Raw genomic sequence first — 144,179 nt, 5'->3', positions numbered from 1 at the left:
GCCTTGGAATGAAATGTGCCTTGGAATGAAACATTCCTTGGAATTAAACATTCCTTGTGATCCCCAGCTGCCATCAGCTGGTGTTTGTGGAGCAGGAGCAGCAGCAGAGCTCCAGGCAGAGCCCAGCAAGGGGAGCAGAAGTTGTCACTCTTCTCTCCTGGGTCACACGAAGGAACAGCTGGCCCAGCGAAGGCCAGGGCTGCTGCTGTGCTGCCCTCCCTGCCCTGAGCAGCTGCCCTGTGGCTGTCTCACCTGGATGGTGACAGGACTGTCGATGTCCTTCCTGTAGAAGATCACCTGGGTGTTGAAGATGGGGCTGGTGGTGTCATGCTGCACCGGGGAGCGCCGGCTTTGGTTCTCACACTTGATGAGCACATAGGGATCTGCTCCTGGAACACAATCAGCAGCACAGCTCAGGGCACACAGAATGGCAGCTGAGAGCTGCCCAGAAACCCAGCAGAGACAATCCCCTCCTGTGCCTGGCAGCACCACAGGACATGGCACCAGAGCACACCACAGTCACTGCTCCCTGTCCAGGTGAAAACACAGAATCATGGAATGGTTTGGGTTGGAAGGCACCTTAAAGCCCATCCAGTTCCACCCCCTGCCATGGCAGGGACACCTTCCACTGTCCCAGGCTGCTCCAAGCCCCATTCAACCTGGACTTGGACACTTCCAGGGATCCAGGGGCAGCCACAGCTGCTCTGGGCACCCTGTGCCAGGGCCTGCCCACCCTCACAGGGAAGATTTTCTCCCTACTATCCAATCTAACCCTCATACGTGACCCCCTGCAATTGTTCAACATTCTAGAAATGCCTTGTTTAGACACCGAGCATTTTTATTTCTTACTAAAGTTGATATTCTCTTTCCTTTACAATAAGGAGCAAGATCCATTTTGGAAACACCAAACACATTCAAATAGAATGGGCAATTCCATTTTCTAATTAACTTGTAATTAAACAAACGTAATACCATGTTTTGTATTTCAACACAATTCTGTCCATTTCTGTTGTTAATGACAGAATTTTTTTTCCACACCTTGCAACTTCTTAGATAAGGATTTAAAATAAACCCAGGGTATCTGTAAGGCTTGTGAGAGTTTCTAGCACACTTTATTTCACCATCTACTTGAAAATACCACCACAGCCAGAAGGCAGCACAATTTTAGGCAACTGTAGCTTTGTGACAAACCACACCCAGATGATTTCCCTCAAACACATCACTCATTTAGCAGACCAGGTACCAACATGAACAAACCACATAACAGCTGCTTCCAAGGCAGACACAGCCACTTCCATGTACAAGGCAGACACAGAGTTTTCCATATGTTGCTCTGTGGTTACACCTGGCCAGAGCTGTTTCCCTGACAACCCTCCCAGTTCCATGGCAGGTAGCAGGATATTGGCTTTTCTGCCTTCCGTGTCACTGAACTGTGAATTCAGCTCTGGGGCATGGGGTGGCACCAGGCTGTGTCACCAGGGGTGGAAAAGCTGCCTTCTTTGCAAAGCAATTTGGAAAATGGATCTGGATAAAACGGGGTCTTGCCTGTCACCCCAATGGTGTTAACAATTTTTGTCCGAGGGCAAAGAGCAACACCCGATCATTAACAGTAATTAAGAGATAAAGAGCATAAGGAGGGCTGGGGAAAGGGCACAGAGCTAAAGAGGTGACAGGCACATCTGCTGGATGGATGAGGGAGCAGTTAATGAGGGGACTGGCTAAGTGAAGGGAAAAGGAAAGAAAATATTTGAAGGAAACATTCAAATTCTCAGCAAGATCTCAAAAAGGGAGGTAGAAGGGGGACACAAAATGTTCCTGTACCCATGATGCTCCAAAATGTTCTGCCCCCATGATGGCAGTGCTGGATGGGGCAGTTGTTTTAGGAAAACTGGCTCCAATTCCACAACAAAAGCAAGCAGTGGGAGAGCACACTGGGGATCAGATGTTCTCAGCTAAGGATGGCCAAGTTCTGTGCCTGGTTTATTTACAGGACGAATCAAAACCACCAAGGTCTGCTAGAGTGGAAAAGCAATGCCCTGGAATTGGCCATGAGCTGGGAATGGAACAGGAGCTCCTGCTCAGGAAACAGCTCTGGCAGTGCAAGGAGGGCTCTCAAATGGCTCCAGCCCTGCCCTGAACCCCATAACAGCTCTCTCACCTCAGTCCTGGCCATGCTGCTGCTTTGGGAAGTTGCACAAAAGAACAGTGCAAAGGGAAATGTTGGAATCTGTAAAAGCCAGAAACACCTGAGCAGTAATGGCATTTCTAAGGCTTAAAGAAATCTGTGCTCAGTAGCCTAAGACTGAATTTTTGGGTTTTTGAGAACTGCTCTGAGGATCTAACACCCACACCCTGCAGCACTGTACCAAAGCAAAAGGCTTTCTGGAAAACATTCCTGAGGGAATGCTGCCAGCTGCATTCCCACTCCTCTCTACTGCTCTTCCCAGAACCTGGAGAGCTCTGACAGCCACTGGAACAGGGCACAGGACAATCAGCAGGAACAGTGCTGAGACACAAGCACTGCCCTGGCAACCACAGCCGCTTGTTTTGCCTCTTGCAGGTGAATCTCTGCTCCTCCTTCCTTCTGCTTTCTCAGGCTGCTCCCAAGGCAGCTTCCACTAAAGATTCTCTGCTTTCAGGGCTGTCACACGCCGCAGATCTCAACACTCAGTATATTTCTAAGTGGTGAAAAACAATTCAATGTGCAAATCCAACACAGAATGTAAGCAGGAAGACTTAAAAGTGCAAAAGGTGATTTGTTTTTAAAGAGAAACTCAGGGAAAAGGCCTGACAGACAGTAGTGAGAGCCATTTTTGAAACAGGCTTGGGAATGAGTGACAGAAAATCCTCTAGCACAGAGTTTTCTCAGCATCCTGCAGACCTGCCACTGTGCTTGGCTCACAGACAGCTGGATCCACTTCAGAACACACTGACTTGGAGAGAGGTACTTCCACAAGGAGCATCCAGGACTGAGTCTGGGCTGTTAGATTCATCCACTATTCCTGCTATTAACAGCAAACCATCCATTATTTTGTCCAGACAGAGCAATGGATCAAGGACAGCGCCAATTGGAAAGCACCAAAGGAGCTTTCCAATAAACATTTAAAATAAAAATAAAAGAAATGTCTCTGGCCAGGTACAAGTTCTGATAACAACCAGCCCTGGGCTGTAAAAAATGAAGACTATCAGACAGAGCAGGAGTAGAAAGTGAAAAAGCTAATGACTACTGGACAAGTTTCCTAACTAACTCAACATCAGGTGCCTTTTAGGTGTCCTTCAGGACACTTCCTCTGACAGACACACAGTCATGTACAAAGCATTTAACCCCTGTTCTACTTTACCCAGATGAAAATGACTGTTTGAAAACCAAAAAAGTCCTCCCTAAAGTGCTCTGATGAGGTAAATGTAACACACTAGGTGAGTCTGTGCCATTCAGCTGCTTCCTGGATATTTTCCATTCAGAAAATACACAGCCCTGACAGAAGAACCTTGCTAATCCCCACAATTAGCTGCTCAGGAGGGTCTGGCTACTCCTGCCCACCCTGCCCAGTTATGGACCTGCCCATAACTTGCTGTTGTGCATCCCCATATTCATCTGATCTCTCCACTGGAGCAGGTTTTACAGGTTTTACAGCAAGATGGAAAAACAAATCCCATAAATCCTCTGTTTGGATAATTTCTGACTGCTTACATATCAACCCAAACCATCTTTAGAGGACTGAAAAGCCAATTCCACTCCTCCAGACTCTCTTTCCACTTACCTCCTGATCTGTCTTGTTTCTGCAAACCCTCTGCAGAGTGGACTTTGATTTGGGTGACTCTGCGTGGGTAGCCACAAAGGAGACTCCAACACGTCATTTTAGGCCTATCTGCCTTCATCTCCCTGAAAAATCATGGAAAAAGCAACCTAAGCAAAGAATGTCAAGCAAACAATCAATGGTTGTGGAAATCTGGCTTTTTTAGAACATGAGATTTGTAGTTTTTCCTCATCTGCCATTTTTGAATTCTGTGGTGCAGAAATGAGAGATGTAAGAAATAAAAATAGAGCAAAGCAAAGTAAAACAAATTTGTGTTATCTTTTGCATGGAAACAAAAGTGTTGGAAAAAAACCCCAATTTTAAATAGTGGAAAATACTATCAAGTGAAGAAATAAATGCAGTGGTCCTGATTCATGAAGCACTGGTTCTACTCTTTCTGCAGCCACTGCTTTCAGAGGAGATGGCCACAGAAACAAGTATCAGCTGTAGCCACAAGCACCAGTGCTCGGTGTCCTGACCTAGAGCTGGGGACCACTACAAGAACTGAACTAAAAAGGGTCATGTTGGATCATCCAACATGAGTCTAACTAAACATTTCCTGACCATGCACAAACCTGGATATTCTCAGAGGTGTTCCTGATGTCTCCTGGGCCCAGTTCTGGAGCCACATGAGCCAGGGAGTTGGAGGACAACTTGGCAACCCCTTCCATGGAGCTGCAGCCTGTGGGCCAAGGAGGATCTATCTCCTGCAGCTGTGAGCGGTACCCACCTGAGTTTTGAGGGGACATCTGTGTAGAGCCTGAGGATGAATTTTGTGGGGACACCTGGGATGTAGGTGGTTGGGACCAGGACGTAGCGGCCTTGCTGGAGGGTCCTCCTCAGGAACACGCTGCGTGTGTTGGAGTAGGGAGATGTGGCCACTCTCTCCTGCACTGTGAGCTTGTGCAGCCTGTACCTCCTGTTGTCCTCCACCTGCAGCAGGAGAGGGGTTAGTGCCAGCAGGGACAGCAGGACTAAGGGCAGGGTTCTCTTTGAGCACCACACAGCTTTTCACCCAACGAGACAAATCGTTTGGCAAGTGTTTTCTCATCCAGTTAAGCTGTGGCAGGTGAAAGTTTGGGGCTGGCAAAGACAGGAGCCCACCGAAAGAGATGATGTGATGCTGCTGCAGAGATGGACACTCAGCCCAAGGACTGCACCTGCTCAGGCAAGGCTGGGATCCCATGGAAGAGGTTTTACAGTGACTTCTGTCAGCCAGACAGAAGTTTGATAAGAGGATCCATGTTGACCCCTGAAAGAATTCTCTACCAAGGTCGTTGACATTGAAACCATAAAGAAAGAAGGATAAATAAGAGAAACCTGCAGCTGCCTATCCCAATAGGCACTTTGTCTTTCCTGACCAATGAGTAAAGTTATGAGCTTTGTAAGAATGTATAAAAAGCATGCATGCTATAAAAAAAAGTTGGAAGCCTTCTGGAAATGGAGAGTGTTGCTTTGTATTGTGACTGTCTCAACTACAACAAGATCCCTCTGCCTCCCTTCTCTAGCCTTTCACAGCAGGCTCCCAGTCCAGATGCACACAGCTGGGTTTTCCTTGCCCTTTCCTGAATACAAAAGCCACAGAATAACCATGCATGTTTTGTTCTAAGCCCTGAAGTTGTGCTTAATTCTTAACATCCCCTCCAGGGGACTGGTATTGCCAGAGCTCAGTTAAAATCTAAGCCCCTCTCTCAAGCAGCTCTTGGGACAAAGGCAGCCCTTCACTCTTTTCTGACAGCTCTCTTCCCAAGCCCTTTAGTCATGCTAATGAGCCTGGTGTGTTAGAATATATCTAAAATAGAAAAATTATTGACCAGAAATAAAAATAGAGCACTGAATCTTTTAGGAAGGTGTGATTTTCTTTTTAAAGCCTTTCCAAATTACAGGCATGAGCAAGGGAAATTATTCTGCTTTTCTGCACTTTTCAATATATGCGGTTAACAGGTGATTGGCAAATGAGTAGGTGTGATGCAGATGTCAGCAGATCTAACCAACTGCTAAAAATTGACTTTTTTTTTTAGGGTAGGGCCATAGATTTAATGTAGTCCCAGGAGCTGTAGCAACAGATGACAGGACTACCCCAACCCTCAGTGAAAGAGTAGAAAAATTGCTGTTTCTTTGCTTCCCTCCTCTGAGTTTGAGTGTTTTCATTTTATTCAATTTGCCTTGAGAGTGCAATTAAATTACCTTTTGGGATCCCTGTGGTTCCTTTTCCCATATATTCATTTCCTGCTCACCAGTCCAGCTTTTGAAAATACTTTTCTCTAAGTGGCAACAGAAAAACTGCAGACTTTTCAACCTCATTCTCCTGGCTGTATTTGCTGGTAAAATGGAGGCAGAAGAAGGAGAAAAACCCTCCATGTTTTAAGTATTGATATAATTTTGCCTTTCTCTAGAAAGTTTTGGGGTAGGAAAAACACTTTAAATCATTTTGCAAGGGGCAAAAATTATTTAGTTTGAATAAATGAAATTTATTCAAACGGAGTTTGAGCTGAACTAAAATCAGTTGAGTTCCCATGGCTGAGTGCAGTACCCACACAAAGTCTGGGCACAGAGCCAGACCCCAGGATAATCCTGGTATATTATCTGAAGATCCATTTTCAAAGTAGGAACTACCAGAGTGAGTGCCCAGACCCCACAGACAGTAACAGAAGTTGCAGTCTGAACTTGCAAGTGCTGGGAGAGAGAAGGGCAGGAAGGTAGGAAAGGGAGTAGGAATGGATGAACAGATCAACTGATTACCTAGATCTACCTATCTTGAGATAGATCTCTGGCTGCCAAAGATCTCGCTGTCAGGGTGAAGCAGGACTGAGCAAACTGAACAAACTGTGCACCAGGAGCACAGCTGGCTGCCTACCTTGAGGATTTCAAAGCCAATTGTGATGTTGTCTCCTTTCCCTTCTTTCTTGTACTTGCGGCGATCCTCCTGCTGTAAGGACACCAACACTTTGTCCTGGGCCTTCTTAACATCAAAGAGGTACTGGGGGGAGAGAGAAGAGCTGTTGGAATTGCCTCGGGAGGCTGAGGGTAAAGCCATCACCAGGGAAATATGTTGTTTTAGGTTGAAAACGGGGATGTGTATTCTATGCCATCTGTCAGAGCTGGGGCAGTTCTCTGCTGTTCATGGGGCAGTTTTTTCTTTATCTCTCCCACAGCCAATCCTCCCTCCAGGAGATCTCTGCTGTCCATGGCCACTGAGTGTCCCTGCAGGGCTGATCAAATTCCATCATCCCATGGGAGATGCTCTGCCCAGGGCAGGAGCCCAGCATTCCTACCTGGATACAATCTGACCCTGGAACAGCACAGCAGCCTTTGCCCCCTGCATTCCCAGAGGAGCAGCTTTCTGCTCCCTGCATTCCCAGAGGAGCAGCTTTCTGCTCCCTGCATTCCCAGAGGAATTCCAGGCCCATCTCCAGCAGCCCTGGAGCTTCAGAGGAAGATTCCACCCTTGTCCAGGATCCCTGCTCCAGCAGAAGCACAGCTGGCCCTGCAGGAGGGCTGAGCCACCATGGGATGGGACTGTGCCACCACCCTGACCCACAGCGGGGCAGCTCCTGCTCTGACTCTGGCAGAGGTTGGTTTTGTATTACTGCATTTGTATTTTTATTTTTAGTTTTCCTAGTAAGGAGCTGTTATTCCTACTCCCATATCTTTGCCTGAGAGCCCCTTAATTTCAAATTTATAACAATTCACAGGGAGGGGGTTTATATTTTCCATTTCAGGGGAGGCTCCTGCTTCCTTAGCAGACACCTGGCTTTTCAAACCAAGACATATGTTTGTATAAAGGAGACAAATGAAAATACATTTTGGGGGAGGAAGGAGAATTCTCCGTGGAAAAGACATTCCCAACAATTCACAGCTGGAAAATGAATGCTAATAATAAGGATCTTAAAATCGAAAGTATCAGGTAAATAAAAGGTATTGATGAAAGTGGTAATCTTAGTGATGGGACGTGTGGAATGACCTTAAGGTGAAGCAACGTAGGTTTAGACTGGATGTTAGGAAAAAATTCTTCCCTGTGAGAGTGGGGAGGCCCTGGCACAGGGTGCCCAGAGCAGCTCTGGCTGGCTCTGGATCCCTGGCAGTGCCCAAGGCCAGGCTGGATGGGGCTTGGAACACCCTGGGACAGTGGAAGGTGTCCCCCTCAGGGCAGGGGGTGGATTGAGGATTGAGATGAGCTTTAAGGTCCCTGCCAACCCAAACCATTCCATGACTCTCTGATTCTGTGAACTCACATAAAAGACAGCCTGGGACAAAGCTATAAAATAACTGGAGTCAGCAGGAGGATGCCTCACTTGAAAGCAAAAGACAAAATATTAAGTTTTATTTAGCTATAAATTAGAAATGAGATTAAAAAATAAACCAACAGACTCCACATGGGGTCTTAGATAATTTTTGACTCTCCTTTTAACTAAACAGTGCCTGTAAATTTCAAACATCTTTATATAGGGCCTGCAAATGAAGGAATCTTTCAAATCTTATTTAAAGGCACTTTGTTCTGCATCTGCAGTTCCTATTTAATGTGAGAATGACAGGAATGCTAATTTTTGACTTCTCAGTTTTCCTGAATACCCAGTAAAAACAGCTAAGAAGGACTCCTGCACCTCTAACAGACAGATATTTTATCCAACCTGTTTACTGTAAACTCGAGTCACCTTGGGTTTAAGACAAATCAAAGGAATTTATCTCAAGTTTAAGCAGCAGTTCCCATCTTTCTAAATCTGACTTGAACAGTTACATTATTAAAAATCACTACCAGACCAGGTCATAAATATGAACAAAAGAAGGTCAGACAGGTGTTTCTTTATATGATAAGGAATTTAATTAATTTGCTCATTATTAGAGACTCCTTTAAATTTTGCTTTGTGCATGCAGAGGGCAAATCTGAGTTGTCAGGACCAGAGGAGGGAAGAGGACATTATTTACCCCAATAATGGACAGATGCTGTACTCTCCCATCCTCAAAGACATTTAAATGTGAAGAAAATAAATAGAAACATAAACCTGCAGCAGTACACAGCTGGGTACCATGTGCACCACATGTTCTGATTTAAGCACAAATTCCCTGGCAGCATGGAGAGGAACCTCATCATTGGTTCAACTCCCCCCTCCCTTTTCCTTTGACTGCTGCTAAAACACAAATTACTGAGCTTTGCTCTGAGGTAGATACTGAGATTGCCTTGGCTACAGAACCATCCACATCCCTCTGCCTGGGAGCTCTGCTGGGCAAGGCCCCATCACAAGCTCTGATGTGTGTTTTTATCACTTACTGCAGCAGAGAAAGCACAGGGCCCTGGGAGAGTCCCAGGGGTTGTAAGAGAACCTAGAAAGTGAGATATTCAGATGCAGCAACACCCAGTAAGGCACATTTTAATTCTTGTCCCTGCTGAGCCATACACAGGTTACCCCCCCAGGCAGCCCAGGGTGCTCCAAGGCCATGGAGGGGTGGAAGGGGCAACAAGTGGAACCAGGAAAGTCCTCGTGGTCTGGTGACAGCTCTGCAGCTGTGACCTTCTTCTGATGGCACTTCAGCTGTCCCAATGGGTAATGATCTAGAAGTCAGCAGGTGACTGTTGAATACACAAATACTTGGCTGCAATTGCCTTATCGAAGGGACTGGAAGTGGCACAATCCCTCCCTGCACAGATAAACCTCACAGGAGGCCTCAGTGCCAGGAGAACAGAGAGATTATCTCTAGATTATGGTGGGTGTGCCACAGTAACCTGTAATGGCCCTAAGATAACAGAAATGTGTTCCAGCACTGCTGCTAAGAGCCTTTTAATCAACTGGCCCAGAGATAACACTGGAATGCCTTCCACTCCATCAGGCATTGCACTCAGCTGCAACTGTGCATTTTGTTCTCTGTGACAGCTAAACACTTAAAAATGAGACCAGACAAGCTCTTGGAACACATCCAGAATCTCCCAGGGCAGTACCTGAATTACATCACCCCCTGGAAATGAGGCACTGACAGAAGGCAGAGCAGTGAAGAACTGCAGGGTGAGCTGGGAACCTGAGATCTGATGTGAGCAGCAGAGGCTGCACTGCTCCAGCATCCTGCTCTGAAAACACAGGCTGCAGGCAGAAACCTCCCTTGCAAGTGCAGAGAAGCAGATGCAAAAAAATCTTTAATTAATCTAGACAGAAAGATCCATTCTCAAAGTAGGAACTGCCAGAGTGAGTGCCCAGACCCCACAGACAGTAACAGAAGTTGTAGGTCTGAATTTGCAAGTGCTGGGAGAGAGAAGGGTAGGCAGGTGGGAAAGGGAGTAGGAATGGATGAACAGATCAACTGAATAGCTTGAAAGGACCAGGTAGGATGAGACAAAGAAAATTCCATAATGCTGATGAGAGGGTGAGTTTGGGAAAGAGATCAGGTACTTCCAGAATCTTACATTAATGCCAAGGGATACTAACTAAATACAGTGGATCAAATCCCCAAGCTGTTTAACAGGGTTAAGTGAGTTCTGTCATTAGAAAATCAGACTTGCTGCCTTTCTATGACTGGGAAAATGAAAGAAGTCCAGGCAAGACGTCAGTAATTGTCGTGTGTGTGTGACTCACCAGCCCCAAGCATGATCAGTCCTAAATAAAGACCTAAACCCTTCTGAGAAATTGCACCAAAGTCACTGAAACATGCAGTACACAGTACACTCACAGGGTAATGAGATTTTTGTCTTGTAGTCACTGCCAACTCCTAAACAGGGTGGATACTTCAGGAGCCCCAGCTAAAGTGGGTACACTTCAATACCTCACAAAACTTCCCACCTGGGGGTTCTGCAGGAAGGTCTCTGTTATCAAATACCTCACAAAACACAGGGGCTCCCACCTGGGGGTTCTGCAGGAAGGTCTCTTTTATCAAATACCTCACAAAACACAGGGGGTCCCACCTGGGGGTTCTGCAGGAAGGTCTCTTTGTTATCAAAGCAGCCCCCAGATCGGTTCAGCAGGGGCTCTGGATGCTTTGCCCAAGCCCCATATATCATTTCCTTCTCCCAGGTCTTGTGGAGGCTGAAGCAGGAGGTGTTCACAGTCCTGCAGATGTCCACATCTGTGAAATTCTTACACCAGTCCTCAAACGTCATCCTGCTCCAGGGAACACCAGGGAAGTCAATGGTTTGTTTAAGAACAAACAGTGATATTCACACAAAGAGCCAAAGCAAAACACAAAATCTTCCAGTAATTTGAAGAGGAGGCATTGCTCAGCTGTCCAGGGGACAAACTGATTCACTGGAAAGCTTTACATGTGGAAATACTCATGAAACCACAATCACAGAGTTTTAATTCAGAGCAGCACCACTCAGTGTTTGGTCAGATCAGGATCTGTCCTGTTGCATCTCCTAAGCCTAAAGGACTGCTTGAACCTCCCAGGCTGGATTTGATAACACATTTTACAAAGGCCAAAGAGATCACCTGCAATTAAAGCAGGATCTACTCCTCATTATTACAGTCCTTATTCTCACATCTGTCTCTGAGCACAACTCAAACATCTGCCCTCTGGACAGAGCTTTTCTTTAACCCCATCTCACCTGTGCCTGCTAAAGGAATGGGCTGGACTGCAGAGCAACTGAAAACCAGCTTGGCTCTTTGAATTACCATCATGGCCTGGCTTCTTCATGGCCCAGAGCCAAACCCTGCAGCTGCCAGCCCTGACAAAGCCAATAGAATTATTTTCACTCTGAGCCCTGCCAGCTCACATGATGCAATATTGATCATCTCCTGAAGGAGCTGCTGGGCTAAGGATCTAAGCTTTAAGCAAGGTCAAAATTAATAGAGCTCTAGACATTGTATAGAGAATGAACACTTGGAAAACACCAACAAATATCAAAATTCACTGGATGCAACTCTATTTTTAGATGCCTCAGCCATGGCTGACCTACAGACAGGCATAATACTCAGTAAAAAGAGTGTGAAATGCACATGGTACTTTCTCAGATATTTTTGCCCATTTCAAAACTTAACTGGTCTAAACAGTGCTCAATATTGGGCACTGTGTCATGTAAACCAGTACATATTCTCCTGGTTTCTGAGAGATTATCCTAAATATAGGTAATAGATTCTGAGGGCTACTAATTTTGTTCTACTAGTTTTAAATCCATTCTTATTATTCTTCCCTGTCATCCCTTGGGAGTTTGAAAGAAACAGACCTTGGCATAACTTTACCCATCTGTTTTTGAAGCTGTTAAATGGCAGATTAATGACAGTAACTCAGTGTAGCCAGTGTCTCCAAATCCTCCTCGTCACTCCCACTCACCAGAACTCTCCATCATTCTCAACAGTGAGCCCCAAATTCTTGCGCTCAGAATCGCTGACTTTCTTCCACTCTTCAGAACTAAAAGGAAATAATTAAAAAAAAAAAGAGAGAAAAAAAATTGAAAACAATAAAGATTATTAATAACTTAAAATAAAAACCCTCACCTGGAAAAAAATTGCAGTAAAAATCTCTCCTGGTCCATGGTTTTAAAAAGAATATTAGAGTACTGAAAGGGCAGATGATATTGATGAAAGTGTGAGGCTTTCAGGAGGAGTTCTAAAACATTAATTGATTTGAAAGCTACTAAAAAAGAAAGAGATTAATAGGAAATAGGCTCAACTAGAGCAGAACTTTATTGATTTCCTTTGTCACACCCTCCATTAGGACTCTTAAACACTTAAACAGCTGGTTTCCAAGGTCACAGGAGATTGACTCCATTCCCTGAAGGCCCCTCAAATGAAACCTGGTTTTCCTCCTCGGGAGCTTATTGAACGCTTCACTTAGACTAGAGTATTCTCTTTGTCTTTTAATCACCTTAATAAAACAGGCCTGAGGTCTGAGATTTCCCCGGGGGGCCTTTGAGAAGAAACTGCTGGAGCCAGAGCACAGTGTCCAGTTTGCAGAGGAATATTGCAGTGCACAGACCCTTCAGGCACACAGCCCCTGCAGGCACCTGCTGCTGCAGGGGAGCACCGACCCCAAATTCCAGCAGCCTCCTGCTGAAACCCAAAACCCTGCTCCTGGTGGGTTACACCAGACAAACAGAGCCACAGCTCCCCCCTGCCCCTCCAAAAGCACCTGGAAGCTAAAGCTGAAGGAGGCTGGAAGGCGGGATGGAGGCTGCTCACCCTAACAGCCATTTTCTTAACCTAGTTGGAAATTGTCAATTTAATTCTGCTAGACCAAAAGCCATGGGCCACTGTCAGAGTCCTCAGTGCTGGCATGAGTGGCAGCTGTGCCAGGCTACTGGAGAACCCTAGGGGCTTCAGTTAAACAAGACACAGCAGCTCTTTTGTGCATTCTCTGCATCTCACCCAGACCAATCTCTCTGAAAGTAGTAGATTTTTGCTAGCTAAAGCATGGATTATAAGAAATTAATAGGCTGCTGTTAAGAACACTGCAATGTTAAATACTAAATGCTAGCTGGTGAGCCCAGAGCTGAACTGTCACATATTTTTCGTGTATAAATCACCCATGATAGGAGACATCCCCTCCAGCAACCATTTCTCTGGCTGTGGAGCTACCTGCTAAGCCCATGGCTTAGAAAGAAAATTCATTAGAAAGTTATTAGAAAGAAATCACAAATATGGCACTTTTACAGCATTTTTCACCAGTCACTTAAATTATCTACAAGACTTTTACCACACCCAGCAGCTGGAAATGACAGATGAGAAACTGAATCACAGACACACTTGGTGGTGAAGCTGGGAACGAGCCTCATGTTCTTGACTCCTGAGCTATTTTTCTTCCCATGTTCCAGTGGGCCAGAAGAATGATATAAACAGTAAATAAGGTCCAGGGAGCCATGGACACTTCCAGGACATACTCATTTTCTCAGAGGAAAATGGGCAGAAATGGCACAGAGGTTTAGCCATCTGTGAGTATGGGTGTGTCCCACCAGTGTTTACCCACAAATTGCAGTGCCGCAGCACAGCTTCACCCTTTGACACTGGGTTTGCAGCTCTTACCTGTCACTCCAAGCACCGTGCCATTCTTTTTTGCCCCAGGGATTCCTCAGCCTGATCATGAACAGCTTTTCTGCCTTGAAGGAGAACACCAGGCTCTCCCCGAGGCGCAGCTTCCTGATGGCAGTCACGGAGTAGGCATGGCCCACGATCAGCCCCTTCTCTGTCTCTGCTTCACTGGGCCGCCCAGGGGACTCCTTGGGCATGAAAAATGACAATTAAACAAAAAGAACTCTCATCTCTGAGGAACCTGATGTGGCAGCAGCTCTCTGGCCACAGAGAGAAACAGACAACTTTCCCAGGCATTGTTCTGGGAAGGGCTGTGAGAAGATCAGAGAAAAGAATGAGAAATTACAATTACAAAACAATTCTTATCTTCACTTGCTGCACCTGGTGTTGTGAACATGGGGAATGTGTTATGGAGATTTGTTTACAGACCCTTCAGGCACACAGCCCTTGCAGGCTGTGGTTTCTTAATTAGCCAATGGTGATGGTGGTTTAACTAAAGGACCAAAGGGAATAAGAAGTATATTCCCTAGCAAACTAGGGAATAAAAAGTCTGGGTTTCTTAATAAAGAAATTATCAGCCTTCTGAAATACATGGAGTCTATATCAATTATTACCTGGATGGGGACCTGTTGTGCTGACAATCTGACAGCTCCACGTTCAAGGGGAAAGATAAGAAAAATTTGGTTTTCATTCTCTTCCTGAGTGATTTTACTGTACATAATAATAACAGCACTGGGAATCAGAACTAGGAGCTCACTAGTGTGGTGTTGTTAGTGCCAGACAATCCCAGGGCACAGGGGAATCCTGCCTGCTGCAGCCAGTCTGTCTCCTCCTGGCCTCAGAGCTAGAGACAGGGCTGATGGAGAATCAGCCCTCCCAAAATCTTGGCATCTCTACCAAATGGCTCTTCTGGACACTGATGGCTGTGCCCAGACTGTCTGGGGTGTCCTCACCTGGACACTCATGAATTTTGCTGGTGATCCAATGCTTGTTCTTGTGTTGGAATAAATATGATACCCAGGAAGAACTACTGGCAGTGGGTAAAAATGGGAGAGCACAGGCACAAGTAAAAAGGCTTCCAAGCTATTTATGAAGCCTGCCCTGTACCTCACTCACTCCTGGCAGGGCTCTCTTATGTGGCAAAGGGAAGATCTGTAGGATGCTTTGGGAACTGGGTTTGCTCATCATAAACTCCCATAAGAATCCCAGTTTCCAGCAATGATCAGGCTGTCCCTAAACTAACCCTAAACTGTCCTGTTTGATGACCTAGGCCTGATCAGATGCTGATCTAAGAATACATAAACATAGTCGAGCTCTGAAAAAGAGCACAATTTCATTTAGTGCATCCAAATCTCCTGATCTGAATCCAAAAAAGCAGCACCATACAAAGATGTTGGAGTTGTTTTGATGGTCCTGAATCCAGATTCTCCTCACCCTCACTGAATCCAACCAAGCCACCCTTGAGTCTCTCTCCTCTATCACCCATATGGGCTATCACCCACAGGGCCTGGAAACACTCATTCCCTTGGACATCAAGGGAGGAAGATTTGACTTAGTGCAGATCCTTGTGTGTAAACTTGTAATTACTTAATTAATACTCAATCAAGCCTTGGCTGGGGTGGAGAGAGCAAGAGGTATGGCCTCGTGTTGTTACTAATGTAAATATTTAATTATAAATATGTTTTTATCATTGCACATTAATATATTAGTACAAATATATGAATATTTAAATATAAACAAAGACTTACCACAGGTATGAAAAGCACATAATATTTCCTCAGATATTTTTACCCATTTCAAAATTTAACTGGTTTAAACAGACAAGGTCCTTGTCCTAAGGCAAATGTTGCACTGATACAACAGCGCTCAGTCCCCAAAGGTAAGAAATCACATTAAAAAAAAAAAAAGGGTGGGGGGGGAAGGAGAATTCCTATTATTCCTATTAAGTTGGAACTGACAGATGGGCTGGCAACTGTGAGAGTGTCACCAAGGCCTCTGTGCCCTCGCCAACAAGAGCTCCCAGAGAATCAGCTCAAGTGTTCCCCAGCCTGGCTGACATCCCCCTGGCTCTGGGCTCCCTCCAGTGTAACACTTTCACTGGCATTTTCACAACTAAAAGCAAACAAGGAGTCCTTGACAGCACAGGAGTCTGTAACTTCTCCTGCTGCCTTTATCACCCCCCAGGCTTTTCTCACTGCTGGCCTTTCCCACCTCATTCTGAAGATACTTATTTATTTCGTTATTCAAATGAGATGGTGAAGCATCTCCTGTCTGTTCCGATTTCCAAATGGTGATGCTCAGGGCCATTCTGTAATCCAAGGCAAATGATGACATGTTTGTAAGGCAGCAATGAAGCCCCTTGAGTATTAAATATTCTACACCTAGCAAGCTCCACGGGGTGTTTATTGTATCAAAAAGTGACAAATGCAGGCAAACTTAGGAATGGCCTCTCTGTAATAAATGCTTAGAAGCATTTGTGTTTAATTTGGAAGGCAGAAACATAATGCCAGGAATCAGTGGAAGCATTACAACTGCCTAATTAATTGCTTTTTAAAATACAGCTCCCTGTATCCAGGTCAATCACCTCATCAAATTCTTGTTAAGAAACAGAACTGCTCTAGCATTTGGGAGCAGCCCATCATTCTGGAAACAATGTCTGCAGTAACAAATCACACCAGTCTGCTATGCCAGCCTGCTCTGAACAAATCAGATGGAATTCTTTCAAATAAAAATTCAGGCCTTATGAAAAAAAAAGGTAAAACAAAACCCAAAGACCTTGAAGCTTTTGTTTCTGAGCTGTTTCCTGATGTTGCTGGAAGGGACAGGCCCTGTTCTATCCCAGGGTAAAGTTTGTGTCCCAGAAGGTACCAGGTGTATGGAATTCAGGGCACCCCCGACGTGGGAAATGACTGGCATCTGACCCCATTGATTCAGAAGGCTGAACAACTGCTTTATTAAAACTACCTATATCACATTAATACTATATTATAACTGTACTAAAGAGATACTGTACTATATTAAAGAGATACTAAAGAACACTAAAGAAAAACCCGTGACTGTCTGAGACAGCCAGGACACAGCTTTGAGCCAATTGGCCAAGGAATCAAAACAATCCTCAGTAGAATCCAACTGACAAATCACTTCAGGTAAACAATCTTCCTAACACATTCCACATGTGCAAAAACAACAGGAGCACACAATAGAGATAAGAATTGTTTTCTCTTCTCCTCTGTGCTTCTCACTGCCTTCCCAGGAAAAATCCTGTGTGGATTTGGGAAAGCTTGTGCCTACTGCTTTCTGTGAAGAGAGCTGAGGCCACACCAGGTGCTCCTCTTTGGTGCCAGGCCCTGATACAGGACACTGCATGGCCAGGGCCAGATCAGGTAACATTCTCAGGAACCTCCAAAACCAGCTGATTTTCTGCTGTTCTTGACAATTCCACGACTCTCTTCATATTTGCAAGAATTTCTGAATGAATCATCTTCATTCACAGACAGGAAAATTAAAGCAAAATGTTTAAGTGATTGAAGTAAGATCAGCCTTAGCTAAGGCCTTAAACTGAAGCAGGGGCTGTGGTTGGAAGATGCTGAAGTGCACTTAGATGCCAACCCTGCAGCTCTTAGAAAATGATCCCTTTTCTGTGGGCTGCTGGATTAATGGTTCACAATAAATGATTTTAAAAATCATTTAAAAGCAATCTTTTAGGAAATATTCAGGTGTCGTTGCAGTTTGTTAGCCCTTCACATATGATAACAGCTTTGGACAAGGTGAAGATTTCAGCACTATCCAGCCAGGGCCTGACATTGCAGACTTACAATGGAGTTTCTTACAATTAACAATGGAGTTAGTTACAATTAACAATGGAGTTAATTACTCCTCCTTACAGAAGGAGAGTTCAGTCCAGCTGTCAATGGTTTGCCTCCTGTGGCCAGGGGCTGGACCGTGGGTGCTTTGTGAAGCCCAGAGCATCCTTTGGGAGCTGTCATTCATCCATCTTCTAGCACAGGACTGGAGAGGGGTAAATCTTCCTCGGAAACCATCCCCTCTCTACTGGCTAAGGGAACTTCAGGGCCATGGGCTCCTAATGCAGGCACTGAGTTACCTGAGCCCCCCATGAGCCAGCAGAGGCAAGGTCTGCAGATTAATGCCAGTGGGGAGATTATTCAATATATTGACTATATTGAATATATTCAATATCTAATAGTATTACCTGAATAACCAGGTGAGCTCAGCCTTTCAGCTCAGCTCCACTGTTACTCTGGGCTGCACTGACACAACCAAAGTCAAGAAGTCTCAGCAGCTCTGTGCCAGAACTGTTTTCTCTAAAGAGATTTGTCTAAGAAATAAAGCAGTTGAATGCTGCTATCTGCTCTGTAAACTAAGCCAATTCACAACTGTGACCATTCAGAAAAAAGAATTTCAGACACACTGTGAAGTGGCAGCACAAGCAGTTGTGATTGTATTTAGTGGCTCCTGGAGTTGGAAGCACTTGCTAGATTTCTCCTTACAAAGCTTTTCCAAACATGCAAAGGAAGGACAAAGTCAATATCCTAATAATGGTATTTCTTTCAGAATATTTTCACTGAAATAAACCATTAAAATCCATCTCTCTGTACTCACTGAAATGGAGCAGCTGATGAACCCTCCTCTTTTATACACTTTCATCAAGTCTTCAAACAGCTTCATCTGCTCAGAAATAACCTCACCATATTTGCCCTCTTCCAAATTAATGGATTCTGCCACTGCTCCAGTGAAATCCACCAGGGCTTCTGCAGCACAGCCTCCATCCAGGGCTTGGTAGGATCCAGCCAGCCTGGGGGCGACACAGAACATTCTCAGTTTACAGGGGGCTGGAACAAGTGCTCTAATTTGGCTTGAATGTAGGGAACATGTTTGTGTCTCACCAAGGGGAAAACAGAACAGAACAAAACAGCCTGAGCAAACTGCAGATAAATCTTCCCTGGTTTCTAGGATCCTTAAGGATTTGGGCTGCTGAAGTAGACAGTATTGCAGTCATATATGATTTTAACAGAGATTAAAGAAGGAGTTTTCAGTCTTTTTTAGGTTCTCTACCAGCAGCAAAACTAAAACCTATGGGAAGTCTGACAGAATTGAAAGACAAATCAGACAAAGGGACAACACTGAGGAGTACAAGGACAACAAACCAGCTCGTACTTAGCATAAGCTTTCTCCAGCAAAGCACTCCAGAATTCATTTCTCACGTTGGAACGGCAGTAGATGAGCTCCCCATTCTCTGTTGGCAGCAGATCATCCACCACCACCTCTGTCCACTCTCCAAAGCGCCAGAAGCGGAAACGGAAAATCCCAGCGTATTTCCTTGGGTTTTTGGGGTCCCACTCCTGCTCATTATAGTCCGGAATCACCTGAGAAACCATGGAAGGGTGTGAAAAACGCCAAATCTCTTGGTTTTAGAATTTTAAAAGTTTAATAGCAATAAAATGGTTATAAAAATAGTAATATAATTAGAGTAATAAAAATGTGAACAATTGGGATTAGGACAATGCGAGACAATAAAAACAAAGAGTTACGGACGGTCCGGGTACCTCTTTCTGGGCAAAATAAGCCCAAAAAAGGACACAGGTTAACAGAGGATTAACCCTTAAAAGCAACAGCCTGTTGCATATTCATACAGAATCACAAAATCACAGAATAATGAGGTTGGAAGAGACCTCTAAGATCATCAAGTCCAACCTATGCTCTAGCACCTCAACTAGACTATAGCACCAAGTGCCATGTCCAGTCTTTTTTTTAAACACATCCACAGATGGTGATTCTACCACCTCTCTGGGAAGACAATTCCAGTATTTTATTATTCTTTCAGTGAAAAATTTTTTCCTTATATCCAATCTGTACCTTCCCTGACATAGCTTGAGACTGTGTCCTTGTGTTCTGTCACTTGCTGCCCAGTGGAAGAGACCGACCCCACCTGTCTACAACCTCCCTTCAGGAAGTTGTGGAGAGCAACAAGGTCACCTCTAAGCCTCCTCTTCTCCAGGCTAAACAACCCCAGCTCCTTCCAACGTTCCTCACAGGGCTTGTTCCAAGCCCCTCACCAGCCTTGTTGCCCTCATACATCTCATCCATGATGCATAAATTCCATTCAAACAAAGGATTCTGTCTGGTCAATGTCAGCTTCTTCCTCTGAATCCTGAGGCGTCTTCAGGGCTGAGCGAGGTGGGAAGAAGTTTCTTCTGATAATGGAGCAATAAATTCTTTTTCTCTGAAAGATTTAGGTGTCCTGTGGCTGCTATCTGGCACAAGTACCTCATTCCTTTCTTTAAAAAAATATCCCACATACATAGTTTCTATTTTAACATTATGTTATAACCTAAAACTATATTTAAGACACTACTTAAGAAAATTAATACAGCATAACTTTCTAACATAACACATATAATATTTATTTTAATATTTGCGAAAAGCCAATCATAAAATAGGCATTTTTCACAAAGGGGAAGTTCACCAACTGCACTGTGCTGAGGTTTATTGCCAGGGCAGGCTGCCCTGGAACATGTTAAAGAAAGGGAAGATTTGAATCCAGCATAATTCACCCCTTGTTAGTCCTAGGGAGAAAAACAACCAAGGTTAGCTTGGTTTATTCACTTTATTTCCTGCACCACACACACCAATCACCCACCTGCTGCCAGAGGCTTTTCCTCAAAGCCAGGCAGGAGCACGCAGCCACAAACCAGCAGTTGCCCAGCTTGCCCTGGTGGAAGTCGTGGGAGCTCATTCCATCCACAAGCAGGTGGGGGTCTTCACAGAGGTCCTGGCAAAGCAAAGCAGAGATTGCTGGAGACTCCACTCCCAAAATGATCACAGCATCCTTCCAGTCAAGAAAAGCAGCAGGAATTGATGCTGCTGGCACCTGAGCTCTGAGCTTCTCCTTGTCAAGCCTCTAAAGGGGGGGATGCTGCCTTAAGATTTTAGCCTTTAAATTTTTCAAATCCTGTGCTACAACAGTGGATAACTCTACACTTCAAATAAAGTGTTAACTACTGTCTTCACACTTTGGTCAGATAAAACAATTCCTCTGGGCCTCTGAACCCAAGGACAGCCTACAGCCTCAGGCCCTGAAAAGTATAAGCAAAAGTGAACTATGGGGGGAGTAAAGTGGGGCAATGTGACTTCATTACCTGAAGCTGTAATTGGGGAATGAACCTCTGATATGCAAATGGACCAAACTCATATCTGCCCAAAGAACTCGTGACCATCATCCATATTGGGTGTAGCCTCTGCAAGGCTCCTGCACTGCCCAAGGCGTGCCTGTTAAAGGCCTTTCATAAATACCCACTTTATTATTTAACTTTGTCTGGCCTCTGTTCTAGGTAGCCACTCCAAGGCATCATCTTCACTGCCATTCCTTGGTCTGACACACTGGAAACCCTCCTTCACCAACAGCCTGGGTGACTGCAGTGACCCCAACCCCTCAGCACCACAGCAGGAGGAGAACACCACTTTGTGAAGCACACTTTTCATTCTCTGGGTCTCATAACTCTCATGGCTCTGGCTCCTGTTAGAATTATTTGTCCCTCCTTTCCTGGCTCCATCTCTATCCACATGCAGATTCCCACCAGAGCATGGCTGGATCTTCCTGGGATGTCTCCCTGCTCCTCCCTGGATTACCCCTTGCACTAAAGGGAGAACTTCTCAGTTTCATGGACCATGGGAAAGCCACAGGGGTGCATTTTGCAGCAGTGATGTGTTTGTCCCCACAAAATCCTTGGCAGAGGTGTCCTGCTGAATGGAGAGGGAACCTCCCACCAACACTTCATCCCTAACTGGTGTGGAACCTGCAGGGCTCAACCCAGTGACTACTCCTGACACTCTCCTGTCAGTCACTGCTCTTCCTGACTGAGAAGATGGCAGAGCAGGCAGTGGCAGGAAGTTCTGCTCTTTCACAGTTTAATAACCCTAAATTTCAACACTGTGGAGATGATCCTATGTCCAAGCATTAGAAATGCAGAATAAATAACTCCATCTCATCTCAAAATAGCAGGAGACCCCAGATTTCCTGCAGTCTGTCCTGTCTGCATCAGCAGCAGAGGAAGAAGCTGTGCTCCTCACCTGTGCATTCTCTCTGCCCTTTGGTAATTAAAGATGATGATCCCAAAACAGCAGGAGTGCAACCCAAGCATGGCTACAGACCACAAGCCTCTCTGATGTGACTCTGACAAGTCAGAGCCAGATGAACTCATTTCCAGAGGAAAGAACCACCTCAGTGCTCAGCTGATGGTTTCAAAACCTGGGATGGTTTAGCTGATGGCACCTGAAATCAGCTCACAGCATGGAATTCATAGAGCTGCAGCCGTTCTCCTTAAGGAAATTATCTTTTTGGCATGAGGCTTTTCTCATTAAATAACAGCTGACATTTTAAATGCCTTTTGGGAAACAAGCAACTGATCATTGCATGACACCGCTCTCCTGTCAGGAATTCTCACATCTCTGCACTTAGAGAAAATTCAAAGCTTATTAAGAGACCTTAACAAAAATCTGAGTAACAAAATGGTGCCCAGGAGGAAAACTGACCACAAGATGCTCATCAGCATCATGGACAGATTCATTCAGCCTCCCTGGATGCTCTGACATGGAATGGCATTTCAGACATGTACATCCACCTAGCTGCAGGGGTGGACATCAGTTGGCCACTTGGCTTTCGTGGTGGTAGCACACATCCCACATCCACGTGGGCCAGATTCAATTTTATATCCCATTTCCTGGCATCTCTGGCATTAATAATTTCTAGTTTGTTTTTCCTTTCAAAATGTGATTTTGTTGGAATAATAAATGAGGGATAAATGGAGCCATTGGGGTTAAAACTGTCCAAACTTTTCTGTCACTAGTGGATGCCAAAACTTTAATTAGTTTTAGAAAGAAATTAAGCACTGCTGTGTATTACAAAGATCTTATTTGGTTTGTTTTGATAAAAATAACCACATTAAGCTGCCATTTTTTAATTGAAGTGTGTCTTGCATCTCACAAAGTCCTCAGAGGAAAAAACAGAGCAGCATGTGCCAACTGCCAAAATTTATGGATGAGATCAGCTCATCCTGAGTGCTGGGGTCCAAAGCAAACAAGGAACAGCAGAGCTCAGAAACAGAACCTCCCTGCTTGCACCAGAGCCACCAAATTCTCCAGGATCCTACCTGATAAACCCTTTCTGATTAAACCACCTACGAGCCCTGGAGTTCAGCGTAGGAAAATGCCACCAATTCTGTTTCTTTTGTCATTAACCCTCTTGTCATTAAAACAGCTTCTGTGGTGACTGTCACTGTGTGGCTCAGATGAGACACAATAACACTGAGGCACAGCCTCGAGCTCATTTCAGCTCTTTACTCTCTTCTGGGCTTTATGATTTTCACCACTTATGCCATATAGTAAGTTCTTAGGAATACTTTTATCTATCGAATCCACAATTCCCACAACACAGGTTAGAAATGTGCTATTTCAATATATTATTCTGCAGTCCTTGTGAGGATCTTTAAGCGTTTTTTGTTGCCCCAAGCACGTAAAAAATAGAAATTAAAAAGAATATATATAAAAAATGTAAAAAAAAATTCTGTAATGCTCCCAGCAGTTAGGATATATAATGTTCCCAATTTAGGATAGTTGAGGATCAAGCCAGTTACTATCAGAGGAATTACAAGGAGGAGACACTGACAGGAGATGTGATCCAGGCACTTCAGGAGTCCCCATCCCTTCTCTCTCTTGCTGCCAAAGCACCCAAGCATGGGGGCTGTGAGTTCCACCAGAACCTCCTCCTTTGCAAACTCAATGGTTTAACCCCAATCCTTTTTCTCAGGATCATCTTGCATCATCTGTGCTGTGAAGGAGAGAAATATCTGCCCATTTCCAAGGAAACGTTTAAAGGCAGTTACAGGATCCTACTGCACACCATTAATGCCTGGCTATCTCTGATACAGCACCACAATAAAAGCAGTTGTTGCAGTATTTGTGCCTGCAGGGAGCATCCCAAATGCAGAGCTCTCACACATGTACCCAATGAAATAAACACCATCTGCAGAGCCCTAATTGGGCTGGGCACAGTCTGGAAGTGAGGTTGGAGGTTTCAGGGCCTCGTGGTTCTGCTGAAAGCCCCGATGCCCTCATTGTCCTGTCAGGCTTTCATTTGCATGACAGAAGTCTGGTTGTGTCATCTCCCATCCTTGCTGTGTAGTTGAAATATCTGACATTCAGACACTGATGTGAGGAATAAAGTGGCTCACAAACCCCTTTTTCCTGATTTTAAATGGTCCCTTCATTTGTAACAGAGCAACCTGGTCAACTGGCTTGCAATTCTATCCCAGTCTGGATCCTACAGAATTCCCATACCTGCCTTCCTAGCCCCTCATCCAAGCAGTAATGAAAATTCTGATGGGGAAGATTCCTGTAGGACTCCAGCAACACAACTTGAGAGTACTCCAAGTGATTTATTTCAGCACCAGCTGTGCATCCCCATGAAGGAGTTCTGCAAAACAATGTGAACCATGGGAGACAAGATGCCCATTTCACTGGAGCCATGGAATGATTTGTGTGTTGTTCTGCCACAATTCCCTAAAATCTAAAAAAAAAAAAATTAAAAAAGAAAGGATGAGTTTTATTTGAGACCAGATGCACCACTGAAAGTATAGCAGGTAACTGATTGTGCACTGATATATGCATTGACTCTTGGAGTAATTTAGCTAAAGGAGAAAATTCCCCTTAGCTCTGAACATGCATCTCCTGGTGTGAGTATTACCAATATTCATGAATGAAAAGTTATGCAGTATTGGTTAGAAATAGAGAGAAAGACATTTGGAGGGGTTAATTATTTAGCTGTGTGTCTTCACAGGTGTTAGCTGAAGCTGCATTGTAAAAAATATTATTTCTTGGATGATGTCAGATGTCCAAGAAAAGGGAAAGATGTTTTTTTTTAACAGATTAGGGTCTGTCAACTATCTCAGAGACAGACCCTAATTATTCTGAGATTATAAAAAGTCTATATAACAGAGATTATATAGAGATTCAGTCAAGGCAAGAAGACAGAAGAGCAGTAATTGTTTGCAACTAAGATTTTCAAAGGTTTCTGTAGTATTTAGAGCTTCCTTTCTCCAGTACCCTTTAAAGAACCCAGCCCTAGCATGACAAATAATCCACCTTTGTTTGCACACGAGGCCTCTGGAGGCAGGCACTATCAGACTGATCTACTTAAGCGCAGTCACCATTCTCTTAAACTCTTTAAAGCAGGTTATTTCTGTCAGAGCTGAGAATTGTTTCCATTTTCTTCCCTTCTCCCACCCTCACATCATCCTGAGACAACTCCTGTAGAGGCAGTGTAGGGAGCAGGGGCAAAGGCAATTCCTTCTGAACATGGATGGAAATATTCAGCCTTGGCTGCAGCTGACACTGAACCAACCTCATCTAAAGGAAGGCAGCAAAGACAGCACCCTGTGGTCATGGAGCTGAAGAGGTAAATGGGGTTGTCCATCCTGTAATAAACCCCATCTGTGCTGGCATGGTCACAGCAGCCCTCCCCAGAGCAGGCTGTGTGCCAAAGCATTTGCAGTTAGCCCCAAGAAGCAAAAGGACCAAGCCTAACTGCACTGGATACTCCAGTGCGTGCAAAAAGACTTTTAAATCTTGTTGTGGCTGAAAAAAATCTGCCTGTGGAGTGGAAAAAGAGAAGTGACCCCACAGGAGGCAGTTCTCAGAGAAATCTCCATCCAAAAAAACCCAGGGTCAGATGTGACCCGACTGAAACAGCCCTTGCTGAGATCAGGAGGGGACTTTGGGCAGTGCTGTTACACCCTGCAAACCCCCAAAAGGCTGGTTTGGCCCCTGGTTTCTGTCTCTACACCCTGAGCTCAGGAATGTGCAATTCCTCTGAAAACTCTGTGCCCGTCATCCAGCAGCACCAGTTCCTGAAAGTGAGATAATGCCCAGTGCTGCTTCAAGAGAAACTGAGCAGCCCAGGAGCAGGGGGAAGGGCATGCCAGAGCTCCAGCCTTGTGTGAAAGAAAACTCAGCTATTTGGGGATTGAGAAATGCTTCTTCCCCCTCCTCCCTCTCTGCTAAATCCTGTTACAAAACCAAATGCATCACAGACATTTTTATAGTGTTCTTTTTTCCCTTTTCCAGTTTGGGGCTAGTGGTGACTAATACTCAGTCCATGGGTTTCAGCCTTGCCCTGCCTGTGGGACACGTGTGTTTGGGGAGGATCTGAATCAATGTTTTGGAAGAAAAACCCCCCAAAATTGGAATTGGGCAACATGGTGTGTATCTTGGCTGCCTGTGGGTTTCACCTGACCCCTGGAGCAGCACAGCTGCTCTCTCCACAATGCTGACAGGGCTGGGCAGGGCTCAGTGATGGGCCCTGGGGCTGACCTTTTCCTGAACCTCCTAACAAAGCTTTTGCTGAAGCTCTGCCAGTCCTCTGCCACTGCAGCCCAGAAATCCCTCCAGACTCCAGTGAAAGACTTTCTGCTCTCCCAGAGCCCTCAGACAAGGACAAACCATCTCAAATCACCTCTTGTTGCACTATTTGAGTTTGTGCTGCTAGAAAACTCCAGCACATCAGTAACACCTCTAGAGAAAAGCTGCCTTGTTTGAGAACACTTTGATTTTCACTGAATTTACCAGAACACAGCCTTTGCCTCCTGCCTTTTCCCCTTGGACCTATTCCCTTCTCTACACTGGTACCACAATTTGTGTGACTTTTCCTCATCAGCAGCAGTCAGAGATGCCATTCTTAGGACAGGATTCACTTCAGGCAACATCAGATTCTCTCAGCCAGATGTCCAAACTCCCCTGGAAGCAGAGCTCAGGTCCTTTCAAAGGGCAGTGCACAGACAGGTTACCCTGCCACTGCCATGGTGCTGTGACACTGGAGAGAGCCCCGTGTCTCTACTGATCATATAAACCAATAGTTCAGAGCAATTCCAACCCCTATGAGACTTGATTTGCAATTATTCCAAAGCTACAACAACTGTGACATAATGGGGGGGGGGGGGATTTAATCAAAGTCCCAATTTAATTAGTTAAAAATGTATATGTGTAAACTCCCTGGAAAAAGTGATAATTTTCCATCCTAAAGGGACCATTTTAGGATCACTAATTTGAAGTTTTCCTGCAAAATGCTTTTACAAGGATTTACTCTGATTTTGAGGTGTTGATGCTCCATGAAAAAACAGGTAGATGTAGTAGTAACATTTAAAAGAAAATCTGAATGTAGCCATGCACCAAAGCAGGGGAAATGTTTTTGTATTAAATGCAATTAAAGAGGATGGTCAGGGACAAAGCCAGTCCTTGGAGCAACTCCCTGACATCATTTCCTAAACACCCTAACGTGGCTGAGGTCAGACATGGGCTGTGAGGCCACTCATCAGACTCAAAGGCCACCCACTGTTCAGCTCCAGCTTTTTATTGCTTCCTCAAAACATGTTTGTCCATCAAATTCTTGGATGACTTTCCTCAGATGGGGAATAAAAACAATAAGAAAAGGAGGTTGGAAAAAGTCACACACATTTTTTCACAGCACTGACATATTCAGCACTGGAGCAGTGTGGAATAAACTATTCCCAGGTCAGTACTCCTGACTGTCCAGCTCTGCCTGGGGAGGAAAATATTTGTTTGCCTGATAAAGAACATCATTTTGGCTCAGAGGCCATGATCTTGTCCAGTCTGACCTTCTGCTGTGTCTCAGGGGGCTGGCAACTGATGCAGATGGAATTCTCCATCACTGCCTTTTCTGAGGAAGGGAATTTGCTGTTTACGAAAGAGTATCAGGCAGATTTCAGCAAAGTCACATTTATTTTTTTATTACGTTGAGCGTTCTGTGGCAAAACTAAAGTCAAGTTATCTAAACATTGTCTGGAGTGAAAATTCAGATTAATCTGAGAGATGATTTGTTTTTCCTGAAAGGAGATATTTCTCCCTTACCCAATGGCAATGCAGACTACAAAGATTAAAAAGCATAAGTCTAAACACCACATAAAAGAGCATAAACCCCTATAGCAACAAGTTCCTCCTTTCCACATCCCTTTTCCAGTAGGGTTTGTTTCAGCCTAGATTCCACTATCTACCATTTATCTCAGACACTTAAGGATAAAAATCCTTTATCCTCTTCTCCCAGACTCCTCATCTTTTTCAGACTGCACCTTGAGGTGCTCTCCCCCTTATTTGCTCCAAGCAAAAATGTGTGAATGCCTGGGATAACAGTTCAAGGCCTCTCCTATTACTGTGTCTGAGGTTACCATTTATTGCCGTGGGTCTTTAGGGCAGTCAGGACTTGGTGAAGGGAAGAAGAGATTTTGACTCCATTTCAGAAGGCTGGTTTATTATATTATGATATATATTACATTAAAAAAGACCACACTATAACTATACTACAAAGAACAGAGAGAAAAATTCATCAGAAGGCAAGAAGAATGAATAACAAAGTTCTGTGACTCCTACAGAGTCCAAGAGCTGCTGCCTCCTGGATTGGCCACCAAGTAGAAACATCCCACACTGACCAATGGAGGAAGCACCTGCTGCATTCCACAGCAGCAGATCACAAATTGTTCACACTTGAAGCTGAGGCCCTTCAGCTTCTCAGGAGAAGAAAATCCTAGCAAAGGGATTTTCACAAAATATCACAACCACATTATGCAGTGACACCTTGCACAGAAACCTTTGGAACTGTGATTTGCCCAACACCATTCTGGACTAGATGCTTGCTTCATAACATAAAAAGAGGAACTGTAAAATGACATAAAGCCCTGAGCATAAGACACAAGCTTCTCAGACAGTAAGCTGTATCAAATTTTGGATTTTGAATTGGTTTTTAATAGAAATTTTGTTTTAGGCAGCACAGCACAACTTTGCTGAGCCTGTGAAGGGCAGAGTCTATGGAAAGTCTCTATCCCAACATGACACATACCAGACTTTAAATTCTAGTCTGGACATCCTTTCTGGCAAAGATCAGCCTTAGAACATGTAAACCAGAGTATTTTTCTTTCAGGAAGATAGAGAGTTCAAATTCTAAGCTGTAAAAATATTGCCTCAAAAGTGACACAGCAGCATTCATTTTACTCCTGAATACTGAAAGCACTTTTATGACTCAGCCAAATCAGTGTATCACAGAATCATAAATTCACAGTAACTACCAGGAAGGCTTTTATTTACACATCTTGAAGACAAACAGCAGCTTCTATCTCTAAAACATCTTTTTAAACTTTGTTTTGGAAAGATTTTCATTTAGCAATAAAGTTATCAGCATGTGAGATAAGTTTCTTCAGTTTTGAGTGGTGACACTGAAAAACCCACATCAGTGACTTCCAAAGAAAGGTTAAGCAAAATCACAGTTGCTGTATCTGCCAGGCAATCAAGCCCATGCTTTTCCCTCTATGTAGATGATTTTGTCTTGCACAGATGGCTATTAGAGTACTGAAATGAGTAAAATATGTTTGGATAACATGCTGTTATACAAAGTGATCTTGAGGATTTCTTGTTTCCAGCCCCAAGAGAATTTCCAGGATAAACCAATCTGAATATGCTTTAATGTTTTTACAAACTCTGCCTGTCACTTTGGATATTATTATTGTGCAACTTAAATGCTCAAACCATTGAAGAGCCAGAGGAACCTGGATGCTTTAATCACTTAAGGACTTGTGAAAATGTGGAGCTCTATCACTGTTTGAATAGTCAGTAAGTTTCCTAGCACCCTTAATGATCATTAATTTTGGATTCTCTTCTGCTTCAACCCAAAACAAAGACTAGAGCAGATTCAGTCAGACAGATCCATGGACAAGAGCCTTTAGCTGCCTGGGAGGACTCGCCTGTCAGGGCGTAGTCAGAATATTTACTTGGTCATGATTTTATCCCAGTTGAAGCACAGTGAGTTTCATCTTTGTGATTAAATTGTTCAGACATTTAAGAGACTTTTTGCTTGCAAAGACAGAGTAAGAAACTTTTTTCCTTATTTATATCATGCTGTTTCTTTCCATAGCTCTTTCACTCCTTGAGCTAATTTTTGATTTTGCCCATGTGATATAAATAAACTGAGTTGAATTCACCACTCCATTTCAGACAAATTTTTCTTTTAAACACTAACATCAGTGGCATCACTGAAGAATTACCCTCCTGATTTACCAGCTTAGAAATCTTTAGAATCCAAATAATCTCCCTCTGTTTTGCAATGACTACTGGTAGCCACAGGAATATTCACAGTGCCCAACCTCACAGCACTTCCCAGAGAACACCAAGTGTTTGATTTGGAATTATGGATTTGAAGCCACATTCTGGGTAAAACAAAAGGGATCCAGACCTCCAGTTCCTATAGTGTGTTCAAAGCACCACAAAATTTCCTCTAAAGATGAAGATTCTCTACGAATATCCAGGAATTGCTGTGAGAACTTCATCATCTTTATTTAATCAGGGACTAACAGCTAAAGTGAAGTCAGTGAAAAACCTAAGGAAACATTTCTTAAGTCTCAGAAGACAGGAGAAGGGCCTGTTTCTAATAATGCTGAGGTTTGTCAGTGTTGCTTTTCCCTTGTCTTACAACATAAGTATTTACAGTTCAGCCATTATGTTCATTGGGGGCGATGTTGGTTTTTAATTTTTTGCAGATTTCGGAATGTCTGCACAAGTAGCTGAACCTGGTGTCCCTGTGTCTTCCAAGCACACCCTCCCTCTCAGGGTCTGCAGTTTGCACTCCACCCAAATGCAGAGCTGCAGGGCAGGTTCTCAGCTGTAAATCAGCCTCACTTCAGCTAAACCAAGGGCTGATGGTGCTTTATAGGTGCCAGTCCCCTCAATCCACCTCTGTCCCCAGGCAGATACAGGTTTGGTTTGGTTCATGAGACATTTGCATTTTAGGGGAATAAATGTGCTCATTAAGACCAGGAAGGAGAAATGCCATGGTTGGATTACATCTGAAATATTTGGATTGAATTGGAGTTATTCCTCTTACAGTGCAGACACCAGCTGTTTGACCAGCTAGGTCACGTGCCCAAATGTGAAAAGCAGCTTTTAGGCAACTGTCACTTCTGGGGAGTTTTGTTTGTGGAGAGCAGAGTCAGAGGGTGAGGGAGGAGAGGCCAGAGGATGAGGTGCTGCATTCACATCTCCATTTAGGGAGGAAAATCAGATGTCCAAGGCTTAAATGCCCTTATCTGAAGGGAGGAGGAAACAGATAGCAGTGGTCATGCACAGCAAATGCAGCTCTGCACAAAAATGGATTATCAATAGTTATCCTACTGACCCAGGGAGAGAAAAATCTTGAATTTTTGTCTTTTATCAGTCCCACAAGTGCTTCCTTAGAGCTCCTGTGGTAAACTTGCAGCAGCAATAAAACCCCAAACATGCACGCCAAAGCTCAGCCCACAGGTGGATCGCTGCTAAATGAGATTGAATTTTTTACTCACCATCACAGGACTGAAGATTTAGTATAGTCTCAGGCAAAAAACCAGCCCAAATGTGATAATTATTCAGTGTATCAGACTAGAAAGTGCTGTCTCCAGACAAACATCAGACCTCAATGCGCTTTGTACTGCACAGACACCCTTTATTAAGCAGACCTTGGGGAGCCACTTGTGCACCTCCCAGGCTCGGGAAGGGTCACCTGAAGCAGGAGTGCCCAGATGGCTCCTGGACAGCTCCAGACACAGATTCCATTTCCTGATGCACATGAGGAGCTCAAGGTGGCCTCTGCCACCCCCAACGCTGGCCAAAGCTCAGTGTAAGAATGGAATAATTGTAAGATAACACTTGCTCTTAACAAAAGTGTCTTTTCCTGAGGAACAACATTTTATTTCCTGAAAGCTGGAAAAAAATGCAAATTCAAAATAGTTTATTTAGCCTTTGTGATTAAGTTAGAAACATTGCCACATACAGGCAAGAAAGCAGTTCTAAAAGGTTCTTTCAGCTGTGAAGGATTTTTAAAAGCTTCTTTTTAGCCAAGAAAACATACATATTTATTTAATCTTTAAATAGAATTAATCTTGAAGGAAACATACATTGGATCACAGGAACACAGCATGAAATTCAAACAAATTACTCTGCAAATCGAAGGCAGAATGGCTCACTAAACCTCAAATTCCAGCTCATCCCAAATACCCTTTTAAATATGGAAATAACATGACAAAAGCATGAAGCTCTTCACACAGAAGGCATTTTTTGGATGTGGATGCTTTCCACTCTTGCTGAAGAGTGTTGACAGAACAATACCTCAATTTCCTTTGCAACTGGCATGTTTAGGCTGTAATTTTTGCTTCAGAGAAGTCAGACATTTAATTATTTTGGAAGACTAAATCAATGAACTAACAATTACTGTAAGAAGACTTATGCTAGCTGGGGATATGATCCTCAGGCTTTTTGTTTTACAGTCTCAGAATAAATTTTACCATGTCATTCTTGCCATCACCACATCGCCTGAGGACAAACAGAAACTGTTTGAGAAACCAATTTTCATCTAATGACAACTGAACCAACTAAATAAAACCTGACATTTTAAACTTTAAAGAAACATTCAGAGCCTTGGAGCTGTACTGTTTGTGCTCTAGAAATGACATTGAGGTCGTTTAATATTTTTTTTTTCTTTAGAGGAAACAACCACAACAACATAAGAAAGCGTTCATCCAATCTGAGGGAGGGAAATACAAACTGGAAAAAGTGCCAAGAGAGAAGATAACAGAACACTGGCATCTGGAGAGCTGTCTGCTTGGCAAGCATGCATGTCATTTACAAATGTTTGCCTTTAATTATAGTCCTGCAAGACTTGGATGAATAATCCCACTGAGCGAGCTGCCACTTTCCAAATGCTGCCACTTCATCCTATGGAAATAAAGGGCGGCCACTGAGGGGTTTTTGCTTCCTGTCAGGATGCAGCCAGCAATAAAGGCACGACTAAAACCAAAGAATTTTCTGACATGACATCAGGAGTGGGATTGGGCCATCAAATTGATGTCATATGGGGTCCACTCAGTCACCAGACTGTACTGGAGAGGTCAGACCTGCAGGCTTTATGGTGCCTTGCTCAGCTCTTCTTCTGGGCAAGCCCCATCTTAACAAGATTTTCCAGGCAAAATAAAAATAAAATGATGGAATTCGTAGAATAAGGGTGAGCAACAGCTCAATTCTGGGAACATTTCGGCAATTCCAGAAAGAAACATGTCACAACTTCCCCAGATGAAAACACTGAGGACAGAATATTATGGGAGGAATGTTCTATCCAGTCAGAAACCAAGATGGAGATATGCCAAAGTGTTTTCATGATGCCTCCCATACTCAGCCTGTTGGGGGACAGACAAGGTGGCAAACAGAACACAGTGAGATTCCCAGAGCTTTGAAAGGAGCCAGGGACCAAAAACCCTGATATTAATATTGAGGTGTACCAGCATAAATCACTAGTGGGACTAAAAGTGAATTAAACTATGCTTATAAGTTTCTATTGTTTAGAAAAGGACACTTTCTTAAAATAACATCCCCAAGAGAACAAAACAGTATCTGTTTCAGTCTCAATAGAGCTTCTTAAATTAAACACTCATCTCAAAAAAAGTGAGGCCCTCCCAAGTTCTGGAGCACTGTGTGCTGCCATGTTTTCATTTTTCAAATTAACACACAGGATCTCTTCAGGGTGTGAAGCACTCTGCCAGAGCTGGGCATCGCCACCCTGCTGCAGAAAGGCGAGGAGAGACAAAATCCTAGAACAGTGTGGAATTCCTGATCCTGCTTCTGGTGGACCTTCACAGACACAGAAATGGAATTTTATCAGGTTCTCAGGGTTTCTGGTCCAGAGGCACAGCACACTGCACCCACCCTGTTAGGGTTCAGGAGCACATAGTCACAGAATGATTATATGCAGGTGCTTTTATTGAAGAGCTCTGGGCGTCAGGGGTACAGACCCAAATCTGACTCCGACATGTGCAGTTATGATATTTTATGAAAATCCTTTTGTTAGGATTTTCTTCTCTTGAGAAGCTGAGGGGTTCAGGAATAAAATGTAAACAATAACTATTTGTTACTGTGGAATGCAATAAGTGCATTGTTGATTGGTCCATGTTAAGTGTTTTTACTGAATAACCAATCAAAGATGCAGCTGGTTCAGACTGTCTGGTTAGTTATAAGACTTTGTTATTTATTTCATTTTATTTTCATTTTGGTTTTTGATAAATATATTTTGGGGTTTTTTTTAGTATCATTTTAGTTTAACATTTTAAATATAATATATATCATAATATAATAAACCAGCCTTCTGAAACATAGAGTCAAGATTTCACGTCTCTCATCCTTGTCCTGGCTGCCATGAATGCCACAGACATGGGTTCAGGATGAACATGTTTTTATATTCTATCATTCTATAACTTACATATTCATTATTAAACTCACATTGTTCTATTGTATACATTGATTTCATCCAAGCATGGGTTTCTCGTGATCCCCCTCAAACCCTTGAACATAGTTTCTCATGATTCCTCTTACGATTAAACAATAATTATATCTAATTACTAAGCAATCACCACACCATTTATCATATACTGACTACACAGGTGCAGTTTCACATGATCCAGCAAACACAAGGCCTAACACTTTCCCAGGGCCTCCTAAGCCCAAGTTTCTTTCTAACTGCCTGGAATATACCATGATTTTAGAAACATTTTATCCCTATACTATCAACCTCAGCCTGGATGGGGCCTGCAGACCTCAGCCTGGAAATGGGACCTGGACAAGGCTCCCACAGCTGGACATCAGCCCCAAGAGCGGAATCCCAGCCCCTGCCAGCAATAACTGCTGGGAGGGACTCAGGGAATTAAGAGATCCCTCCCTGTTTGTTTGGCTGTGTGAGAGGAGTCCTGGGGGCACCACACACAGCTCTGCTCCACTTCCTGCCTCCAGGACCCAAACAGCAGGGAAAGAAAGTGCTTAACAACAGATCTGCAACAACCCTGTGTGTCTGGTGACTGCTCAGCCCAGTCACTTCTCCTTGGACCCATCCTCTTTCCCATCACTACTCCTAGTAAAAAAAAAATGAAATTATTTCCCTTACAAAGCTACCACCATTGAAATTGTACAGCACAGATTCTGGGGCTCTGCCTGCCTTCCAAATGCCTCAGATTTTCCCTGGGGTGACAAAGCAAGTCCAAAGTACTCCTTCACCCTTCAGCATCCTGCTTCCCAAGCCCCTGCCCCATTCATGTACACACATCCATGAGCATATACCCATTTAAACACATCCCTGCCTGCCTGTTCTGGGTTCATGCCCTCACAGCCCCCCATCCAGGCTTCATTTTCCTGTTAGAAATTGGGTTGGTCTCATCACAGACAGAAATGCTGTTGGAAATGAATCGAGATTTTCAAGCTTGCTGGGGGGGTTACATTGTGAAATTGATAATTGTATTTGAAGTTTATATTGTTTAATTTAAAATTCTCTTTAGCAAAATGCAATCCAATATGAAGTATTTGCTGTTAACAGGATTTTCTCAGGGTCCGATGCCCATCAGATTTCCAGAGACAAACCAGTTAATTATTACTTTGAGGCTTTGGTGACAAAGGTTACTTTAGAATAATGATAGGCCAAACCTGCAGACAAAGTCAACACACATTTTCCAGTTTGTCTGGTGACAGCAGAACACCTGCAGAGGCCGAGGCAGGGCTTGCAGCAGAGATGTCACAGCCACTGAGAAAGGATCAGTGTCATGCTGAACATGAATTAGCACAGTAGCCATGGTGTGGGCATTTCAAGCCTCCCATCCTCTCTTCCTGGGATCAACACAATGTTTCCTCAACTGACTGTTCAGTGTTTTTACTATATTCAACAAGGTATATTTTGTGGCAGCTCTTCTGATGTAGCAATAAAGGCCCTTCCCTTTGCACTGCAGGCTGGCTCCACAAAAGATTAGCGAACAAACACATTAATAATGATATCAGCCTGCAACACAGGAGACTGCTTTGGAGTATTCCTGGTTCTTCAGGAGGCTGCTCTCAGATGTTGGGAGCTGTCACGCATGTTTTACATGCCTGATGTAACAAAAATCCTCCTGTTCGGGTCTTCCTTTTCCATCCAGCTATGAAAAAAAATCCCAAATGAACCTCCCACTTGTGAAACACAAAAACACACTCCCCCCAAAAATACACCTTTGCTATTTCTCAGCCAAGAAAGGGCAATGATCTGTAGGAAACAGCTGCCTGGAGCTCCCTACCTTCACCTGCCAGGGTGCTAGTAGGTGCCACATTTTCTCTTCAGAAGATGTTCCGTGAAAAATAAAACAACTCAACCTCAAAACCTTAGGAGAAAATAATAATGGGAGAAGGGCAAAAATAAAACAAAGCCCACGATGTTTCCAGTGAATTGTTTGGCTGGACACCATCAGAACATCCTGTTCTAAGTACCTTAAATCACCAACAAGGGAAAGCCCTTCAGGGCTGAAAAATGTTTCCTTGCCTCCAAGAAAAAATTCCAATAAATATTTCAGCTTTATTAGCACATTTGGGGAAAAGTTGCAACATTAAAATTAAAACCAAAAAGTATTTTAACCCAGCATTTTCTCCCCACAAAAAAAAAGTGTCACTATTTCTCCCTTCCATTTTTACAAAATGGGTGTGCTCCTCAAAAAGATCAATTCCTTGGAACAGCTGGGACTGTTCTTAACTTCAAAATGATTACAGGATTGTATTAGGGTAGCACAAATAATGACAATGTTATTCTATCATGATGTTCTCCATGAGAACTTCCATTCTTGGTTGGTAAAATGAGAATTCCAGTTCCAAGGGACTCCAGTTACTTTTTTGATCTCTGTAGATCAGTGCATCCTGCATGTATTTGAGTTATTAGAACTTTTATTTAGATTACATTTAGATTTTAACATCCCTTCCAAAATCCTGGCTGCTAAGTGCTTTAGAAAGTTTTGAATTTCAGTGAATTTCCATATATCTCATGCACCAAATCACAATTTACCTCCACTGTTTCTTCACTCCAGGGCAAAACCAGGTGGCCACATCTCTCTTGAAAAACACATTACATTTCCAGCTGCTGGTGAAAATGATTCAAATCAACTGATCTCACCAAATAAAACAAGAAAGCAGATTCTGAACCCAGCTGATAGAGAATTGCAACCATACAGGAAAGGTAAGACTTGTTTTGACCTGGATTTGAAAGACCCTGCCCTCCACTTTTGGACACCTCCTCCTAGGAGCCCAGTTCCCTGGGATCTCAGTTATCCCTGCATTTCCAGTCTGTGGATCACCAGGATGCAAGAACAGCAATAGCTGCACAGAAGATCCCTCACTCCCTCAAATCCACCTCATTAAACAAATAAAGCTCCCGAGGCAGATTTTCAGTCGCTCCAACAAAAAAACCCCCGAGGTTCAGAAGCCAAGTGCCAGCACTAATTTTACCCTTAAAGAAGCCCAGAGCACGATGAAGCCCTGCCCACGCCGGCATCTCAGAGGGGTGGCAGCTCATTGTTCTACCCCCAACACGCACCCACCACCCCTCCCCTTCCCTCCCAGCTCAAAATTAATTCTAACAACGTGAAGACAATTCGACTTAATTGCAGCTGCATCGTCTCCTGCAGGATGCCGCTGCCAATCCTGCCTTTTGAATGCGCAGTTGCCAGGGCAACGGGTGCGAAGAGGATGCTTTTGTGCTGCCACTTGCATCCTCGGGAGCCGTGCCAACCTCGCAGCTCCCGCAGCTGGGATGGGATGGGGTTAACGCCTTCCTCCCCGGGAGCCGCCTGTCCTTCCTGCCATCGCCAGCCCTTGGCAAGCAGCTCCTCCCGCTCTGCAGATCGACACCTGCACGACAGGGACAGATGGCTGCAGCTCAGCTCGACAGCTCTGGGCACCCAGGGTGCTGGAACAGCTCCCCTCAAACGTGCAGCAGTGCCAGACTCCGTTTGCAGGAGCTTTGGGGTACATGGTTTGTACTCAATGAGGAAAGAAAAGATACTTCACCATCATTTAGGAATTATTTTCTTCTGGTGGTTTCCCATCTGCTTGTTGTTGTCCCCTCATCCACCCCCTCTACACTAACAGAAGACTGCACCATGTCTGGAGGACTACATGGCCCCTGCCTCCACAATTTTAACCTAAAAACCATGATTAATGTGTACAGAAACCTCCCATCAATCTGTGATTATCTTCCAGGGCAGACTGCTTCCCAGAGCTTAGCTCCTAATAGCTTTCCTACTTCTTTAAGATGAAGGGTTTAAACTTAGGTCAGAGCCTACTTTGCCTATGACCTTTTATACCACTTTTGAGTCTGCAAGGCTTAAGCCCTTTTATAAAAATTAAAGTGCACTACAATCATTCTCTTTATATGCACACACATGCAGTTAACAAAGAAATATCTGACTTTAAACTTTTCCACAGATAATGAGCTGCAGCTAAAGATCATGAGCTAAATCTGCTTTTAATGGCAAGGAAAACTATTTGCAGCAATGGCAAACGCCTCTGTGCTAGTGCACCCACAGCTAACTACAGCACACAAAAGTGCCTGTTGAAATGATCACCAGTGCCATCTAGGAAGTCCTGAAATCCTCCAGTAGCCCTGTACAGCTGCACTCATGGAGTGAAAGTCTGAAAGTCACCCACTGAAGGATGCTGGACTGTCTGTGGAGGACAACATCCATGGTGTTGAGATCCAGGATGTGACAGACACACAAGGAAAAGAAGCCAGTTCAGGACTGATTTCATCTTAGTGCAAAGCTGAGTCTTTCACAGCCTTTTCCTGCTACTAACAGGTCCCAGAGAAACCCAGCAAACAAGCAAACCACAAGACACTGGCTCACACAGCCTCCAACCTGAAACCACCTTTGTGTCCCCAGCTGTGCTTGAGGCACATGAAAGGATTTGTGAGCTCCCTCAAAGCTCAGCAGAAGTTCAGCACCTTTTGAAACACATTTCCTCACCTCCCAGATGCCACATGTGCCATTATTTCCAGTGCAAACAGGAATGTCAGCACACAGAGCTTTGCAGCTCCTGTTTACCTACACTTGAACAAGAGTCCATAGCCACCAACAGCAGAGAAATGTGCACAATTCTGGGATAGGCAGGGAAACAGAAGCCTCAACCTCAGCTGTTTCAGTACATGTAGCCTTTGCAGAATAAGTAATTATTTCAGGAAAATAATAATTACATAATGCAAATCTTTAAGGATGAGGAGAAGAGGTGGGGAGGGACCCCTATTCTAATTAAGCAAGATGATTGCTGTTGCTCCATGTGGTTGTGATATTTTGTGAAAATCCCTTTGCTAGGATTTTCTTCTCCTGAGAAGCTGAAGGGCCTCAGCTTCAAGTGTAAACAATTTGTGATCTGCTGCTGTGGGATGCAGCAGGTACTTCCTCCATTGGTCACTGTGGGATGTTTCTACTTGGTGGCCAATCCAGGAGGCAGCAGCTCTCGGACTCTCTGGGAGTCACAGAACTTTGTTATTCATTCCTTTCTATTCCTGTCTCGCCTTCTAATGATTCTCTCTGTTCTTTGTAGTATAGTTATAGTGTGGTCTTTTTTAATGTAATATACATCATAATATAATAAACCAGCCTTCTGAAATGGAGTCAAGATCTCTCCTTGCTTCACCAAATCCTAACTGCCCTAAAGACCCACAGTAATAAATGGTGACCCCAGACGTAGCAATAGCTCCATATTTTTAACTGGAAAAAAAAGGGGCTGAAGGAATTAAAAAGGCACATTCAGATGTCAAAAAGTGATCATTTAACCACGAGCCACACTCCAGAAGGGAGCTGGGAGCATGGAGAGGGGATCTGGCAGACCAGGTAAGTGTCACTGTTCACAGGGGCTGTTACAAGCCCATCACTTTGTCACACAGAAGGCAGCAGTGCAGCTGCTCTCAGAGGAGTGCACATCACTGCCATGCCAGCCGATGGCATTCCCCTTTAATATCCACTCTCCTCCAGCTCTGGATTCCCCCCAGGCCCCATCCTGGCAGATATCCCAGGGTGTGAGGAGCTGTCACTCCTCTCCATGCCCCGAAACTGCTCTTGCAGTGGTCATGCAACTGCTCAAAGCCTGATGCAGTGCCAGGACACCTCCCTCTCCTGCAGGCACCACTGGGCTCCACACAAGTCCCAAACATAAGCAGATGTCTCTGGTCTTGTTCAAACTGGAAAACAGGGTCAGACTGCAGTGACACAGCTACAGAGGAGACAGGAATTAAATGATGAAGAGCATTACATCTGGGACATTTGACCTGACAGCCAAATCCTTCATGACCCTCATTCCAAGAAACTTATGGCAACTGGGTTACTGTTGAATATTCTGGAGGGCACTGAGACCACAAATCCTGTCACCGTGGAATAAAGAACATTAATGGAAAATCTGTAAAGTTCACCCAGACTAACAGCCCACACAGGGGTTTGCCCCAAGCTTGCTCTGCCTTCCAAATGAGAGCAAAATCTTAAACAGGTAACAAGGTAGGGGAGGGTTCAGGGTTTCAATTAGCACTTGTAAATATGAAGATGTTTCAGCTCCTGAGACAATGAATCATTTTCCACCAGTTAGAACCAAAAAAAAAAAAAAAAAGCTGGTGCTGCCTCCAGTAAACTCATGAAGGTGCAGAAGTCAGAGCCCCTGAATCCTCGGGCATCTCAACCCTGGGTAAATCACAAACCTGCTCATCCCACACACCCCAGTTTGGGAAGTGGGAAGACACTTGTTCCATCTGTTCTTATCACTGTATCATTCCAGAACACAGTACTGCCTTATTTCCTGGACTTTTCACTTGCATGGTGATAGCCACTCCTGAAAAGGCTGGAAAACTGGTGAGAGGAGTGGAGAATGGGGCCCATGGCATGCAGTGTTTCCAGGAAAAAGGGCACTGGGCTGTGCAGATGCAACTCCCTGCCTTCAGCCAGGTATCTGACCTTTGGAGTTAATGGGAATTTAATCAAACAGAGCAGTGTCCCTCAGTGGGCTGGGACACAGGAGGGGTTTCTGGGGAAGCAGATCAGCAGCTCTGTCTCACGGTGTCTTTCTTTGCTGTTTTCCTGGACACAGACCAGCTCTGTCTTCCCAGAACATCAGGGTGCAATCACAGCCCTCTCATAAAGAGAAGATGCAGATGAAAGCAGAATCAGGGCTTAAAAAACACAGGGTCAAGCAGGGAAACCAGGAAAGCACATGATAAAAGTCTCATTCTGTAGGATCAGACTATTTTCCTTTGTGAATAACTAAAGAACACTGTTTATCTCTGAAGCAAGCTTACCCACTCTTTCCTCACATGCCTGCCTGCCCTGTTCGGGGGATCACTGCTGTTTGTTTAACACTGACAAAGATGTCCTTGAGATTCCATCCTTTCTGTGGGGTCAGTGAAAAAGTTCACACAAACCCGAGGTTTAGTTAAAAATAAGACAAAGTATCCATTCAGCAGTGACAGGAATTCCTGGTATTTTGACAGGGTATTTTCAGCCCATGCTGAGCAGGACCACCACACAGAGGCAGTGTTAACCAGGACAGGTGGCCAAGGATATCCCCTCCTGGCAGGACACAGCTGCCCCCAGCCCCACTTCAGCTTGGCAGAGGGGAGAAACTCCAGGGAAATCACAGGAAAAGAGCAGGATGATGCTAATATCAGTGGGCAGAAAGAATGTCCACTAACCAGAGGGAATGTTTCTTACTGGTTTTCCAACAAACCAGCAGGTTTTCCCCACAGAGCATCTCCCAGGAGGCTTCCTGCACGAGCTGAATTGCTCTGGAAGATGCTGCACCTTTGAAATGGTCATGCTTCAGTTATTTCACAGGTTTATCTCAGAGGAACTGGGGTTAGCAGAGCCCAATGGTCTGAAACACCAGCAAAGGATTCAACCACTAGGAGAGGTTTAGATTAGACACAAGGAGGAATTTCTTTACCAAAAGGGTTGTCAAGCACTGGAACTGATTGCTACTGGAAGTGGTTTTTTAGAGACCTGGTGCTCAGGACATAGCTCAGTAGTCAAAGGGTAAGTGTTGGACTCAGTGATCTTAGAAGACCTTTTCAACCTAGAAGATTCTATGGTTCTGTGCTGTTGGCATCAACACCAGAATTCACCCTCTGAACTTCTGGTTGGCAGAGGCCAGGGACTGGTGGGATATGGTTCAACATCTCAGGAGGGTCAGGTCAATCTGTGTGTGGTTTTATGATAAATGATAATAAAATTTATGTAAATAGAACATTAATTAATATGTGATGCTTCCTACATTAAAATCATGTTTGATGGGTAATAACTGAATGCAAAGCTAATCAATTACACCTACAATTACACTTCAAACCACTGACCACCACCTTGAACAATCTCATACACACAAGAATGGCCCAAAATGGCATCCTTGGCTAGAGTTTAGCTCTTGCTTCACATCTCTTATGAAGAACAAACACTCTTCCTGACCTCACTGTGACTGGTCGCACAGTATTTTCTCTTCTAGGAGGGGATGAAAGACTCCAATAAACAGGAAAGTGCTCAGAAATAAAAATAAACCCACAGACTTTGGAATGTCTTCTTTTTCTTTCCCAAATTTATTCTCCCCATTTTTCAGGCTCATGTCTTACTTGGAAAACTGAAATGAGAAGCAGGAAAGCAACCCTTGGACTGCTCACTAAAATTCCAGCAGATAAGCTGCTGTGAGGAATGAGCACCACCAGGAAAGAAGGAGAGAAGCAAAAAAGAGAATCAGCCTCAAGCCATCCTGGCAAAGAGAGCCCAAAAAAGAGAAGCAGCCTCAGGCCATCCTGGCAAAGAGAGCCCAGCCTTGGTCAGCCTCATCTGCTGTCCCCTGTCACAGAGGACACAGAACAGCAGCAGATGCATATGAAGGACATCACATTGGCATCGTGCTTTCTAAGGAAAGACACCCAAATCTGTGCTTCCAGAAGATTAACTCCAATCCTAAATGTGGACACGGGTGAAGTAAAGGAGTGATTCATCCTGCTTAAGGGCAAAAATACTGCATGCATCTGGCCGGAGGCTTCCACTGTCCTCACCATTACACTCATCACAGTAAGAGAACAGATGATGCTGATGGAAAGCCAGACTGGGAATGGGTTTGTTTTCTTCTGAATTGTTTGCTTATGGCTGTGAACTGATTTAAAAATACATGTGAAGCATAAAACCTCAGAGCAAACCAACTAATAGACCCCAAATATAGGTGGTATTAATGATTTTGAAATGCCTACTACATTAGTTACAATTCAAAGCAAATGACATATTTGTTTTCCTGTTAAGATGCCAGTAAAAGTGGCAAATAGACACAAGCATTCTTGGTGGCTTACAGATAATAGCTGATCTTTTGGCACAGAAAATCACTGGTGGGTAGTTGAAGTTTCACACAAGTCAGAGACAAAATCCACTGTGAATTCAGCATAGCCATGCAGAGACCAGAGCTGCTATCAACCAATAAAGGAGAACTCTCCACTCTCTCTGGGTAGAACTTGCTGCTAAGGCTTCACCAGAACTAAACTGAAACAGCTGAGGGAGAGGGTGGCAGTTCAGAACAGAACAAAGCTTTGCTTAGACACCTCTTGGTGGAAGTGTCTCTGCTGGAGGAGCCAGCAGGAGTGAAAACACATCCATCCTTTACCTTTGGCCGCTTCCATTCCACTTTGCCTTTTGCTGCTGAGTCGTAGTAAAGGGATTCATCTGAGGCTGGAAACTCAGGGTCCTCAAAGAGGATCCCCTGCTGGAGGCACTGCCCCTTCAGCTCGTGGTACCTCTGATCTCGGAAGAGCTGCACTGATGAGGACATCTTCTGTCTACATAAGATCAATATTGGACAAACCATGAAGGCTCTTGAAAGTCCATAGCTGATACCACTCCCTGGTCTTGAACAAGAGAACATGTAACTTGTTCTAAATGAGGTCACTGATTTATTTAAAATAAAACAAAAAAACCCCCCTAGATTATAAATTAGCTTAGGCTAAAGACTGGGAAAGCATAAACCCAAGAAGATCCCATAGATAAGGATCATATTTTTGTCTGAACAGAATTCTTATCAGGAAAGAGCCCAGGCCAGGCACACACCCAACATTTTGCTTTGTCTAATTGATTGGAAAGGTAGCAGAGTGAGGCTTGGCTCGCAGTCTGCACCATGTGTGAAGGGCTGGGCCATCTTTCTGTCCTACATTCTTCTTCTGGCCACTAAAGCTCAAATTATCTACTCCAAATTTGATGCCTAAAAAAAACCAAAACCAGATTTCCACATTTCTCCATCTTAATTTAAGTGACAATACTTTGGCTTGTACTATTGTCTTTGAACTTTATGTTACATTTCAGGGAACTGAATTCCCAGAAGGAGAAAATATTTGCAAATAATTGATGAGAACTAAAAGTATTTTTAAAAAGCACAACAACAATAAAAAACCCAAACAATGTGTTCCCAGAATCCTGACTATCAACTTGGCAGGTTTATGGTCGCACCCACAGAGGTCAAATAAATTGCTTTAAAACATTTTACAAATGAGAAATCAATTACAGAAATCACTCAGGACAGTTTGAAATGGGAGGACATGAGGGATGCTACCTCTGCTTCAAGACAGAGAATGGTGAGAGCACCTGAACTTACCCTGTTTGGAAAGGTCCTGTGTGTCAGTTCCTTTCCTCTTCCTTCTGGACACAGGTTGGAGTTAGAGATGTATCTCCCCTTCCTTGCCTACAGCAACAAAGACAAATACAGGCTGAATTAACCAACATCCTGCTCTGGAGCGTGGCACCACATTGTCCTGGCAGCCACCCACTGTGTCCAGCTGCAGGGAGCTCAGCTTGTGCTCCTTGAGCCACCTGCAGCACAAATTGGATGAGATTCCACAAATCTGCAGGAAATTAAACCAAGCTTTTGCAGGTGTGCAAGTGAGCACAGCGAGAGAAATACAGAAGAGTAATGAGGAACACTTGGAAATGACAAATTTGTCGTGGTCTTTGATCTTGTGAGTGAAAGCTGTTTGTGGATGCCCCATCCCTGGAAGTGTCCAAGGCCAGGCTGGATGGAGCTTGGAGCAACCTGCAATGGTGGAAGGTGTCCCTGCCCATGGCAGGGGTTGGTACTGGATATGCTTTAAGATCCCTCCCCATCAAAGCCATTCTGTGATTCTATTACTTTCTGGTTACTTTTCTCCCTCAATAAAAATATCAAGGCCTCTCACTTGGCAGGTGGCCTCCCAAGACAGGGAAATAGATTTGCTTCCCCTGACAAACCAGTTCTTCAAATTCAAGCGTAGAACAAACTGTCAATTTTACAGAGGTACCTCAGGGACCACAACAAAATAGTCTGACTAATTTGGGTGGGATATAGATTATTTCATGATAACTGGCATTCTTGATCATTAAAAATTCCCCATGAGCTATCTAACATTCTAAACCAAGTCTATTTGTTTTTAAAATAGTCCCTGGGTGATGCGGTTTCTGTCACTGCCTAATTCATTGAGACAGGTCTTTCATGACCTCATTCCCCTGCGCTTTCTCCCCACCTGTCTGCCAGACAGGAGCGTGAGTCCTTCCAGGATTAACACTCCATGCCACAACAGCCTGGAATGTTCTGTGGCAATGCACAGAAGGTGGTGACAAAGCACCGCCTGCCTCGCCCTGGGTGGTACAGGCAGTGCTCAGCAAGGGAAGCACCAACAAGGAGGAGGCTTCTCCTGCCAGTCTCCTCTCCTGCCCCTCTCCAGGCTCCCTGTGACACTTGCAGTGTGTTTTAGGGGCTCCCAGGGCTGCTCATCCTGGCTGCTCATTGTTTCACCCCCACCTAGGAGGCACTGAAGTCCCATCACCATCTGGAAAACCAGGAGGAACCCACTTTCACAGGAACCCAGAGCTGCCCACTTTAAAGTCAATAAAAAGATCTCTTTCTTGTTGGAAAGCCCTCCATCAAGAATGTCAGTGCAGTTTCTATATAACAGCCTGATGGTTTGAGTGCTGAGGATGGAGGACAGCTGAGCTCTCCTCTCCTGGAGTGTTCACCTACCAGGACATGGCCTGAGGCAGACCTGGCTCCCATTCCAAGGTTTATTTTTGAAGCAGCTCCCAGTGTTTGACCCTCAGTTGATGACTGAAGCTCCCAAACAGAAGCACACTCCTTCCTCCTTCCTCCAGGTGGGGCACAGGGCAGCAGAGCATCCCCTGATCCACACCCACAGCTTTACCCTGGCTCAGCTGGCACTCCAACCTTGCAGTGCTGAGGAAACACTGCAGGGCTCGGCAGCTGCTCTGCCAGCACTCCCTGCTCTGCCATGTGATACAGATCAGCTGCGCACAGTGGACTAAGAGACACAGTCCTAAAAATACTGCACCCCAGCCTAGAGACATTCTGTCATTCTGCAGAGAGAAGGGACCACTGCAGGGGAGGGACAGAGGAGAAAAGAAGAGGAGAAAACACCGAAGAGCTCTACAGGTCACCCAATCCCCCGCGGTATCAGCAAAAGTACAGGAGGTCTCACGTCACTGAGCTTTCAACCTCTCAGCTTTTAAGTCTTTCTCTGCCCCTCTGTTTTTCCAGAGAGTTTCCCATTTTGATTAGGAAAAGGGTTTCAGCAGAAGAGTGGAGTTGGTGCAGAGTCCCCTCTTCAGCCTGACCACAGAACAATCTCAGTTTTACTTACAGTTTATTCTCAGAGATGATTCCTCTGCCAGAGCCAGCCAGAGCACAGCTGAATCACATTCAGCACTGGGCAAATAGCAGCCCCTGCCCTTAGGAGCAGCCATTAATTAAAGGGACATTCACTTGAAATCCAGGTATTCACCAGAGCATTAAGGTAAGCTTTGAGTGTTAAACAACCCAACAGTGTTTCTTTACACTCACATTTCCCTGTCTTAACCTTGCTCTCCCCCAGCTACTACACAGGAGATCCACAACAAACAGCACTGACTGTCCAGACAGGCATGTGAGGGAGAACTACACCCTCCTTCATGCAATAAATACACAAGCCTGAACAGAATTCACCCGCTCTCATCCCAGTTTGGTTACTCTGTGTGACCAAGTGACATGCAGGGTAAAAACCCAGGCAGAACAGTTATTGCAGCTGCTGAGCCCAGCCATCCCTCCCACTCCCATCCTGGCCCAAGGGGTTCAGGGACAGCAGGGCTGGGTTTTTCCTAACCAAACCCAGCACTTTGAGCCCCAGAGGCCAAGCAGCTGCAGAGGGTCCTCGGTGCCAGATGAAACTCCTCTGCAAGGAGGAGGCTTGATGTGTTGTAACACAAAAATTCTATCACACACCCCACTTTGCTGTTCCAGCTGCAGGAGTCCAAGGAATTTCCATGCTCAGCACCAGGAGTAAAAGGGCAAAGTGCATTTCCAGGCAGGATTTAAGGCTGCAGTTCAACAAAACTCTGAAAAAGAAACTGATTCTTCCAGAAGTGAATCCTGAGTTCAGTCCCACATTCCTGCTGGTTCAGGAGTCCCTGACTGAGAAGGCCATGGAGGGACGCCAGAAATTATGCACACAGCATATTCCATGCTCTGGGGTAGCCTCCCAGGCTGAGAGAGCTGGGGTGCCTCAGCCTGCAGAAGAGAAGGCTCCAGGGAAACCTCAGAGCAGCCTTTCAGTTCCCAAAGGGAGTTTATAAAAAAGAGGGAGAGCAACTTTTTACATGGGCAGACAGTGATAGGACAAGGGCAAGTGGCTTTAAATTGAAAGAGGGGAGGTTTAGGTTAGGATACCAGGAAGAAATTCTTCCCTGAGAAATGGCACAGGTTGCCCAGAAAAGCTGTGGACTCCCCATCCCAGGAAGTGCTCAAGGCCAAGTTGGATAGGATTTTGAGCAGCCTGGAAGATATCCCTGCCCAGGGTGGTGGGATGAGATGAGCTTTCCAACCCAAACCATTCTGTTATTTTATGAACCCAGTTTGAAGATTATTGTCCATTTGCAGGGACCAAGTTGTCACCTTAGCAGGACTAACAGCCACACCTGGTTCTCAGGGGTTTTTTTGTACGTGCAGTTGTGTGCCTGTCTTGACATCGCACAAAAACCTCCCAGCTCCAAACTCTGCTCCTTCAACACTGACTCCTCACCAAACCTCAAAGCCACTGTTTGGACTACGAGAGCAAAACAGGGACTCAAGTATTTCACTGTTTGCAAACATAGTTTTCTATTTTCCCAAACATCTCTGTCTCCACAGTTTGCTTCAGAACAATCAAACCAGTGAGTGCCTCCAAAAAAGCAGCCCTGCAGCCAAAAGCTTTAAATTGCTCTGAACTGGTTTTCTGTTAAACTAATTAAAGGAACTTCCAGATCTCCAGCTGGAAAAGGTTATTGCTCTTTCTTGCTGTGCAGAGTGATCACAGGTCCTTACAACACAGTGACTTTGCAAATCTGTATTAAGTGCAGGGGAACTTAAAGCAGTTGAAAATCTTCCACTTCATAAACACTGTTGTTTCATCATCTTGGCTGTTCCACTGCTGCTGCTGCAGTAGAAGCATGTCTTCTGGAGAAATTTACTAATTCAAATTCTTTAAACAGCTCAAGACGTTAACTGGGAGGCTTTATGCTGGACTGGATCTCCTCTCTTCCTCTGCGTAAGCCAATAAAAATGTAAAAAGTCAGTATTAAATCTGTGTTGTGTGGATGTGCAATTGCATTAGTAAGAATATATTCAACGTTGATCAAATTTGCTGCACAGGATAATTTAATAGCACCCTGTCCAGTATCAGTGACTGTGATCCAGGGCTCCCAGTAGTTTTGGATGGCAGTGCTCTCCCTCACTGCTGAAATACCAAGTTTATTGTGTGCTCTGGGGATGCCATGATTGTGCAGCATTAGCTCTTCTTTCATCCAGTATTTGGATTTTCCAGCAAAATAAGGTTAGTTGGACTATTTTATAGCCTCTGTAACTCAGGACCTTCATAGGCACATAAAGAAGGTTTCTCTGTTAGCTCAGCTCAAGAATTAGCTACGGGAAGGAGACACAAGCATTTGCCTTCTTGCAGGAACAGGACAGTGCCAACCTTGTTCTGCTGTGCAGTTTTGCCACACTTAAAATCGAGAAAGGAAACTACATATTTTCATCTGGGAGTATCCCAATCCATATCCTATCACTTCTGAGCAGGAATGTGGGGGAGAGCAACTGGACAGCCCACAAGCTGTTTGCTTTCCCAGACAGCATCACAGCCTGGCAGAATTAACAGGCTATAAACCAAAGTTTTTCCACGATAAAATTAATTACAACACTTGTACTGCAACAGCACAGTGCTTAAGCAGGTTTTTCTTTCATGTCTCACTGGGATAGGAGAGGTTCTGTGGTACTTCAGCTGGGAGTCAGAATTCAGATTGCACTGCAGAGGGTGGGTGCTGGGTCAGGACCAGACCTGACATTTCCTAAGCCCAGGAGTGGAGCAGGAGCTCTGCCAAGAACCTGCCACTGATTTTCACAGGTCGTTCTCTCTCCATCTCACCAGTTCCCGGTGAGATAAAGTGCAAACTCATTCTGACCCTTCAGGATGGGAGTACAGAAGCAAACAGCTGCTGAGAAAAGCTGTCCTTGCAGGTGACTGTGCCCCAGGGGGAACAGCTGCACCTGGCATGAGCAGAAACACCCCAAATTTGTAGGGCTGGCTGATGGTCAGGGGTGTGTGGGATCTTTTCAGCTTGAGAACTGAGTGAACTCAATATACACCTGTGATTGTTCAGAAGTACAATGCTGATTTCATAGTCAAAACCACTTAAAGTCCTGGCAGAACACACTCAGAGAGGATAAACTCTGGCTGGACTCCCTCTCTCCCCTCCTTGCCTTTTCCATGGGAGTTTATCCCCAGTAGCTGCCCGTGAAACACTTTTAACTGTTCTCTCTCTCCCCTAAGGCAAGGACAAAGATTTAAAAAGCAATGGCATTAGCAGCAGAGCAGACTTTTGCCTCCACCTGACTTCCAGGTGAAACCTTCAACAAAATCCTGAAATTCTTAAAGATCATTGCAAGCAGAGACAAAACCCGTGGCTCCTTTCAGGATTTTCCAAAGTGCACAGGTGTCCTCGTGTTTCAGGAAACCTTGTCCTTCAGTAGCTTCCAGTATAGCCTCAAAATCAGACACATTTTCAGTTAACATCAGAGAAGTACAATTCCAGTTAGATTTTTAAAAAAGTCATTTAGTACAGTAGGTGGCAATTGTTAAAATTAACACTAATCCAGTCAAGAGATCTATAAAAAGCTCTGAAGAAAATGCAAACAGCATTGTCAATTCATTCAAGCCAAGGTTTTGTGCTGAAACCACAGGAAACAGCTTTCTTCAGAATTCCAGTACCTCTCCATTCTGCCTTTTCACGAAAGTTAGTTTAAATAAAGACGGTAAAAAAAGATTGCAAATTAATCAGTAACTCCTTATCAGGCCACTCCATTACTTTATATATCCACTTATCAATTATTTTGGATACAGTACAAAAATCTCTCCTTCACAAGAACAATGAAATAAAGTAAAAAAAAAAACAAAAACAAACCCAAAACCCTTGAATTTCACAGTAAAAGAATCCACGGAGAGAACTGACAATATTTTGGAAGATCAGAGACAGGATGGCAAATGGAATTACATGAGCAGAGATCAAATCACACTTTCTCAGTCTGGCCCCTTTCTTTGGAATAACTGTAAAGGATGCCTGTAGAGAGAAGAGTGGAGTGGAACTGGTTATCCAGAAGAAAGGAGAGCACCTATGATTTGGCAATAAATCCTGCAATAAAGTTTGGCTCGGAGTTAGCACAGAGCTGTGACTTTTTGAAAGAACTATATATTAAACAAACCCAAGTAATCCAGAGCATTTTCTCACTGTGCTGGCTCGTTGAAGTTCACACAGAGCTTTCCTTCCTGGTGACAAAGGTGTTAATCAGTAAACACCCGTCAGGCACTCACCTGGCTGGGGTCAGACGCTGCTGGGGCACATCGAGCTCCAAAGTGGCTCCTGCAAACATTAATCTCTCGGCTTCTTAAAGTGGAATTCTCTGGGCTGTACCACGATCACATCTCCAGGGGGTGTGTGTTGGGATAACTCTTCCAGGGATGTCCCAGGGACACCAGGAAAGCTCTGAGCTGACCCAAAGTGCAGAGCCTCATGCGCTCCTGACACACAAACATCAGCTGTGGCTGTGGCTGGAACTGTGAATGAACTCTTAAAGAAGGAGATAAGGCCAGGCTGTTTGGCAAGAGTTGCAGGGTTTGTTTGGAATTTTTTTTTCTTTTTCTTTTTTTTTTTTTTTTTTGGTAGGCAAAACAACAGATTAATGTGCACCGTGAAAAAAAAAAAAACACAACAACAAACTTACATTCCTTATTAGGCTGCACAGCACTCATCCTTTTCTCCCTGTCCTAGTAAAGGAATTGGTATCACTTTATGGAGGTAACAAAGTTTAGAACCCAGAAAATAATACATTTCTCTGTGCTGTAGCAAAATAAAAAGCAGGACACAAAGAAATTCTCGTCAAGAAATAGTTTTGGAAAAACAAGCTTCTCTCCATACTTTGTTCAGCCTCAATTTCCTGTTGGGTAAATCCTAAACATCTGGGTTAATTTGACTTGAACTTTTTCTGATTTGAGGACTACAACACCTTAATTTTGCCATTATGTGGCTTTTATTTGTATTTTAGTAAATGTAGTCCCATTTTTGAACAAGCACCATTTCAAAATGCATGACAAAATTTTGTCTGTACCATACTTTTATATATTCTCCCCAGTTTTCTTCCTCCATTTAATCCCCATTTTAGCATAACTGGTCTAAGTTTACAAATAGGTGCATTCCTTCTCCTCAACAGTATTACTGAGCAAACTTCCTAGAGGAGATTGGACCTCAGGGGATGAATTACATCCACAAAATACTCTGAAGATGATTAAGAAGTATCACAAATTTCTGTACTGCAAGGTTCACCGCAGGACTATTTGCTCTTTTACCCCAATTCCTCTTGAATGCACGCTGAAATTTGGACTGAAAGTCCCTGGAAGCTGCCACTACAGTTTTACTATGTCATGAGTTAAAAAGCCTTACAAACTAAAGCCATGTGTTTCCAATTCCTGATTGAGTAAGTAGCCCAGGGTTTCAATCATAATAAAAAGTTGATGCCTGTATATTACACGCACATTGTGATTCATTTGCACAGCTGAGGGAAGAACATGAAAACTCCCACGAGAGCACAACAAAGTTCCACTCTGTGAGCTGATAATAATATTCACAGCTTATAAGAAGTGTTCTCGCAGTAGCTGCCTTTGCTTTGATCCAGTGCAGAACAAAACCATGAGAACTTTTTGATGTGAGTAGTGTAATCCAAGAATTGCATGGGATTTGTCTGGGCTGAGGAGGAGCTCTTGCTGGAAGTCTTGTCAGAAACAGAAATTCCTTTGGACAGGCAGCACGATGAGCTACTCGGATGGCAACTAATAGGAAAAAAACCTGGAGAGGAGGTCTCAGTTACTGTGAACCATTTAACCTTACAACATCGTACCTGAAATCCTTGAATGAAGCCTGCAGCCTTTAGCTTCCTTGGTGGATGTGTCCCCTCCTCTGGACTGGTTTCCATCCATGACTGCGCTGCATCTTCTGGTGTCCCCGTTTTCCTCACTGCTCTCCTGCACAGCCTGCAGGCACCCCCTGAGCAGTGCCCCACCACACTCTCCCCTGCTCCAGATTTGCTGCTTTCCAAACCTGACTCCTCCTGCAGCCTCAGCAGCAAACCAGAGCCCAGTTGTTTTGTAAACAGACATCACAGTGCAAGGAACCACCAGAACTTGCTCCTTCACAAGGTCTTCTATACCCCACATCTGTCTGTTAACATCTTGAGCTCAGAGCCCATCAGAAATTCCTGCCCATCACCTTGCCCACACACTCCACTGACAGGTTCTTGTGTCCCACCAGAGATATGTTCATCTATTATTCACTTAATTTCATGGGGCAATTTATTAATAAAACATGAGGTGGTTTCCAGAAGAGATTAGACTTAAATCCTACATGTTTACTCTACTCTTTCTAATTTAAGCAGTTTGAACAAAGAAGAGCCCAAGAAATCTGAAAACTAAGCAAGATTCACTGACAATTTTCAGAGTTGTGTATCCAGTCATGTCTGATTTTGCTCAACAACAGCATTTTGAACCTGGATCACTCATCCTTCATATTGTGGAATTTTGATAACAGGTTCCTTCCTACCTTGTCCTAAAGCATAAATGACAGGGGGGGTTGGAGTAAGGGATCAGTCCCAGACTGATGGCTTGCTAGCACAGAACCCTCTGCACAGCACTAAGTTAAAGGAAGACAATCCCTAAAACAGAAGGCACAGAAGGGGCTGTGCTTTGCCGCTGTCCACAGACGTCACAAAAGCTGAAGTGTACAGAGCAGGCTTTATCCCCCAACTAACTACCCTGACCACAAACAGAAGAAAAATTTCTAAAAAGACAAGGCAGCACTACCTTGCAGGGTTTGAAGTGGGGTTTGGAGTTATTTTTCAGGCAGGCTGGTCACGGGGGGGAGGAGAAGCAGGGGAACAGCCCTGCAAGGGAAGGGCCCCAGGATTTATTTCCCTGCAGAACACACACGAAATCCACCCTCCCTCCTTCCTGTGAGCCCGGGGAGGAAGGAACGTGGCCGCGAGGTGGCGGCATCGCCCAGGGATGCGAGGGTGGGGAAGGCAAGGACAGGGGTGGGAAAGGCAAGGGATGGGTCGGGAAGGCAAGGACGGGGTGGGAAAGGCAAGAACAGGGATGGGAAAGGTAAGGGATGGGTGGGAAAGGCAAGGATGGGGTGGGAATGGCAAGGGAGAGGTGGGACAAGCAAGGGAAGGGAGGAATAGCTAAGGCATGACAGCCCCCTTGCCTTGCCCTGCATATTCTTCCCTTGCTTTATGTTCCCTTGCTTTGCCCTGCATATTCTTCCCTTGCTTTATGTTCCCTTGCCTTGCCCTGCCTACTCTTCCCTTGCCTTCATACCCCTTGTCTTGCCTTGCCTACTGCTCCCTTGCCTTGCCTTCCCTTCCCTGCCCCACTTGCCTTTCTTTGGCAAGCCCTGCCTTGCCTTGCCCTCCCTTGCCTTGGCTCCCTCTCCCTCGCCTTTCCCAGCCCTTCCTTGCCTTGCCTTGCCACCCCTCCCTTGTTCTGCCCGCATTGCCTGGCCCTGCCGTGCCCTACGGGCCAGTGGGAGCTCCCGAGGGGCCCTGGGGCCCGGCCACCGCGGGCTCCCGGGGCACGGAAGGGGTGGCGAGGGGCGGCTGGAATCACTGCGGTGCTGGGACAGCCACTGTAGGGCTGCGATAGGAACGGAGCTGAAATCACTGTAGGGCTGGGACAGAGAACGGCTGAGCTGGAGTAAAATGGTGAGGCTGAGGTTGGAAGGTGAGTTCTAGAGCTGGAGATGAAACCTCAGAGAGCTGCGACCAAAAGGATCCTGAAGTGAGAACCAGGAGCTGTTTCACCTGGCGGAGGGGGAAGTGGAGATGCGGAGTTGGAGCTGAAATGGCAGAACTGGCAGTGAAATAAAGCTTGTGGGGCTGGAGCTGAAATCACTGTCGGGATGGCAGAGCCACTGTTGGGATGTGACAGCAGCATGTGGGACGGGATAGCAACTGCTGGGATGTGACAGGAATTGTTGGGATCGGATAGCGACTGTTGGGATGCCATGCAGACTGTCGGGTTGTGATGGGGACTGTCGGGATGCCATAGGAACTCCAAGCCCCGCCAACCCAAGCCGCCTTTTCAACGCGGCCGCGGTCCCGCCGAGCTCTGCCCGGGCAGTCCGGCCCGGCCCCTCAGCCCGGCTGTGCTGAGGCGCGGATCACACGGCCGCCGCTTCGGGACCCGGCGGAGCCGCGGCCCCGGCAGGTGTTGCTGGGGCCCGGGAAGGGCCGGCAGGGGTCCTCCGGTCACCTTCCAGCCGGGAATGTGCCCGAGGACACGGCGGGGAGCTGGCAGGATCACCCCCAGAGGGGCGGCAGCGGCGGCAGCGGGGCCTGAGGGGATCGGGGTGAGGAGCGGGGCGGGAACGGGCAGCGGGCTGGGATTGGCTGGGCGGGCCGTGGCGGGGGTATAAATAGCGTGCGGGCAGAGCAGGCTGCAGTGTTGTGCGGGGGCTGGAGGGCGTATAGGGCCCTCACAGCTGTGCGGGCCGGGGAGCCGGGACCGACCCGACCCCTGCGGCTGCTGGGCCGCGGCGTCCCGGGGCGGTGTCGGTGCTCGTCCCAGTCCCGTGCGTGCCCGCCATGCCCCGTGAGGGTCGGGCAGCGGCGCCGCTGGAGGCTGGTGCGGAGCCTGTGTGGGGAGAGTTGTCCCCGAGTGAGGGGTGGGCGGGATGCGGCTCGGTGGAGCCAGAAGTAATGTTAAAAATACAGGCAGTAAAGTTGTTTCGTGCCATTATTATGTTGCTCTTATGTTCCAGTAATGTTTTGCAATAGAGTATTTTTATTCTATTTTTATTCTCTTACTAGATACGTAGTGTTTATGAAATAAAGGTTGTAGGATTGGGGCCACAAGGAACATAAAGCCTTGGCACTGGAGGCAGACCCAAACCCCCGTGGAGCTGAAATAAATCCCATAGGGAAGGGGATGGAGCTGCAGGAGCTGCCCAGGGGCTTCCCGCCCAGCCAGGGGTGGATTCTCAGGAGGTTCCTGGGCTCAGAACCAGCTCAAGGGCACATTTTGGGATGGGGGACCTGGGGCTCAATGCCCCTGTTGCTGGCTGGGGTGGGACTGTGGGAAGGTGTGTGTTTGGGATCAGGTCTCATCAGCACTGCCCGTTTGGGATGGGTGTGACAGCTCATGGAGATAGCGAAGTGATGGCAGTGACAGATTTTTGTCCCTGTCAACAGCCCTGGGCTGCAGTGAGAACCAGGAGCAGCTTTTAGCTGGAGGCAGAGGGAAGCTGAGGAGCTGGAGCTGAGGCAGCACAGCTGGCAAGACATCAACATGGGAGGGCTGGGGGTGAAACCCCTGTGGGGCAGCGACAGGGTAGGGACTGAAGGGTTGGAGATAAAATGAAGATCCTGCCGAGAACCTGGAGCAGCTTCACCTGTCAGCAGTGAGGAGATGGAGATGGAGTGGAAACTGAGCTGGCAGTGAAATAAAGCTTGTGGGGCTGGAGCTGAAATAACTGTGGGGTCGGGATGGGAGAGCAGCTGTAGTGGTGGAGCTCATGGTGGGGCTGGGCTGGAGCTATAGCAAAGACCCTGCTGTGAGAACCTACCATCAGCTACCTGATGGCAGTGGGAAGAAGTGGAATAAGCTGAATGGGCAGAGCTGGCAGTGAAATACAGCTTGTGGGGCTGGGATAGGGACTGAAGGAGCTGAAATCACCATTTCTTCCCCAGCTTCTCCCCACTTCTCTGGCAGCGAGGGCCCTGTGCAGTGGAGCAGGATGGGTGGTTTTGGGGCACACAGACACATCCCCTGCTGCCATTTGCCCTCTGTGTGGGCAGGCATCAATCAAGCTGAAAAACACACATGAAGAGGAATCTCCCAGAGGAGCTCACAGAGACAGGAGTTCCTTTCTCTTTGAATTGCCTTTTGTATTCCGAGTGTTGTGTAAACATTAAATATTTAAAACATTGCCTGTAGCACTCTTGTTTCGCGGTGGGATTTGGGTAAAGCCGTTCCTGTCTCAGGGTCATGAGAAATGTGCTCAAGCTTAGCTCACTCCCCTTCTCCATCGGAGATTCCAGGGCCTCCAGGAGTGCTGCCCCTCTCACACAGCCTGAAATCAGAGCCTTGTTTAATGTTGGCAGCAGTTGGATGGGGTTTGGCTCATGTTTGCCCTGTCATTCCTGGTCTGTGGATGCTGCTGCTGCAGGAACGTTGTCCAAACCGCCCTCAGCATGGGAGCAGCTCTGCACTCCCAGACAGAACCCACTGCACCAAGCTTTAGGGCTTTTTGGCAGTGCCCAGGCCATGCTCTCTGCAGCTCACATCTGCTTTGAACACTGGGATGTTCCACCTTGGACACTTGATCATGCATTGCCATTTTTTAATTTAGTGAAGGTTTGTCCTCTTGCAGTTTCAGATGCCAGCTCTGCTCTCACAGTGCTGGTGATTTCTTGTGCTGGTAACTCTTAGCAGCTGTTGTAGTTTCCCCGGTGAAACTCTTTACACGGAGTCTGAAGGTGTGATTATCCCCATCTTTCTGGCACCTGGAGACCAAAGAAATTCTAAGTCCACTTTGGGCACTTGCTGTGTTTTTTCTGTGGTCCAAGGTGATTCCCCAGGTGACACAGAAACCTGTGGCCACATCAAGAGCTGAAAGTCTCCTGAGTTGTAGCCTGCTGCTCTAAATATTCTTTTCCTAGTTCTGGTGCCTGGCATTTAGAGCTGATCTACTTTTCTGACCAGAAAAGCAGGGTATGGTGAGTCATTTAAAGATTTAAGGATATTAAGGGCAGGCTTGGTTTTATGTGCCTAAATCTGTGTCAAGGGGACAGAAAGGTGTTTTTTAGTTTCTGTTTTAATGGGGTATGCCTTGTGGGGATGCTGCATTGGCCCACGCATGCCTGGAGCCTGTTCCAGGGTACTCTGTCACGAGACACAGGAATAAGGGAATTATCATTTAAGAGGAGAGCATGGGAGGACACATTTGCCTTGTCCTCAAGTTCTCCAGCACGTAACTGCATCCCCCCCCTCGTGTCCCCTCCCCACCCAAAGCGTGACCCATTCATTTGCAGAGCTATAAAAGCTTGGCCTCATCTCCCTGCACTTGGCTCCTGCTGCGTGTGCACAAGCACTGCATGGGTGGGCGACCTCATTTGAGAGCTGATTTCATTATAGATCAACTGTGTTCCTCCCCTCATGGATCTCATAGTTATCTTCCTCCCTGATGAGGACTTCTTAATTAAAGCATGGACAATTTGTGACAGAATGGCATTTTCAAAGGTTTTCTTTCCTGCTTGCACAAATGCATTGCTCTCCAGAGGCCAGGCCGGTCATGTTAATGTAAAATGAAGGTTTTATCGCTGCACCCTGCTCTAGGTGCTGCTCACCTTTCTAGGCAGCACTGGAAGAAGCACCATTTACCGGCTGATGACAGATTTGGCTGCTGGTTATTCCAGGCTTCTCTCCTGTGCTAATTCAACCTTATGTTTGCATTGGTGCCTTATTGTTCAGCAAAACTGAGGCCATGTCAGAGTGGCATCTTTGTTCCCCTCCTGTCCCCCAGAAGAGCAACTGAGTTCTCCTGTTCCACCAACCCTAAAGACCTGAGCAGATCCCAGGAAGGTCTTTCTGCTTCCGCCGGTGGTCTCTTCCACGGGCTGTGGCACTCACAGGGACCCTGCCCTGTCCCCAAAGACACCAAGGCCACATCGGTGAGCGAGGGAGCTGTGCTGCCTCCAGGAGCCAGCAGTGCTGCCCAGCTCAGCCCCTGCCCTGTCACCCTGCGGGATGATCTCAGGTGGCCTGGTTTAACCCCAACCCCACACAGCCACTCACTCCCTGCCTTCCCAGGGGATGGGGAGAGGGTCAGAAGGGTGAAAGAGAGAGAACTCGTGGGTTGAGATAAAGACAGTTTAATGCATCAGAAAGGAAGAAACTAATCATGGTGATGATAATAAAAGAGAATTACAACGTACCAAGCAAGTGATGCACAGTGCAGTTGTCCAGCCCATGGATGGCTTTCCCTCAGTTTATGTGATTAGCATGACTCCAGATGGTCTGGAATATCCTTGGGTCAGCTGGGGTCAGCTGTCCTGACTGTGACCCCTCCCAGCTCCTTGTGCCCCGAATCTCCTCACTGGCAGGGCATGAGAAGCTGAGAAGTCTGAGCACAGACACTGCTTAGCCATGACTGAAAACAAGTGTGTTATCAACATTATCCTCACACCAACTCCAAACCACAACAGCTGGTGCTACTGGGAAGAAAATTAACTCCCTCCCAGCTAAAACCAGGCCAGGGAACTCTTAGTCATGTCTCTTATGTTCAGAATATATGAATATTAAAAGCTTATGCCTAAGTTTTTAAGGCAGCTAGAGAAGCAGGTCAGCCTGACGAGATTGACAAAGCAGTGATACAATGAAAACAGTGCCACTGGGGTGTTCATCCCACTCAGGGGTTTTCACAGCTCCCTGGAGAATCTCCCCATGGTTATGGTCACTCCCATCCTTTGGGACACCTTTGCTTTAGTGGTCCAGCCCTGCCTGGTGTGTTGTCTGGAGCACAGCACAGAGCCAGCCTGGGGTGACAACCTGAAAAAAGCTTTTTGAATCACAAGATTTGAAGGCAGATGGTGAAAGGGAGCAGCGGAGAGCAGGGTCAATCTGCAGATTTGATACCCCAGGCTCAAGAATCTGAACTAAGATGCTGAGCATCATTTCCAGTGATCTAAAATCCTCCTCTGTGTTGTCTTCACAAACCAGGAAAAGCAGAAGACAGCAGCCAAGGGGTTTTGAACCAGGCCAGAAATTACTTCAGTCCAAGCAACTGGTACCACATAAGGCTGACACACTGGGACTGAGACTTTTCAGGAGCAAACACTTTTGCTGTTCTGATGTACCAACATATTCCAGGATCCCTGATGTTCATTTCTGTCTAGATCTAGGGTGATGCAGCAGAAAGGCTGGGCTGTGGAAGCTGAATTTTACTCTCACTGACACAACAATAAATCTGGAGTGATTCCATATGTGGCAGAGGAGTTCCTGCTAAGACAGCAGCATCATTTCCAATAGCTTGCAGTGCTGGTTGGGGATGCCACACTTCCAGCATTTAGATTTCCTTTTAACTCTCTCTGGAGTCCCTGGAATAGCTGTGATAGATGCACACAGCAGGTTTTAAATCTGCCATTTTCAGAACATTTTGCATGGACAGATGCACTTCCTCCAGGATTTTATTGACCCGATCCAACAGACAGCCCCTGAAAGAGACACCAGGCTGCTTTGTTGTTGGCTCCTTGAGTGCACAGGGACACAAGCAGAGTGTTTTCTAAAGCACTCGTTCTGCTTTTCTGATAACATTTCCTTCAGTTTCAGCCCATGCACATTCACATAAAGGCTACCCTGAGTGTGGTTTTCTCCTGGTTTTGTGGTGGGAACTGCATTTTTTCCACGTGGCCTTTCCCTGCAAACAGAACTGCAGTGTCTGTGCTGCTCTGGCCTGTCCAGGCACAAGTGGGTGCCAGCACTTTGCCAGGAGGGGTGATGGGTTGGTAGCCCAAGCTTTATTGTCATTTCTCAGGGCTCACAGGGAAGAAAGCTTTTGTCCTCACTGTGGTTCTGATAGAGAGGCTGGGAAAGGAAAACTTGGAGCTTTTTCAGGCCTGTGTGGGAAGGCAGGACAAACACAGTGCAGCTCTCAAAGCTCACCAAACTTCCCCAAACTCATGTGGGACTGCATGGGCCTTGCCCAGGCCCTGGATGCCAGGGCAGAGTTCAGATGAGGCCACATTTGCTGCTCCGAATCTGCAGTTTTATCAGCAGTGCTCACACAGGGAAAGAGCTGCCCTTATTTTTCCCTTTTCTCCTGGAGTGGGACCCACACAGAGTTCATCCCTTTAGGCAAAAGGATAGGTCTTGCACAGATTGGGCTGCTTTAGTCAGGCAGATTTATACCTTAATTCATTCAGGGGCATTAAATTCCCTCCCCAGCCTCTTTTTTTTAATGCATTTATACAACTGGGGCAGATTTGGGAAAGCTGAGGTATCACAATGAATGAGTGTTCTGTAATTCACAAGTCACAGTCAACACACACTTGACAAAGAAAAGCCTCAGAAAAGTTTTTGTCAGCCTAAATATTGAAACCAAATTTTATTTTTTGAAAATGACATTACACACATCTTGCAAATGTACATTTAGATGAGAAAACAATGAGTAACAAATATTGAGAGCAAAGCTATAAAGTGGACAGGTTCTCTGCTGCATGGCATTGCATTACAAGAATACTCAGACCCGGGATGGTTACAAGTAGTAAAAACAGTTCACAACACCTCACAAAAATGGAATTTTTTCCTAGTCAAATCTTCTGACAAAAGGAAATTCTGTTAAGGGAGAAGAGCCATAGGGAATAGAGGTGTGGATCTAGGTACACTTTGTGATTTTGTGGCACAGCTTTTTGGGGTTTCTTTAAGTCCATTTCTTACAAAATGCATCTTTGTGAGTGACCCCATCTTTTCCAAGACTTTGCCCCTTTTCTGTCCTCACTGCCAACAGAACCACAGCTAATAAACAAGAAGCCCCTTGTACTCAACTCAGAGCTCAGGAGTGTGGAGAAGGAGTTGTCTACAGACCCCCCAACAACATAATTCCCATATCCCATCCCCACCCCCTCGCTGTGTATCCAGGAAAATCAAAAGTGTGTGCAAACTCCGCAAATCAGGGGCCGTGGGACGAGTCCCGGGGACATCACCACTACCACCAGGAGTGGAGGCCACGGCTGACGCCGCTCGTGCCTCTTGCCTCAGCTGCAGTGGCCCAGCAGCACCTCACCCTCCAGCAGAGCCAAACTTGCAGAGGCTGCACTCACTCCCCAGCTCGGGCAGAGGCACTGGGGACTGATCTCCTCCTGCTGTATCCTGCAAGTTGGATCTGATCAACGTGCCAAGGCAAGGCACTGCGAGAAGTACGTTCCCCAAGGGAACCTGTTGAGAACTGCTTTTCAAACCTGGTCATTTATCGTTTTATTTATGCCCAAATCTGTACTTTACAACCACGAGAGAGAGAGACAAAGACAGAGTAAGAGAGAGGGAGAGAGAGAGAATCTTTCCAGGAGGAAAGGAAGAGCTAATTAAGAAAAGAGAGGTACAGGACCATGCATTTACTCTCAAGAGCTTGTTCACGAGCAAGCCAACATTTCTAACACTACAACCACTCATCTACATCTGTTTGCTAAGTAACTGAGTTCTACCTACAACTAGAGAGCAGAAGGGGTATTTTTATTTTCTTCCCCCTCCCTTTAAAACGTCAATAAAAATGTTTTCTGTACAAGTTGAATGGCACAAAAGGTGGTTAAAATGCTAAGTAACTCACCACAAATGGAGAATGCAAAATTAGTTCAAAACATGCATGGACTGTGTACAGGTAAGCAAGGAATCATTGGCATAAAGCTGCAATATATTACAAGATGATACAGTTGAGATCTTTTGGAATAACCTCTGCTTGTTCTGTCCCTTTGAAGAGACCTTCACATAAAAATTCAGCATAAAGGGAATTCAAGGTACGTATCCAAGCAGGAAGTTAACTATGGGCAACGTTATTTGTCTGAAGAGAAAAGCATTTCCCCTCCCCTTCCACACACTCTCCCAAGGTACAAAAGTCAACATGATCAGCATTGCTGCAGGCTTGCCAAAAAGAAAGGGTAGACAGGTCCGGGGTAGGAGAACAAAAGCACCATTTAAATTAATAGCTCTTTGTACAATGTCATTAATTAAATACCTTACTCTTTAAACAAAAACATCCTGAAGTTTACCAATCTCACCAAAATAACCACGGACCCCTTCCCACCCCCATGTCCTCCAAGGTTATGTACACAGAGTTTAAAGTATACCAGCTAAACTTTAAACCCAGCTGCCCCTCCAACCCCCACCCTCTGAACCACAAAAGAAAATACATCGTGGCCTCTCAGTTAATTATATTATATTGCAGCTTTGTCGTTAATGAGGAAATCATACGAACTCAATGCATGGTCTAAGACAGTAATCCACCATCAGGTTCCCGTTCAGCCGCACATCTCCCTCCCTCAGCACCTCTGATGGTGGCTCTGCAGCTCTGGGAGCCGCAGGGTCCTGAGCAAAGGCAGCTCCTGCTCTCCAGACAGGAGCAGCGTGAGGAGCTCAGGCTGAGGGCTGGCAGCTGCTCACCTCAGCTGGGGACAGGATTTGTAACTGAGAAAGCAGACAAAGGCCAGTGACAGCAAAGCCAGCAGGCTGATCCTCCTTTCCTGTGCTTCCAGACTAGACTGTGTCACAAAATCCAGAGAATTATGGAAGGGAATGTGTCATTTCAGAAAACAGAACAGTTTTGGCTAGACAGGTTTCCTCTTTCCAAAAGACCCTGGGTGTCTTCTAATTGCTAATCACAGCTGTACTAGGATTGCCACAGTGCTCAAGCTGCTTGGATCACCCATCATTTAAATAAGAAGCAAACTAACAACAATTTCACATGTCAGAATTCAGCATGTAATTATAACTCACAGGCTTCCTTGTTCTTACATTCAATACTCCTGCTTCACCATATCTAAAAACACCAATTAGCAGTGCAATTAATTCCCTAGACAATCTTCTTTTTAGGCAGATGCATCATTAGACATCACACTAAATCTGGAAAAAGCTCCTCTGTCTTAAAGAGAGGGAGAGAAAGGAAAAAAAGCTGTGTGTTCTGCAACCCCCCTGTGACTGTATGGTCAGAGGGAAACAGAATATCACAGGATTTCACCTGCCACCTGCTAAGGAAAGTGAATTACAAGTCCATCCATCCATGCTCTGCAGTGGTTGGAAGCAGATAGAGAAAAGCAGCCATGCTATTATTAAAAAAAAAAAAAAAAGACAAAATACTCCCCCAACAAAACCCCAAAAACCCAAACAACAACAAAAATAAACCCCACAAAATTTTTCTCAGGGATTCTCTGAAAATAAAATTTGTCATGTTAAGAACTGGGCCTGGACCCAAGGCTGGCATTTGGTCCCTTCCAGGTATTTCCCAAGTCTGACCCTGTGCATGGGTTTCCCAGAGCTCAGGGATTCAGAGCCAGGGTTTGGTTCTGGCTCTCCCTGACCAGGTGCCACCAGAGTGTTCCCTCCTGCCTGCACGTGCCAGGTGAGTCCCTGTGCCCTGCAACAACCCCCCAGTGCAAATGTGACTCCAGTGTGGCTCCATTTCCTATAAATAACTCCTGCAAAGAGAGATGGAAGAACCAGCCTGGATAAAATTCAAAAGCAGCCTTGAGTTTAGAGGAGTCACCTAAAATGAACCGAACCTTCCTTTTTATTTCAGAGACATTTGGCAATGCTTTTCTCTAAAAACCAAGCCAACCACAAATCTCTATTCTGCCTGGTACTAGCTGGGACTAGAGTAGAAAAATACTGATAAAAATAGAAATACTACTTCTAGTCCCGTAAGCCTGCTGGGCTCAGGGCATATCTATTGGTAGACCGAGTGAGAGTGAAGTGAGATAAAGTCAACACTCTGTAGAAGCAAAAAATATGGAGGAGGCCCCTGATTTGCTGAGGTTCCTTGTTTAATTTTCAATTTTAAAATTTTTAAGGTATTTCAGCAAACTGTTTCAGCTTTATCAGTAACTATAATAAAACTATACAAAATATCTCCCATCTATAACTTGCTATTCAAGGTCCATACAAGAGATCACTTTATAAACTGGGGTCAGTGAGCTTTTCTCTGCAAAGGCTGCAGCTGTCACCCAGGAAACTGAATCTGCACTCAAGTAATCAATCACACAAGAATTATCAACAGTAATCAATCTTTGAAATAGGAGACCAACCTTGGACCGGATAGATTCATAAATTAATTACAGAGGAGCTTCTGCCTGGTTAAAGCAGCAGAAAATTAGGTGTATTGGGTTCCATTTCCATATATTGAGTGTCTGAGAATTTATGGAAATAAAAGAGATGCAATCTTTATGCAACAACAACAAAAAATAATCTGAGACTGTACAGCAAAAAAGTGTTTGGATGAGTCAGTTATTTTGTGGTTCAGGATTAAATTCACAAGCAACTCATCTGAATTTAGGAAAATGATCTCATGAGAAAACCAGTGCAAACACAGGTGCCCTTGTTCAGCACGGACTTCCCATTGCTGTGTGGCTGCAGCAGCTCTCACACAGGGGCTGGGCATTTCCTGGGCAAGATCAGCATCACCTCTGTGCCCACACAGCAAACCCTCCCTCAGGAGTCTGTCCTGCCTTTTCATCCTGACTGCCACTGTTCCCAGAGTTTGCTGAGCTCTGTGGCCAGGGATGGGAGGCTCTGAGGTGCCCTCATTACTCTCTTACATCCCCCAGAGTGCCAGGTCTGTCCTCCCCAGGCCAGGGTGTGCTGATCAGTGATTGCTATTTCTTATCTGACACAGGGAGGAGTGTAAATAAACCCAACCCACACCTTGGTGCTGTCCTTCAGCACAGGGCTGAATCTTCCTTCTCCCTCTGAGGGATGGCACATGCTGGCAGGAGAGTTAAACAGCAGCAGGGAAGGAGCTTCACACCAAGTTCTCCTGCCTGCAGCCAGGTTTGGCTTTATTTCTGGCAAGGGGAGAGGGACAGACACTGCTGTGGACAGACACCACCCCTGGCCTAGGTACCTGCAGGGACATGACTCTCAACAGACAGCCAGGAGCTGCTGCTGCTCTTCTGTCCAAACTAAGCCACAGATCCTCAGCTAGCCCCGGCCTCCTTCTTTGTCTGTCCCTGGAATGTCTTGCCTTTTATCTTTCATTATTCCCACACATCAGTGGCACTGATTTGTCCAGGGCTGTGCCTCGTGCTCTCCCTGCCATTGGATTTTCTCTGAAGTTCCAGCTCATTTCATGACTCAGTACATACCTCCTAACAAACATCCCCACCATTCCTGTAAGGAACAGGCTTTCCCCGTCATTCCCTGTGTTTTCCATCATGGCATCTTTCCCTGATGATGCCAGCTTTCTCTTTTTCAGCTGACAGACTAATTACTGCCAAGATTTGTTAATTCCCTTTGGGCTTCTTCCTTTTTCTTCAGTTTGAGTGATAAACTATCAGACCTAGAGAGCCTCCAAACTGGCTCAAGAGCCCTGAGTTCAGGGAGATAAAGAGCAAGAGTCACAAGAGGTGAGTTCAGGTGCACTAAGCAAGGACACTGCTCTCTCCCATGTAGGCATCTGGCCACAAACACTTTCTAAACAAGAAGGTTTTCAACACCTGGCCCACTGTTTTCTTGGTAGAAACCTCTGAAATAATTAGACTTAATCACTGTTTGAAAAAAATTCACATATTTTGACTACTAGCACGAATTGCCACTGATATGAGCATGTACATCTAACAAAAAGGGAGGCAATGGGTGCTGTATTCAGGCAGGAGAAAAATGGGCTGCTGGATCAGGGTACCTCCTTCCTCCCAGGGATGTTGCTGGCTCTCCCATGGTTTCAATGGGGAATTAAAAATGAGGTGTCTCTCTTTCCCCATGACTGAAATGCTTAAACATTTTTACAGCAGAGTTTTGAGAGAGCCAGAGTTCTGTGAAAGACTTGCCAGTGTGCTTCTGTAAGGTGTTCAGACTTTGCTGAGCAATGATTACATTTTAAAATCAAGCTTTTTGTATCAGTTTATCTCAAAGCACCCTACAGGTGGAGGGAAGTATTGGGACCAGCCCTCTGTGGCACAAGGAGAAGTGATCTGTCCAGAGTTGTGCCACACCCCAACAGCTCTGAAACCCCAATGGCTCTGAAACCCACTGCTGAATCCACTAGGTTTGATTCTCATTTGCTCAGAAGCTCATCTGTTGGCCAAAAATAGGTGTTGATGTGTTTAACCTTCTCTAAGCAGTGTCCCGAGGGATGGACAGTGATCTGTGACCCCAAAACTCCACATTTTCCTCTGCAGGTGTAGTACTCACACCTGCCCTGCAGCTGGGATCCTGTCAGAGCAGCTGTGCAATGGCATTGCTGGAAAAAGCCTTCCCATCCACCTACTTATATTCCCTGAAAATCTCCCCTCTCCCTGTTAAAACATGGGTTTGTCCTCTTGGCCTCAGACCTTCCGTCATCACTGACTAGAACTGCTCCAGAGGAAACAAAACAAAGCAAAGAGGGGTCTATACATTGCTGCTCCCAGCCTTTCACCTGCAGGCACCAGGAGAAACCAGCTCTCGAGCCAGGAGCAGAGGAGGAGGATGAAGAGCATCTGAACAGCAGAATCAACCACCACCGCAGCAGAACCCAGCCCTCTTCACTCCACAGTGAGGAGCAGTCCTGTGTCCTGTGAGACACAAGACTCAGCTTTAACATTTCCTGAGATACTGTGGAGAGGCTCGGATTCATGCAGATGGGGCAGAGGCATCAGCCAGAAGAATTCTGTGGTTTTGGAAACAGCAATTTTCAAGAGATGGGCTAAGTACCTCAAGAATTAAAGTGTGCCCTGTCTCCTTTGGTCAAGGCCATTGAACCCTAGGCCTTGCTGGCCACATGCACAGTCCTGCTTCTGAAGCCCAAGGGATGTTAGAAGGCACTTGAAAGTCTTCATCTTCCTGCTCTCATCACACCAGGGTGGGGGTCCAGCTGGATCCCTTCCAGGTGTCTTGTGTAAAGCACTCGTCCTGTTGCATGGAGTGGCCTGACTCTTTAGATATACAGAAAAAAGATCCTCATCTCGTGCCATCCATTTGCTTCTACAAAGAACCTCACCAGTCCCAAACACTGTCCCAGCCTGCTTCCATCAGCAACCAGAAAACTGACCTGGTGCCTAAGTCACCACATGGAAAAAAAGCTCTTTTATTCCATTGTCGTGATTAGCACCTGGCGTGTGGCACACACACCTCTACAGAGCTTTTCTCTGGTTATGGATTGTCTTAGCTTGAGGAGACACTTTCTAGACTAATTTTTATCTACTTTACTTGGCTATTTTTTATCCCTTTCTCTAAAAATGATTCTGCCTCTACTACAGTGGAAGAGAACTCTTGGTTGCTTTGCATGGCTGTGGGGCACCACGGAGGACAGCGACAAAATCACTGCGGGGCTCTCAGCACACTGGGGAAGGCTCAGGCTGCAAAATCCACACTGGACCCCTGAAGAGAAAACGTGACGTCCAGGGATGGCTGTCCCTGGAACAGTGTCTGGGTAGGGATCCAGCCTGGAATCCCAGAGCACTCCCACAAGGTGTGCTGGGAAGCAGCAGGAAGAGCAACACTGACCTCAAAGGTGTGAAAAGGCAAAGACAAGGCATCCTAGGAAATGTTATCCATATGGATAAGGAGAAACTAACCCTTAATGCCCTTGCTTCCCATTGCAAGTGCCTGGGTGTGACACTGCTTTGCTGTTTGCCACAATTTTTGGTTCTGCCTCCTTTTTTCCCCTTCAAAAGTACTGAACAAGCAAATGAGAGAGAAATAGCAGCTTGACCAAGTGTGTGGATTTTTGTATGCCTGCACATGAGTTAGCTGAGGGTGAGAGAGATGTGGAAGTTGTTTTCTAAGCAGGATTCTTCTACTGTCAATGGAAATAAAACAATAAGGGTTTCTAGCTCCTGAGAAGACAATAAATAATGTGCAGATATTGGAAACACAGACAGTGGTAGGAAAAAGCTGCTTCCAACTCCCACCACAAAGTAAAATCCCATTATCAAACTCTTTCCAAATCACTTCAGTATATTTAGCTGGTGGAACTGAACTAGCTCCAAATCATACACCAGATGAGGCTTTAAACTAGAAACTTCAGGATTATAAATGCTTTACAAGTGATAAAAATCCCAAGGCTGAAGGTTTTGCTGCATTGCTCTCATCTTCTACAGTCAAGACCAACACCTGAGTGTAAAAATGCTAAACTCTTCTGTCTGTACTATTCCTTTCTAACGACTGTGCCTGAAACAGGGATCTTAATATGCAAATTTGCTAAATTGTTCTGAATAAAGACAGATTTCAAAGAAACAAAGCCCTGCCACTTTAAGGGTTTCTCCAATTTGTTTTTAAATACTGTATTGTTTTAAAACAATATAGTCTCAGTGATTCAATTAGTATCTGAAAGCACTAAAGGCAGCCTCATGAGGCAAATTAGACAGGGTTTTTATAGCAGAATTAATATGGCAAATCCTCATATCATGTGGAGCTTTATGTGCTTGTAAATGTAAAAAAAAAAAAAAAAAAAAAAAAGAAAGGTGAACTCTGGAGTATATAGTGGAATTACTATCATCTGCTCCAGGATCTCACAGGGTCTGGAATTGCTATAGTAAATTGGAAGTAATTACTAATTCACAGCAGTTCAGGAAAGCTTTCTGACCAAACCCAAGCTTAATCTCGTGAAAAGTCAACAGGAGTAAAGCACGTGCTAAAATTTAAGCTTTCAGGATTTTTCCTGAATCAGGGCTGTCCTTCTGTTTAAGTGACTAAGGTCTGATGCCTGTGCACTGTTTCTCTTTGTATTCAAATCTAGGTGAGGGATCCTACAAAGCCAAAGATAACTAGTTCTGAATGTATGTAACATTCCACATGCATTTCTGTACAAGAACTCATGCAATATTGGCATTAATACAGACTTCACTCTATGCTACAGCTGAAATGCTCACTGACTTCTACTGCCCAGGCATTTCTACCTAGAAAATTGCTTCTTAAAACTTGGGAGTCTGACCTCATACCCTGTTTTCTTTGTGGCTTCTGCTGGTTTGAATGGCTATTTTTCCCACTGAACAATTAATTTTGATCCTTTTAGGCCTTTTCAAGTTCCCCCTAATTCCCTGAAGGAATTGCTGGGCTCAGCCCCACCACAGGATGATCCTCATGCAAACAAAGCTGCATTCCCAAGGGAGGATGAGGTCTGAGATGTGTCACCAGGTGCAGCTCAGGAGGAAGAGCTCAGTGATTCCTCAGTGATGCTCCACCAGGAAAAGCATCTCCAAATAACCAAACAGGGCTTCTGGGAGGAAGGAAAGGAACCCCTTCTCAACAACCATCCAAACAAAGCATCGTTCCTCCCTTGGGATCCTGCTTTCTCTTACACAAACTGGGTGAGAGCATCTCCCAGACTCCCTTCCTCCCACCAGCAGCTCCAGCAGCTCAGGCTGCAGGGAGCAGCCCAGATTTGGGTTTCCTGGTGGATCTGTGGTGAGTGTCCTGCACTGAGCAGCACGAGAATCTGGGTGGGACTGCATGGCTGGTCTCCTGGTTTGTCTGAGAAAGGTGGCAGGACAGGCTCACCCTGACTGCGACAGGAATGGCCTCTGTCACTGTGTGACAGCGCCCTGGACTGCAGTTCCAGTCCATCCATGGCTACTGCTCAGGGTCCCTGGAGAGGCAGAGACTCAGGGAGGGACTCTGAGATTTCCACCAGCAGAACAGAGGAGAGGGTAAAAGCATGTCAAGTTATCTGTCCCACTGAAGCTTTCCCTAAGACAAAAGCTCTGATGAATAATATTGTTATTAGCATAACCAAGGCCTTTGACATCCTTATCCTTAAAAAAGTCCTTTTTGCTCATGACCAGTGTCTACAGTAGCACTCACAGGATTAAACAGCCAAAAATTAGCACCCATAACCAAATCTGCACCCAGAATATTTCAGCACCTTCTGTTAGAGGATCTGAAAGCACTTGACAAATGTTAACCAACATTCGGCCTCACAACCCCCAGTGAGGTAGAACAGAGCTGTCCCTGCAGGGACAGACAGACAGATTGAGGCACAGGGTTACTCAGAGACCTGCTCCCATTCAGACACAAAATTCAGCAATGCCAAGGGCTTAGAGGTGTGCTGACTGCTGCACCCAAGCTTTGTCCACAGCACCATCCTTCCCCCCACAAACCCTCAACGAGCCCTTAGCCTGTGAACGAACCCCAGGATTCTATTTACAATATTTAAAATGACCATTTAGCAGTTGTGCAGTCAGAGAGTTATTCAATCAAATGAAGCTATCAGTGAGAACAAATGGCTCCTTGTGCAAAACTCTGGCTGTAAATGATCATGCACTAAGACTACTGGGTGCAAATTTGGTGCATGATAACTCTGACCCCTTGACAATTCCCAGTCCTGGCCTCTCTCTGATAAATCTCTTTTAAAAAGTTGCATTGTAAGTATGATCACACGAGCCTCGAAAGATGCAGCCTGCACAGATTGTTTCATCCCAGCAATGCAAGCAAACAAAACGTGGAGTGGCTTTGGGAACAACCCAGCATTCATGGAGCATCAAACATCACGAGGATAAAATCCATCCTAATCACAAGGGGTTGCAAGGCAACAGGGAGTAGGTATCTATGTTGGGAAAAAAAAAAAAAAAAGGAAAAAAAAGCAAATAGAGCAACAAAGAAAGACTTGATTGCACAGATTTCATTTAGGTAAAGTTCTGCAAGAATCAGTTTCATCAAAGCTTGTTCCATGAGGGAGGAAGGCAATGGCAGCTGGCCTAGGACGAAGCTTTGGCGCAGTAAAAACCACCAGCCCTGCGTGAGGAGATGAACTTTGCATTCTGGAGGAGGCATTACTGATTAATAAAAGCAAAAGCTTTCTCTAAATACAGAGAGTTTGTTTTTCTCAGATAGAAGAGTTTCTTAAAATACAGGTTTTTAGAACACCACAAAACTTCATTTGTTATATAAGTAGAGAATCTGGCCATAGTTAGGAATACTGAAGTGTAAAAAACCAAATATGTAGTCTTAAACATTACAAAAACTATCAAAACATTCAATATTTTGAATTGACCATTTCCCCCCCCCCTACACGTGTCTGTTTTGGCAGTGATGACAAGATTTCTAAACTGAGTCGCTGTTGTTCTTGTTCTGCAGTTGTGGTTGGTTTTTTTTGTACTTTTTTTTTTCTGAACTTGTTTTTTAAACAAAAGAAAAGTACCAGCTTTTATAAAAAAGAAGGAGCTTGAATCCTTACTCCCAAAACACAGATACAAGGTTTTCCTTTATAAAAAGTGTATTGATTTTTTTTGCTATAAAAAGTGACCTATAGGGTGTCAAACCTGAAAACAAATTCTCACAGTGTTTTCAGTGTTGGCTGTTCACAAGGCATTACTGTTACAAACAGAGATAGAGAGATACCATAGGGGAGGTATAAATATTTGTTACCAGCTAGTAGCATTGCATGTGGAAGGTGTTCTACACCAGATAACTCAGCTGATTTATGGGGTTTTTTTTGCTTAATTATTAAAAAAAATCCCAAACAATATTTAAATAATTTGAATTATTGTACTAACCTTGCTTAGCATCTGACACAATCATTCCTAGTCTCATCCAAGCTTCTGCTGACATATTAAGCATCAAACTAGAAATTCCCTTCCTGCTCTCCACAATAAAACCAAGACTCTTTAGAATGCAGGTGCCAAAAGTGGGGCTGTGAATGAGGAGCAGGTGAGCCGGCAGTTTGCACAGGTGGAGAACATCATCTGCCCTGCTCCAGCTCGCAAACTGCTCAGCAAGGGGTCCATTTGCACACCTCCAGGGAAACTACTTTACTAACACTAGGAAAACCACATGGTTGCAGCAGCAGAAGAAACAACTGAAGAAAATGGGAAATGCACAGAATCATTGGCACAGAGGCCTCAAATTTCTCACAATGCCCCTTTTGCACCCCTGTAATTAGAAGAATGGTATCCCTCTATCTCTATAGACTGGCAGGTGTTGGTTTGTGGCACAGAGAGGAGAAATCACAGAACAAAAATGACATTTAACCGTGTGTCCTTTGACTTGAAAGCACCAGTCACGGATCTGCTTGTTGGGCAGAGGAACTTTGCTGTATCCCAAATGCAACGTGGACATTTCGCTCTACATGGAGTCTCCCAGGGAATCCGAGTCATCCAAAGACAGAGGCAGGTACAAGTCCTGTAGGGAGAAAGGAGAAAATGTTAACCCTCACCATCAGCTCCCACCTTTGGCCACGCAAAGGGAAGCAGCTGAGTGGCTCTGGGCAGCTCAGAAGTTAAAATTCACATTCCAGAGGGTGGAATGTGCTGGTGACTGGGCTGGGCTCACCAGAATCCAGGGAGCTCCAGGCTAAAATCAAGGCAGGCTCCTTGCACAGAGGAGCAAGTGCATCTCTGTTCCTGATGCCTGGTCAGGGATAAGTTTCAGAAGTGGTTTTTTATTGTTCTGGATCAATGTGGCCATTCCAGCACATGCATGAAAGAGCAGCATCGTGCCTTAAACATTTCTCTTTGAACCTACCTCCACAATAAAAATCTTACCTTGGTTTGACAGCTGCCCTCATGACAAATCTCCAGGAAAATCACACATTCCATGGTTTATTCTTTATTTTAAGTAACCTCTAATCAGTTGGAAAGTTTAATAAAATAATCCCAAATTTATTATTTGGATCAAATGCTCAATGCAAAGCTTTTCCAGTGTCCCTTCCTGGGGTAACCATTTTATTGCATTTGTTTAAAGTCCAGTGTGGGACAAGGTACAGGAACCAGCTCAAGCACTAAAGCTCTCCTGGGACCTTTTTGAACTCTGACCCACACACAGGTAATAACTGTGAGCAAAATGAAGAAAAGCCCCAAATATTCGGGAAGGAAATCCACAGAAATCTTGATATAAGAAGAGGTAAAATAGGACTTTGTGGTGAACTCAACCTAAGCATTTATCACTTGAGTTTTAAGGGGAGAAAAGAAAAGTGATTTCATCATAAGCAGGAAATTGCTCCTGGGAGAAAGACAATGATGCATGAATATTCTGGTAACCTAAAATGCTGAATTTGTGTTTGCTGACTGGCTAACTTAGTGGAGAAAATAATAGCTGGGTTGGCTTTGCCCTCAGCAGTCCCCATCTATTACAAATGGTCTCAGGGCTGCACTGGAAAGGTCATAAATCAGCCAGCTGAAAACATACATAAAATATTAAAAAGGTCAGTTTTACTTGTCTTGACAGTAAAGAAACAAATCCTCACCTCTAAAGTTCTCAATGAGATGAAAAGTTTGGAAAATATTTAGTGTCCCTGATGCTGAAGCAAAGGATGCAGTTTGCAGCATTACTTCTGCTGAACTGATGAACTCGGACCATGGGCCAGATTCTGTCCTCAATTATAAATGAATAATAAATCTGGACACACTGTGTTAAATTTGGTGTGTTTTCTCAAACTTAGACTGAGCAGCTGACAACAGAGTGAGGTCCTGAGGAAAACACAGTTTTCATTTGGATTCAGCTATGCCTCTGTTAAACAGAAATAGTTTAACCCCTGCAAGCTGCCCCACGGTGGGTTCCACGTGGCTGCCGACTCCAAAACCTCAGCACCACCAGAATTTTTAAATTACTTTTCAAAATCTTTGAGTCAATGCTTTTAGAGTCGGGCTGAGAGGTGCACTCTGTTTTACTGAAGAGAAACCCCCCTGACTTCCTCTCACACCTACATTTGTGTCCAAGCTCCAATTCCTGCATCAAATGAAAACTGTTGGGAGCAGCATTGTGGCTATTCCAGAAATGCAAAGGTCCATGGAAATAAAAGTCAGAACTCAGCAGAGAGTGGCCCTGAATAACAGGAACTGAAAAAGCTGTGACAGCTGCTGTACCTTTTAAATAAATCAATACATGAATTATCCATGAGCCAGCACAGGTTTCCTGATCACTGCCAGGATGCTGTGCTACCTGTTGGCCTGTTCCACAACACAATTACCACACCAGCTGTAAGGATCACCTGCTTCCTGTAAAACAGAGCATGGCCTTAAATAATTGAAAAACTAAATTCTTGAGGAGCATCATTAAAGTGATGTCTGAGAGCTCCAGTAACATTTGTGTTGCTTCTGCTCTTTAATGGGCCTGATTTGCCAACACTTGAATATTTTCAGGCCAGAAGGGTTGACATGAAACCACATCCATCAATGATGGATGTACCACAGTTTTTCAAATAGCGGTGCAAGCTCATGGTTAAGTTGTCTCCTCTGATCCCTCTGGACGGTCTCCAGCACACATTAACAATGCCAGGGGAGGAGTCAGGCCAGTGCTTTGCTCACCACCTTGCCCTAAAGGACAACTTTTACAGGTAAAGGGCCAAACTCTCCTGTTTGAACATGAGGAATTGTTGTCATTCTTCCAGAGGATGCGGCCGTGACTTTAGTGTCACCCAGACCTGAGGGGCTGAGGAGAAGGAGGTGTAGTAAGGTATAAGAAACATAATACCTTGTGCTTACGGAGGCTCCCGGGGCTGGTGGGCGTGGAGATCGGGGACTGCTTGGATTTGGGTGTGGACAGCTGGCTGCTGGAGGTCCCGTTGGCTGGCAGAAAACAAGACACAAGCTGGAAATCAGGCAAGCAAGGGGAAGGTTTTTCTTCTTCGGGGAGATGGAAGGTCTCCAAACATTTAACACCATGGTTTATTCATGTTAGGCAGGAGGAAGAAAACCAAGTGAACAGCATAGCTATAAACACAACTCAAGGATTTCAGCTGCAAAATACAGTGAGACACAAAATAAGTGGAGGGAGCAATATTTCACACAACAAATATTCACCAAGACAACCCAAGGCACATATCACCAGAGAGACAGAAGGACAATTTCTGTGTTCTCAAACTGTCTAAGGGCATGACTGGAAACCAGAGGCTGAAGATAGCCTGAATCCTACCCAAGTGATGTCAGATGTCAATTACAGGCATTAAAAATTAGACAAACAGCAGCCTGGAATGCCCTGGCTGTTGTTTGCTGTGGGTGGGATTAAGTGACCAAAGAGCCTGACTGGAATTATGCTTTCAATTGTAACAGCTGAATCTACAAATCAGTTACTAAAAATTCATCAAGTACTTGAGTGTCTGGAGGAATCTGAAGTGTATAAAGTATCATAGAGTAAAATGTCTGAATGTTGTGTTTTCAAGAGCCAAACCAGCACAGCTCTTGCTTTAATGCCTCAGAAAGCCTCAGTGCTCTTCTCTGTTACCTCCGTGTGAGGAACGGGGGTAGCTCAGGTTTGCAGCAAAGGCAGAGGTCAAGCAGGTGTGAAAAGAAATGTCTGCTCAAAGCCCCGGGACAAAGGAGGAGCTGCCAGCACCTTAAAGCAACAAATTCATGGTGGTGTGGCTCCTCTGTGTTCACATCCATCACTTCCATGCACTTCCTCCTGTGCTGGAAGAGGAGGTTATTCATCACACACAGCTTTTTTCCTATTACAAATGCACCTAACTGAGGAAATGGATATTTTTAAAAGGTGGTAGAAATAATGATTTATAGATAATTGGGGAACAGAGTGACACTTCACCTCCTTATCTTACTCAAACCATGCTTTATTGATGGGGAAAAAAAATCTGTTCTGGAAAGGCAGGAGCTGTTTCCTGCTGGCTCCTGCACTGAGCTGTGCCACTCTACAAAATGAGCTGCCCTCCAGGCTGGTGAGAAAAAAAGTAGACTTTTCTAACTGTATGCCAAATAATGAAGGCAATTCAGTAAAAAAAAACTTGGATCTCTTTTATGTTTTATTTCACTGAGTGAATTTGTGTTTCCTATTAAAGAAAATGTGGGGAACAAGAGGACTGATATCATCTCCATTAGCTAGAATCCATTCCAATTTCTAAAATGCCTCTTCCTTTATCTCCAATTGCCACTGATCCTTCCTAAGCTGAAGAATGCCACCTAACAACTCTGCAAGAAACCCCAATTTCCTTTCCACAAACAAGACCGGAGCAACAGCAGAGCCAGTGTGCAGCAAAATGGATGTGATTGCTGCAGGGCAGGACAGAAATTCCCTAATACAATGAGAGTTTTAAGTGCTACAGCAGGCATGTAAATATTTTATGAGCATCAACAAAAACCCAGATGTGACATCCAAATCAGAAATGGAATGAGACAGATGGATATCATTACAAATACAGCAGAATTTTGCAGTGGGAGCAATGATGAAGAAGCCCAGTTTAATTTTCTCTGCCTGCTAATGAAAAATAGTGTTCATAAGCAAACTTGCCTCCATTTCCTTTGAACTGAAATGCAAGAAAATAACAGGAGGCAAAGAGCAGGCCCCAGGTGGTGTATAACACTGCTGCTCCACTGAAATCTGCTGATGATTTAGGGTAGCTCAGGATCTCACCCACACTCAGCTATCAGGAACTGTTCTTTAGAACCAGCTTCCCTTTCAATTCTTTGGGATTTTTCCCCTATTTTATTCTTTGTGCCTTATGGCTTATTCATGGCCTTGTATTTGCTCTGCAACATCAATTCACCTTAAAGTGCATATGCCATATCCTTTAATTGCAGGAGCATGTGCACCTTCTTCCACAGGATCCTCACCTCCCCCCGTGCACGAGGCAGTTTGTACTCAGGAGAGAAATCAGGCGTGTCCAGCACAAGAGAGGGAGGATGGAGAATATTCCTGTCATGTTTGAGATGAGGGATCCAGGGAAAATGAATTCTCTGTCTGCTTCCCCCACAGATATTTTAGAATCACAGAAAGGTTTGGGTTGGAAGGGATCTTAAAGCTCATCCCATTCCACCCCCTGCCACGGGCAGGGACACCTTCCACTGTCCCATCCAGCCTGGCCTTGGACACTGCCAGGGATGCAGGGTCAGCCACAGCTGCTCTGACACCCTGTGCCAGGGCCTCACCACTCTCACAGGGAAGAATTTCTTGTTAATGTCTAAACCTGCCCTCCTTTAGCTTAAGTCCATTCCCCCTTTGTCCTATCACTCTGTGTCCTTGTCAAAAGTCCCTCTTGAGCCTTTTTTGAGGCCCTTTTTTAGGCAGTTTTCTCACATGGAATTGTTCCCTGAGTGTTGCTTAGGTTTGCTGGGATGACTGGGGCTCTGGATCCAAATTCCCAGTGCTGATAAGCACCAGGAGCTGCAAATAAGATTAGTGAGATCCATCTTTTGAGCTCACATTTCTGTCCACAAACAGAATTGGAAAAAGCAGGGCCCAAGGCTCACAGTGAGTGCTCAAAATGTGTGGACATACCTGTTTCTAGTAATTTGTTAAATAAGGTTAATAATCCATGCTTGATTGGGGTTTCCAGGATTCTGCAAATGAGATCCCAGTCTGAGGAGCCCGTACACCACAAAAGTGAGAGGAAGGACCATGAAATACATGGATAGTTTTGTCTCCAGGTCAGGGTTTGAAGTGCCACCAAGAAAATAAAGAAAGGGAACAAGCAGAACGAGGACAGCAGGGAGCAAATGTAGAAACAGCAGCTTGTTCAGAGAGCATGAGCCATCCTGCCCTTCAGGACAGAAAAATAAACCCTCAGGAGTGGAAGAACTCAGACTGCACAGGCATCCTTTGCTCAGGCACCCCCAAACTTCCATGCACTCAGCTCTGCAGTGCTGGCACCCTTTCCCCCTGTGTTTGGTGAGGGGATCTCTCCTGGGTGTGCCCTGTGGGCTGGCAGGGAGCAGGACATGGGACAAGCAGGGGACAAGCTGCTCTGTCCCATGTGGCTGATGCCTTGAGAAGGCTGCCCTAGAACAGAGGCTGGACAGAGTTAAAGAATAAAACAGGGATTTATTAAAAGGTTTTCCTCAGTGGATCCACCTTGGGTGGCACAAGAGCCCAGCCAGGGCCGCACCCAAGATGAACCAAAATGGTCCCAAAATCCCCGAGCGCTCACGGGGTCTCTCCCTTGGATCAGTTCTGCTCCATTTGCACCTTGCAGTTCATTGTCCCATTCCAGCTTTAGCCCAGGCACTCCCATCCTGCTTGTTTTTCTCTCCTCAGCCCACGCTGTTTGTGCTCCTGGCCTGAGATTTGGATCATGTGTCCTTGGTGCCCAGCTGGAGCAGGAATGGTTTTGTCTCCCTGCTCTGTGCAGAGAGCTCACCATCCCCTGATATGAACCCAGACCCACACACTAAAGCAGCACAGAATCTGAAAAATAGAAAAGCCAAACCTGAGGCATCAGTGCATTTCCCAGACATCTGCTGCCCTTGGATACACTCATCCATAATGACCCCTGGGAGCAGCCCTGCAGCCAGGACAGACGGACACTCTGGGTCTGTTTGCTAATTGCTGCTGCCTGCTGAATGTGCTTTTGTCCCTCTGTCCATTAGTGGACTGAGACATTAAGGTCCTACAGCAGCCTCGGAGCCCTGCTCGCATTCTCCCCAGGCCAAATCAAGGCAAAGACATTTTCAAATTTCAGTTCAGTTGTGACTCTGTCCTGGTTTTTAAAAATCAGAAGCTGTCCTATCACAGCACATGTTTTTATACAACTGAACCCTTGTTTGGTATGTCAGTGTAAGATAAATTCAACTTTTTATAACAAAGACAGAATGGTAAATGACATCATTATTTTCTCTCCTGTATTTCTCCCCTGAGATTTAGCTCTGGCTTTTGCTTAGCCTGACTCCTTATTGGAGCAGTCTGTTAAAGAGATTTTGCCAAACTTCATGCTGACCCTACTCCATTTAAATCTCATGGGGCAGAGCAGAAGCACAGAGGCTCCTCTCCTCATGCCCAGTTTTCCTCTGCCATGTTAGGAGAGGGAATTGGCTGGTGCCCTGCAGGTGAGGTTTAGTTTTAGTTTTATGGATTTCACAGCTCTAAGCTGGGTCTTTTAGCAAAGCTGACTCCCTAGGAAGAAAGATTGAGGTTAGAATTATACAGAAGCTTTGTAACTCAAATTTTGCCAGAAATCCACTGGCGTTGCTTAGGAAGTACAGATATGGGCTGGGTGTTAGTGAGGGAAGGGAGAAAGGATTTCCCTTGGGAATACAAGGATTGGGCTGAGTTCCTATTGTAAAGCAAGGAGACACTTCTTTGTTCTGCATTCATTCATTTAATTGTCATTCATTCATTTAAATGACTGCGTGGTAAGAGAAAAGCACCGTGCCAAGAAAACAATGTTTAAATTGCTTCTGTGGATTTGCCACCTCCCTTTTTTGGATATCCTGGGAGCTGAAGGGCTCTGGCTGCCTAAAGGGACTGAGCTTTCCACAGTGAGGCTCACTGTGAGGTGGGTTCAGACTCCCCTCACCCAAAGACTTCCCTCCAAACCTGCACAGTCATCAGTGCCCAGACATGTGACAATGGCCTTGGAGGGAAAAAAGGATACAGAAACCTGCACAGAAAAGAACTGGGGAGAACAGAAAAAGCACAAAACCAAGGAAATGCTCATGAGTTTCCACAGGACAACCACAGCAGAGGGAAAGACAACAAAGACAAAATGTACAAATGGGAAGGAGAGCAAACACACAGCAGAAATATTGCATATATTTGAAGTAAAACTGCTTTTAAAGAGTTTCACACATTAAATGGGTGAGATTCTGGGGGGGGAAATATAGGTCAGATCATCTTTTATTAATCAGACTTCATTCAGCTTTCTTTGCTTTTTGAATGCGATAACTCCAAAATCTCATCTAAATGTAAATATTGATTCTTAAAAGATGTGTAAATCCACTTAGTTCATTACCAGTTCAAGACAAGAATACAAAATGGTATTCTTTTTTCTCTCTGTCCTGAGAAAACAAAAGTCTTCTATTTTTCAGTACTAAAAGAGCTCAGCCATTTTTATTCTCATTAAGCAGGCCAAGTGCCTTTTTTTCCTTTACTGAAATTACAGGAAAGCACGAAAGACTCTTGTCTGGACAGATTAAAGAAACCTGATTTGCTCTTCATTACTGACCTTAACTCCAGGAACTGGGTATTGTTCAGCCTTTCTGCTTGTTTTAATCTCCCCCTGAAAAGCTCTGCTAAGTGTGTTCATTAAAGCTCATCAGATGAGTCACCATCCTGGGCCTGGAGTCGCTCAATCAGTTAAAATCAGGCACACAACAATTGCCATTTCATATTGAGCTCTATGCTCATGCAGTAAACTCTGCTTCTGGTGGGAATCAGCACCTGATGCTTGTGGAGAAGGTTTCAAGCTGCTCATGCATGAGCTGACTCCCACATCGCTGAGTGTTACTTCTGGGTTTTTGTAAATCAACATCACGTTTCCCATCATGCCTTCAAGGTGCCTACACAGCTTCAGCAGGCATCTGGGGCTGTGGAAGTGGTTAAATTATGGCAAGCCTGAGTTTGAGTGATTCCAACAATGGAATCTTGAAGAAAAACTTTATGAATGCAAAATCACCTCAGAGAGAAATGTTTTTTTTAAAAATACAGTGTCTCGGCATGTGCCAACCAATTTCACATTGTCTCTTTAGGTAGCTGAAGAACACCCACACACCCTAAACAAATGAACTGCTTTCCTGGGGGAAATCATTCTGACTACTGCCAAGAGAATTTTCTGACTAACAATCCCATTTCTACTGATGGTCAGCTGTTGTGTGATGTTCCCATGCCATATGCAGCACGTTAGCATGATGGTGAAAGGAATTTCTGGTTTATATCACCTGTGTTGATACTGTGGGACACCTGAACTCAAGCTGTGAAGCTCTCCTGGAATTGTGACATGTTTAATTGATGATTTGGCTACTTTAGCGAGAGGCCATGTCTGGTTCTCTTTTGGAACAGAACAGGCAGGCAGGTGAGAGATCAATTACAACCCCAGAAACTCTCCATGACTCTAAAGACTGTCAATTACCAGAATTACTGCAATGTGCAGCCCAGCCTTGGACTGACAGCCCGGCAGCTCCCCACCTATGCTGCCAACCCAGGTGCTGCTGCAGAAGGAGGGAGGTATTTCAAATGGTGCAAGCTGCTGCAGCAAATTAGGATTCCCATTTTCCCTCTCTTCCATCACTGAATGAGTGTCTCAGTGTCACATCAATAAACCCATCAGCAGTTCTGCAACTCCAAGGTCACTGGTCTCCTTTAAATAATGATTGCGAGGAGCCACTCCTGACCTGTGCAATAATCACCATTTGCTTTGCACAGGAGGCTGCCCTAAATCACTCTGTATCTGCAGGGACATCTGGGAGCACTGTGGGCCTTGATTTCCTGCTGGAGGAATAGAAACTTCTTTTAAATATTTTTGGGGAAGGACGCTGTGAGACTGTGGCTGGAACAACCTCAAGCCACAACCACGCTTCGCCAACCAGGAGATTCCTTCCCAATATTTATTAGCTTCTTGTTTCCAAAAGACACCCGAGTTTCCTTTGCAAGCACAGGGAGTTTGTGCCTTTCCCTGGAGCACAGTGGAAGGCAGGCACCAAGAAACAATCACTCACCATCTTGGTGGTTACCTGAATCGGCCGGGGACTTGCTGCGGCGCATGGGCGCGGGGCTCTTGGCCGAGCTCTTCTGAGGGGTGGGGGAGGATTTGCTGCCCGTGGCACCTGCTGGGCTCCCCTTCATCACCCGGCACTCTGGGGAAACACAAAGCCTCCTGGTTACGGCCCTGCTGCTCCCTGCGGGGAAACAGCCATGGCAGCTCAGTTCCTGGTCCCCGAAGAGATGCAGGAAACCCCAAGGGCAAGGGAAAAGCTGAGAGCATCGCTTGTTCTCCAGGGCTGAAAGGAGACTCTTCAAGGGGAGGGCAAAGAGAACAGCTCTGCTCCTCTAGAGGAGATGCTGAGACTCTGTGGCTCCTACCTGTGTCCCACCAAACATTTTCTGCCCTTCCCTTTCCCCTTGGCTCCCGTGAGCACAATGAAAATGGCCAACACTGACTGAGGGAACATTCAGGCCAAGAAAATCCAGTTCATTTGCTGTAACCCTTCAGTAAACACCAGTGATGAGTGCCCTTTCTGCAGGTGCAGAAAGCCAGCAAACAGCTTATGGTGCGCTGTAAATGAAGTCTCCAAGTGGCAGATGGGGCAGCTGCCCCAGGAGGCTTTCACCCAGCTGGAACCAGCCTCTTCTGTCCTCAGCAAGCTGCAACTTTTCAGATGCACAAAGCAAAGGAGACAAAACGGTTTTACGAAGCACATCCTCTGCCCTGGCCACTCGTCCCTTTCAGCAAGGTTTGTATAAACAAGCCCAGCAGATTTATGCACTGGAAGATGTGAGCAGATGAGGACCCCAACTGTGCTTCCTTAAAAAATAAACAGGCCAGGAAGAGTGGAAAATGTAAACATGATCTACAGAGTCCTGCAGAGGGGAACTGAAATGCTAACAAACCTCCACGTGTCCCAGGATTGCGGGCATGCCTGATCTTCAGAACCAGGTTTTATTTACATTGAGAGCTAACAGAAAAGGAACTTTCCACCCCTCAAGTTATTAACTTAACCCAGTTAAGAAGAAGGCAATAAAAAAGGGATTTCCTTTTAGTCAAATGTTAGCTGGTTCCACCTCATCTCCTCCAACAGCTTGTCCTCACCAAGATGTGAAAAATGTGTCTTTTTTACAGATGCGAGTTACATGTTCCACATGCAAACAGTTTTTTATGGAAAAGTTCAGCTCAGCCCCACATGCTCCACACTGAGGACCCCCTGGAAGGGAGCCCCCAAAGGAATTAAGGCAGCACAGAGCAGATAAATAACTGGTCAACCAAAAGCAAGCTGTCTGACCTAAATGTATGTGTTATTTAATTATATATCAGTGTATCTACGAAAATGTAATTGCCTTCAATTTCTCCCCAGGCTTTGCTCATTCTCAGCCAGCCAAGGCTCCATCTCTGCTCCTTCTGGATGGTCTGAGAGAGAGTTTTGCTGTTGGGCCGTGCGGCACAAGAATGTCAGGAGAGGAGGCCTTGTGCTCCAGGGATGCTGCATGGCAAGAATTAAACCTACAGTCAGCTTATTTTCTCTCCTGCCAAATCAATTTTGGAAATTCTAAATCAGGAATAGAAAAGGTTGTGGGTTTTTTCCTTCAAAAATACTTGAATTCTCACAGATGATGTCACTTGAAAGGCTTGTAGAGGTCCAGCCCCAATATAGCCCCAGTACATGAAGAGCAGTACTGGTGTTGTGAGGGGACTCAAAGGGTGTCAGGCAGCTGTGTTTAGTCACCTGAATTACTCACTAAAAAAAAATCAATCTAAAAAGTAAAAATACCTCATGTTAGGTCTTTGCAAGAGCTTCCAAATTTATGTTCTTCCCAGGGGAGTAGTTCCTTGGAAAGAAACCTGGCTTTGCATTTTCCAGCACAGAAAGGCTGACTCTGAGGAATTCCTCCAGCTCAGCCCTTGGCAAGTGTCAGAGGCAATCCCTGAGCTTTTGCAGGAGGTGGAAACCTGGCTGTACTGGGGTTGGTGTGGAAAGGCCTCTAAATGTCACCAAAGTGTCACATTTCCACCATGCTGAAAGCAGTGGGTACAGAAGGGACAGAGCAATGTCATCTGGAAGGTGCTCAGCAGCAGGATTAGAGGGTGGAAGCTGTGGTGGGCAGCCAGGAGGAAAAAGATGACATAATCCTCTCTTGTGCTGTTTCTTTTTGTTTCCTGACATCCTGCCAGAGCGAACATAATAACCAGCAATCCTGGTGTGTGTCATCCAAACAGGCAAGAGAAATTTCCCCATGACAGAGGAGGTTTTATTAAGTGACACTCATCTGCAAAAGCTCAGGATTTGCAGCTCTCCTGGCAGCATCTGCCTCGGAAGGAGGAAGGGTGATGGGTGTACAATGGGGAAACTCTGTTGAGGCTCCTCATCTGCTCCCTGGGAGCTGCAAGGCTCCTCTAAAAACACCTCTGGAGCTGCTCACTGCCTTCCCAACAGCAAACTTGGCTTCTTCCTGCCAGAGAAATCCAAGCTGGAGAAGTGAGCAGTGCCCAGAAGTGGAGGCAGAGGGCTGGGATTTCCATCCAGTTGTTCTGCCAGGACTGCATCCAAGCTGTTTTCCAGCGTGGAGCTCCCTGTGGAGCTGACTCAACTGCTGAGTGGTGAAAAACAATGTGGAGCTCAGCTTACAGATCACTTCCCCAGCCTGACACAGGCTTTATTCTCTGCCTGCAAAGTCTCAGCTGAACCTTGGAAACTTCCTTTGAATTACCCCAAGACCATCAAATGGGTTCATCTGGAGTACACAGGTCAGAAGTACCAGCACTCAAATAAAATCAGGCTTGCAAAGCAGTAATAAAAAACTCAGTGTTTGGAGATTAGAGGCTGCTTGACTTCCTGGCATCCAGCAAAAATCCTCTCTGGTCCTCAATACAGAGCCAGTTTGCAGCATATAGGACAGGATGGGGCTTGTGTTCCTTACACAGCACACCTAGAGCTTTGGGAAGTGTGCCTAGATGCTTGGAGACCACATTTTTTCAGTTTAAATGGTTAAAATGACATTAATTTCCTCTTGCTGCACTCACTGGCACCTGCAGACAGGTGGGTACAGTTGCCAGGTGGGGTGGGTGGTAAGGCCTACAAGCAAGCTCTGTATATTCAGTAAAATCAAAGATTTCATGGTGTAATTGATCACAGGGACTAACATTATTACAGACATCTGCTGGCAATGGTGACAAGGAAAAATAATGGAGCTGTCCCAGTCATGCCCCCAAAGAGGGAATTATTGCCCTGCTTTTTGAATCAGCAGAACAGTGGAAATGTGATCTCTTTTTTTCAACTCTTGCTTGTTTCCATTTTTAATATGCATGTGTCTACATAAGGATGATTAGTTCTCAAGAAAAATGCATCTATCTGAATGTGACTGCAGAAAACTGAAAGTATAAACACTCCCAGATTTTGCAGTGAATGTCAAAATGCTATAGGACTTAATTTATTCTGACTATACCTCAGTCAGTATTTGCCTGATTATAATACTGCTGACTGGATAAGTATCCCCAAAGGATGTAAAATTCCATGTACTGGGTCTTAAAAACCAGAACAAAAGCATGCAGCATTATAGTGGATATTTTGCCCCTGACGAGGGGGATAGAATGATGAGGAGGACTCCATCTTATCAGAAGGCTAATTAATTACTTTATTACACTATATTATTCTATACTGTATTACACTATATTACACTACATCCAAACTGAATCTGCCCAGCACTCAGCTCTGCACACACTGCCCAGAATCTCGTGGCTGTCCCCCGACAGTCCCCACACACACACACACTTGGCCCTGACAGGCCAAGGGACCAAAACACCATCCCTGTGGGTGAACAGTCTCCATATTGCATCCTGCTTTGGCACAAACACAGGCACAGCAAATGATGAGAATTGTTTTTCCTTTCTCTGATGTTCAGAGAATGTGAAACCCAGAAATATTCTTGGGAAGAATTGTGCCTTGCTCTTCTCTGTGAGGAGAAGTGTGGCTACCCAGCATATGATGAGGTAGGAGCAGGGGAACGGCAGTGCAGGAAAAGCGCGCGTGCGTTTGACGTTACCGCTCTCGTCCAGGGAAAAGTCGTCCTGTGCATAGCGGAACTTCTCGGGGCCACAGGCGATGAACACATCATCGTCCCCAAAGAAATCGTGGAGGCAGGTCACCTACAGAGAGAGCAGAGGCATGCATTTCATTGGGAATTGGCTGTGTGTAGTATTTTGCAGGTAACCCCAAAAAGGGGAGGGAGAATGAATGATGCATCTGACTGCGTCTTATCAGAAGGCTAATTAATTACTTTATTACATTATATTATTCTGTATTATATTACGCTATATTACACTACATCTAAACTGAATCTGCCCAGCACTCAGCTCTGCACACACTGCCCAGAATCTCGTGGCTGTCCCCCAACAGTCCCCACACACACACACACTTGGCCCTGACAGGCCAAGGGACCAAAACACCATCCCTGTGGGTGAACAATCTCCATATTGCATCCTGCTTTGGCACAGCACAGGCACAGCAAATGATAAGAATATTCTTGGGAAGAATTGTGCCTTGCTTTTCTCTGTGAAGAGAAATGTGGGGCTGCAGCAGCGTCCTGATGGGGCTCAGCTCTGGTGAAGCAGAAGGGGGCTCTGCCTCTCTGCTCTTCTCCCACCCCACATTAACGTGGTCCTGCTTTCCCTAGGGCTGGTGCTCATCACACAACTGCCTAGGGCAAGTCAAGCCTAACAGAGGCAAATAACCCCAAAACCAGAGATAAAACTCCCAAACAATTTCCTTGCAAGTTCTTGGAGGTCTGGCATTTCCTACCCAGCTGACAGGATACATCAGTCACCCAAAGGAATGACACAGCTACTTCTAAAATAAGAACAGAGATGCCCCCGTGCCACAGTGGCAGGGCTGTGACAACACTGACTGTGCTAGGGGCTGTCTTGGTACTCACAGAGCCTAAAACCTCAAAGAATCACTGGGGATAAGCACAGATGTAGAGCTGTGACTCCTCCAGAGCAATCCTGGTGACAAACTTTAAAGCCAAAACGTTTATCCATGCTATTCGTGGAGAGACCCAAAGTATGACAGGACAACATTCCCACCCCAGCACCATTTAAATCCAGATTTACTGCAGCTGTTGTGGCAGCCTCTCCCTCACTGAGTGCCTTGCTCCCCATTTCTGCCATCCTCAACAGGAGGAAGTTTTATCTTGCAGCACCTGGAGCTCCAAACTCTGCCTTGCCTTGCAGCATCAAACAGAACCAAAGTACAAGATGTGGGAGCCCCAGATCCACAGATTTAATCAGAGAACTGATAGCTGGGAGTTTGGAAATGTGAAAATGCTTTCAGGTTGCTGGGAGAAAAATTTAAAATCCCATCAGGCTGGGAGCGCCTCCCCATTTTCAGCTGGCAGAGATCTGCAGATGATGGAGTTGCTTTAACAATTCCTAACAATGTCCTGATATCCCAGATATCCTGACCAGATGTTGTGTCAGGAGCAGCACAAACGCTCATCTGCAATGACCCCAGTGTGGAACAGCTCCAGCAGAGCCAGCCTGGGGCTGCCACACACCCGAGCACCCAGCAGAGCCCGGGGTGGTTTCTGAAACTCCACTTTCCCAGGAAACCATTCCAGGCAAGCACAGGGTCAGCTCTGGTGTTTGTAATGGAGGTGAGAGGCTGAGAGCTGCTGCTGACCAGGGTTTTACCATGTCTGGGCACTGGGAGGGACTGGAGAGAGCGCTGGAGATGAGCATGGGGACTCACTGGAGGCAGAGCTGAGCTTCTGTATCTACTCATCTCTTGGAGCTGGACTGTGAAAAGTTAATTTCAAGCTCTAATAAATCAACTCTAAAGAAGGCTTTTGGCTATCTTAATAAGGCTCAGTGTTTCACACTGGTTAGTGTAATGTATAATTAAAGCACTGCCTGTGAGTGCCAGCTCTGGTTAGAATGCCAAACCTTAGTGAAAAGCCTGTTTTTCACATTGTCATGACTTTCAAAATGGAGCAGGCTGAAATCTGCTGTGGCTTTGATGATCAGAGTTAGAATTTTCTCTGCTAACTCCAGTGAATTCCTATTTCTGATTGTCTAAAATTAGATTGAAAATAGCTAACTTCATCTGTAGAGAATTCTCCCAAAGAAAAGATGACATTTCAAACCAGCACTTGGTATTACAGCCTTCCCCCTGAGGATGTGTGGCACTGGTTCATTTGCAAATAATTGGGTTTGGCTCAACACACCAGTTCCCATCTGAAAGCTAAGTACCACACTTGTGCCACTGAAAAGACCCGTGGGTTGCTCTGCTCCACTGTGCAGTTAAATCTGTGATCTAAAGTTGGATCAAAAGGCTTCAGAAATTTCCCAGCCTTTCAGAAAGAACCCACAGATGCTTTTGTTGTCTCCAGATCAGAAGTCCAAGTGTGGATTTTGTCCTCAACTGCCCACAACCACCCTGAGCAAAAGCAAAGTCCAGGCAATCAAGAAAATCTTCGGATCCAAGGGTCCCAACACGGTGGAGAAGTCCCAGCAGGTCCAAGAACAGGAACCTGACTGCATTTCAAACAGAGACACTTGCAATTCACTTTCCTGCATGCCTGCCCTCCAGAGAGCAGTTATTGTGTGTAAATGCACACAGTAGTTATAGCTCTATGTATATAAAATAATAGTTATGAACAGCTGGTGAGCACTGGAGGCTGGTAGAGAGCTCGATAATCTACTTGCTGAACTCTGAATATTCAGGAAACAATCACTTCTGCCTTTGCTCTATTTGTTCCTTTTTGGTTTCCTGTTGTAACTTTCACTCCTAAGAGCTCACCACAACACAGCAGAAAGGACAGCCAAAACCCAACCCCACTCTCCTTAAATGGTGCAAAACATTGCAAAATTCAGAAAATAGCTGGGCTCCTGTACTATTGGGCTTGTAGCTCTGTTGTTATGTTCACCACGTGTGTGGTATTTTCTATTTACCTTTTGTTTACTCAACCCCAGACCTTGATCACTGCTCTGAGTCCCTGAAACACATCCCAGATGGGTTCCTGCCCTCAGGAAGCCACTGGAGTAAACTTTCTTTGGGAAAAATGTGACTTCTCTGCTGGATCTGAGAGCACCAGAGCCAGCTTGTCTGAGGGGGGCTTGGAAAAAAGAAACCCACCAGGAAAAAGCCCTGGATGTGCTCATCCCTGAAGGACATGAAGCTGGGAAATGGGGCCATGCTGGGATAAATGGTTTGAGACCTCATTAACCAGTATGGAATGTTTAAGGGTTGTTCTTGACAGGCAAGGCCAGACCTCTACCTGCAGTAATGTTGGAGAGGCTTTTAGTGACTCCCAAATAACATTACTGGTCTTCTCTCCATTCTTCAGAAGACTTTTTTCTGATGTTTTCTCCATTTAAACAAACAAACAAATAAACTCCCCCCAAGCAGTGTGGACTTTTTGAAAGAATATTTTCTTCTTCTAGCTTACTCTGATCTATCACTCTAATTATATCCAATAATTCACCTGGAACACCATGGAAAAAAACAGCCCTGAAAGAAGGTTCATAGCAACAAAAAATTTACCCCAGATGATAACCTGAAAATATTTTTTTTTAAATGCTGCATTTTGCTTTTAGTTATATTTATTAAAGCACAGGACAAAACCCAATAGTAGCCAGATAGTGCAGGGAGCAATGCTAACACTTGAAAATGGTGATTTTGTTGGTGGCTGTTGCCATGCACCCTCAGCAATGACACCAGGAGCCAGCAAAATAGGAAGACTTTGTCTTTCTGCAGTTTTGAGTCTCCAAGCATTTTTCACCTATAACAAAAATTAAACTGGTGTTTATGGCTACAGTAGACAAGATAAATAGCATGCCTTTGTTTAAGGGAGGATAATATTGAATTTGAAATTCAGGATTGAAAGGACAATATTGACTCGGGAAAGGATCATACTGCATGAAATGTTTACTCTCCAATTCCTGTAGCTTAAGCAATTCCAAGGAAGGAAATCATATCTTCACAGCCCAGTCAATGAGGCACAAATTTATTTCTTACAAAGTCATTATTCCTAATAAATCTGATGGTAGCATTTTTCTTTGTGCCAAGGTCAGATCTTTAAAAACCCTTATAATATATATTATGGAAGAAATAAAAGGTTGTAGAGATTAGTTTGCAATTCCTTAGATTTTCCTTGCTAAATTAAATCCTTCTCTGCTTATATGAGAAAAAGCTTCCCTGAGAGGACAGCCTAGCTGGGATTTCTGCAGTGACAGTCCATCAGTGTGTGCTGCAGCAGTTTTAATTGCAGAGAGGAAAAGCTGCAGCCTTGTGAGAGCTGCTGAGCCCCTGCCTCATTTTAATACAGCACTTGTAGAACTAAGCATTTTTCAGGATTTTGACAAAATGGAGCTTGCCTCACACACATCCTGGACGTGAGCTCACAGTTTGCTGAAATGCCTGTGCTGGCACAGACAGAAATTCTGAGTTCTCCTGGAAAAGCAGCAGTAAAATCACAGGATCTACGCTGGCACAGCTCAGAGTAACTGGCTGCTCCCAGCTTCCTCCAGGAGGCAGCAGCACTATTTAGAAACTGTGATTTATTAATAAATAAAACAATTAAAAAGAATTAAAATTAAAAAGTTTAAGTACTTCAGCCTCAGCCTGAATCAGCCAGCAGTGCAGAGCCTGGGGTGCTTTGAAGGGCTGGGATTTCCCAGCTCCTTTTCCCCTCACTGTCCCTCACAGGTGATGGACACTGTCCCTCACTGTCCCTCACTGTCACTCCAGGACAAACGTGGGCACAGCAGTGACAGAGGGTGAACTGAACCATCCTCTTCACCCTTCAGAGAAGTGTCCTTTTCAGTCAGAAAGTGTTCTTATTTCCAGCTCTCTCCCTCAGTCATACTGATTTTGTAAACCAATCTCTCTGCAATCTCCCTCCCATGTAGGAATTTAGGCAGCAGAACAGTGGTAAGTACATAAGTAGCTTCAAAGCCCCTAAGTTTCTGCAAATCTAATGGTTATGTTCAAAGAAAACAGATGTCCACTTGCTTTCTTTAAATCATCACAGTTCTTCAGCTTCCAAAGGCTTCCAAAGGTCAGAACAGGGGGAAAACTGTCTACAGAAAAAGCCAAAAAGGGGCCAAAAAGACCCCAGAAGACAAGTGCATGCCACACACACATGCAGCCTGTAACAACAGAGCTGAATTAAGACACACTCTTTTTTCCTAGGCTGCTGTGATAAGTGCTGTAAAATGGAACCCATCCAATCATCAGATAAATACAATGAATGTGCCTGAGGTGCCTGCTCCTGTCCTTTCTCTCTCAGCACCAATCTGAGCAAGTCAGACCAGCAGCCAGACAGGCACCAAGAGCTAACCGAGCTGAAAATGCCACTAAAACCCCTTTAAACTCTGCTTTAACTCACACCAGCAATCTCAGGGATTTCTTTACACTCCATCAGCTGCACTCCAAGTCAGATTGGCAGTGGCCTGCTTGTTTCAGGTCTGAGGAGCCAAAGTCCTACATTTGGAAAAGGAAATTGTGCTCTATGATGTGTCACTTGGGTGTCTGCAATCAGCAAAGCCCAGCACAGAAACCAAACACACTCAGACTGACCCACAGAGAGATTCAGAAGGAATATGGGAATTAATGAACGTGGGTAGTTAGCTCCTCACCACACACCCACAAAGAAAAAGATTTCAGAAGACTGAAGGGTTAAGGCAATGTAATGGAAAATAAAGATGTTGGTATTGGAATGCACAGCACTTAATACATTTTTCTTTTTAACAGTCTGAAGACTGCAAGCCCAAAGCAGACACTGAATTGATTTACATTTTATTAGATTCTGGTTTCCTGCATTTAAAAATAAGAGATGTTTGAATTCAATTATTTCTTTAAAGTATGCACACACCCACTCAATAGATTCCACATTTGCATTCACAGAAAGAGAATTACTTATCTGCTTTCCTGAAAAAATACTGCTTAAAATTGATAAGCAATAAAAAGAGGAGTAGGAAAACCACAAATATTAACATTCCAAACTGGACCCGGAGCACTCCTGCATGCCCAGCCTGTGTCACACAAATATTTTAATTGCACTTTGGGGAGCCTTCTCTGAGCTACCCAGCAGTGAGGGAAGGGGGCTCTGTCACCTGTTTTTCCATCTCTGCCCCCCTGGGCCACCAAATGTCCACGAGGAGATCTGGCCAGGCCATGGCCACGCTGTCCCCTCACTCCTGTGAGGCACCAGGAAGGGCAGGAGAAGTCACCTCTGCCCTCTGGGTTTCTCTGTGACCTCCCAATTGAAACACACAGAGACTCTTCCACTCCTTCATGCATTATTCAGAGATCTCAGCTTTTTCCTGTGTTCACAGAGACCATTCAGGCCCCACCTACACAGTCTGACTGAAACAATCAAACTCCACTCTCCTGCAGAGGTTTTTTTCTTCCTTTCTCACCTACAGAAGAGAAAGTTCTGGGCCATTCAAGACCATCAAATGTTTTCTTTGATGCCAGGAGGAATCTTTACACCTTTTAGTGGCTGAAAAATGCAGATCCTCTTCATTAGGCTGTATAACTCCAGCAGGTTGATCATGAGTGCTTACACCCACTTTATGAAGCAGCCAAAGCAGAGTAGGGACACCAGCTCCTGACCAATGTGCATTATTTCTAGGATAAGCATTTGTGATGCTTATTTAAGTGGAATAAGAAATATTGATGCATGTATGTCCACGGCAGCTTGCAAGACTTCATGCATGAGGAAATGCTGCTCTCAAGGGGCTGCAGCACACGGTGCCTGTTTATCCAACTTCTGGAAATGGGTAAGTTTGAAACAGAACGGAACAAAAAGCAGGAGGGAGGGAGGTCAATAGCCAAGCTACCCAGTAGGAATGTAAAAGCTGAATTTTAATATCTCTGATGAATTCGTGGTGCTTCCAAACTGTGTGAAATCCAATTAGCCTCTGGGAGAAAGGTTAGTTTGTTATCCCCGTTGCCTATACATATGGAGGAGACTGTGAAACAGATATTCAGGCTGTTGATTCTTTTTAACCAGAAGAAAGGCTTGCTCTTGCATTCATGAGGGTATTACGCCGAGGATAAATGCGCTGTGAAGTTTAGGGGAACAAAGAGCACAGCCATGCACACCAGTATATAAAACATTACCATTTCTCCATTGGAAAACCATAAAATGAGGAATTCTGGGTGACAGATTGACTTTGAAAGGAGAGACTGCCAGCACAAATAGCCCCAGAGCAGGTAGCACTTAGGAATTCAGAAAACTGCATCCTAATCCTCATCACTCTTGAGAAGAGACTGTAGTTTTGGATGACAGAAGAGCAGCAGAGACTTTGGAAGTAGCACAACTACAGGGCCAAGGTCAAGCAAGACTAATAGCAATGGGAGTCTTGAAAATTCTTGAAAGTAAGGACAGAGGGAGCCTGTAGAGGTGAGGCTGGAATATCCATTAATGGGATTTCCAACTCCAAAAAACCCCTAAAATCTATAGCTGTTGCCATCCAGTTGTGCCCAGTTTCACAAAAGGGAACGGCTGTTCAGCTTCGTGCAGGTCTGTCTTGAATGAGGCACTGACAGTGAGGAGGAGATCTTGGGAAATAGATCCTCACCCTGCTCACAGCACAAACACAGCACTCTGTGCCAGGATGGAGTGCTTTGGGACAAAACTGCTGTATCCATGCATTTCCATTTCCAGGGCTAATCCACTGTCTTTCAGACCACCCTTCTTCCCAACTGCTGCCCAGCACACAGCCATGGAAGGACAGGGCAGCATCCCAGCACAAATAAAGGTCTGGGAAAATGAGGATTACACAAAATAGCTGTATTTGTTCCTACATCCTCTGTGATGTGGTGTAAAGAGACATGAGAGAAAATTCTGTCCTCAGTAGTCACCCAGAGTGACAAAGGAAATGGCATCAAATATGACTGATGAGTTTCCCTGTAACACGTGGATGTGTTTTACTCACTGAGGCTGCCTCTCTGAGAAATGGAGTTATTTCAGGTTGTCCCATGTCCTGCTGACAGCAGTAACTTCCTTCCAAAATAGGTGCTGGGGAGAAATGAGAGTCAGACTGCTGTTTTTGTCAGGGCATCAGAAGAGTTCGGGAACATTTCAGTTTGAGTCAGGCACCAGCGCTCCTCTGGAGGAGCAAGTTTTGCACTGGCTGTGTCTCTCCTGGCACACTGACACACTTCCTAAGGGACACCCTCGCCCTCCTGGGCACTTGGGGGAGACAGAATATGTTGATTAGGATTAAGTCACAAATACCCCACAAATCTCAGTCAAAAAGACACAGCAGCCTGGCCTTGTTTGGCCTACGTCACCTTCTTTCCAAGAATGGGCGATAAAAAAACCCAAAAAAACAACAAAACAATAAATCAAGAGAGTAGCAGGCTAAATGCTTTCCCTCCATCTTATTTGGCACTTTGGCAAATGATTTTGGACTCCTCTGTGCCATCCTGGGTTTCCCAGCCCAGGGCAGACACAGGTACAGACACAGGCCCCAATCCTTTGGGATGTGAGGGGCCTGGGCACAGGTACAGGGTTTGCCCCTCTGTTTTGTACATCTCTAAAATCCTACACACGTCCCCATCGAGGCACATGTCGAGGAGTTGTTATTTTTACTTGCTGCTGTCAGCCTTCATGGAAAAAAGACACCAGTGTGAAGTGTTCAACCTCTAAGTTGTGGCATTCACATTCTCGGAAAAAATTCCTTCGCTCGGGATTTTTCTCCTGGGAAGCTGAGAGGCCTCAGAGAAAAGGAAAACAATTCTGATCTCATTTGCTTCTCCTGTGTTGTGCTCCTCTGGAATGTGTTTGGGGATTGTTTACCCACAAGTGATTGTTTCATTGGGTTCTGCTGTGAGTTGTTTCACTCTTTGGCCAGTCAGGGCCAGGCTGTGTCAGACTCTGGAGAGAGTCAGGAGTTTCATTATTATCTTTTAGCATTCTGTAAGTATCCTTGCTGTATTCTTTAGTATAGTATAGTATTCTTTAATATAATATAGTATCATACAGTAATAAATTAGCCTTCTGAGAGCATGGAGTCAGATGCATTCCTGCCTTTGTCGGGGTGCCCTGCAAATACAATACTAAGTAAATCGTCCTAATACATCTCCAAACCTAGTGAGGGACAAATGTCCCATCCTCCAGCAGTATAAATTCATTTACAGCATATAGATCCAAGTCAGCCAAATTCTTGAATTACATGGGAAGATGCAACTGGTCTGTGTCTAATTAACACTGGCTTTGCATTTCATCTCACTCAAAGCATCAGTGCTGATGCTCAATTCCTTAAATATTCTGTAAAGGCTCCTAGAGGCATTTTGACTCGTTAAATTTCAGTGTTTGCCAGGATCTTTATCACACTGTTAATTCTGGAGATTAATGGGAATTAAAAATGGCGGCCTTTAAAAATTAAATTGTAACAGATGCTACATGAAATCTAAAGGAAAGTAAGAATTGTTATCAAGCTGTTCTTCCAGGGAGCTAAATTTTCTTCCTTAATTATAATTCTGAACCTGTTCTTTGTGTTTTGGGAGATATCCTGAATTTACAGCTAATGCATATCCCCTCCCTATCAGAAGAGTTTTGTTTTCACCCTAATTTCTGTTAATCTTTGAATAAACCTATTATTTTTTTTTCCCTAATTAACAGGTCTTTTCAACTCGTCTCACAAGAGAACAGAGTAGTGGAAAATTCAGCTTTATGTCCTGAGCTAAACCATATTAGGGTGGAAATTAACAGTGTTAAGCAGGCTGGGAGATAAAAATACTTTGTATAGCACATGTAGAGAGGCTGCTGAAATGGATGTCCCAAAGCCTTTCACATGAAAATATCTTTTTTTTTTCCTTTTTTTTGCAATGTATTTCATCCTTTCCACGTCTGCAGGAGCAGTGACAGGTTCTAGCTTAGTGTGCAGCAACGTTAATGGAATAATTGATGCAGGAATAGTGAAATAGATGATGTGTAAAATGGCAGGCTGCATAATTGTCTGGAGTGAGTTCAAGTATTTCTGCAGTGAAAAATTGTCCTGTTTGACACTCCCATCACGTCTCCTCGCTGCTGCGTGGCAAGCAGATTTCATTTGGAGATGATCCCGAGATGCAGTTGATTTACTGGCGGGATTCCAGAAGGCAGGAGGTTAAAACCTTCCTACCCCAACAGAACAGCACCTGGGAGAGGCATTACGGGGCTCACACTGCTTTGGGGAGCAACCACTCAAATTACAGCTCAGTAATAAACACAGAGCACATCAGGGTGGATCTGAGCCACTGAGCAGTGGCAGAAGAGCACCTGATTAGAGAAATAAAAATACGACTTTGTAATATTTGACCTTTCTTTTTGCAATATAAAATATTATGTGATGGAAGAAAGGGGGAATGGAAAGAACATGAGTTTTTAAAATTATGATGCAATTAATTTCTGCTCATGTGAAACATGCAAGAGCCATTACATTTGCATGGCATTTCTCATCAAATCAGTTGTAGAATACTGAAGCAATTAGAAACTAATTGCTATGAGATTCCCCCAAGAGATATATGATGGAAACAGGAGGTGGCCGGAGACAAGCAGAAGTGTATCTGTTTCTTTGCCAATCTCTAGGAAACAGCACACTCCACCTCTGGAATGGTGCAGAGGTGGCTGCAGGGCTCCCAGATCAGCCTGCTGCAGATGGCTGCACTCCCTGACATTCCCTTTGTGCTCTCTCTGGGATAATTGGGTGGTGCTTTGCTTGTCTGAACCACAGGAATGATGCATCAGGATTTTTAACTCCTCCAACCACTGCTGCATCAATTCAACAGCTCCTCACCCATCCTTCCCTCTCCATCTCTTCCCAGCCCTCACCCCCAGAGACTGAGTGTCATTTCCATGGTAAATGGATCCTTTCTGCTGGTGTGCAGGACACCAGCCTGGCATCTGCCATGCAGTGCTTCCCTGGCCTGTCACAGGCACGGGCTGAGCTGGCATCCCCCCGGCACTCTGCTGTGAGGCAGGAACGAACACAGATCACCTCACAGTGCTCTTCACCTTGCCAGGGGTGGATAGTCTAGATTCTTTCCTCCCCTGACCCTTCCTGCTGATCCTCACCTCTGCACAGAATAGTTAATTGTTCTTTGGCAGGTTTTGAGTCAGCTTCTGATCTCAATTATGTGCCCACCAGCCCTGGGTCAAAGTATTCTGAGTCCTCTTTGTGACTGTGATCAGAAACTCTGCAACTGCAGTCAAACAAAAGGATTTTAAATAACCCTTTGTTAGACTCAGCAAAGCTGACACATTAATAACACCCATTTAAAGATGCAGGTGTTGGAGTTTTTTTGTTTGTTTCAGGGTTTAATTTTGTTGTGGATGCCAAGAAAGAAACAAGGTTTGTTGTCTGCTCAGGATGGGAATGCTGCTCATACATAAATGGATATGTAGGCATTGCACAGAGACTGAGGATGCAGTCATGAGCAGGAATGTAGATAGAAGGGCCAAGGCCACACTGACACACGAGCCTCTTGGTGCAAATCCACGGGAGAATTCCACAGAGCATCACTCGGGCTTTGCTCCCTGATTATGCTGACAGCACTTCTGAAACTTGATCTTTTTAGGTTTTCCTCCTCAAATGTTTTACGGCCTCCCTTTGCTGCCTTCCCCTTCCACCCCAGAGCCAGATCATTTCTGACAGGTAATCCAGCAGTATCAGCCTCTCCCGTGGCAGTCTCCCTCCCCTCATGGTGTGCTTTCATTTTGCTCCTGCACTCCCATAAACATCCAGCACAGACAGCCAGGGCTGAGCTTTTTTTAAGAAACACTGAATTGCTGCAATTCCAGTCGGGCTCAAGAACTGCAGAAACACATTCAGCATTTCTGAGGCTTGGGATAGCAGGGATTAGTGGAGAGGTAGTTGTAACAAAACCAGTGTTGTGCTTTCCCTGGTGTCTCGGAGGAAATCTTGTTCAGAATATACATTTCCATCCGGAATTGGGCGCTGGAGTTCACTAAAATGTCACTGTGCTAAAACAACTTTCTCTAATTTCCCCCTGTGTGCCCAGGCAGTGCAACATCTGTAACCAAATAAGGCAACACACCAGCATCCTTATAAAAGAATTAGGGACTCATGTCCTGACAATTAACATGCTGGTGCAGTCAATTCCTGGAACATCAACTCAGCCATGATACTTGCACTCTACAACAGCTTAACAAGCATTTTGCTTTTGCTGTCTTGAACTCAAACATGCCAAAGTAATTTTAAAAACCTGACACTCTTCTCCCTTTGTAGTCCAGGCTAAATATTTTGTTTCTTTCCCCCAGAGAATACATAATCTACACTATTGTCTTGTTTTACTTCCAAGGCAGCCTTCTTAGACAAAAGAAAAATACTGGCTGCCTAGAAAATCAGCTTTAGATAATGAATGGTACATTCTCTTTGCAATTCCTTTTCACTTCTTTGCAACAGCAAGGCAAGTATTAAGTTCATTTATCCTAGCTGACTTATATTTTTCAGTTTTTACTGAGAACTCTGCTGTCCCTTTTCTCTGGTTCTCTGATCTGGTCCTGTCGATGCACCCATTGTCCCTGGGTGTGTTTGATTAAGTCCCAGTTTTATTCAGCTGGAATGAAAACCATGGAAATCCCAGCTTGGGCACCCCCAACATGTCTGGGATGGGGCTCTTGCCAAGAGCAGCAGCTCCTGGGAGAGCAGGTGAAGCTCTCCAGGTCATTGTGTGCAAATCAAACTCTCCTGGTTACTCAGTAAAATGTTTTGCACCCAGGTCTCCTTCACTGGGAGCAAATCCAGACTGTATAAATAAATATATATTTATTTAAGGACCATCAGGTGGTCATAGAACTAAGCATTTATCACAATAACATACTGACTCATAACAAAAGAGTGCTATTCTGGCTACTGCATGTGAGATTTAGGCCAGTGAGTGGCAGAAAAAGTTCCCAGCCTTTTCCCGAACATATTTTTTTCTTCTCTTCAAGATGCAAATGGAAATCTGGGAAGTTTTATCTTATGATGAGCCTTTGCCTTTCTAGTGCCATTTAAAGAGCCCATTTAATCTCATTTCAACTCACCTATATTGAATTAGAAATACAGCATCACTTTGGTAAGGTCTGCCACTGGTCTGCAGCCATCCACTCCAATTCTGCATTAAAGGACATCTCTGAAGAGCCCTGGGGTGCTTTTATTCCACCCTTTGCAGCTCCTCTAATGCTGATGAGGGATGTCCCAGAATTTGTGGGAATTTTGGGCTTACCCTGGTGAGCAGCACACCCAGAAAGTCTGAGCCCTTGAGATCAAGGCTTGGGAGCTGCTCCTGGAGCAGTGCGTGGGGCAGAATCGGAACAATGTGACACAGGTACTTTGAAACAAATAATGGGACACAAACAGCAGCTGTGTCCCACCTGGAGGTGCCTCGGGTACATGTGAAAAATAGTGCCATTCAATGTAAAATTTCCTTGAACTAGATTTAATTTTGAATGTGCTGATAACAACTTGGTTTGGTTTTGGTGGTTTCTTTGTTTGTTTGTTTGTTTGTTTTTCCAGCAGGTAGCATCACAGCAACACACAAGAAAAGGGATCCCATTTGAATTGTGTACATATTCATCATGTTGTCATTCCCCACTCATGGTTACAGCCCCTAATAAGATGATGTTGCTCTCTTGTTTGTGTACACAGCCCAGCCTGCTGTTTGGGGGTTAATGAATGATAGCAAGTGAAAGCATGGAAATAAAATTAGCAATGCCCACAGCAACCCACTTTATCAAACTCACCAGTTTATAGGATTAGCAATGGATTCTGTGCAAATCTCTGCTATGGGTATTAGCAGGGCAAGATTTATGCCAATTAGCAGAAACAGTGCAGATTATTTGGGAAGAGCATTGACAAGAGTTAAAAACTCCCTCTACTTTCAAACTGTGTTGTTGGGACATCCCTTTCAAGCATTCAACTGCACTTACAAGTTTAATTTTACTCATCTCCCGAGTGCTATTTGATTTCTTACATGTATCCACAGCATTGTTTCCTGAGGCAGTGAAGAAGGCTGAATTGTTCCTTTCCTAAGATAAATCTTGCACTCTCAAACTTCTCTGGATTCAGGTCAGGCTGCCCTCAGCAGAGCCCCACGTGTGTCACATTCTGCACTCTGCAGCAGATGTGATTCTGAGCACACAGACCCCACTGGGGAAATTCCCTGCTGAATTCCAGAGGGATCAGACCCAAATCCCCATGGCAATCAAGGACCTGAGGGAAAGAATTCCAGAAATGGGCTGGTAGGTGCCACTTGAGCAGCAGCAGAGCTCAGCCTGTCTCCAGCAGAGGAACATTGCTGATGGAACACAGCTCCTAAAAGCTGCAGCTATCCCGTGGGCATCAGGACAGCAAATCCACACACAGATTTCATTGATAATCAGATTAGAAAAGGAAAACTTCATGGTAAGTGGACTTTTCCCATATACTCAAACCTACAAGACTGGGACAAGCCTGAAGCTGGTGCCATTGAAGATAGAACATCCCTTGAAAAGCCAAGTTTTTGGGGGAGGGCCATTCGTTCTGCTTCTCTAAAACCAAGTTTTAATAAATGAATGAACTTCCAAGACAGCATCCTCTCATCTCTGCACAGTGGATGATCTGGAGCTCCGGGGGATGTGTGAGCTGGTCCCACTCTGAAGGGACAAAGATGCTGAGTTTGGTCTAATTCCACACACACACACACGTGCCACAGATACACTAATGGGTTTTTGCTCTAAAACAGTTGATAATCTCCCAGCCAGTTTATCCTGAAGAAAAGCTGGTTAATAGAACTAGGTATTTACAACTGTGACAATTCCATTGAAGCAATTTGTGTGCAGACATAATTATGTTTCTAATGAAGATTAACTTAAATTAAATGCTTTTAATTACAATTTGCACTGCCTTTGGCTATTGTGCAGACTGTATTCTGACACTCACGCCTCACCAGACACGAGATTTATACTTTGCTGTGTCAAAGCTGACCATAATTATTGGCTGGATATTTGCTGTCAGGTGCTGCTGACATTGCAAAAGGGCTCAGTGCTGGAATCCACGGTGTGGAAGGACCAGAGATTGAACCTTTCGAGAGCTGTTTGCTCAAATTCCTCTGATAACACCCTGTGTGCCCTTGTGACTGCAATTCTTCTACCTGTCTGCTCCAGCTTTCTCCAGAAGAAGAGGGAATGTTGCTTTTTATTACCAGAGGAGCATGTGGAAGCCTCTGTATCTGTATAATTTGCTGGAGTCCCTTCTTGATAACTATGGGAGCCCAGTTTACATATTAGATCCAAATTTGAAAAAAAATTAATTCCAAAGGGTCCTTAGAGGCAGCATCTTCATTATTCAGAAAATCTTGGCATGTAAACTCCACCTACCAGCATTCAAAAGGAATGAGTGATCAAAGCCAGATTACAGATTCATTAGTGATTAATCTGTTCAGGAAAACCTTCCCTGGTGCTTTGCAGGAATATGATAGGAATATGATTAATAGTAATAGTTACAATAGGATCGTGGCCAAACCCATAAACAGCTACTAAGAAACAACCACAGGAGCCTTGGAGGTTCCTTCCTGAAGAGATCTTGTTTGGTGGAGATGTACTCAGAGCTCTGTGTCCTTCCACAGTGACTGCAGACCTTTACAAGCCCTCACATCCCTGGGAAGAGTTGGTAATGAGGGACCTCAGTGGCATTTCACTGCCAGAATCGCAGTGCCCTGCCTCCTTCGTGCCCTGTCCAACCCTCATGTCTTCAGGAAAATTGAAGATGACATAAGGCAGGGCAGAACTTAGCCCAGGGCTTCCGCTCTTGGGGTTTGCCTCCTTCTTCCTCTCCGTGTGTTGGAGAGAGAATGAGTTACAGAAAATATTTCATCTCTCCCTTCTTTCTGTAAGGCTTGTCACAAAACCAGCTCTCACTGTGAGCACACGTGTGACATTTCACCTCCAGCACAGCCCTGTGGCTTGGAGCCTGCTTCAGCACATTGTCCTTCCCCAGGGGGCTGTGACAGCCCCTGCCTGCCCTCCTTGGGAAGGGGAAACCAGGAGGTGCTAAATCCCCCTTTAAAGCACAGTCTCAGCATAGAGGAGGAGTGTTTTGTGCAGTAAGAAACATAAAAAATCTCCAGGAAAAGTTACAGCCTGGCTGATTTGCCTCACAGGAAAGAATCACAGAATGGTTTATGTTGGGACAGAGCCTTTAGATCACTGAGTCCAGCCACCAACCCAGCCCTGCCAAGGCCACCACTCAGCTGAGAATAATGCTCATCCCACTTAGCATTCATTCCAATACATATTTCATCATGTTGATGCATATTTTATTGCACTTTTTGTACCAATTCCTCCAGCATTTTGCTTTTGCAATGGTGCCTAATAACCCATGATTGCATGGAGCCCTGTGTGTTTGTGGCTGCTGTGATTCCCTCCTGTCCTGAGGAGGGAATGATCTTTCCAGGCTCCTGTTTTCCCTGTGTATTGCTCCCAGTTTGGTTCTCCCTCCCGGGGTTTCCCAGCCCGTGTTTTTTCCATCACAAGAATGATCCCATTCCCAGCTCCACTCAGGCCATCCTGCAAACTTCCACCCTCCAGCTTTTTAGATACAACATCTATGGCCACTCTACCCACATAAACCAAAAAAACTTGGAATTTTTACTGTCACCCTGATTGGAGTAAGTTTTATTCACAGAAATACAGATTATTATTTGGTAAAATACTAAAAAAAGTGCATATTTGCACAAAAGATAAGCCAATGCTCACCATCTATTTTATTTTTTTCTGAGTTAAGAGGCTGGCTGGTGGATGGCCAGGGCAGTGCACCACACTCTGCAAGATCAGGCAGTGGAAACCACGAACATTTGTGCAGTACATTATTTCCAACAGGTTATTTCACCCACCAAAGGAGTCTCCCAGCTTTTAAGAGCTCAGCAAGAAGGATGTAGAGCAGTCTGATGATTCAGTTCACTCCACAGCCCAAGCTAATCCTATACAGAGCCACCTAGAAATGCATAAAATATCATCTCTGCAGAGCTGTACATGTCTGCTTATGCTTATATATTTGATGTATATTTATATCCTTATGTGCAAGCACACAAAAATGATTTCACATCTTGGCAGAACACACAATATAATATTTTACAATACCCCAGAGGAAATGAGGACGTGGTTTCACCGTCAGATCCTCAAGGACAAAGTGTCAAAGCAGCTATTGAAGGTGCTACATCAAATTAGTTCCTATAAAGAAATAGACTCCTGTCTACAGAAATCACTGGCGGCTTTAATGAGCCATGTTAGAACTTGGAGCATTTGAATAAAGCTCATGAATGGATCAAAATAGTTTAAAGTCAATTCACTTGCAGAGTGATGTCTTTTTAATCAAATGCCATGTGTGTTTTTGCACTCAAATTTAACACATGAATTTTAGGCCATTTCCCTAAGAGAAATCGAATAAACAAATTTCACATGTATTTATTTCTAGCAGTACAAAATACATCCCCTTCCCAACACACATCAGGGCAGATTTACAGAAACTAATTAAAGAAACATACACATACACATGCATATATGTATGTGTATATATATATGGTAATTTTGATATATATAAATACACTATAAAATATAAAAATTATTATAAACATATAAAATGGATATATAAACAATATAATTAATTTATATAGAAATAAATATTATTAATATATTCACAATATATTCACAATATATTCATAATATTTTGATATAAATATAAGATATATTATGAAATATCAATAAAATATTTGTGCATATGTAATATTATTCAATAATTTAATTTAAATATTTAATTAATGTAATTATTTATTTTCTTATTTATATATTATAAAATAGATAAAAATTATAAAATAAAAAAGCATATATGAAAATTATTATCTTTGTGGAACACCCAACGATGGCCACACGTTGCCCTCATGAAACACAAGAGTGAGGAGCATCACTGACACATTTTCAATGTGTTTCAGGCCGCTGGGAAGGCAGTGTCCAAGTGTGAGGGCCTTCAAGGTAAAGTCACCCATGAGGTATTGGATTTTGGATTTGGGAAGCTCTCAGAGCACCCACTTGCTGGTGCCTCAGTACTCGAGGTAAGAGAGCCCTCTCAGGAGCTCATGCCCCAAACTATCTGCAGTTCTGAAAATCCAAGTCAATTCCCTGATTGTGTAACAGAGGAGTGGGGAATTAAAAAGAGAAGGAAAAAAAGTGTTTTAGCAAATGACAGCCTTGCAGGTTTTTTCCCCCCTCTTGATGTTCTCTGGGCAGAAGAGCAGAGAACAAAGCCCAGCCTGGCAGGTTCCAAAGGGCTGGATTAGCATCCTGAGACCCAGCTCCCCGAAGCAGATGGCCCCAGGAGGCCCCTGGGACAGGAGCTCACAGACACAAAGCCTGGGACAAGCCCAGGAGAACAGGTCAGCATCCCTTCCATGGCTGCAGCCAGAATCCTGCCTGGGCAGGCTTCAGAGTTTGCTCTTTGGCCAGCAAAGCACAGGCACTGAACTGGCTGAATTTAGCTGAATTCAATCATTCTCCTCTCTTTCTGAAGGTGACACAACCCAGCTTGTTCCCACCATCCTCTGTTAGGGACAGCCAGAGGTGATACAGAGACTCCATCCTCAGAAGGCACGAAAAGGCACTTTATTATTAGAAATCCACTAGAATCCATTAGAAATTCTTATAGAAACAATGGTGGGCCTAAGACCTGACTGGCCTTTAGGAATCTTCTCTCACCTACTGGTGAACTGTGAATAGCACACTCTGGAGAACCATGTCCATAAACAATGGCTACAGAAAGAGAGATAATAATTGTTTGAATTATTTCCTCCAAGTTTCCCACAGCTTCAACACAGCTTCCCAGGATTTTCCTTGGAGAACCATGTCTCTCTCTGTTCAGAGGATGTATCTATATATATAATTTAATATGTAATTACTACAATCCCCCATCTACACAGCAGCAAGGAGCACTGGCACAAACCAGCCCCAGAGATGTGTCCTGACAATGCAAAGCACTGTCCCAGTGTCACCCCCGCAGGTGACAGGCAGTGCCACCAGCCTCAGGTGGCCTTTGTACCTTTCTCAGTTTTTGAAAAATCCCCCACCCAATGCTTTCAAGGTGGCTCTGAACAGTCCATTGTACCTCCCCACTTTGCCTGCAGCTGGGGCATGGAGGGGATGTGGCACACCCACCCAGTGTGTTTCTGTGGTGGGGGCAGGAGGGCAGGATTGGTGTGCTGGAGGACAGGATTCCTTTCCTGCACCCAGGATCAGCAGGGGCAGGACACTCCCTGTGCATCCAGGTGCTCCAGAACAGGTAAAGCCATTTATCTAACCAGCAAAACAGCTTGAAAAGCATCTTCTACTAAACAGAACTTCAGTGTTTGCAAAGGGTGCTGGACAAGCACTGCTGACTTTGTCTTAGCTAATTCCTTTCTCCTGCTCTTTCAAATCATTCCCTGTGGCAGATTAATTATAAAGAGGCTCTTCTACCAGCCTCACATGGGGCAAGTAATGATCCCAAGCTTCAGGTCACCAGCCTGTTTGTTGCCCTCTCATTTCATCCTGTACTCTCCATGCACACCTCCCCCACAAGGAATTCTTTGTTCATTTTGGAGCGGTGAAAAAAATCAGGTTATTTCAGCTGCTCACACCTACCGGCCCCATTTCCACCTGGAGGTCCTCCAGGGATAAGTGGAGATTAATTGTGCTCTCCCCCATGTCCTTACTTTGATAAATGGAATTTGCCTACGTGGTTTGTCCAGGAAGAGCCATTTCAAACAGGTATGGAGTGCACACAGTGCAGCAGCTCAGCACAATGCAGTTGGGAGCCTGGTTAATTGACAACGAAAAATAGAAATAAACCTTCCAAGGACTACAGGGAACCTTAGTGGGGGAAGTGAGAGAGGTGTGGAAAGGATCTCTGAGCTGGGCAGGAGAGGAGGGAAATGCTGAGACCTCTCCACTGTGGCACCTGCTGGGTGACCTGGACCAGCCAAGAGGGCTGAGGGTGTAAAATAAAAAGAGATCAGTGAGGGAGGGGTCTTGGCTGCTTTTAGGACCAGAGTGAAATCTCCTGCCACAAAATGAGATGTAGCATGGGCTAAATTTGTAACACACCTGAGCCGCACTGTCCTTCCTGAGGACGCAGCATCACCTCTCACATCTGACACCAAACGTACTTGATTTCCCTGGGATTTGGTCTGGCTCACCCTTGAATAATTTAATCAAGCATGAGGTGCCTGGAGTATTGCTGTGCTTGACTAACTGCTTGTTTTGGAAGGTGCTCTTTCCCCCCCAAATTAAAAGGTGTGCTCAGCCAAAGTAATCCTGGTTTGTTGAGGCATAAATCCATTTATGCAAGTTACCAAAGTTACCACTCAGCCTTTCAGGGCTGGAGAACTTCAAGAGTGTCCTATATTGAACTGAATCACAAGTACTTCTCCATTTCATCAATATTCCCTGAACTTCCCACTCTGAATTCCTGCAGGAGCAAGTGCCTTTCCCTATCAGCATCCTTACATTAAAATTTTTAATCTTTCATGCCGCCTGCTGGGACCGTCTGAAGAAGGAACCCAGAATAACCACAGTAATCACAACAATTCTAAACTTTGAACTTAAATTCATCCATTTGGCGCCTGTGATTACTGAATTTGAGCCCAATTTGACACCACCCTTATTTTGAGGCAGATTTGCTTCAACATTTCTTTTGCCATGTGCCAGTTCAATTACAAATACTCTGTCTACACACTGCTGCCTTCCAGATGCACTGAACTTCCCTCCTGCAGACTGCAAGAAAATGACTTGGCTCCCTTTCCACTGCTTTCTTTTTATTCCATTACATCAGACAAATAAACAAGACTAGTTTGCATTAACTTAGTACATCACTTAAAATTTCCTGCACTATTTTTTTCTTCTGAAGAGATACCAAAAAACCCCAAAGCATCCAAGCCCCATGTATTGGTAAGGTGTATATTAAAATGTCCATATTCTTTCTTATTCTAGGGAGAAAGAGAAGGATAGAAAGCAAGAGGAATTATTATAACATCTCCCCAGGAGGTAAGTGTTGGTTCTTTCATATCACTGAATTTAATTACTGGTGTTCAAGGGCCAGATCCTATTTGAGCTTAGTTTTCAGTCCACCTATTTTATATAAATGCTGGAATAAAATGGAGAAGAATCTGGTCAAATTCACTATAGTAGGTTAAAAAGACGCTGGATAGTTGCCTCCTACAAGTTTTGGGTTTGGTTTTTTTTTTTGGTGATTTTCAAGGTCTGGTCTCTTGGTTGTAATTCATCCAGTGACAGCTCTCAGAGCAGCATTGATCCACAGAGACACCAAGCAAATGGCTCTGCTCAGTGTCCTTGTCCCCAGGGACAGACCCCTGACAGAACCAGTGCTTACCTTTACCCAAGGCCCTTCAGACTTGAGATCTGCTCCAGCCAGCAAATGCAGGCGACCTGTTTGATAAGGCTGAAATAATCATCAGACTGGATACCCCTTACAACCAAGGAAATGAACTTTGGGACCTCCTGCTGCCCCTCCTGAGCCCCACAAGAAGATGAACGTTTCCAGTCTAGCGCACCGGCCGTGCTGGATTTAGAGCACCGAGCATTTGCCCTCCTACAACAATTTTATTTCTTTTTGCAGGAAGGAGGCAGCACATCCCACAGGCACCCTTCCATTCACCTGTGCAGACACATGTTTTAATCCTCTGCCCACTGGGGTGTGCAGAAATGTCTCTTTCCTCACCTGCCTGCCCGCACGGGCACGTGTGGGAGCTGCTGCTGCTGACCTGCCAGCCACCCGCACTAACGGCAATTGGTGCAGCACCTCGGCCTTGACCCGGCTGAACCAGGGCTGTCTGCACACAGCAAGGCACAACAGCCCTGTATTTGCCCCACTTCTCATCTGCTCTGGCTTTGGGGACCTCACACCAGCAGAGCTCTGCTCAGACCCCACTGCCAGCAGCGCCAGGCTTTGTTCTGCCATTTACACCAACATAAAGTGAGAGCAGGCTGCAAAGGAAGACAGAAAATCAGGGGGTCTGTGGCCAGCTGGGCAATAAACAAGCACCTCCACTAAATAGGATTAAACTCCTGCTAGATTACAAGTGTGTCGAGTTTATAAACAATCAGATTGGGGCCGTGCCCTCAATTTGCAGCGCTTGACGCTACAGGGGGCAGCTCTGGGGCAGGCACACTGAGATTATTGGTACACACATTTATAGCTGGAAGTTCAATATAATGCCCTCCTCCTCTCCAGTCAGACATTTTCCTATTTTCCTCTCAGCACATTAAGTGGATCCCTACCTCAGCGCCTCTGTCCAGGTTCATCTCCCTGTCACTTGCTGCCACACTGATGACTCCAGCTTGCTAATGGCCCCTGCCCAGTGGAGAAGCCAAGTGCAAGCTGGAGCAGGTGAGTCTGCTCAGTGAGTAAAAGAAAAATCTGAAAACTACCTCCATAGAACTGGAGGAAACCTGGAATTGGGAGATTGTTTTGTGTTCTGCAGGTAATCAGACAAATGGTTGGATTAATAAAGTCCAGTTCTGCTTACAGATTCCCAGATGAGATTTGAACCCCGGTATTCCTGACTGCTCCAGTCTGTCTGTTCTGTACATCCCTGTAAATTAATGAGCCAGAGCAGCATCTCAGAAGGTGCTTGTCTTACCCTGCAGTGATGTAGCAGAGGGAAAGGGGCCACATCCTGGACAGCAGGAACTTGGGTGCCTGACAGTCCAGCTCTGACCCGTGCCAGTGGCACAAACAGATTGAAAACAAGGTAATTAGGGAAGCACCTCAGAGGAAAATATCCCTTCCAAGGCAGGCAGGAGAAGCTATTTCTTGGAGCTCTCTCCTGTGCAATGCAGCTCTGCCACAGCCTGAGCAGCTCAGCTTTTCCACGGGGCTGAGGCAATTCCTCAGACAAAGGATGTGCTGGGTTCCATCCCTGCTGCTGGGGAGACGTGTGAGCCCAGCTGCACTGAGATGCTGCATGCTCAGCCCCACTGCCCTCACTTCCCCTCTGCTCAGAGAACTCTGCTACAAGGATGCAGAAATGATCCTGAGCTGCTCGGCTGGGATAAATTAGGAGAGATTTTTCTTCTGCACATTTTGGTTTTGCTCTGCAGCCATGAAGAGGACAAACACTGAACCTCCTGCCTGGAGCTGCCTCAGATGCTGGCAGGCAGAAAATAGTAAAGGTTGTTTTGTCTGGTGCCTAAGTGGATAAAATGGCAGATTTGCCCTAAGAGAAAACTGGGTAATTTCTGAGACTGGCAGAACAATGCTCCTGCTAACAGTATCATGCTCAAAATCCTCTGTACACCCTTTCCAAATGCATTTTTAAACTGTTAGCACTTAAACGAGGGACAGAAGGAACACTGCTAGGAAGGACAAGGGAAAGCAATATGAACTACATTACTTTGGTTTTAAAAGCAGCTTTAGGAACAGATTATCAGCCAGTGTAAGTCAATAAATCTGCACTGTTTTTAATAGAGTGACCCAGGCTTATGTGAGCTCTTCCTCTACAAATAGCACCTCAGACCTTCCCGTTCACAGCATCTCAAATTCATGCTTTGGGGATATTCCATTGTCAAAAAGGATCTATTTTTCTAACAGTTCTCTTGCAAACACATCCCCAAATGTGACAGCCAGACAACTCCCATACCAGCCCTGCTAATGGATTTCTGCAAAGTCTAGACCTGCATGCACTGTGCTTTGGGAATATGTTTGTTTTGAGTGCTACCAGAAATAGCCTCTTCACCACTGTGCCATCAATTACATGGGTGCTACCCACAAGTAATTCTTCCACAGCTCTCCACTGAGAGCTCAGCATCTTGCTCCCAGCTAAAAGGAAGAAAAGGGAAGGAAACCTCGAGTATCATGCCTAGTTATTACAAATACACCGTGGCACTGGGGATGTTCCCAGGCTGGGGCTGAGGTCCCCACCTGCAAAGTGTCACAGAGCTTCATCTCTCCCCAAGCTTGGATATTTTCCCTCTTACAAGTATTATTTAAAATCTGAAATAAGGCTGAGGCAGCTCCAGCCATGTCCATCCTGCATTCAACAAGATGCACTGTTTTTATGGGAGAACAAGCAGAAAGTGCTGAAACAGCACTGGGCAACAGAGAGCAGGCTCTGCTTAGGCACCTTTAGTAGAAGAAAATGCTGATGCAGGGCATCAAGACCAGAAAACATCAGAATTGCTTTAGTCAGGCTGAAAAAATGACATGCAATTATCAAAACCATTAGAAAAGGCTGCATTTGCAAGAGACCCACCCAGAGACTTGATTAGTGCCACAGCTGCCTCTGCCTTTCTCAGGGGTTCCTTAAAACCACACACTGAGCCCAGCCAGGGCAGGGACATCTGCAGGAGGGGACAGACCTGCACACAGGTCACTAACTCCATGCTAGACACGAGTAAAACAATACAGAATACAAGTAGCTCTTGGGGATGCTGTGACCTTTGCTGTTACAGATGGGTTTATTCCAAATGACAGAAGCATTTAAATGACCGGGTAATGGTTTCCCTCCAAAATTGCATTTCTTGCTACATCAGACATTGCTGATTCCTAAATTATAGTTTGCATTTAAGTAGGTTTTTCCAGTTCTTGCTCCACAGGAGCTGGCTGGGACAGTGATATCATCCCTAAGGAAAAGCCACAAACTTTAAGTGAGCTACAGTCAAATCCAATTAAAAACAACGCAAGCATTTAGAGTTACAAAAGAGCAAAACTTTCTACAGACAGCTGGTCTGGGGTGGGGGGAAAAACCCATAAAATCAAGGCTTATTTTGTGTAGCAGCAGATTTGAGTCAGTGTGCTGGCATTTTGGATGCAAATGCTGCAAGGGGAGAATGGACTCTGCTGAGAATGGGATAAAGGGGGGACTGTTGAAGAGCCTCATTCGTGCACTGGTGAAAAGCAAGTCCAAAGTGCAGCGTGGAGTAACAACAGGGCAGACAAAGAGCAGCCCGGAGGGGCTGAAGCCACAACAAGAGAGCAGGCAGGAAGTAACAACCCTCTGCGGTGAGGAATGAAGTAAAACAAAAGGCTGGTCTGAAAAAGCTTTGGCAGTGGAAAAACAGGACATATTTACACAGGTTTCTTCCAAATGGGCAGCTAACCACTGCTGCTTGTAAAGCTGTGCACACACCATGCTGGGATCCCAGGTGAGATCCCCCTGCTCAGGGCATGAGGAAGCACAGCAAACAGCATGGGGGAGTGATGCTCCACAGCAGCACATCCAGGTGATCAGCTGGCACCCAAAATGATCTCCACAACCAGGAGCACAAGGGATACAAACGTGGCCCTTCTGAGGGAGAGAAAAGGAGCCTCTGCCTGTGAGGCAACTTCCCCCTGCCTGTTGTGAGGGGAAAACAGAGCATCCTTAGTGGCAGAGATGACAACTCAGGAGCAGTGCTGGTTTTCCCCTTGCCATGGAAGGCACTGGACCATCAGACGGAGGTCATGGCCTGTGGAAGTGTTCTGTAGACTTCAGTGAGCCCTGGACAAGGCTCTGCAGCTGGGAAAGAAATAAATCTCCATGCCTGAGAGATTCATGCACATCTGTATAGAAAAAGATGAGTCCAAGGCACTGCTCAGTCCCTGCCACATGCTGCACTCCAGCCTTTTTCATACTCTTTGAGGTTACATAATAACGTAAACTACAGGTTTATTCAGAATGACACCACCTGCACTGATGGACACTTTCTCCAACCTGAGCAGTGCAAGCCCAGGACTCCGGGAGCCGTGCCAAGCTGCAGGGCACAACCTGCACTGCTGCAGGGCTCAGGAGGGAATCCCACTCCTCCCACTCCTGCAGACCCTACTGTAATGCCCGGGGAGCATTTCCAGCTAAAGCAATGAGTCAGCCAGGGGCAAAATGAAGGACTTGGAAGGTTAATGGTCTCATTTGGTGTGGCAAATCCTCAGAAATCCACTGACAATTTAGAACATAATCCCCTCTCTTTTATTAGTGACATGCTTCAGTCTTCCCTACAAATTGTAGACTGGACTTCCCTGGCAGCACAAACTTATACCCAGTGATTTCCCTCAGAAAGGATGGACTCCTCTAACTGCCTGGCAGGAATGTCTTTGCCCCTGAACACAGTGAGGATTAAGGTGTGAAATTCTTATTAGGGCAGGGGGATTAGGCTGCTGCATTTACATAAGGATTTGACACAGAGGATCAGTTCATCAGTCCTGATGCACAGCCTCTGTCAGGGGCTAAGAGCTGAATTCCCTGCTTGAGCAGACAGGGAAGCTCCTCCTTCACAAATGTACTTACATCTTTCTGCACGATGCTGCCTGGAAAGGCCAATTCCACCCTGATCCCTTCAGTGATCGCTGTAAACCCCAAAGCATGAGCTAGAGGATTGCCCTGATTATTGTCTCCATACAGCTGAAAGTAATCGGTGAGGAAAACTGCTAGATTTAGAATCAGCAAAATCCATGCAAATACCACGCATGCAAAAAGTATCGGGGAAGCACCCGCTCAGGGATGAAAACTGTGCCATAAGGGCCTGTATCAGAGTGACAAAATGTTTTCAGGGCAAGAAAGAGATAATGGCTTAAGTATGTGTTTTTTAAGAAAGAGATTCCACCCCGGCTGCAGTTTATTCACTGAAAAGGTTCATGTAATAATGGCCTGTGCAGGCATGTGGGCATAAATAAAAGGTCCAAAGCCCCCAGGTGTTCAATACAACACCTGCTATGACAGCTCATGAGTGTGAGGCACTAAAATTCAGAGACCAGAAGATCACACCAATGCAGCTCCTTTCCCTCAGCAGCTCTGCAAGCTACATTTAGCGCTGGGTTAGGCAGGTACATTTCCACTTCAGTTCGTGTTCCTCAATCTTTCTTGACTTTAGCCCTGGGAGCAGAGCAGCCCAAACTCTCAAAAGGTAGTTTTACTTCTTGGTGCCTCAGGGCTTTTGATCTGGGAGGAAAATGCCAGAAACCAACAACACTTCCTGGTCTGGAGTTTAACAGCAGATCCTTAGTGCATTCCTATATCAGTTTATCCATGTTAGGGTGCATCTCATCAGTGAACTGTAAACATTTAGGGTTTATTTGTTACCACACAGCACCTTGCATAAATAAATTACCAAAAAGCCATTAACACCCGACTAGAACCAACACATTATTCATTGTTTTATCTTTCACAAAATCTGAGGAGAACTGTGCTCTTCTGAGGCACAGGAGGAGCCATTCATAGCTATTTCACAGATATGACCTGCACAGCACAGGATTATTACAAAGAATGAACAGGCAGGCAGTCACACACTGGATTAAGGAACAATGATTCATAAATCCAAATCCCCGTCTCACATGTTGCTTTTATATAGAACCTGGTAAAAGCCTGCCTGAACCAGCAGCAGTGGCAATCACAGCTTTTCATTTCATCCCTGCATCTCTGAAATCACAGGCCACTTCTGGCACACGCTATCACCTCCCTGACTCGGGGAGGGAAAGGTGCATGCTAAAGAAGCCATAAATAGTATCTGCTGGTGCTCCCTTTTCTATTATGTTGACTTTGATTCAGGTCCTCGCAATTACTGGGAACAAGAGAAAGATAAATAAAATTATCCCAGCTGTTTGTGGCGGGCAGCCCCGGCCTCCCAGCTGAGAGCTCTTTGTGCTGCTGAGAGCGTCACCAAGCAACCAGCCCTGGCAGCTGCCAGGCTGCAGAGAAGTGAAAGCATGACTTATGGAAAGGAAGCACCCGTGAAGGCTGGGACTGAATCAATCTCAGCTTTGTCTCCTGCCTAAATATGGCACCAGAGATTGCCCTCAGTGGATCCCACCCGCTGAGGGGGCAGGACCCGGATGCTTACTTTGTTTTAGAAACCAGACCCTTGCAGAACTAAGATCAGGTATTCTGTAAGCTGTGCAATGAAAAGAAAAGGGGGGTTCAGTCTGCTATGATGCTGTTGAGAATTCTCCCCTCCATCTTCTCCTCTCCAGTCTTAGCTGGTGGTCCAAAAAGCAGCAGAAGGTGGCCCTCGATGCAGCTGACTGCATTGTCTCAGCTGTAAGGCACACCCACGTGTAAGTTAAGTGGAGGTGAAAAAAGATGGTGTGATAATTGGAACAATATGGCAAGGAAAGCAAAGCAAACAGGCAAATCCCCATGCACACAGGCAGGGAGTGAATAAAATGGGAGGAGAGGAAATGGAGAGATAAATGACCATTCAAAGTGTGCTCTGCTTGTTCCTGATTGTGCAGCACTGTTAGGAGAGGGGCAATAGACATTCCTCCAGCTCTCAGCAGTCTTACAAATGAGTCCTGTTTTACCTACAGGCAGCTACGACAGGGATGCGTGAAGACTCTTCCAACCCGGACATTAAAGACAAATTGACAAACTCATTTCAGCTCCCTGTGAGTTTAAATGTGTCACAGCAGCCCGGTCTGAAAACAGCAAATTAATTGCCTTGCTCGTGGTCACACAGTGCAGTTGGACTCAGGCCAGGAGCCCCGAGAGCCACTCCAGAGTACCTGCAGCACACTGCCACTCATCTGTGACATCAGATCTTTCCTGGGGCAATTACCTTCTTCTGCTTTTCAGAGAAAGAAGGTCTTAGTCAGCTGTGCTGGGAAGAAAAAAACAAGTTGGTTTTCACTGATTATGAGATCTGTAGAACAGTGCTCAGTGCGCTTTTGGCCCAACTTTATTTTTCCTTATCTGCTGTCCATTTGACACTACACTGAGCACATGCAACTGGAAACAACCCAAACAATGAATGTCAGGATCAGACAGCATTTTCTCCAGCATCTCCTTTTTGGAAGAAAGGGCCTTCTGGAGAAACAGTGTAAAATGGAGCAGTTCTGCACTGCTTGGCACTAAATCACTACCTACTGCCAAGAGCAGTGCAAAAACTTTAGGAAGAAACTCATGATATGGATGAAAATTCAAGGAAAAGCAGACATTTCAAGAGCTGTTCTCCATTTTAAAACTGCAAGAAATGCCAAGACTGTGAAGATCTCTGTTGCTCTACAGTGCTAAAAATAACATTTGCCAACAACTCTATCGAGTCTCTTGCACAAAATTCAGCCTTATGGCTTTCATTTTGATTGTGAAATGAACACATCATTTTGCAAACCTCTGTGACTGGGGTTGTCTAAAATGAAGGAAATCCCCAGTACCATTTACTCTCAAAATGTTAAAATTTACTAGAAGCAAAAAAAATAAAGATGTTTCAAATTTCAGCCGGTATTAAGAGATGTTAGTTCTTGTTTCTAATCCATTATGAAGGGCTTTCAAGTAGGCAAGAATAATGTTCTTAGATCCTAATGTTGGCTACCTAACTCGACTCTTTGATACATTCATTTACATGTAATCCTGCAGCCTGCCAGCAGTTGATAAGGTTCCTGATATCTGCACATTTGAGGAAGAGAAGTTTAGTTCATGATGGGCTGAAGCTGAGCTCCATGATGGAAGGCTGCTCAGGTTTAGGGTTTCACACAGATTTTTTGCTTGTCTGCAAATGCTTCTCAGCATTTCTCCCCAGATAATTTATCTGCCAAGTTTAAAATTCTTGACCAAGTTGAAATGGCTACGCTGGATTTTTGCTTTTTTCCATTAGTAAAATATTTTATGAGTTCCTGTTAACACTGGGTGGTGGGGAGGAAAGTGAGGGGTGCATTTTTCTTTTTACTCCATTTATACTGTCTGGGTAATTAAAAGGAGAGCAAAACTTACAGAAATGGCTGAGAGAAGCCACAAATGCTGAGTTAGTGGCTCTACAGCACATCTGACTGAAGGATGGACAGTCCATATCCATCAAAACCAAGAGATCTACAAGCACTGAATTTTATGTCCCTCATGTAAAGAGCAGGGTCATTCCATGCAGTTTTGACAAACCCATTTCAAAGGTTTCACCAGAGAATCACAGAGCAGTTTGTGTTGGAGGGGACCTTTAGAGGAAATCTCATCCATGCCATGGGCAGGGACACCTTCCACTGTCCCAGGCTGCTCCAAGCCCTGTCCAGCCTGGCCTTGGGCACTGCCAGGGATCCAGGGGCAGCCACAGCTGCTCTGGGCACCCTGTGCCAGGGCCTGCCCACCCTCATTGTAAAAGACTTCTTCATTTTATCTCATCTAAATCTACCCTCTTTTAGTTTAAAACCATTACACCTTGTCCCAGGCTAAGAATGTTCCCCCATCTTTATTAGAAGCCTCCTTTATTTGCAGAAAGGCTGCACCATGCCATGCTCTGTGTCACCTGGCCGTGGAAATTCAGGGTATTCCCCATCTGCAGAGCTACAGCTGGAGCTTCTCTCAACATCTTTGCACAACTGGAAACTTTGGATCTCCAAAATAAGTGAACCTGGCAGCCAGGTCACCTCCATAGCCCAGCCACAGCCAAACTCCCAGGTTCAAAGGCACAAAAATACAGCAAGAATGGGCAGCAGGGGGTGATTCAGCACTCAGCACTGCCGAGAAAAGAGGCTCTGACCATCTGTAACCCCCCTTGGTGTCTCACCAAGCTCCAAAACCCTGCATGAACTTGAGCTCCCAAACTCCTGCAGGAGCCAGCCCAACCCTGCTGGGTGCTTCAGGAGGTGGGAGCACAGCACAGCCACTGGAGCAGCTCTTTATTTCCTTCCATACTCTGAGACACATCTGAGAATGTTGGAGAGGTGAAGTGGAAAGATAAATGGAATACAGCAATATTTTTAAAAGCTGCTCCTTTCTGTGTGAATTTTGAATGGATACCATATGCTTTAGCATGCTGTTTTCATTCTCTGCTAAGATATTATTTACTAGCCTGCCTCAGCAAGGCAATCCTCTCCCCAGAATAGTTATTTTTAGTTTAAAAAGACAAATATAAGGGTACTTTCTACCAGTGCTGCTTTGAACTTGCAGTCATCCATTACACTGCCTGTTCGTCTCAGTCTCCCAAGTTTTTTATTACAAAAGTCCTTTCATCATCTTCACCAAGTGCTCCCACCTCCAGATCGCTGAAGAAGATAGTAAACACCACTTGTTTATTGGTATTTTTCTTTACTCTGATAAGAAGTTATTTCTACCCTGGATTCTTCTTCTAAACCTGTTTCCAATCTGTGATAACGTTTTCAGTTCTTATCACTACCTCAGGTTTCTTCACAGGTTCTTGAAGGAGCCTTTCCTTCCTCATGAATTTTGAAGTCCAAATGTTTATTGATTCTCCCCCACCCATGGTTTTATTATTTTATATTAATAGATCAGCAAGGTGAAAAGGGTTTTTGCATGTTGCAGCACGTTTTTTCACAATTTTGTCTTTCACTTGATATATCCAGCACAGAATCTGGATTTCCTGGTGTATTTTCACTGCCAGACACAGAGAGGAGAGCAGGTACCATTGGTCCCACTCTGCTCCTCTTCCTGCACTATTTTGGGCATGAAGGAGTGAGGAAGGGCACAAGAGATGATTTCCAGAGTGCAGGGGCACAGCAATAACTTGAGGAAATGCTTCTTTCACAGAAGAGTGCACACACCAGGAGATGCTTTCCTGAGACCATTTCTGTTCCCTGCTCGGAGAACCTGAATAAAGCCAGAAAAAACAACACCTGCAGCCAGAAACTGTTCTGCAAGGAGCACAGGGAGGGGCTTCAGGTGGGGGCTTGGACTGCTCTGCCACGGCCAGGAACTGACGCCCATGGGCAGGGATGGATGCCCACAGCCAGGGAATGGATGCCCATGGGTAGGGAATGGATACTCATGGGCAGGAGTTGATGGCCACAGCCAGGGATTGATGGCCACAGCCAGGGACTGATGCCCACAGACAGGGGTTGATGCCCACAGACATGGAATGGATGCCCACAGCCAGGGATTGATGGCCACAGACAGGAATGGATGCCCACAGCCAGGGATGGATGCCCACGGGTAGGGATGGATGCCCACAGCCAGGGATTGATGCCCATGGGCAGGGACTGATGCTCACAGCCAGGGATTGATGCCCACAGCCAGGGATTGATGCCTACAGACAGGGAATGGATGCCCATGGGCAGGAGTTGATGCCCACAGCCAGGGATTGATGCCCACAGCCAGGGATTGATGCCCACAGCCAGGGGTTGATGCCCACAGCCAGGGATTGATGCCCACAGCCAGGGACGGATGCCCACAGCCAGGGGTTGATGCCCACAGCCAGGGGTTGATGGCCACGGCCAGGGATTGATGCCCACGGCCAGGGATTGATGGCCACAGCCAGGGACGGATGCCCACAGCCAGGGGTTGATGGCCACGGCCAGGGATTGATGCCCACGGCCAGGGATTGATGGCCACAGCCAGGGGTTGATGCCCACAGCCAGGGATTGATGCCCACAGCCAGGGACGGATGCCCACAGCCAGGGGTTGATGCCCACAGCCAGGGGTTGATGCCCACAGCCAGGGGTTGATGGCCACGGCCAGGGATTGATGCCCACGGCCAGGGATTGATGGCCACAGCCAGGGACGGATGCCCACAGCCAGGGGTTGATGGCCACGGCCAGGGATTGATGCCCACGGCCAGGGATTGATGGCCACAGCCAGGGACGGATGCCCACAGCCAGGGATTGATGCCCACAGCCAGGGATTGATGCCCACAGCCAGGGATTGATGCCCACGGCCAGGGATTGATGCCCACAGCCAGGGACGGATGCCCACAGCCAGGGATTGATGCCCACAGCCAGGGGTTGATGCCCACGGCCAGGGATTGATGGCCACGGCCAGGGGTTGATGCCCACGGCCAGGGATTGATGCCCACAGCCAGGGATTGATGCCCACAGCCAGGGATTGATGCCCACAGCCAGGGACGGATGCCCACAGCCAGGGACGGATGCCCACAGCCAGGGGTTGATGCCCACTACCCAAGCAGTGGGTCCTGCAGCCCCAGGGCATGCAGCAGCAGCCAGGCAGCACGGAGCAGATGGTGAGGGCAGGGCAGGGCAGGGAGGAAGGAGCCCCAGTCCTGCTCTCCCCGGCTGCCCCGCAGGCTCAGGGGCTGCATAATGATTCCTGTGGAGCCAATCAAAGCTCCTTGAGCTCATTGTCCTCCCGATAACAGAGCTCAGAGCGGGAGGACTGGCAGGACTGACCTCTCATGCCAGTTCTGACTGGAGCAAAATCCCCAGGAAAAATCCTGCTAATGAATGGGGCACATTATCTCATCTTCCCCATGCTGGGGTTTTGTTCATAACTAAATTCCCCATTTGGGGAAAAAAAAGAGGAAAAAAGAAACAGTAAAAGGTAGGATAGATTTTGCAGCCACTCTAGCTGAAAAATCCTTGATCTGAGGTATTTTTCAAGATAGAAAAATACAAAAGCGCCATGAGCTAATACACATTAATTTCCTTCATATTTTAAATTATGTGGATAATTTAAAAGCTATTAGTAACACGGAGATTTGCATTTATATCAAAGAACAATGTAAAAGTAAGCAAACATTTTCAAAGTGCAGTTAAAGACCACAGTGAGATGTCTTTGGTTTTGATTTATTAGGGTTAGGGAATAAAAACAATAACGTGGCTCGAGGATATCTGAGCACAACAACCCCAGTCCCTGGGATTCTTTAACTACAGGAAGAGTTAAGATTGCTTAGACAGCAAATTGACCTGCAGAGCTGTGTTGTGCAACACTTAGTAAAATGTATTTATACAGATAAAAACATGTTTACTCACACACACAGTGCTTGCAGTTAACCAGGGAACTAGAACTGGGTTTAATAGTGTAGATTATTATTGAATATCCAGTATATAACACCCAGCAAGGCCTGGCTGCACGTTCACAAGGAACAGGGTGTGCCTGTGGCTGGGAGCAGTGAATGCTCTGCTTATTAGCCCTGCTTATTCCTCCCTATTCAGCCTGAGCACATCTCCAGGAGCAGGCCTGCAGTTCCAGCTCTGTTTTCATCGATTTCCTGCAGCCTGAGGAGCACTGGGACAGCCCTCAGCTCTCACAGCTCCTCTCTGAACCTCCCCACGTGTGCAGGGCTACCTTGGCCAGCTCTGAAAAGCTCCAGGGATTGCATCCAACTTTTATTTTTTTTTCTCCTCAGCTCCTTTAGACACCCTGTTATGAGACACTTTTCTGTGTGTCTCTTGCCACTCCTGGCAGAGCTGAGGGTGGATGGAGGCTGCATCCTCTGCAGGTAAGCAAGGCTATCACTCCTTCCCTTACTGAGCCAAAAAACACCTTTGTGCCCACTGGCACAGGGTGAGGAGGGTTTTGAAAACCTCTCATACTCACAGAACCATTAATATTTAAGGTCCATTAAGATACAAGTACTAGACACAAAAAGGGATCATCACTGGTTCAGCCCATGTGCAGTTTCAGAGGCAAGAAAGAAGGAAATGCTGTTGTGCTGGCTGACAGCTCTATCCCAGCATTTCTCCCAGCCTCTGTTACCTGATTGTTTGCCTTTATTCACACCTAGAGCAGGCCTTTCCTAGAGAAAAGTGTGAACTGTCTCATAACTTGCCTGCCACTGAGTGAAAACAGCTTTTTGGTTGAAGGCCAGTAAGGGAAGGGAAAAGAAGAAATGGTTTCAGGCAGTCAAGGAAAAGAGGTGAACTTGCAACAAGATGTGGAACGTGGCACCAACCACCAGGACATCCTCAAAGCGTGTCCCCTGAGGGAGTTCAGGGGTGTTTGCTCAACCTTTGAGCTACTGCAGGTAGGAGAGGTGAGCAGCAATAATGTGTGATGCCACTCACAGCCTAACACTAAGGACCCTGGAACTGCAGAGTAAACACAGGATTCACAGAATTCTGCTTATTCTGTGAATTCAGAATAAGCAAGATATTTCCCCATTACAAACAGGGGAAATTCACATATTGGATTACTCCAGGTGACCAAAATAAGACATTTACAAGAATCCCCATCCTTGCTCAGGATATTTTAAGTGTAACCTTCTCCCTCTCAGAGGAGGGACTCTCATTCACACTGGAATTGCTGCTGGAGCATCAAAAAGGAACCAGAAACTGAAGTTTCATGTAATGACACAAACTCACAATGGAAAAAACAACAAGGCTTTCCTGGCCTGTCCACAGCTCCAGATATTCAGCCTTATTTCCCTTGCTCATTTTCAGCCCATTTATTCCAAGATAAACCCTCTGGCACTACAGTGAATAATCCTCTTCTCTCTTGGGATTCAGAGTGAAAAGGGAACATGTCACTCTGTATGACAGAGAGAGCTGCTAAAATAAAGATGCTACTGAGGATTGAATTTTGAGCATACGTCTCTTTCGGGGTGTGAATAGCACCAGGATGCAGAACCAGGGGCCAACACTCCCAGGTCACCAGGTCAGCTCTGACTGCATCTTTCAATAATTTTGACAGCCTGCCATCTGTGGCACGAGGAGCAGGTGTTCGTGTGCAGCATGGTCAGTGCATGGCTCTAAAATCAACCTTTTCCAGCAAACAGCAACTCTGGAGCCTGCTTGTGGACTGGGAGCCTCGCTGCCTTGAGAGAAAAAATGGATTTACAGAGATTTTTACCCCAGCCAGGATCTGCACTGTGCCAGTGAGTACACAAAGCCCTGTGCATGGCAGGCAGGGGATGACACCTCCTCCAGAGCCTGAGAGAGAGGCAAAGCAATGGCAAAACACCCAGCAAAGTCTGCAAGATGATTTTGTCCTGCACTCCCTCTCCTTGCTCTACACACAGAATTATAGAATGATTTGGCTTGAAAGGGCCCTTAAAGCTCATTTAGTTCCACCTGGATGATGCCAGGGGTGGGGCAGCCACAGCTTCTCTGGGCAACCTGTGCCAGGGCCTCACCACCCTCACAGGGAAGAGATTTTTTCCCCCAATATCTAATTTAAATCTGCCCTCTGACAGTTTAAACCCATTTCCCCCTGTTTCCATCACTACCTGTCTTCTTGGGGAGTGGTCAGACACCACACCAGTGTTAACCAGGAGGACAGGTCTGATGGAGAGTTCAGCTGCTGTGCCTGCTTTAAGAAGCACAGGAATTAGGATTCACAGTGCTCCAGACAGGCCCCTCTTCACCCAGATTCTGTGGCCCACAGACCCAGAGGAAACAGAAATTAATAAGTATAAGGTTTCTAAATAACATCTCAGGAAGTCTTCTGAATATTTTATCCTAAGTACTTAGATACACACTCATGGAAGCTGGGCTTGCTCGTTCTGGTGAGTGCTGAAATCCTTGAGGGATACCTGCGGACTAATTGGTTTTGTCTGTGTTAGTGTCTAGTCACTGCATGAATCAGGCAGAGCTGAGGCTGCAGCTTGCACTGAGAGCTCCCTGAAGATGGAGAACTAGGCTGTGTTGTCTGGCTCTGTAAGTGGCTGGGTTCAGAAGTTCTCCAGTCCATACATAATTACTGACCCTGCCTGCATGACTCCCTGCTGCTGCAGGGCAGTGATCTCACGCGAGCGCCCGAGCCACAGCATCTGCAGCAGCCCTGGCGAGGAGGGAGGCTGGGCTTAATCCCCATCCTGAGTGGTGTGGGCTGGGACCCTGCCTGCTCAGCTCCTCTGCCCAGCCAGACCTGGACTCTTGCTATCAAAATGGGAGATTTACACGGGGCCTGGCAAATCTCAGAAGAAGCTGCGAGAGGAAAGGGCTGGGGAGCAGATGCAAACCAGATCTGGCGTTGTTGTCCCAGCTTTGTGCAGCAGGGAGGGAAGGTGGGACTCCCCTTGGCACTGGCTGCTGCAGGAGCTTTACAGAAGGTGGGATACAGAACACACTGCTCCCCTCTCCTGCTCTTCCCCCCTATTTCCTCTGAGGCTGAATTCCAGCTTTACACCAGAGCATGGAACTGTGTGTCCTGGGGTCACTCCAAGGCAGCTCTTCAGCATCCTAAACTTAGGGCAGCCAGCAACTTAGAGGGAGGAGTTGCTCTGTGATCCTTCTCCTCAACATGTGCAATAACACAAAGCAATTTGCTCACTTGGTAACCCTGGACCTGGTGCCTCAGGGTGTGAGTTAACTCCTGCCAGGGCTCTGGAGGGAACAGGCTCCCTCTGACCTTCCAGCAGTGCAGATGTCACTGGGCACAGTCACACAGGTGTCACCTCCTTCCTGAGCACCAGTTACAGATTACAGCTGCTGGAGGCATTTTTCTATTTCAGCACAACCTTGTTTCATGTCTCATTGATACAATTTCATTAATACAATCAATAAATCTACATTATCCTAGAAGAGTTTGGTCCACTGCTGTTATCAACACTTGATTGATTATTTTTTTACTTTTTTTTCTCAAATACCAGCTTAAAATCAGTGCAGCAACTCCAAAGTATGGTTTCTCCAGTGCAACTTGTAGGGATGCCTTAGTGCAGTATGTAGGAGATGCTTTATCAACTAATTTATTGAATTTGATCACAAAGTCCCAACCTTAAACTTGCTGTAAGCTTTGTCATCCTGCTTCTCCCTCTGTGGCTGCTGCCCTTCCTCAGTGCAGGAAATCTAAAATGAAATGGCAAATTCTTGCCTGGCCAGGAGAGGTGGGCTGGCCCCCGGGGCATGGCATCAGCTCTGCAGACACAGGATGAACTCCCCTCATCACCTGCCACTTGATATCCTTATCAAAGCTAAGGCTGCTACAGGGGACCATTTTATTAAGACTGGAAATTCTATTGGGAGTGCAGTCACAAGTGCCCTGACATATGGAAATGGATGTAATTTCATCTGATGAGACAGCTAACACTCAGCTGGAGCAGCAGCACTGTGTCTGGGCAACTTCTCCCCATGTTTGAAGATTTCAAAGGCCAGGGGAGATCACTGCATGTTATCATGGCTAAAACCACAATCTGTTCCCTGCTTGTTGACCAGAATATCTCTATTTATGTGCAGCTGAAGCATACAAGCTCTCCCTGCTATGAACAGCCCCTATTCTGCTTATTTTTTGGTGATGATAACTGTTGGGTCACACAATGGGGTGTTTAGATAATTAAGGCATGGCAATAAAACAGCTGGAGAAAAAGGAAATTCCACACCACGAAAGAATATCTTTGTTAAAGTACAACTGGACATGCCTGATGAATTTCAGAGTATCACCAAACTCAGACAACGACCGGAAAAAAGGGACTGATTTGTGTCACTGCATCTCTTCAGGCACTTGGTTGAACAACTCACAGACCTTGGAATAAAATACAGGGCAGGAAAAGAGAAGTTCAGGGTGCACAGAACATGAGCTTTCACAGGTCCCTGAGAAGCAGGAAGGGATGCAGGCAGAGCCCACCTGCAAAGCAAGGTGCTGACAGCAGCAGCACGGGGCTGCCAGGGCTGGAGCAGCCTCCTCTGCCCCAGAGAACACCGGCCCATTGCGCACCATGGTGAGGAGGCAGCTCAAGCATGAGCAGCACAGGAAATCCACACAACCTTTGCAAAGTCCAGCCCAGCCCACTGCACTCAAAACGTCCCAGTGCAACTCCATCCACGGTCTCAAATTCTGCTTTCTAATTTGGTTTGTTAACGACGTGAGGCAGAACTGTCATCGTGTGTCTGTGAAGCAGCCAGTGCTCCCAGGCATCCAGACTTATTTGGGATGTTGGGTAGAACTAAGAGTTAAAAAAAGGAGGAGGAATTGACCAAAATAACTGTTTCCCAGCATGATCCACAGGCCTGACCAAATTAAATCCTGAATGTGTGTATTTTAATTGTCTGTATTGCACATCTCAACACTACAGCAGTTGTAGTCACAGAACCAAGTACTGAATTTGGCCCATTATAGCATCTGTTTAATGCACTGAATTCCCTTACCCACTCCATTTCCTGTAAGCCATGGAAGTTCCAAAGTTAAATCCCTGTTGTGGTCCCCTGCCATGCTCATTTTTGGTCAACTATTTGAAAAACCTTTTGAGCTCAGGGGTGTGCATCAAGAGGTAATGTTTTGCTCCAGGGAGGGAAGGAGCTTGAGTACAGACATTAGAAATATGTGCAAGTTAAATAAACTACTTAAACACAAGATGCTAATTTAGCAGCTTCAAGGGCCATATTTCTCTAGCCAACCCAAGACATAAAAAGACACAATTTCATTAAAATAACCTAACCCCACTGTTGTTTTGAGTGCTACATTTATTCAAACACAGCCCACCAGCTCTCAATTAGCTGCTTTCGCACTCCAACTGCAGCAGGTCTGCAGTGCACAGAAATGTAATTATTCACACACCACCCTGTCACTGCCACCACTGTCTGTACTTCTAAAGCATCTTGATAACTGCACTGATGAGCACTATGGAAATGCCTATAAATAAAATAATCATCTCCCCTCATTAAGTTCCAGCTCGTGGACTGAGGCAGGATGATTTCCCTTTGTACGTTCCTTTTGTAAATTTATCATTTCACAACAGAGGGAGCAACGTGCCTCTGATGGCACTCAAAGAGACAGACTGTCAGGATTCTTGTCAGTATTTCAGCTTTGAGCAGCTTGCATTTCTGCATGAATATTTCCTCCTGAAAATAAAGCGCTGTTTGTCAGAATCACGCTTGCAGTAATCTCTTTCTAATGTCAGCATCAGACATGCAAAACCCCCTAATGTCATGTCAGGAGGTCAGATTTTATGGAGCAGTATGTCATGGAAACCCTAAGAGCCAGCATAAGCTTCTAGCTCTGACTTCCACACTAAGAACACACATCTGTAATAAAGAACAAGCATTGAAGGAAACCTTCCACTAAAAACAAAGCCTTGGTGAACCAGGTTTGCTCCTCAGGAAGCTTCAACAGCAATTGGTGCTGCAAACAAATACCAAACATCCCATAATTGCCAAATCACAGTCTCGCTGTTTTCAATAGCTGCATTACTGGGTGTACATTTGCACACACTGAATCTCCCAGCAACGTCTCCAACATGCAATCAAATATCTAATTTCACAAAATGGTGAATTATAAAGCCAAAGAAACAAGTTAAATGTCGTAGCAGGGCTGATCCTGTCTTGCTCTCCAGCCAGAGGTGGAAGGGAATCACCACTTGCTGCTGTAAACAGCTGAAAGGGGAAGAAGAGAGCATTCTGCTGGAAGCTCATGGAGCATCCCTGTTTCTGCACCATCCAAAGCAACATCTCACCCCCAAACTGCCAGCAGCTCTCAAAGAACTGAGGCCACTCACAGGTTCAGATTAAGATCCTCCTTCCCAGCGGGGAGAACAGCAGGACTCTCTGTCAGCATGAGCAGGGAGCTGCTCTCAGGCCAGATCCAGCTATGGAACCTTCTGCAAAGCTGCTGTGACCCAAAGGGTATGGCCTGTGCCCAGGTGTGATCACCTCAGGCAGCACAGGTCATTTGAGAATGTCCTTCCTCTTTCCCTGGTCTCTCCCAAGGTTTCCAGCGCACTTGTCCTGGTGTCACTGCCCATTTCCAGCAGGTTACTGTGTCTATGGACAAGCACCCTCTCATGTTCAAACTGTGCATCTGAGGAAGGAAAAGTGCTGAGACAAGTGGAAAGGAGAGCTTTGGCAGACAGATGGGATTTTTTGTGTATCTGAAGCTGGAACCAGACAGTGCAGGACACAGGATGGGACAAAGCAAGAATCACAGAATGGTTTGGGTCGGAAGGGAGCTTAAAGATCATTTAGTTCCAGCCCCTTGCCATGGACAGGGACACCAGACTATCAGGTCAGAGTGACACGCTGCTCTCCCAGGAACTACACTACACTCCTGGACTGTGCAGGACATTGTAGGAACCTGCATTTGGGATGAACATTTTTATTTGTAAAATCTGCATTTCCTTGGACAGAGTACTTGAATAATTTTCTTGAATAATTTTCTCCAGAGACAGGACAGAGTTATTTTAATGCAAAACCATCAATCCCTAGAATAGCCAGCATCCAAACCCACACAAGAGGTGTGCTGCCTGACTCCAGAATCTGGAGCAGGAAAAATAGTGACAAAAATAAGATTGTTCCTCAATTACAATAAACAGAAATGTTAAATCAAGCTCAGAATCGTCCTTGAAGAATCTAGCTCTTCCCAGCTCTAAAAATGATCCCCCACATTCCTTTAAGGCTTTTCATAGATACAGCAGTACGAAATGGCTCGTTGCTGTGTAGCTGCTAACAAGAGACAGATGTTTCCTTCAGTTCCAGCAACATGTAGACATGAAGCACATTTTGATGACCTGCTAAATATTTCTGACTCTTTCTGCACGTTACCTCCTCGTGCATTTAGTCAAGGAAATGCTCCACAGTTCCACACTTTCCCTGCTCACTCTGGAGCTGGCCAGAAGAGCATGCTTGGATCAACTGCTTTATCTTAGCAAGCCTTCAGAGAGCAAGGAAAGTCAAGCAACACGTTTTCACTGATTGGAGCCAAAGCTGGAGAGTTCTTCCAGTGGGTCCAAAGCCAGATCAGCTGGTGGCTGTGAGCCCAAGTCCCCCTGTTATTTATTTAGCTGGCCCAGAGGACACGCACCGCACGCCGGCGTGCAGGGCAAGCATCTGTTCCACCCAGACCCACGGCTACATTCTTCACTTGGTATTAATATCAGGGAAAATTTAGTAACCTAACCACTGGCATGAGAAGCCCTACTTCTAAGGGAACAGATGGCAGCAATCATCTCGGCTTAATTTTAGGCTTCAAGAATTGCTCTGAGTCAGCAAAGCCGCACGACGAGAGGAAGAAAAAGACATAACATCTGTAAAACCTCCTACCTGCTTGCCATCCAAGGTGTACAGCTTTTTGACCACCCCTGTCTCCAGTTTGATAGCTTCAGTGATGTCAGTGAGGACCTGCTCGAAGGAGTGGGCAGTCTTCTTGTTGAGGAGCACGCGCACGGCCTTGCGCGGCTTGACCCCGCTGCGGATGATGGTCACCAGCTTGGGGCGCACGAAATCCTTGTTCTCCTTGGCCTGGGCACTGTTGCTGCTGGCCAGGGACTGAGGTGCTTTCTGGTTGGCAGAGGTCTTCACGTTGACAGACCAGTTGGGGTTGACGTTCTTGGTGTACTCCACCTTCTTGAAGAAGTTGTCGGACGAGCAGACGTAACTCTCCCCTTGAGGAAGAAAGGAGATTCGACAGTAAGCACCAGCTCTGTGCTCTTCCCCCGTGAATCATGCCAACCATTGATAATTGTTTCCATTAGCACTCCCACGACAGCTTGTTCTTAAAACATTCTGCCTTGTTTTAATGCTATATTTATGGTTATTTTAAATATTGCTGGTAGTTCCACAAAGTAAGCGTGTCAGCCATCAGCAAACACATACAATCATGTGAACCGGGGGTTGAGAGAGGTTGAGTTATAAAGGTATTTAGGTACTTGAAGATGCAGTTAAGTTCCAAGAGCTTCAGAACACCAAATTTATTTGACCACCTCGATTATTTTATAAATTTGCTACCCTTTAACTTTACAGACCTAGGTGCTACTTCAGTGTGTCATTCCCTGCCAAGAGGACATCAGCACTCACCCACAAAGTGCCTTCTGCATCGCGCCTGAAAAAGAATCAAAATCTTGTCCTGAACAGTCTCCACTAAAAGTAGCTTTGATAAATCCAGCAGGCACAACAAATATGCACTATTAGAGCATCAGTGGTTTATTAGGGAACAGACCTAGTGGCAGCTGAGATTAAACACTGCACCAAATACCACTCCTTGATTTGCATGGCTGATACCAACCAAAAATATATTAAATCCAAATTTAGACACGGCAGAGAAGAGTTACAGGGTCTTTTTAGTAATTCCCCAAAAGCCTTTCCCTATCCCACCCAAAATTAGTTTCAGGCTTTGTCTGTAATTTACAGGATCCTATCTATCCAAGGTTTTAAAAGCACCTTAAAGGATTTGCAGGAGCTTCTTTTGGGCCTGCAAATCTGATGGATGCTGGTAGAGTTATTACTAGAATGAGACTGTAAACCAGTATCCCTAAGGGAATGTAGCTGTCTGGTCTGAAATGACTCAGGCTGCACTGAAAAAAAGTCACTCACTGCTGGAGGAAGAAGCTTCTGTCTCGCCATTAGATAAAATTTTAATAGGAACTGAAGGCATGACCTGCAGGATTTTAGTCTCTTCTGGTGTTTTCTTTGTCTGATCTTACAGAATTAAGTTTTTCATGTACTATGATAAGTTTGAAATCAAAATACAGATTTAACTATTTCGAAAGACATTTTTTTTAAAAGAATAAACTCCTTCTTTACCAAAAACAGATTGGCTGCATTTCCTTGTCTGTCCCTGACTGCAGACTCCAAGGCTCAGACATATTTGAAAAGCCTGTCCCACAGACAAGTCTGGCTTCCCACCCAGGGATCTCTAGGACAGGATTTGACATCCAGTTTGCAAAATATGGATTTCCAAACATCCCACTGATTTTCACATGGCTCAGGCACGTAACATGCCCAGGATAAAGCTCATACTGGAGCTCCTTCTGCTGACGAAACTGCACCTCTGATAGAGGCACCAGAACCCATGGTGAGACCACAAGAGACACACAATAAACAGGATTTAACAGGCTTATAACAGCACTCTGTGTATTTCTGTCCCATTACTGACCAGGGTGTGATGTCACAAGCAGCCACAGAAAATAAATTCTCACTTAGTTTAACCCCACCTTTGTACCCAGTTTGCCACCAGGATGCCCAGCTGTGCTGTTTGCATCACCCACTGCAGCTCTTCTCCATCAGTTGTACAAAAATGAACAAAAGCCTTGATCAACAGGAAGCAGATATTCTGTTTCCCCTTCTAAAGATGGAATACAAACACAGAAGGGAGCTGACAAGGTGTGTGATGAGCACTCAGTTGGGCCTTTTGTCAGTGGGTGTACCCCAAACTAACAATAATCCCACCAGCAGGTTCTGTTGGCCTGAACAAACAGTAAAAATCTCAATTTGCTGACAGCAACACCCCTCAATAAACCAACCATGCAGCCCTGCCCATAGTTGGAGCTCCTTAATCCCCAACATTTTGTGAATCTGACTCAATAAAAACCCAAATATACCCCCAGAGTACCACGGATTATACAAAATTCCCTCTGGGGATATCATTTTCCAGAAGCTTTGAATACTTCATATCTTTCTGATTAATAAGTGATAAGTTGTGGTTTATTCATCTGCTGCAGCCAAGTAACACCTGGTGCAGAGCAGGTCCAGGCTTCTCTCCAGTTTCACGACTGAGAGAAGGGCAGCAAGGAGTCTGGAATGCTCCCAGGAATTAACCATCCTAAGAACCTGAGCCCTCCCAAGCCCATAATCCCCGGGCAGCAGAGCCCTCCTAAGTGTGCTCAGCAGAACTGTGCATTATCCTCTGAGAAAAGGGATTTCTCTGTTTAAATGCAGCACTAAGAGTAAGTGATTTGAATGCTGCTGTCACCCCAGCTTCCCTGTGCCAGCTCCTGACCTCACATCCACCTCTGCTTCCCCACCTGAAAAACAGAAATAAACTGTCAGCCACTGAAGTGTGGCAAGGCTTGGCTTTCATCTGCATTTGACCTTCATCTGTATTATTTTCACAGTGAAAGAAAGCACACGTTTGCACTGTGTTCTGTAGACACCTGAGGTGCTGGAGAATATTTTCCATTAACAAGTTGCATATTTAAAAGTAAGTTGAAGAGAGTCTTGATCTGTCTGATACAGCACCATTACCCTTAGTTCCAGCTGAGTCCCTTTGAGCTGCTCACTGCACAGCACAGCTGTTTGTGGATTTACACCACTGTACACCAAAGGCAGCAGAGGCACGAAGGCAGAGCTCTTGTAGGGTTTGTTCCACAGATGTGATTTGGGCAGCTGTGCAGATCCACGCTCTGGCCTCTCGAGCTGCGCTCACACTCACAACTGCAAAATGGAATCTGCCCTTTCTCCCTTTGTCTCATTGAGCCCAAACTCCAGCAAATAAAATCCCTGCTGTACTCAATTCTAAAACTCTAAAACTGGAGAGAAATTTCCTTGGAGAGACACTCCAGAAGAGCAGTTCAGAGCAGCAGCTCTTCTCAGCATCATTTCTGCAGTCACAGCAGCACAGCTCCAGGGAAGAGGAGCTTTTCTTTCCTCCCTCCCTGACCTAAGGATGTGACCTGAAGCTTTAACTTCATTTAAAAACCACTTCAACTAATGTCTTCCCTAACTTAGTTTATGACCCTCAAATAGCAGCAAAATCATCATTCAAGTTCCTCACGGAGGCACCAGCATTTGCCAGCCAGGAACACACTTTCCAGAGTGTATATTTCACCTCCCACAGTGGAGTTTTACCCAGACCTTACCATGGTGGTAGCAGGATCGAGCAAGCACGGGCTGGAGACCTGTGAACTTTGCAGCTTTTAACTGCACAATGTGGCCAGGAGATGATAAAGAAGAGAAATCTTACAGGGAATAGAGCTACCACGGAGGGAGGAGTGGTTTCTCTGTGGGTTTCTGTGCCACATCTGCCTGTGCTAAGCCTGTAATGAGAAGCCAAGGTGTACAACTGTGCCAGCCACAGAACTATGACTGACAGACACAGCGTGGTAGCAGAAGATGTGCTCAGCATAACAGAAGGGATGGGAAGAGGATGTGAGATCTTGTCACGAGCAAAAGAAACAACTCCAAGAAGAGCATTGCTCCCCAGCCCTAAGCACAAAAATCTGTGCACAAATATTTTCAGGAACACGTCTCGGCCAGCAAGCAGCTGTGCAGAAATCCCACTGCAAGCAAGAGAAGGTACAATGGACAGCCACATCATTAATTCCAAACAAATCCCAAAAAGGGAGCCCCAAAGAGCCACACTCCTGCGCTGGGGCTGGGGAGCATCATCCTGACCAAAGCCCTGTGGTGCCAAGGACAGTGCTGGTTCAGTGCAGGGCCAGCTCAGAGCATGATGCCCCTTTTCCACTGCAGAGCCAGAGCCCACAGGGGGATGAGCGTTGCCACCACGCCAGGGTGCCCCAGGCGTGTCACAATTCCTATCGTGCCACCAAACCAGCCAGGGCGTTTCCTCACTGCTCCTGCCTGCCCTCAGCAATGGCTGGGCTGACTGCAGACCTCAGACCTCCTGTCACGACCATCATATTTGCCATTTGAAGCCAGGCTTGCATCACACAGAATTACTCCAGCTTCAAGTGCATGACACATCCCAGTGCTATGGATTTGATGGAAGCACAAGGAGATTATTCAGCTCCTAAAGAAGGGATGATCTCAGCAAATATAAGGTTTGTCTTGGAGAAGGTTCCTTAGAAAAACCCTAAGCTCCAGATGAGTGCTAATCCTCCAACCCTCTTACAGCAGCTCCCTGTGACAATACCAAAAATGACAGGCTGTGCTTTCAGGAAAAGTTATCCTTCCTCAGCATGCACCAGCAACTTTCCAAGGATAATGAACTGCGGGCAGAAGTCTTTTGAGAAAAATCAGGAAAGCTGGATTGAGGCCATTTTGAATGTCTAAGTGTTAACAGTTATTCCAGGAACAGTCTCTGTGGGCAGCAGTCAATTATTCTGGCTGTTAGATCTGCAGTTGCAAAGTTGAGAATGTGCTCCTGTGCCCAGCTTTTGTGTTTCATGGAATTTACCAGGGCTGCAGCAGGAATTAAGTGGACTTAACACCTTGCAGAGTTCATTCCATATGGTGTTGGAGGAGGCCTTGAGTTTCAAATGCATGAACTTGCTTCATGAGTTAAAAAGACCTACTCCAATTAAAAAGACCTGCTCCAGCATGGCAAAATGAGCCCTGGAAGAGCTCCCTTCCCTTGGCTCCTCCATGAACAGAAGCACCTCTTGTTCTGCTGGAGAAGTGGAAGAAATGCTTGGTTAGAAATCACCTTCAGAACCACATGATGCCCCTAAAGAATCCTGGGACCACACCAGTCCTGGCTGCACCTAGCTGGGTGAGCAAGCAAATAAAACAGAGCCCCATGGAGAAATTTTGTGATGGAGGATGTAATTAGCTGAGCCATCAGGCAAACAGACACCCACAGAAAACAATTCCACAGGTTACCAAGGTTTCAGTGTGAAACTACAGGAACTTCACTTTTCCAGGCAAACTGGAACACACACACTGGGTGGAGATTCCAGGATGTCTCCTATAAACCCCTCAGTCCCAGCACACACCAGACTCTTCTGGTCCAGGGTGGAGCCCCTCCTATGATTACTTTAAATACTCCTGGACAAGATTATGGAAAATATTCCCAAGGGCATGACAGGATACAAAAAGCTTGGAATCACTTTGTGGAATATCTCACACAGCCCAAGAACATTTGCAATAAAACCACACTGAGCAAAACAAATCCTACTCATTTTCTTTTGTGTTTGATTTGAAACAAGGGCAAATTTCAAACAAGCAGCCCAGGACAGGGCATAAAATCCCCCTTGGGATGTGCCTTGCCTTCCCTCAGGTTGTGCCTCACTGTCCATTTCATTATGTCAAGAAGGTGAATACGGGAAAGCAGAAAAATTATGGAGAGGGCTAAAAAAAAAACCAAAAAACCTTCTGTCTCACAAAGAACTAATTTATGGGACAATGGGGACTGGAACAAGTGGCCAAGAGCAGCATTTCCTGAGCCATCTTTGCTGCTGAAGTCAATGCACAACATCAGTTCCACCTCCACCCAGCCCTCCATTCAAGGACAAAAAATAATCAGAGCTGAGGTGGCACAACTTCTCATCACATCAAGTCTACAAGAAGAGGCTCAAAATGAACCAAATGACCACATCCAGATAGCAAAGGAACTAAATTTTAGCTGAAACTTGGATGAAATGCAAGCTGCTCTATGATCACCATGAGAAAGGCTGGAAAGGATGGCACATGATTATTTTAGCATCTTTCATATGCAAGTTTGATCACAGCACAAGGCACAGAATTATCAGTTACAAGTGACTCACCAGAAAATGCAGCTACATAAATCAACTTCCCAAAGCCCTGCTCACTGGAACCAATTCCATATGAAGGGGAATAAAGCCCACCTGTGCTCTTTCCCAAAAAATTCATCTGCCACCACAAATAGCAGCACCCTGGGCCAACATCCACTCCTGACCCAGCCAAGGCAGTGGGACACGAGTGGAAGGATGAGCTGGAACAGGATGCTGCCCTGCACTTGACCAGCATAGAGATTAAGCAGGGATGCAGTCCTAAGCAACATCAGCAGGTGCATTATTTACTTATATTACAGCTTTTTATTATTATTATTGTATTTTTATTACTATTATTTATTAGAGCTTATTATTTATGTTATTTATTCCTATTAAAGCTGAATGCTGCAAATAGGGAGTGAGGATTGAGACAATGACTACAGTGGTGGAAGATGGCTGCTAGGACTGAAAAGGGGAAGAAAAAATGATCAGGTGGGAGGATTTTGAGAGAAGGTCACTGGGAGATGAGACAGCTCCCTGGAAAAGAATGGAAAAAGCACCCGTGACCAGTGAGGGAGAGCTCAGCTGGCAGCAAAAGGCACCTGTGTGACAGAGCCCTGAGGGCTTCCAAAGTGTGAGATGTTAGGGTGCAGTACAGGAAAGGACCAAGAGGCTCAGCCCAACTGATGGAAGGAATGTGAGAAAAGAGTGTGAAAAACTTCACTTGTTCACTTCATTGTGGGGGTAACCTTGAGTGCCAGGGAGCAGCTCTGGGGCTGGAAAACAAAAGGGTGATTCCAAGCCCCAGTTAATTAGCTGCACACCACATGGTTTTTGTTCACCTGAAATGTCTGTCTCTGGGATATTGTGCAATATCATTTTCTGCCCTCCAGAAGTGCACTCAGGCTACACTAGGCAAGTACTTCAATTAGAAGTAATCAGGTACTTAGAACATGATGTGAAATATTGTCAGTAATTCACAAGTTTTTGCCATCGAGCCACTGAGATGAGCCTCTTTGATGACTTTTCCTAGATTCAACTTGTTTATTGGAAATTGCAATGATAAAATAGCCCCATTATAGCAACAAGCACTGGTTTGGTTATCCTCAGTCTCCAAGCAGAAAGCCAGTTGATAAGAGACATGCCCTGGTTGTGTGTGCACTGTTCCTGAGCGTCACAGCAGAATTACTCCCAAATTCTGGGTTTCATGCAGGCATTTTGGTACACAGGTATTTTGTAGACAGCTATGCAAACACCCAAGCTGAGGGCAGAGCTCACCACAAGGGCTGGTTATAACCACGGTGTTGTAAATTGCTTTTCAACAACAGCAGCGTAGGTCACCCCTAGAAATATGAGATCAATAGCAGCGTGCAGACCTACTCTGGCATGGTCAAAAATGGATTCCTTTGTCTTCACTCTGCTCAGGATGTATTTTCCTAGATGAGGCTTTGCTGAGGACACAGCCACACAGACAATCCCATTTTGGGTTTAGTGCCCCTTCTTCATTGCTGTTCCCAGATGCCATTTTGGCAGAACAAAGCCAGAACCCAAAGGCCAGCATCTCCTGTCTGTACCTCAACCAGAAAAATGTATTTTCACGAAGTAGGTACCTCCTTACCTGCAGAAAAACCCATTTAAAGGCAGGTGTAACAACTAAAGCTTTCTTAACTTCACTGACAAAATGCAGGAAGAGTATAAGAGGATGAAGAGTGTGAAAAGAGAATAAAGAACTGCATTTTCTCCTGGAGTTATTTCTGAAGATTTCCATAAAACCTAGGACAAGCAGGACTGAGAGCTGCCATTAGAGAAAGGCTGTGGCCATATTAAGAGACCAGAATGAAACATGGCAGAATCTCTAAAATTAAGGGAGGCCACACCTCCATTCGACAGCTGTAGATGGGCTGAGAATAACTCCAGCAGGAAGCATCACAGCTCCGAAAGGCAGCAGTTTCCACCCAGGAAAACTCCTCTGTGGAAACCAAGATTTATTCCACGTCCTTGTCCCCGCCAAGTATTTTGGGGAGATGAGTATCCTGCCTGACAGAGAAGGAATTGGAGGGAGAGCTGCTTTAGTCAAGGTCACACAATGACTCGCAGCCGAGGCTGCCCCTGCAGTCCATGCCTCACGCACTCACATCCATTGTCTCTCGCTAAAGGCAAAAGCCTCGTGGATTTTCGGGAGTTACCAAACTGACCAGGATGTCTGCTTGGAGAAAAACGCCAAGGAAAAGGGAAGAGCACGTCCCCTCCCGCAACAGGATATTCCAGGTCCGAACAAAGAGTGAATTGCTCGGGGAAGAGGAAAGCAGCGCGGCTGCGGGTGCCCCCTTTGCACCCCGCTCCGGCTCTGGCAGAGCCGCCCCGCGGTCCTGCCTGGGGCAAGGGGGCACGACTGGCCATCCATCCCTGCAATCCCGTCCCAGGGGCTGTCCTGACCCTGCCGGCACAGGCGGCAAGCAGGGCAGCACCCCAGGCTGGGGCACGGCTGGCAGCTGAGCTCCACGGGAGCGAACCTTCCCCCAGGGCACCCTTCCGAGCAGCATTGATTTTAGGCTCATCCCTCACCCCGCAGTGACACGCAGGGGAGCAGGCACGGCCACACCCCCTCGGGACACGGGGACACGCTCGGCCCTGCCCCGAGCGCCCCCGGGATGCTCCCCGCACTGCCCCCGAGGCACCGCAGCCGCTGCCCGAGCCCGGCGAGGGCTCCCTTCAAACAGCGCCCGCAGGATCGCGCTCGTGTGCGGCGCATGAACTCCCCGTGCCCTCTGTGCACACAGCTCTGAGAGACCCGCAGAGCCCCCGACACACACCTCCACAGCCCCGAGCCCAAACCCCAGCGCAAAGAAACCCTCACAGCTCCCGTAATTTACCCTCCTCACCGCCGCACGCACAACCCCCAAATTTCACCAAGCACAACCTGTCCAAAACGCCCTTCTCCATTCACAAGCCGCGCTCATTAAATCCCCTCTCTAATCAGGCTGCGTGTGCTCCCAACACACCCCTGCACGGCTCCCCAAACTGAGACCCCCGCGCCCTCCAAACACCGCTCGCACCCCAGCACCCCTCGCCACACCCCCAGGTGCCCGCCCGGCCCTGACCACAGCCCTGTGCTCACACACCGTGTGTGCCATACCCCAAAAACCCCCTCACAGAGCGCACAAACCCTTCCCACAGCCCTGTGCTCACACACCGTGTGTGCCATACCCCAAAAACCCCACACAGAGCGCACAAACCCTTCCCACACCCCTGTGCTTACACACCGTGTGTGCCATACCCAAAAAACCCCCTCACAGAGCGCACAAACCCTTCCCACAGCCCTGTGCTCACACACCGTGTGTGCCATACCCCAAAAACCCCCACACAGAGCGCACAAACCCTTCCCACCCCATCCCGCATCTCGCTACAGGAATACCTCAGCCCCTCTTCCTTTTCCATTCATCCCCACCCACCCCCCGGGAAACCCAGCCCGGACAGACGTGGGGACACCCTGAGGCAGCCCCCGAAGCACGGACGTAGCCACCAGCCGGACACACGGACACGGCCGCGAGCCGGACACACGGACACACCCCTCCGGCCGCACCCCGGCACCGCGCTGGGGACACGGCGGGGGTGGCAGCCGCACCGCCCCCGCCCCGCAGGGCACAGCGGGCTCAGCCCCCGGAGCCGGGGAGACGAGAGCGGCCGGGCAGCCCCGAGCGGCGCAGCCCCTGCCCGCCCTGCTCCCCTCGCAGGCCACGCTCGGTACCTTCCTCCAGCTCGTCCATGCTGCCGATCTTCCGCGAGCCATCGATGGTGTAGATGTAGCGCACGCCCTGGGGCAGGTTGATGTTGTCGGACAGGGAGCGGGTCAGGTCGGCCAGCAGGGCATCGAAACTTCGGAAGCGGTCGGAGGACACGGCGTATACAATCCCCTTGAAGTAGCGGTCCCCGTTGCGATAGAAACGCACCTTCTTGGCTTTCTTCTCGTTACTGAGCGCCTGTAAGGTCCGGGTTCTGTAGAAGCTACAGTGAGCGCTGTGAGTGGGGCTGGGCAGGCCGTTCATCCGTGTGCCTCGCATGTTTCTGGACGCCTTGTCTCTTTCGTCAAAGTGTCCAAAATCAAGTTCCATAGTTTGGTGAACCCTAAAGATCTGAAGCTGGGTAGGAAGGAGATGGGGAGAGAAGGAGGGCAAAGGGACGGGTTAGAGCCCGACAGAGCCGCGATCCGGAGAGCAAAACGACACTAAGGCTGCGTCTGGAGCAGGACAGACGCATTTGGGAAGCGCCCCCTCCCCTGACCCAGATTTGTATCGATTCTGGGGACTGAGAGTAGGAGGGGTCCTCGCATTTTGAAAGGGATCCAACTGCTGGGGGCAGGGAACGCGTTTCCAGAGAGCTGCCTGCTCCTGCACCTGGGAGTTTTCAAAGTGCAGCAAATTGGGACTTGGGGCCAAAGGGATACATGGCAATCACAACTCGGCCCCAAAAAAAACTCATCCAAACACCAGTTGGCAATGAATTAAACCTCTGAGCCTTGTGAGGTTTCCTTTGGCAACAGAAAACAAGGAGATCCCAGTAAGTCAGCCCTTCAATCTGTCGAATCACGGAAGGACCCAGAGCATCTGAATGTTTAACATTAGAATAAACTGGCATTTATGAAAGAATGGTCACAGGGGAATAAGCAGTTTCTTTGTGACAGGCTGTTCAATAAGGGTTAGCAATGAGATCCAGCCCACCCTTCCCCCTATCCGCAGCCCCCTCCTAGCCCATCAATCAATTCCCAGGACCAGCCTACATCTCCAAGAAGAAATGACTGCAAAGAAAAATCTGTCATTGAAACGCGGCTTCGGTAAGCTCTTTTCAGCCCGAGCCTCCTCTGAATTGCATTTTTGCTCCCGTTTAATGAGGAGGAGAAAATAAAGGGGCTATTTCCACCCCCCGCTTCCAGCCCTTGGTGATTTAATAGCTGGAAGTGCCCGTGCCCCAGGGACACGCCGCCCCTGCTCCTCACCTTTCATTGTTCTGGGCGCGGGGGCTTCCAGCACTGCAAAGCCGAGGCTGGAGCTGACACCCAGCGAGCAGGAATTGTGCACTGTCTCTAGTTTATGCTCGAGAACAACCTTTCTCCTGCACCAAACCCCAACACAAAAGGAGAAGGAGCCCCCCAGCGCTGCAGTAGAGACCCTGTCGTTCCCCAGCAGCACCAGGCACATGCACCTCATGTATGTGGTTCTCATGTTACCACAGGGCTGAAAGGGGATTTGCAGCACTTGGCAGCCAGGTATAAATCCAGGAAAAGCTGTTGCTATCTCATCCCCGCCCTTTACACTCGCCGGAATGAAGCTCCTTCCCTGTATTTTACAATGTCAGCGTGACCCATGCAAGAAAAAATCATTGTCCCCGGGCTGCAGCGAGGCAGATGACAATGCAGGCATTCCACACAGAAACCCCAAGTTGGGAACGTTCCCCCCACGATGCCAGCCGGGGTAGATTCAGTCTGGTGTCATGCACTGAACAATGAAACATCCAAGCAACTTCGGGAATGAATCAGAGGATGCAGGGGTTTTGATTTTAAAATGAGCTGCAGATGCTGTAAAGCAGCGAGAAAATATCCCTCCTTTCTGTTACTTTTCTGCATGCAAGTCACTCGGGAAAGCTCTACTCACCGGTTTTCAGCGTGCAGGGTGGAGATGCTCAGAGAAAGAAAACCCGGCTCACTCTGCCTTTGTTGTCTGAGCTCCAAGCAAGAAATTCCTGCCAGGGTGGATGAGACGCCTCCTAGGTCCTAGTGCCTTGTTCCATCCCTTCACGGTAACTTTGCCTCAGTGATTCTCACTCTCACCATCAGCTGTCTGCTCACAGGCTGTGTTTGAGGGGAAAACGAGGTGCTGATTCCAGCCCTGGATAGGTCAGCAAATCAGTAAACAAAAGGTTTAGAGGGGCGAGGTTGGGGGTGGTGTTTGGAAGGATGCAAATTTCCCCTTGAATCCAGTTGTACCAAGAAATCAAAATCATCTGGCTCAACTGAAAAAAAAAAAAAAAGAATAAAAGAAAAAAAGCCAGGATAATTGCCCCAGTCTACAGGATTAGCACTACAGGGGGGTCACAGTCACAATCCCACAGTGTGGCACAGTGCTGGCACAAGACTCCTGTGCTTAGGAGGGCAACTGAGAAAATCTCTGACCAGTGGAACTGGGCACAGTCCTGCTCCTGTGCTGGTTTTACATGGCATCTGTGGTTTACACTGGCAAGCAGAAAGGGAGAATTCACTTGGTGGTTCTGCATGAGGTGCCCCTGAATACTTTTTCTCTGTTAACATTGGACATAAGCCAAAGCCAGAGTGCTGAATCCCAGTTCATTCAAATCCCCAGGGGCTTCAGGATGGAGTCATCCAGCACAAGCTAAACCCAGCAGATCCAGCATGGCTCATATCCCACTGTAAGAGAAGTTTATTTTCTGATTCCATTACAGGAGGAGCCAGCTGTTAAAAAATTGTACTGAGCTCTTTCACTTTGACAGCAAAATCTTTCACCTGCTTTCTGGGTGGAGATTCCCATGCTGCAGCACCACTAACCCTGCTCCTAGCCCCACTGGTGCTGGCCTCATCTTTACATTAGAAAAGAATGGGATTTGGAAGTGGGAGAGTTTTCCCATCTGTAGAAGGAAATCTTTCCTAACAACACCGCGTCTGTTTCGAGTGAAAACATCAGATGTTGTCATTTTGGCACATCACAGCAGTATCACATTTACACAGAAGGAGTTGGTATTTATTCCAGCTTTGTCTGCCCTGTGCATGATAGTCCAGGCAACACTGACACAAACCCACTGAGAGCTCGTCTCTGTTTGCCAGCAACTTTCACACATGACATTTGTAAAAAGTTTCTTATTCCCTGAAACCACCCTTTTATTGAAAGGCTCCCACTCATCCTCTGCTGGAGCTTTTGGCTGCTCCCTTGTGTGCGTGGTCAGATCACTGCAGAGGAGACAGAGCTGCTCTCCTCCCTCAGGAATCAGCCCTTGAGGGGAAGAACAGGGTCTGTCCTCTCGGGGTATATTTCAGTATTTCTCTGGATTCAGTTGCAAGGGGTATGTGGGACTTCAAACCTTGTCCTTCCCATTAGGTCCTATTTTCTGAATTAGATAATTCCTGGCTGTTCATCACCATGAGCTTCATCTGTCCAGAATTAACAATTCTTTCCTTTACACAACACTGCTGTAAATATAAATCTGCCTGTGCTTTAAAAATTTGCCAAAAATATAAATCATTCAGCATGTGCCAAGCACAGCAGCAGCAAGAATAGAGAAAAGGAGAGTCTTCATTCAGCTTTCAGTGGCACACACAGCTTTGACAGAGAGGAGGAAGATTTTTGGGATGATGGCTCAGGATCCAGGTATTAGCCAAAGTAACCAGGCAGGATGATGTAGACCCGGGTGGAATTGTACCACAGTGTGTCAATCTCCCAAATTTGACTTGTATGGGAAGTTCTGGGGGCAGCCAAGGGTGTCAAGCATCATTAACAGATGGTTCTTCTTTCTGCACCCCAGCCCATACCCACTGTGAGATGAGAATGTCTGCACGGACACGTCTGCTCAGGACAGGGGCAGAAGCTTTTTCAAGCCCAGGCCCTTCCTTTGAAAAGCATTTAAAACTAATTACTCCAACAAGAGAACTGGAATTTTCCCCTGACTGAAGGATAAGGTTTCTACAGCAAATCATGGTAATGTTCATCTTGGGTAAAACCTCGAGTTCCTCCTAAACAGTGCCCAGAACACCTCCAGTGTGTCCTCCTTTAATCCCTCCACAAGACCAGGAGAATCTCACAAGCCAGAGCACCATCAGAGGTGAAGAGCCCTGGAGCCAGCCAGTTTCACGTCCTCAGTGAAATCACACCGTATTTGCTTCTCTCCAAGTGAGAACAGAATCCCCTCAGACCACAGACATCAGCCCAGAAATAAGCAGCAGTTTCCTGAGGAAAGCAAGGGCCTGCTCCTGACTTCATTTCTTCTTCAGAGCTTCTTCCCTGGCCTTAAGGAGTTAATGCCAGTCAAAACATGTTTACATCAGAAGAGACTCACCCTCTGAGACATCATACTCTAAACAATTTTAGGGCAGCGTGAGTGATTGAGAATTGGAAAGAAAATTCCACTTCCCATCAATAATTTCATCTAGCTGCAAAGGAAAGATAAATTTAGCTCTTCAGATTAAATTACCTACTTTAAATCAGGTGAATCATCTTTCCTCCAGGAAGGTAATATTTAGACTTTTGCCTGTGTAACTAAATCTGTATAAATACATGTTTGTTGACATTGCTGAGCAACCGTGACACTTTGGAAAGGGACAGACTGCAGGTGACAGGGGCTGTGTGAATGCTGTGTGCTAACTTCTTCACATACACCTGGAAAACGCAGGTTTTAGCATCACAAGGAGCTGCAGTCTCAAATACTCTGTGTCAAGGTCCTGTTGCTTTGCCGTGCATCTTCCTGACTTCTATAAAAATTGCCTCTGATGGCACAGCACCTTGTCTGAACAGGATATAAGTTAGGGTGATAAGCAGCCAAGGTCTGGCTGTAGCACAGAATCACAGAGAAATCAAGGGATCACTGGGTTAGAAGGAAATCTTGGATCAACATCTCCAAGTCAGTCTACTTGGAATCATGTGTTTGTTACATTTCTTACTGTAACCTCTGTGGTTCTGGACAATTTGGAAATTGTCATCCCTGATCACTGCTGTCAAAGCTCTGCTTGATGTAACTTAAACACCAAAACTCTCTGAAATGACCGGTTGTTATTTCAGGGGTCTGACAAGTGTGTCAGGGCAGTCACAGCTGAAATCCCATCAAGTCAGTGGCTCAATCTTGACCCTATAGAGCAACATCCTTTAAATCTGAATCTTCAAAAGAGCTGAGAGTTCATCAAAGAGTTATCCTATAGAGCTGTAGAGCTAAGTCCCTCCTACAGAATACTACGAGCTAATAAGCAATGGGGACTTGGCAGACTTTCCCCACATAACATTTGTTTCCTTTGGAGATTTATTTTTATAGGGACCACACACATGTGAAAGTCTTTTAAATGCCAAAGCTGGAGAGCCAGAGTCAGCCCAGCCACTGGGGAGAGAAGGGTGGAGGGTCACCTCCAGAGCAGCTCCCCCTCTGCAAGCCTTGGAAACATCTGCAGGGGCCGCTCAGATCTTGAGGTTGAAGGACTGAACCCTTCAACCACTGGGACCTCCAGGGAGGAGCAGGGACAAAGTTTTCAGTGTGAGAAGGAGGAGAGGGTGGAAGAAGCAGCTGGGCTCCAAGGCCACCTCGGTGTGGGAGTGCTCAGGAGTGCCCACGGCAGCAGTGTCCCCTGCGTGGGAGCTGCCACTCCTCCCACCCCACGGGCTGTGCTGAGCCAGGGCATGGCAGCCCCGCTCCCCTGGCAGATGCCCTCAATCTCAGCAGGTGACTTTAGCTTCGGGCATTTCTGAAATCTGGGAGCCAGGGGCCTTTGCATCCTCTGAGGGACCATCAGGAAGCAGGCTGAGAGGGAAAAGGCCATTTTCTGTGCTGAGTAGCTGGAAACTGTGCAGCTCAATGAACTCAAGATATTCCAAACACATCCAGATACAACAAAGCATTAAACCCCACAGCAGTCATCCAAAAGAAAAATACCTTCTGCACTAGATCTCTTCTGGCTCAATCCCCTCCCTTCTACAACAAACCACCACAATTAATAAATCTTTCCCAGCTGAAAACAAATTCCCTGACAGCAGGAAGTGAAGCACCCCACCCCAGCACACCCCTGTGTATTTTGGGTGAACTCTGCCAGAGCCAGGGAGTTCCAGGAGCCAGTTTCTGGTGGCAGCTCAGTGGCAGCATTTCCCCTTAAAATCAAAGTGCAAATCTTGCAGAAATCCATGGCTGTGCCTGCCTCATGCACTGCCTGTACCCAGGGACACGCAGAACCCCTCTGAGCTTGTCAGTACATTTGTGCTGACCAAGCTATGGATGTTACATGGTCTGTGAGCCCCAGCCAAGGTCATGACAACTGGAACAGCAAAACATCCAAATTCTCCTTCTTCCAAGGTTGTCCATGGGCTGCATCATAGTAGTTAGGAGACTTGTGACCAAGAATTTAATAACGTCTTGATAATTTCATTTTATGAAGTAATTGTAACTGAATACCTGATTGCCAGCCTCTCTCAAAATGCCTGCTGAGTGCAACATCGGCTTGAAGGACTTCCCTGATGGAATTCTAAGTGATGGAAAGGAAAAATCCCATCAAAGCCACCACAGGGGATCATGTCACGTTCAAGCTGGAAGTGCAAGATGTTTCCTTTCAAATACAGATCCCTTCTGTCACTCTGAAGGCAGCGACGGTGAAGTCAGGTGACACTGGGGAAGCATTTGTAAAAGATACCCAAACAGCACATCTTAAAAACATAGAAATCCCAACAACAGACCATTTCAGAAGTTGTTTTCCATGAGACTTTCACTCAGTGCACTCGGTAAATGTCATGCCAGACCAAGCTCAGCAGAGGCTGCAGGATTAGCTGTATCAGTGACCCAGGAGTAGGGTAGTGGAGTAGGAATGAAGAGGTAGGAGACCAGGTAAAGAAAGCTTTTGTGCCTGTTTTACTCTTTTCAGGAGATGGTTCCAATTTGTTTTATCCTAAAAATACAGACAGCACTACTGAATGGTGATTTTTCATGGCAGCAAATATTCCCCAGCTATTTTGCTATTGTTCCTCAGGCAATAGCACATATCATGTACCTACAATAAACCATTGACAATCGGGGCTTTGCATCTGTACTGGCATTTAGAGGTAGATACAGCAATGAGAAAACTCATTTAGCTACATCAAAAGAAAAGCTTATCTGCCCGAAGTCTCATGCAAATCAGGAGCACGCTGAAAGACCATTGTTTAAACATCAATGAACTGGGGGCTCTTGTCTGCAGAGCTGCAGTCCCTCCCTCCAGAGAGACACAGAATCTCAGTCTGACAGGATGGAGGAACAATTAAACACTGAGTACAAGGTCAGCATCTTCAGCCCCCTTTCCCCAGCAAGGAGAGCCAGCACTGCAAACTCTGCCTCTGGTTTTCTTCTCCTGTAATTCCTGCCAGGCTTTGGAAAGCTGGGTCTGGCACACAGCAGCCAGCATTACCCTGTTGTTTACAAGGCAGTCCTGAGCACAGGAAGGAAGCAGGTTCCAAACACATCCTGACATGCAAAGCCCTCACCCAAGCAGCTCCTGAGGCACCCAGGGATTTCTAAAACACCTCC

The 144,179-nt window shown here is 45.8% G+C and overlaps 2 protein-coding genes across 10 annotated transcripts in view; both read right to left on the bottom strand.

The window, feature by feature from the left end:
- CAPN6 (calpain 6) overlaps positions 1 to 50,805 on the bottom strand; it is a 54,102-nt gene extending 3,297 nt beyond the window's left edge. Inside the window, exons 1-13 of one of the 3 annotated variants that reach the window (XM_038122846.1) lie at positions 50,550 to 50,805; positions 44,282 to 44,368; positions 43,301 to 43,472; positions 20,403 to 20,534; positions 18,920 to 19,128; positions 18,365 to 18,557; positions 13,739 to 13,932; positions 12,051 to 12,128; positions 10,687 to 10,882; positions 6,655 to 6,777; positions 4,528 to 4,730; positions 3,762 to 3,883; positions 253 to 389 (exon numbers count right to left, since the gene is read on the bottom strand). In XM_038122846.1, coding sequence (XP_037978774.1) covers positions 253 to 389; positions 3,762 to 3,883; positions 4,528 to 4,730; positions 6,655 to 6,777; positions 10,687 to 10,882; positions 12,051 to 12,128; positions 13,739 to 13,932; positions 18,365 to 18,557; positions 18,920 to 19,128; positions 20,403 to 20,534; positions 43,301 to 43,465 — 1,752 coding nt within the window. In that variant the 5' untranslated portion in view covers positions 43,466 to 43,472; positions 44,282 to 44,368; positions 50,550 to 50,805. Of the gene's footprint in view, positions 1 to 252; positions 390 to 3,761; positions 3,884 to 4,527; positions 4,731 to 6,654; positions 6,778 to 10,686; positions 10,883 to 12,050; positions 12,129 to 13,738; positions 13,933 to 18,364; positions 18,558 to 18,919; positions 19,129 to 20,402; positions 20,535 to 37,681; positions 43,189 to 43,300; positions 43,473 to 44,281; positions 44,369 to 46,313; positions 46,948 to 50,549 lie in introns of those variants that run through there. The other 2 variants (XM_038122847.1, XM_038122848.1) reach the window with 2 other exon arrangements.
- A 9,551-nt stretch (positions 50,806 to 60,356) lies between these two features.
- Positions 60,357 to 138,795, bottom strand: DCX (doublecortin). Of its 7 annotated transcripts, none has more exons than XM_038122691.1 (7): positions 138,578 to 138,795; positions 136,678 to 137,068; positions 126,841 to 127,181; positions 85,311 to 85,413; positions 81,275 to 81,412; positions 74,367 to 74,464; positions 60,357 to 72,080 (listed from the first exon to the last, which is right to left on the bottom strand). In XM_038122691.1, exons 2-7 carry the CDS (start codon positions 137,039 to 137,041, stop codon positions 72,024 to 72,026), a joined length of 1,101 nt encoding a protein of 366 aa, XP_037978619.1. In that variant the 5' UTR covers positions 137,042 to 137,068; positions 138,578 to 138,795; the 3' UTR covers positions 60,357 to 72,023. The 7 variants fall into 7 exon arrangements, with proteins under 7 accessions (XP_037978619.1, XP_037978622.1, XP_037978623.1 ...); XM_038122694.1 differs by having other exon boundaries at positions 74,370 to 74,464; positions 138,578 to 138,792; XM_038122695.1 differs by having other exon boundaries at positions 81,290 to 81,412; positions 138,578 to 138,791.
- Positions 138,796 to 144,179: the final 5,384 nt, after the last annotated feature.

This window comes from Motacilla alba, chromosome 4A (assembly GCF_015832195.1).
Source record: "Motacilla alba alba isolate MOTALB_02 chromosome 4A, Motacilla_alba_V1.0_pri, whole genome shotgun sequence".
Classification (NCBI taxonomy): Eukaryota; Metazoa; Chordata; class Aves; order Passeriformes; family Motacillidae; genus Motacilla; species Motacilla alba.
Note: the sequence above shows the minus strand (reverse complement) of the source record. Positions and strands in the feature narration are given on the sequence as shown.

Bases quoted from the DNA above. Each gene is read 5' to 3' on its own strand.
- DCX (XM_038122691.1), bottom strand. From the start codon at position 137,041: ATGGAACTTGATTTTGGACACTTTGACGAAAGAGACAAGGCGTCCAGA. The intron at 74,465-81,274 runs GTGAGTGATTGT...GTTTTCTGCCAG, and splicing joins TTCAGGTAACCACCAAGATG to CCAACGGGACCTCCAGCAGC. The intron at 72,081-74,366 runs TTATGTTTCTTA...TTCTCCCTACAG, and splicing joins GCCTCCGTAAGCACAAGGTA to GACTTGTACCTGCCTCTGTC.